Source organism: Phocoena sinus, chromosome X (assembly GCF_008692025.1).
Source record: "Phocoena sinus isolate mPhoSin1 chromosome X, mPhoSin1.pri, whole genome shotgun sequence".
NCBI lineage: Eukaryota > Metazoa > Chordata > Mammalia > Artiodactyla > Phocoenidae > Phocoena > Phocoena sinus.
This window is the reverse complement of record NC_045784.1, coordinates 33,165,018-33,309,196: the sequence shown is the minus strand read 5'-3', so window position 1 is coordinate 33,309,196 and position 144,179 is coordinate 33,165,018. Positions and strand designations below refer to the sequence as shown.

General features: G+C 39.5%; 2 protein-coding genes across 2 annotated transcripts; both read right to left on the bottom strand.

Annotated features, from left to right (window-relative positions):
- Nucleotides 1-33,379: 33,379 nt before the first annotated feature.
- On the bottom strand, nt 33,380-96,163 carry PRRG1 (proline rich and Gla domain 1). Its single transcript, XM_032620678.1, has 3 exons — nt 96,117-96,163; nt 77,623-77,783; nt 33,380-34,598 (listed from the first exon to the last, which is right to left on the bottom strand). Exons 1-3 carry the CDS (start codon nt 96,124-96,126, stop codon nt 34,113-34,115), a joined length of 657 nt encoding a protein of 218 aa, XP_032476569.1. The 5' UTR covers nt 96,127-96,163; the 3' UTR covers nt 33,380-34,112.
- Nucleotides 56,894-77,696, bottom strand: LOC116747977 (ferritin heavy chain-like). The gene is made up of 2 exons (XM_032620679.1): nt 77,623-77,696; nt 56,894-57,664 (listed from the first exon to the last, which is right to left on the bottom strand). The coding sequence occupies exons 1-2, from the start codon at nt 77,631-77,633 to the stop codon at nt 57,028-57,030; spliced, it is 648 nt and encodes a 215-aa protein (XP_032476570.1). The 5' UTR covers nt 77,634-77,696; the 3' UTR covers nt 56,894-57,027.
- Nucleotides 96,164-144,179: the final 48,016 nt, after the last annotated feature.

Genomic DNA, 144,179 nt, shown 5'->3' with positions numbered 1-144,179 from the left:
CCCCAGGTGATTCTGATGCAGGCTGGAAGGAGTCCAACAGTGATTTCAGAGGGATTCCAAGAGGTTCCCCTTTCTGAAGATTAGGCTGCTCTCAAGATAATGGAGAGAAAGGAAAGGGGTTTGCTCCCTGGTTGGGGTCCCCTTCTGTTTAGCCATCACACTGCACAAGAAACGGAAAGAGACACATGATCTGCAGGAGGTAAGGGTGTAAGGTGAAAATATCACGGACACTCTCAGTTACCTTTCGTGCATAACACCGTGTTAGTGATTTTCTGAGAAGACGTGAGCACAGAATTATTTCCTCTAGAAATTTATACGCAAGACGCAGTTCCTTAACATCATATTTGAACATGTCCTCTAGAACGGGAGTTTTTGTTGCCCGGAACCTCTGGGAACATTTTCCAACTTCAGTCATCTAGGGCTATACTTAGTGCCCAGGGGAAAGAATATTTAAAATTTGAAAAACATTCCCCAACAGATTCTGATCAAGTCCAGCGTTTCTCTGGTCCTGGTGAAAGCCACGGAGGAAAGAGTGATCACGTCACGGTTCCAACCTGAGCTGAAGGTATTCCTAAGTCGTTCAGCTGAAGCCCTTCAGGTCTGTCAGCTTTTCACTCACGACCCAGGGTGTGGAGGGCCCTGTTACCAATTTGGCTGCTAGATGGCTGGTGCTGAATAAAAGTAAGGGTCTAAACAGCAACAGTGAGCCCTGGCTCTCTAGTGAGCGTCTCCTTTGATTGAACTTGGATGTGGGGCTGGCAAGTTGCCCAGACCATCAGAGAGTGAAAGAATTTATTGTGAGTAAATGCTTGAGGCGGAGGGAGTGGAAAAGGTCAAGGACACGGTTGAACTCAGACATCAGCTTGGCTTCATAAAGAGAGGCCTGGGCCGTGTTAAAGGAATTGAGGCTTTTGTCCTCTTTTTCTTTCTTTGCTAAATGCTGATTGACTCCCTTTTCACTGAGACGGTATGCTTTGGCTTTTGTTTTCCTCTGTTTTGTTTTTGGTTGGCCTGGAAGCTCCATGACCAAAAGAAATGGCTTTTCTTGATGTTTTGTCTTCAAGTTTTGACATACCCAAGTAGCAACTCCTGAAACTTGTTCCTTGAGAGCTGCCTGCCCCCCAGCTCTGCCATTTCCAAACTCTGTAAGCTTGGGCAAGTCACTTAGCGCCTCAGCGTCTCATCTGCAACATACAGATATAATAGTTCTTACCTCACTGGGTGACTTTAAGGGCTGAATGGTTCATAAGTGGCAAGTGCTTACAACCACGCCTCACATAGAATAGGCGCACAGCAAGTATGAAAATTCTTATTGCTGTTGTGGTGGCTGTTTGCCCTGCCCTGGGTCTCTTACTTCTCACACTTCCCGTCCTTCACCCAGTATGTACCACGTGCCTGGTGGCCATAACTAGGGGAGAAGACAGACGCCATGGATTGGGGGTGAAATAGTTCCCCATAGGCCACATCCCATCTGCATTCATAGTACCGCCTTGTCTTCTCTGACTGACCGAGAGTTCCTGAATGAAATGGTAGGAGAGTGAAAGAATAGCAAAGACTTACTTTAATGACCTGAAAATGTGGCCTTTTAGCATCTAGAAGTGTAAACAGTAGAAACTAGCACAAACAAATTTTAAATCATTCCAACATAACGTGCAGACCGTGTCAGTCAGAATAGGCAACGTCTTGTGCAGGGAAGCCCAGCATTGTAAGAATGTATGACAACAAGGGCTTATTCCTTGCTCACATAACCAGTCTGTCCTGGTGAAGCTGGGTCCCTCCTCCACAGCTCTCTTCTCTGGCCGACTTGGGCTGGAAGGGCAGCCAGCATCTGGAGGGTTGCCATGTTGTAACCATGGCACATGAAGAAGGTCACGAGGGACTTCCCTGGGGGTCCAGCGGCTAAGACTCCGGGCTCCCAATGCAGGGGGCCCGGGTTTGATCCCACACGCTGCAACTAAGAGCCCGCACGCATGCTGCAACTAAAGATCCCGCCCGCATGCTGCAACTAAAGATCCCGCCCGCCACAAGGAGGATCCCATGTGCCGCACTGCACTAAGGCCCGGTGCAGCCAAATAAATAAATAGATAAAAGAAATATTAAAAAGAGAAAAAGAAAAGTAAAGCTTAAAATAGGATAAACAAGAAAAAGAAAACAGTCACGAGGCAAATCATGTACTCGCTCTTAAAGCTGCAGCCCAGAAATCAGCCACTTCTCCTCACATTCCTTTGGCTAAAGCAAGTCAGCTGTCTGTGCTTAACTTCCACAGGGTACATTTAATCTTTGAAGCAATAGCCTAAAAACTATAAACATTGTAAACTATTGCTTCAAAAGAAATAATGAAAAATATTTCATATTTAACAGTATAAGGACACAAATGAACCTGAAGTGAATCATCTCAACCCCAAGTGCAAATTATATCAAGTCAGTTTTTTCAGTCTTAACTCCCTTTATTTTTGGCCGCACTGTGTGGCACGCGGGATCTCAGTTCTTCGACCAGGGATCAAACCCGTGCCCCTGCATTGGGAGCATGGAGTCTTAACCACTGGACCACCAGGGAAGTCCTTCATGTAATAGTTACATGATTAGTATACTTTTTCAAAACCATCACCATAAGCAGAATGATACAATTTTCAAACACTTCAATTGTCTAAGAAAGAACTGCATAAAAAGATCAGTCTCGTTCCCATTTTAGAACAATAGAGAGATAAGTGGACTTTCTCTCCCTGACTTATTTGTATTATCCTACATCTGTAGATATATAATTCCTAAAGTATATTTTTCTGTAATGTCTTTTGTTCCTGGTGTTCAGTGTATGCATATATGTATTCCAATTGCTTTAATTCAAAGAAACTACTTAAAATTTAACTAAGGAAATATATTTTTGAGGAAGTCTATCAAGTTTACTAGGTTGTAAACATGGACTACAGTCTTTTTCCTTTTAAGTTAACCTTGGTAATTCCAGCTGTATAATTCAGAGTTGGCTTTAAATGCAAACACTGAATTATCCACAGCCATGAAATGAGAATAATAATAAACAGTATCTTAAGTTACTGTTTTATATACTTATTTAATCCCTTCAATGCTCAGAAGGAGGTGCTATTATCCCCCCCCGCCCCCATTTTACAATTTTAGAGATTGAGGAGAGGCTAAGAGACTTAACCAGGGTGACACAGTAAGTGGCAGAGAGAGCATGCAAATCCTAGTCTCCCTGGGCACCAGAGTCGGTGCTCTTAATACCACGCTATGCTCAGGCGCTGACCAAGCCCCCCCAAAGTGAAATAAGACCATTTTGATTATCCAACTGAACTTATCCACATGGAATCCCTGAATATATAAAACAAAAACAGGATTACTTAGGGCCAGATAAAAATACATCCCCGTGAGTTAAGAGTAGGTATAATTTACCCAAAAGCATGATGGTCACCTACCCACACAGGTAGAATGGGTCCAATACAATGACATCTATGTTTAGAGTATATAAGTGGGAAGTAGCAGGCTTTTGTAGGCTAAACGGATGAAAAGACAGTTGTGCTTATAGATAAGCAGCCGAATTCTTAATATTAAAGGAAAAACAACTATTTAAAAAATTGGGTTAAACCGGTAGGTATGTCAAAGGCTTCTTTAGTAAAAGTAGAGATGAACAGCAAGGAATGTGCAATAGCTTCCACTCACCTATTAACACATGAACCTCCAGGCCTGCCAAGAGACTTAGAGTGGCCAGACGTGTCATAATAGGCTTTTAGTTTTCAGCAGGATCAGAGAGAAATCACATTTTAACTCCGATTAATTCCAACATCCTGTTAATTGAATACCTTGACAAGCTGGGTAAGGAGACCGTGGACGGAAGAATGTAAGAGCACTTGTTTTTTATTGTGGCTTTTCAGTTTACATTTCCTTCATAAAGAAACGCTGATAAATTACACTGGAACATCTATATTTGTAACCAGAAAATAAATTGCTATTACAGTAACTTTGCTGTGGTAGGCAGGCTACAGTATAAAGGGCATTTATTTTTAGGTAGATTGCTGGTGTTCAAAAATGTTCTATTTGCAAGGCTAGCTTGGTTAGCTACTATGCAGAAAAGAGTTAAGATAACATGCCTGAGACTGCTTTCGGAAGAATGGTCTGTTAGTAAGGTTGGACCTTGCCTGGCATCTGGGAACTTGGGTTTTGGGAGGGTTCCCACCAGTCCCAGAACTGATAAGGGTGACTCACTGTGTCTAAGTGGTTTGTGCAGTGTAGTGCCTGCTGAACTCTGCTTTCCTTCTGGGGGGAGTTTTGATATATGATTGACAGAGGGGACCTACGTGACCAGCCCCCAGTGAAAAGCCCAAATGCTAAGTCTCTAATGGGCGTCCCAGGGCAGTAACATCACACACGTGTTGCTGCATTTCTGTTGCTGGGGGAAGAGTGCGCTCTGAGTGACCCCTCATGGGAGGAATGAAACCAAGTAGTTCCGTGTGGGCCCTCCCTGGGGGAAAAGCGCCTCGGTGTCCCCCGTTTCTTGTCTGTAGAAAAAGGCTTTGGTCTCCTAGACCCTTCGTGAGTTCCAAAGAGCAGACTCAAACATTTGCTCATTGGGGAAGCGAGGGAATGCAGAAACAAAGGAGGAGCAATCAAGCAAGAAAAGTAATGACAGCTTAAACAGTAGTTCAGCAATAAAACGGAGTCTTAGTTCCTCCTCAAGAGATCCACATAATAATCTGACGTACATCTTTGAGTTGTTCTGCACAAACTAAGACTCCCCACCCAGGCGGAGGAGGGTGACTACGTGCTGACCACAAGCAAGTAGACCTGAGACTGATTGGAACCAGAAGTTTGATGATTGATTAAGATTACTGAAACATCACCCTGTTACCTCACCACCAACCAATCAGAAGAAAGTCTTGCATCCTGCAGCCCTCCCCCCAAATGTTGCCTTCAAAAACCCTCCCCTGAAGCCACCAAGGAGTTCTGGTCTTTTGAGCATGAGCTGCCCATTCTCCTTGCTTGGTGTCCCGCAAATAAATGCTGTACGTTCCTTTACCACACCTGGTGTCAGTAGACTGGCTTTGCTGCTCGGTGGGCACACGGACCCAAATTTGGTTTAGTAACTGGAAGAGAGTAAAAGGAAGCCCGCATGTGGATTCCTCTAGATTCTGCTTGTGTCTTTTTCCCTCGTGATCTGGCTGTATATCCATACTGTATCGCCGTAATACATCTTAGCCATGTGTGCCGCTATATGCTGAGTCCCGTGAGTCCTTCTAGTGAATCTGAAGGTGGGGATGGTCTTGGAAACCCTTCAGCACAGCTACTTTCTACAGGCGTTTTACATCCACAGGCTTTAGTTTGAAAAGCAGTGCTAAGTACATGTGTTTCATCAGAAAGATGATGTCTTGCCCCTGTTCTGACCAGATAAATAAAACTCCAAATATATTTGCAATCTTTGATTTCAATACATCAGCCCGCAACAAACATTTTACACAGTAAGAAGCTCTGGAAGAGAATCAGGAAGGCAGTGAATGCACACAGCAGAAACAATAGTTCACTTTCAAAGAAAAGTAAGCAGAAATGTCATTGTTCCTTTAGCCTTGGGGCACAATGATTCTTTGTTCTGAGAATTGTAAAAAGAATAAAATCCAAGAAGCCATATGAAGATCTCCTGTGGACTTTTAAAAATATCAGCCAAGGGAGAAAGTGGGCAGAGATAGAGGGATCGTGTTATTAACAAATGTTGTCTTTTTTGTTTGTTATTTTGTAATGCTTTTCTCTTCTTTTAAAAATTTTTTGCGCTTTGTGAATGTTGTCTTTTAAAAGTACAATAACATTACCTTCACTACAATATCAGTATGTGTTTTATCTACTCTTCTTTTTAGGTACTGGGGGGCTGTGAAATATTTGTGAACCAAGGAAGAAAAAGCATTCACGCTGTATGTTTTGAAATGGAATTGAAAACAAAAGAAAAGAACAAAGCAGAGCATTCACTGAGATCATCACATGAAAAGAGAAGATGCCTGACAGGATTAAAATGCCAGTGCCTGGCATCAGGTAAAATTAAAATGTCAATTTCATAATAAATATGTCATGAAGAGATCCTGTCACACAGTACGAAATGTTAGAAGACGACAGTGTGGTGCAATGTACATCTAAGCATCACTGTAGTTTTTTTCCTCATCCTTTAAAGCAATATGATTTTTCAGAATGCATAAAATACAATGTTAGGACAGCGTTTAACACGTTTCATATAGTTTCACAGGGTATTTCCAGAATATGAGTAATAATTTAAGGAAGATATTTCATCTATTGAGAGTATGGTTTGAAACTCTCTTCCTTTCCTCTACGATTCCTGTAACATTTATGCATCTTTAGCATCGGCCTCCCGTGTTTTTCCGCTTGCCACCCACTGACTACTTTGTAATTAAGTTTATTTTTTTCTCCACAAACTGAAGATTTCTTAATGGAAGAAATGGTGAAAGACTGGCCTTAAGGGGCAACGGGTTTTGCCAGAAAGTTGCAAAAGGATAAGGTTAAAAAGAAGAAAGATAGTGAGAGTAATGAATAGTTTGAGGACTAGAGATGGCATGGAGTTACTCGAATTGCAATGTGAAGCCTATTGAAATGACCTGTCGTTAAAATAGAAGTGATGTGACAAATAGCTATGTCTATCAAAGAACTTTAATATTGTCCCAGAAAGGATTATTTTCCAATACTCTCAGTTCAGTTAGAATATATAAATCATTTGTAACAAAGATATTTTTATTTCTGTTACATTCCTCGTAATAAAGGTGAGGAGATTTGGCTTCACAAAATTATTTCTAAGACCGTAAACTCCTTTAAGGAAGGGAAGTGAATCCATTATTCCTTACTTATATTTTTCTCCCCACACCCTCAGGCTCTTCTCAATGCTTTTAGTTCATAAAAGGAATTTGGAGAAAAGTGGAGGGGGTGATGGGGGCAGGTTGCTCCTTTTGTCGATAGGTCGACTTGAAGAAAAATGCACAATATAAGAGTTGTGAGTTTGGTGTTTGTTTTTAACTTTTTATTTTATACTGGGGTATAGTTGATTAACAATGTCGTATTAGTTTCGGGTGTACACCAGAGTGATTCAGTTATACATATTGCATGTATCTGTTCTTTTTCAAATTTTTTTTCCCAATGAGGTTGTTACAAAATATTGAGCAGAGTTCCCTGTGCTACACAGCAGGTCCTTGTTGGGTATCCCTTTTAAATATAGCAGTGTGTACACGTCAAGACCTTACTGGGGACTATTGCCCAGGAGACAGCCTCTCAGTAGTTCCGAGGGAACTGCTCGGAAGAGGAAGAAGCCTAGTTTATATATGATTTTTGGCTAGGGAATCTATGCAGTCAAGCATGCATCTTGGTAGAAGATTACTGCTATTCACAAAGAACAGGTATCTCAGGTTAATGATTTTAGTGCTTTTCTATGTATGGGTCTAACTATCTAAGGGGCTTGTTTTTTCCAAAGCACAGAGTGCCTCATCCTGTTTTTCATCCTGAATTTTTCTCAGGGTACACTGTCAGTCAGTAACGACTTAGAGCTGGGTGCTGAGCAATGCTCTTTGCTCTTCTTTGTTTACAGCTGTTATAAAAAATTAATTTTACTTTGTAATTCATAATTGAGAGGTGGACTGCAGCTCTATCTGATTTCAGTTCTAGAATTTCCACTGGGTTCTATTTATAGTTCATACTTCTTTGCTGAGAGTCCCTGTCTGTATATTCATTGTGAGGGTATTTTTATTTACTTCCCCTGAGCATAATTAAAATAGCTCCTTTAATATCCTTGCCTAATAATTTGGACAACTGAGTCATCTTAGGGTTGATCTCTGTTGATTAACTTTTCTCCTAAAAACTGGGCCACGTTCTCCTGTTTTGTTGTATAATTTTGGATTTTTCCCTGGATGTTGTGAATGTTATATCATGGAGACTCTGGATTCTGCTCTAGTCTCCTGAAGAGTTGATTTCGATATTTTGCTTGTTGGTTTGTTTTTAAATCGGGTATGTCATTTGGTTGGTTTCAGACTTCATGGTCTGAATCTCCGGAGGTGGCAACATCTCAGATTTCAGCTCTCTTAGATTTAGCTGTGTTAATTTGAGCCTACCCTAGCACCTGTGCAGTTCAGGGGTCAGCCGCAGAATTGAGCAAAATTTGTAGAGAGAAATCGATGCGCCCCCCTCTCTTGTCTCCTTTCCATTGTCACCCCCTTGCTTTCCAGTGGCTGTGGTTGCCCTGGATTCTATCCTCTATTTCTTCAGGCCAGAAATTCTGCAGATTTTCTGAGTTTTAGCCGCTCCAGGTAGAGATATCTTTGTTTTTTTCCTCAGTCTAACGGATGGAAAACTGGTACCGTGCTCTGTTCCTTCTTCCGAGTTTCAAATTCCCTCCAAGATCTACTGTTTTTGTTTATTCTCCTATGCCTCCCAGCCACTGTTTGTTTTATATTATTTTTGGTATTTCTTTCCCAGCATCTTAAATTGTTTCCTGTGGCAGGGTTGGATCTAGTAGAGCTACTCAGCGGTACTGATAGCAAAGCTGATAGCTCTATGTGATTTCAAATATGACAGCTATAAAATGAACTTTGTGACTGTAAAAGTTTCTATGGTGTTTTCGCTAGTGGGACATTATAATAAAAATAATCGGCCTAGCTATTAAAAGTGAGCCTACCAAATATAACTTTTCTATAAGCTATTTAAATATTTTAAAAATAGAATTTTCAAAAGATAGTAAAATAAAAAGTAAACAGAACTATAATTACTTGGAAATCCATATTATAAATTAAGGATATTTGAAGGAAGAATAAGTGGCATTACAGAAGACATAAGGTGAGACGTAAACACAAAGGCTGTGACCTTGATTCTAAGTCATTATAGATAAAGACATTGGACTTCAGTATAGGTTTTCTCCCTCAAAGTCTGATGTGGGTTGGCAGGGGCTCTCGTCCATTTAGTGACTCAGGGATCCATCTTCCCACCATCTTGTGATGTTGCCATGTAAACACGTGGCTTGCATGACCTCTGCTATAGGGAGAGAAAGAGCCAGAGAGTTGCTTGCACACAGGCTTTTTATAGCCGGACTTGGAAACGGCGTGCCGTTTTTGTCTACATTCCATTGGCAAGAACTCAGTGAAATGCTCCCAATCCATCTGCAAGGGAGGTTGGGAATGTTGTCTTTCTGTGTGTCCAAGAAGAGGAAATGGTACGGTGAACACATGGCACCGTATGTGCAACGCTCTCCTTTTAATCGAGGCTACAAGAGGGGAAACAAAAGATACGGTTTTTAGTCCACATTTCTCTTCTTAATGGGAAAGAAAGTTGCTACTTCTTGCATATTACAAGAATACTGATAGGATCAAGATTACCTCAGAAAAGTATTTATGCAGTTGATCCAAAAGGAGCAGAGAGGCCCACTTACAGTAAAGAGTGACATCTTTAGTTATAGACAGACTGGTATTTGCGTACGAGGGCGGTGTTTTATAAGATGTTCTTTCTGCTCCCTTTTTCTCAGTAGTTTTAGCAGCCTGCTCTATATTATAAGGGCAATACGGAGTCTGTAGTTCTTGTACAATAAGAGGTATAGGATATGTAGCTTTTATATACAAGAAGGTAATCTGCAGCCTATATGGAGGGTAGGAGCACTGAGAGCTTGCCACTGAGGGTTGGTGCAGCTGGGCTCCCTTCATGCCGATTGTCCTTCAACCCCAGGGAGGCGGGTGGGCTGGGCTTTGACCTTTCTCTCCTGGGGCTCTCTGCCCTGACATGTGGGAGTGGCCTACGTGTAATCCATTCAGGAATCCCAAAGCTTGAAAAGTTCTCCATTGATTACTGATTCTCCCTTCAAAAGTATTCCCTACGTCAGATTTGGGACTTACTGTGCATGGTTTGTTTTATTGTTACAGTTGGGTTTTAATTTTTTTTTTAACTTAGAATATCTTAGCTGATCTTTCATAGTTTCTCTGGTGGGGTTCTCTGTATTATTGTAACGAACTTTAACCTCTTTCCTGTTTTACTAAGTAAATGTTTAACACAGTTTTTTTTTAGCTCCTTTCATCCCTATATACAGAGAGGGAGAGAAGTGGAGCGAGAAATCAAAAGATAAAGGAATAGATGGCAATTTCTGTATACGATGCAGGATTTTTGTGCAGAAATGATCAAAAACTATTTGCTGAAAGAGCCAGTATCTCTGTCACAATCCTTTTATGAAGAAATTATTTTATTATTTTAATACCGTACATAATATTTTCTGGAATTTGTAATATATTTCTAGAATTATAATGCATTAATGTATTATTGTATATTAATATGTTATATATCATATTTTCTAGAATTTATACAATATAAAGTATACAAAAAATGCCCCAAAAAATCAAAAAGAAAAAAATTGCTCACAGTCCCATCATTCATTCACCGTTTACAATTTAGAAAATGTGTGCACTGAAAACTTGATGATATTTGTAAGGAGATAGAGGGCAAATCCGTTACAAAATCATGAACAGCTGGTTAGCTGAGGAGGCAGTCTGTAGAAATGGAGAGAATGGAAGATTTGAGACAGTGATATTAGAAGAGCATGAAGCAAGTAAATGAATGAAGAGGCATCAGAGAGGAAAAATTTTTCCTCTACCCTTCTGAGTTCTTCTTGCCGGTCTAAGAATTAATCTGACATGAGACAGATTGACAGCAGAAAATCAAACAAAAATTTAGTAGCATGTAGACATGGGAGAGACCCAGGAAAACTGAGTAACTTGCCAGAATGTCTGAAGCCCTCACCTTAAATACCATCTTCAGCTAAAGACAAAAGAGGATGCTGGGGGCAGTGGTTTGGAACTTCAACGGGGAGGAAGGCAATTCACACAGAGATGGAAAAGCAAATGTTCGCTAAACAAATGTTTGCTGGGCCTTGCAGAGATGATGCAGAAACAGAGTGGACCCTGATCTCTAGGCCCTGCTGAGTTTCCCCAATACATCTAGCCTGTGTTCTTTAGATACCTCTAGTGATAGCTCTATTCTGGGAACAGGACTTCTGTCTAAATTCTTTTAGGCAGTGAGGTGGAAGGTCAGAGATTCTTCCTGAGTCTTTTGGGTCTTGATGGTTTTCAGCTTGAAATAATCCGCATGTCAAAGAGACACATTTTGGTGTGGCGAATTTTGTTCCCCTATAGAGTAAAAGTGTTATAAAGGTATAGTGTTAGGGTTTCCCTGGTGGCGCAGTGGTTGAGAGTCCGCCTGCCGATGCAGGGGATACGGGTTTGTGCCCCGGTCCAGGAAGATCCCACGTGCCGCGGAGCGGCTGAGCCCGTGAGCCATGGCCGCTGAGCCTGTGTGTCCGGAGCCTGTGCTCAGCAACGGGAGAGGCCACAACAGTGAGAGGCCCGCGTACTGCAAAAAAAAAAAAAAAAAAAAAAAAGTTCCTTAGCCTCAAATGTGCAATGAGGATGATAATAAGTGCTACCTCAAGGAGGACTAAAAGTACATGACACATTGTAAATGTTCACATGTTATTATTAATACTGTTACTGCTACTATGTATATGGTTTATTCAAGAATGACTACGGGGACCATCTACTGATGGAGCCATACTCAAAGAAGACCCCCGGGCTTTAAGTCAAAAGACTGATAAATAAATGTACATATAGCTTTATGTTAAAATGAAGTTTTCAATTCTCCACTTTAGCCAGCTTTGCCAATTACCAAACCAATTCCAATCCTAATTGCTTTTTTTTTTTTTTTTTTTTTTTTTTTGTACGTGGGCCTCTCACTGTTGCGGCCTCTCCCGTTGAGGAGCGCAGGCTCAGCGGCCATGGCTCACGGGCCCAGCCACTCCGCGGCCTGTGGGATCCTCCCGGACCGGGGCACGAACCCGTGTCCCCTGCATCGGCACGCGTACTCTCAACCACTGCGCCACCAGGGAAGCCCCCTAATTGCTTTTGATGAGGGAATTCTCCTACAAGTTGGTTTATTTTTCTGCAGATTATTAGCTTACAAACACAAAAATAAGATCCAAATCCTATGAAAATACAAAGCTCCCATGACAGATGAGTATCACTTCACTCAACCTTTCCTTCCATAGTTTTTTAAAGATTAAGAGTTTAAAACAGTTAAGCCATGTGCCTGTGGCCCATGGCATCCTGTACCAGTCCGGCTCCACCCTTCTGTCCCTATGCAACATTCATCTTATAAAACAAGGGCCAAGGTCTTTTCAAGCTGAGGTTGCCTTCTGTAGCTGGTGCAGGATTCCCGTTGCACCTTGCTTTCAAACATTTCAATGTTGCATCTCTCTTGTTATCTTACTTTAAAAAATCATATTGAAGTAAATGGTGTCAGTAGTATCCTGAGACCTAGCCTATTGTATTGGCCTAGAACACCCAGAGGCGTCTACCCAGGAGAAATGAGGGAAATTAATCACTACCTCCCGACAAAATAAACAGAATTTCCTTTTTCTTATCCAGGATCATAATAATAACTACTTCTGGTTAGGCTATAAAGGGCTCAAGTGAAGAGGGCGATGGAATCCCAGGTTGCTTCTGATAGGATCATCTCAATGTTTTAGTAATTAGCAATTGGGCTTTTCTCAAATGTCTTATATGGAAAATTTGTAATTATTTGGAGAAAAATGTTCCCTATTTTGGGGGTCAGATTGGGAAAAGATACCCCAACGTCTACAGCTGTTGATCCAAAGGGAAGACAAATCAGAAGGAAACAAATATCATCCAGTAATATTTATTAAGGTAGGGCTCTGTTGGGCTTCTTCCCAAAGGTAAAAAGAGACTCGGCCCCTCTTCTCCCGGTGATAATAGATTTAAGAAAATCAGCTCAGATTGTGATGAAACAAAAGACGTATTAGAGCTGAAGACAAAATGGCCAACAAACACTCGGACCAAACAGAGAGCAAATACAAAATCACTGAAGGTTGTATCGATCTTTCTGTCTGAAAGCTGGATATATGTTTGACTATAGGATTTCAGAATTCAATCGAACGTCTTAGATTAAGAATCATAACCCTTAACCTTAAAAGGGATACTCATGATTTAGAGGCAAGAGCACCAAATGAGGTTTCAGAAGACCTGAATTCTAGTCCCAGCTCCATTCTGTATTTAGGTGAAGACACTTAACCTCTCTGAGCTGAGTGAATTAAGATCAGACATTTATTGGATTCTAATCTAGTCCTTGACCCTTAGCAGCCACGACCTTGGGCCCAGTGCTTAACCTTCCCTAGCCTTGGAGTGGCTATTTGCAAAACAGGGATAATCATAGAACTAAGCTTAGTAGCACTTCTACTAAGTTCTACTTCTACTGTAGGTAGAAGTGATGATTCCATGGAATAAACATATGTAAAGAGCATAGCACTGTGGCCAGCATACAAGTACTCAACAAGTATTAGCTGGAATTTACTTATTCACTTGTTTGGGAGGTGGTTAGAGAGACTGGCAGGAAGGAATGAGTGTCAGAATCGGTGGGGTAAGCTCATTGAAAGGGAGCTATTTTTTAAAAATTATTTACAGTTTTTCAGCCTCTAAAGAAATGCTGGTACCCTAAGGCATAGTCCTGGGTGACCACACCCTAGTCAAACCTCTCATAACAGATCTTGCTCTTTTGCATGAAGATCCAGGGTCTGTGAATGCCTTCTGTGTAGTACTCATTCTTTTTAACCAGAAACTAGACAGTTAGCCTGGGGAATAAAAGAGTATGCAGAAGTACAATTTATATTTATAGTAATTATTTTAGCTGTTATTCCAGTATTGACAATGCCATATTAATAGTATCCTTTTCCAACAATTGAGAACTGTTTAGCCACCAAAAAGATGATCCAAATTTAATGCACTTAGGGCTTAGAGAGTGCCTGTTTGGGACCTCCAGGAAGTCAACTCTGAGACAATCAGGATAAAAAGAGGTTTGGGGGAAGGATGGAGAAGTAACATCTCTGAAAGGTAAATGGCGGGGGAAGGCTTGGGCAGAGAAAACCTTGATCCTGAGATGCTGATTTGACACTTCTGAAAGGAAAGCGAGGAGCTTCAGACCAAAATGCAGATGTGATCAAGTTTCAGCCAACCCGAGAGGGAGCTCCAGACCAAAGATCGCGCCTTAGAGGAGTCCCACGTTGGGCAGGAAGGGCCAGGTACCAGTGACCCACCATGCTCATTCACATGGTGGGGATTGCCCATCAAGCATGCATCGCCTCTGCCCCCACCTCCAAAGTTGAGGCGCATCCTGAAGGTGATATAGCTGGAGGCTGCCCGCTAAGCCTCCTGTTTGTAGCTGAGCAACAGTTTTCTTTCCTGAAGGAAGATCTGAGAGGCATACCTGAACGGCTGCCAAAGAGAGTTCCCATAATATACACACCCTCAATGTATTTTATTAGAATACAAATTTTTCCTGTTTTTATACCTTACATCATTTAATGTTTTGTGATTTAAATCTTTATATTTTTTCTTGAATTTTTTTACCAAATTCTTGAGTAGTTAAATTGAAATAGCAAATTACAAATTATAGTAAAGGACTTTAAAATATGTATTTAAAAGTTGATTTATTTTATTTTTAGAGGCAACTAAGTAAATATTCATTCCTGTGTTCCCAAGTGTACCGATAAAGTTGGCATTTAAAATGCTGAGGTACCTAACCATAAAATTTCATTTATATTTTGTATTGAATTAAAATTCGTACTTTTGAAGTCATATTTTTGATATTGCAAGCACATGTTAGATGCAAAAACAGCATTCTCTTTTAGTTTTCAGGTTCTTTGAGGATAGGCATTGTATCTGTATTGCCAAGTATTTTCCAAGAGGTTCTGTAGCCCAGTTTTAATGAACAGAGAATCACCTCATTTCTTGAATGTGATGAAGGATTATTTAAAATAACAATAACATTAGTGAGATATATAAAACATTCATTGAAAATGAAATGTGTTTTTTACGTAACCTTACCTTTTAGTGAATTCAGGCGGATGATAGACTATGCTTTTGGATTACTCTGTGATACAATGAAAGTTGTAAACAAAATGAGCCATGGACATTAGAAATGAAAAGCCATACTCTCTCCATCATGACAGTAAACCAGAGGATATTCTTTCATATATATTTTGACAGACATGTATGGACAGACAGATTGAATTCTGTTGATATACGCTGGAATTTCCAATGTGCTTTAAGACCTTTTTAAAAATGTAAATATTGGCTCCCTGGATTATCTAAAGATTTAAATAAGTTAACCTGCACATACATGGCAGTCATAGTTATTATGTAACTAACTTTTGTATTCTGCAGCCAAAAGAAATTCCTGTATTCTGATGAGACTCAGTAAATATGGATAGAAAAAAATGTTTATTTATTTAACATCTCCTAATTATATCACATTTTGCTGAGTATTTTTCCATACACATTCTTTCTTTCCTTTTTTTTTTGGTTTTGTTTTGTTTTTGGTTTTGTATGTTTTAAAATAATTTTTAGTGGAGTATAGTTGATTTACAGTGTTGTGTTGGTTTCTGCTGTACAGCAAAGTGAATCAGTTATACATATACACGTATTCACTCTTTTTTTAGATTTTATTCCCCTATAGGTCATTACAGAGTATTGAGTAGAGTTCCCTGTGCTATACAATAGGTTCTTATTAGTTTTCTATTTTATATATAGTAGCGTATATATGTCAATCCCAGTCTCCCAATTGATCCACCCCCCCCTTCCCCCTAGGTAACCATAAGTTTGTTTTCTACATCTGTGACTATTTCTGTTTTGTAAATAGGTACGTTTGTACCGTGTTTTCAGATTCCACATGTAAGCAATATCATATGGTATTTGTCTTTCTCTGTCTGACTTACTTCACTCAGTATGATAATCTCCAGGTCCATCCATGTTGCTGCAAATGGCATTAGTTCATTCTTTTTAAGGGCTGAGTAATATTCCGTTATAGATATGTATATATGAGGAGTACAGGGTGGCAGTGCCGACCTTCTGTGCAGGTTACTCTCTGTTTTGCCTTCTGCAAACCAGTTGCTGTACTCTCCTCCTAGGCTCTGAAGCTCCCCCTCTGTCTAGGCTGATCTCCCTGCTGGTGAGGAGACTTCCCAGAGTGCAGGAACCTTTCTTCCTTCACAGGTCCCTCCCTGGGGCACAGGGCCTGTCCCAATTCCTTTATTTTTCTTTTTCCTTTGTCCTACCCAGTTACATGGAGGTTTTCTTGCCCTTTCAGAAGTCTGAGGTCTTCTATCGGCGTTCAGTAGATGTTCTGTGTGAATCGTTCTACTTGTAGTGTATTTTTAATGTTTTTGTAGGAGAAGGTGAGTTCCATATCCTACTCCTCCACCATCTTGATCCCCTTCAGCATTAATGTTTTAAATGTCTGGTAAAATTCAACTGTGATGCCATCTCGTCCTGGGCTTTTCTTCTTTGGGAGATTTTTGATTACTGATCCAGTCTCCTTACTAGTAATTGGATTGTTCAGTTTCTATTTTCTTCCTGATTCAGTCATGGTTGATTTTATTTTTCCAAGAATTTTTCCATTTCTTCGAGGTTGTCCTGTTTGTTGGCATATAGTTACAGTAGCTTCTTATGATTCTTTGTATTTCTGTGGTATCTGTTGTAATGTCTCTATTTTCATTTATAATTTTGTTGATTTGGATCTTCTCTGTTTTTTCCTTGTTTAGCTAAAGGTATGCCAATTTTGTTTATACTTTCAAAAAAACTACTCTTAGTTTGCTTAATTGTTTGTATTTTCCTGTTCTCAGTTTCATTTATTTCTGCTCTAATATAATTTTCCATTGTCTGCAAACTTTGGGCGTAGCTTTCTTCTTTTTCTGGTTCCTTAAGGCATAGAGCTAGGTTGTTTATTTGAAATTTTTCTAGTTTCTTTTTTTTTTTCTAGTTTCTTAATGTAGGCGTTTATTGCTATGAACATCCTCTTACAACTGCTTTTGCTATATCCCACAAATTTTGATATGCCGTGTTTCCATTTTCATTTGCCTCAAGTTACTTTTTATTTCCTCTGCAATTTCTTTGATACATTGGATGTTCAGGAAAGTGTTTTTAAACTTACATGTATTTGTGAATTTTCCAGTTTTCCTCCTGTTATTAATTTCTAGTTTCATACAGTTGTGGTCAGAGAAGATATTTGGTATGATTTCAATCTTCTTGAATTTTCTAAGACTGGCTAAACATATGGTGTGTCCTAGAAAATGTTCCATGCATGCTTGAGAAGACTGTGTATTCTGCTGTTGTCAGATAGAATGTTCTGTTTTTATCTGTTAGGTTCATTTGCTGTATGTTGTTCTCATCCACTGGTTCCTTATTGATTCTCTGTTTGGACGATCTATCCATTGTTGAGAGTGGGTAATTAAAGTTGCAATTATTATATTGTTTTTTATTTCTTCTTTAAACTCTGTTAGTTCTTGCTTTATATACTTGGGTACACCAATGTTGGATGTATAAATATTGAAAATTGTTATATGTTCTTTGTCTCTTTTTACCATTTTTAGTGTAAAGTCAATTAGGTATTCCTGCTTTTTCTGGATACCATTTGCTGAAATATCTTCTTCTATCCCTTAACTCTTAGTATGTTTGTAATGCTAAAGTGAGTCTCTTGTAAGCAGCATATCACTGGATCTTGTTTTGCTTTTTATCGTTCTACGTATTTTTTAAAAATTTTAACATCTTTATTAGAGTATAATTGCTTTACAATGGTGTGTCAGTTTCTACTTTATAAAAAAGTGAATCAGTTATACATATACATTTGTGCCTATATCTCTTCCCTCTTGCATCTCCCTCCCTCCCACCCTCCCTATCCCACCCCTCTAGGTGGTCACAAAGCACTGAGCTGATCTCCCTGTGCTATGCGGTCACTTCCCACTAGCTACCTATTTCATGTTTGGTAGTGTGTATATGTCCATGCCCCTCTCTCACTTTGTCCCAGCTTACCCTTCCCCCTCCCCGTATCCTCAAGTCCATTCTTTAGTAGGTCTACATCTTTATTCCTGTCTTGCCCCTACATTCTTCTGACCATTTTCTTTTTTTTTTAATTCCATATATATGTGTTATCATATGGTATTTGTTTTTATCTTTCTGACTTATTTTACTCTGTATGACAGTCTCTAGGTCCATCCACCTCACTACAAATAACCCAGTTTTGTTCCTTTTTATGGCCGAGTAATATTCATTGTATATATGTGCCACATCTTCTTTATCCATTCATGTGTCAGTGGATACTTAGGTTGCTTCCATGTCCTAGCTATTGCAAATAGAGCTGCAATGAACATTTTGGTACATGACTTTTTTAAATTATGGTTTTCTAAGGGTATATGCCCAGTAGTGGGATTGCTGGCTCATATGGTAGTTCTATTTTTAGTTTTTTAAGGAACCTTCATACTGTTCTCTATAGTGGCTGTATCAGTTTACATTCCCACCAACAGTGCAAGAGAGTTCCCTTTTCTACACACCCTCTCCAACATTTATTGTTTGTAGATTTTTTGATGATGGCCATTCTGACTGGTGTGAGATAATATCTCATTGTAGTTTTGAGTTGCATTTCTCTAATGATTAATGACGTTGAGCATTCTTTCATGTGTTTGCTGGCATACTGTATATCTTCTTTGGAGAAATGTCTATTTAGGTCTTCTGCCCATTTTTGGATTGCGTTGTTTGTTCTTCTGAATATTGAGCTGCATGAGCTGCTTGTAAATTTTGGAGACTAATCCTTTGTCAGTTGCTTCATTTGCAAATATTTTCTCCCATTCTGAGGATTGTCTTTTGGTCTTGTTTATGGTTTCCTTTGCGGTGCAAAAGCTTTTAAGTTTCATTAGGTCCCATTTGTTTATTTTTGTTTTTATTTCCATTTCTCTAGGAGGTGGGTCAAAAAGGATCTTGCTGTGATGTATGTCATAGAGTGTTCTGCCTATGTTTTCTTCTAACAGTTTGATAGTGTCTGGCCTTACATTTAGGTCTTTAATCTATTCTGAGTTTATTTTTGTGTATGGTGTTAGGCAGTGTTCTAATTTCATTCTTTTACATGTAGCTGTACAGTTTTCCCAGCACCACTTATTGAAGAGGCTGTCTTTCCTCCACTGTATATTCTTGCCTCCTTTTTCAAAGACAAGGTGACCATATGTATATGGGTTTATCTCTGGGCTTTCTATCCTGTCCCATTGATCTATATTTCTGTTTTTGTGCCAGTATCATACTGCCTTGATTACTGTAGCTTTGTAGTATAGTCTGAAGTCAGGGAGCCTGATTCCTCCAGTTCCGTTTTTCTTTCTCAAGATTGCTTTGCCAATTTGGGGTCCTTTGTGTTTCCATACAAATTGTGAAAAAATTTTTTCTAGTTCTCTGAAAAATGCCAGTGGTAGTTTGATAGGGATTGCATTAAATCTGTAGATTGCTTTGGGTACTAGAGTCATTTTCACAATGTTGATTCTTCCAATCGAAGAACATGGTATATCTCTCCATCTATTTGTATCATCTTTAATTTCCTTCATCACTGTCTTATAATTTTCTGCATACAGATCTTTTGTCTCCTTAGGTAGGTTTATTCCTAGATATTTTATTCTTTTTTTTGCAGTGGTAAATGGGAGAGTTTTCTTGATTTCTCGTTCAGATTTTTCATCATTAGTGTATAGGAATGCTAGAGATTTCTGTGCATTAATTTTGTATCCTGCTACTTTACCAAATTCATTGATTAGCTCTAGTAGTTTTCTGGTGGCATCTTTAGGATTCTCTATGCATAGTATCATGTCATCTGCAAACAGTGACAGCTTTACTTCTTTTCCAATTTGGATTCTTTTTATTTCTTTTTCTTCTCTGATTCCTGTGGCTGAGACTTCCAAAACTATGTTGAATAAGAGTGGTGAGAGTGGGCAACCTTGTCTTGTTCCTGATCTTAGTGGAAATGGTTTCAGTTTTTCACCATTGAGGACAAGGTTGGCTGTGGGTTTGTCATATATGGCCTTTATTATGTTGAGGGAAGTTCCCTCTGTGCCTACCTTCTGGAGGGTTTTTATCGTAAATTGGTGTTAAATTTTGTCAAAAGCTTTCTCTGCATCTATTGAGATGATCATATGGTTTTTCTTCAGTTTTTTAATATGGTGTATCACGTTGATTGATTTGTATATATTGAAGTATCCTTGCATTCCTGGGATAAATCACACTTGATCATGGTGTATGATCCTTTTAATGTGCTGTTGGATTCTGCTTGCTAGTATTTTGTTGAGGATCTTTGCATCTATGTTCATCAGTGATGTTGGCGTGTAGTTTTCTTTCTTTGTGACATCTTTTTCTGGTTTTGGTGTCAGGGTGATATTGGCCTTGTCGAATGAGTTTGGGAGTGTTCCTCCCTCTGCTATATTTTGGAAGAGTTTGAGAAAGGTAGGTGTTAGCTCTTCTCTAAATGTTTGATAGAACTCGCCTGTGAAGCCTTCTGGTCCTGGGGTTTTGTTTGTTGTAAGATTTTTAATCACAGTTCAATGTCAGTGCTTGTGATTGGTCTGTTCATATTTTCGCTTTCTACCTGGTTCAGTCTCGGAAGGTTGTGCATGTCTAAGAATTTGTTCACTTCTTTCAGGCTGTCCATTTTATTGGCATAGAGTTACTTGTAGTAATCTCTCATGATCTTTTGTATTCCTGCAGTGTCAGTTGTTACTTCTCCTTTTTCATTTCTAATTCTATTGATTTGAGTCTTCTCCCATTTTTTCTTGATGAGTCTGGCTAATAGTTTATCAATTTTGTTTATCTTCTCAAAGAACCAGGCTTTAGTTTAATTGATCTTTGCTATCGTTCCTTCATTTCTTTTTCATTTATTTCTGATCTGATCTTTATGATTTCTTTCCTTCTGCTAACTTTGGGTTTTTTTTGTTCTTTCTCAAATTGCTTTAGGTGTAAGGTTAGGTTGTTCATTTTAGATGCTTCTTGCTTCTTAAGTTAGGCTTGTATAGGTATAAACTTCCCTCTTAGAAATGCTTTTGCTGCATCCCATAGGTTTTGGGTCATTGTGTTTTCATTGTCATTTGTTTCTCGGTTTTTTTTGTTGTTGTTTTTTGCGGTACGCGGGCCTCTCACTGTTGCCTCTCCTGTTGTGGAGCACAGGCTCTGGACACGCAGGCTCAGCAGCCATGGCTCATGGGCCCAGCCACTCCGCGGCATGTGGATCCTCCCTGACCAGGGCACAAACCTGTGTCCCCTGCAACGGCAGGCGGACTCTCAACCACTGCGCCACCAGGGAAGCCCTGTTTCTAGGTATTTTTTGATTTCCTGTTTAATTTCTTCAATGATTTCTTGGTTATTAAGTAGTGTGTTGTTTAGCCCCCATGTGTTTGTATTTCTTACAGATTTTTCCTGTAATTGATATCTAGTCTCATAGTGTTGTGGTTGGACAAGATACTTGATATGATTTCAATTTTCTTAATTTTACCAAGGCTTGATTTGTGACCCAACATATGATCTATCCTGGAGAATGTTCCATGAACATTTGAGAAGAAAGTGTATTCTGTTATTTTTGCATGGAATGGCCTATAAATATCAATTAAGTCCATCTTGTTTAATGTATCATTTAAAGCTTGTGTTTCCTTATTTATTTTCATTTTGGAAGATCTGTCCATTGGTGAAAGTGGGGTGTTGAAGTCCCCTACTATGATTGTGTTACTGTCGATTTTCCCTTTTATGGCTGTTAGTATTTGCTTTATATATTGAGGTGCTCCTATATTGGGTGCATAAATATTTACAATTGTTATATCTTCTTTTTGGATAGATCCCTTGATCATTATGTAGTGTCCTTCTTTGTCTCTTGTAATAGTCTTTATTTTAAAGTCTATTTTGTCTATATGAGAATTGCTACTCCAGCTTCCTTTGATTTCCATTTGCATGGAATATCTTTTTACATCCTCTCACTTTCAGTCTGTATGTGTCTCTAGGTCTGAAGTGGGTCTCTTGTGGACAGCATATATACGGGTCTTATTTTTGTATCCACTCAGCCAGTCTGTGTCTTTTGGTTGGCGCATTTAATCCATTTACATTTAAGGTAATTATCAATATGTATGTTCCTATTCCCATTTTCTTAATTGTTTTGGGTTTGTTATTGTAGGTCTTTTCCTTCTCTTGTGTTTCCTGCCTAGAGAAGTTCCTTTAGCCTTTGAGGTAAAGCTGGTTTGGTGGTGCTGAACTCTCTCAGCTTTTGCTTGTCTGTAAAGGTTTTAATTTCTCCATCAAATATGAATGAGATCCTTGGTGGGTAGAGTAATCTTGGTTGTAGGTTTTTCTCTTTCATCACTTTAAATATGTCCTGACATTCCCTTCTAGCTTGCGGAGTTTCTTCTGAAAGATCAGCTGTTAACCTTATGGGGATTCCGTTTTGTGTTACTTGTTGTTTTTCCCTTACTGCATTTAATATTGGTTCTTTGTATTTAATTTTTGGTAGTTTGATTAATATGTGTCTTGGCATGTTTCTCCTTGGATTTATCCTGTACGGTACTCTCTGTGCTTCCTGGACTTGATTAACTATTTCCTTTCCCATATTAGGGAAGTTTTCAACTATAATCTCTTCAAATATTTTCTCAGTCCCTTTCTTTATCTCTCCTTCTTCTGGGACCCCTATAATTCGAATGTTGGTGCGTTTAATGTTGTCCCAGAGGTCTCTGAGAGTGTCCTCAATACTTTTCATTCTTTTTTCTTTCTTCTGCTCTGCAGTAGTTATTTCCACTATTTTATCTTCCAGGTCACTTATCCGTTCTTCTACCTCAGTTATTCTGCTATTGATCCCTTCTAGAGAATTTTTTATTTCATTTATTGTGTTGTTCATCTGTGTTTGTTTGCTCTTTGGTTCTTCTAGTTCCTTGTTAAACGTTTGTTGTATTTTCTCCATTCTATTTCCAAGATTTTGGATCATCTTTACTATCATTATTCTGAATTCTTTTTCAGGTAGACTGCCTATTTCCTCTTCATTTGTTGGGTCTGTTGGGTTTTTGCCTTGCTCCTTCATCTGCTGTGTGTTTCTCTGTCTTCTCATTTTGCTTAACTTACCATGTTTGGGGTCTCCTTTTTGTAGGCTGCAAGTTCGTAGTTTCCGTTGTTTTTGGTGTCTTTCCCCAGTGGCTCAGGTTGGTTCAGTGTGTTGTGTAGGCTTCCTGGTGGAGGGGGCTAGTGCCTGTGTTCTGGTGGATGAGGCTGGATCTTGTCATTCTGATGGGGAGGTCCACGTCTGGTGGTGTGTTTTGGGGTGTCTGTGGCTGTTATGATTTTAGGCAGCCTCTGTGCTAATGGATGGGGTTGTGTTCCTGTCTTGCTAGTTGTTTGGCATAGGGTGTCCTGCCCTGTAGCTTGCTGGTCATTGAGTGGACCTGGGTCTTGGCGTTGAGATGAAGATCTCTGGGAGATTTTCACCATTTGATATTACGTGGAGCTGGGAGGTCTTTCCTCGGCCAGTGTCCTGAACTTGGCTCTCCCACCTCAGAGGCACAGCCCTAACGCCTGGCTGGAGCACCAAGAGCCTGTCCTCCACACGGTTCAGAATAAAGGGAGAAAAAAAAAGAAAGAAGAAGATCAAATCAAATAAAGTAAAATAAAATAAAGTTATTAAAATAAAAAATAATTATTAAGAAAAAATTTTTTTCAAGTAATAAAACCAAAAATGGACAGACAGGACCCTAGGACAAATGATAAAAGCAAAGCTATACAGACAACACCACACACAGAAGCATACACATACACACTCACAAAGAGAAAAGAAGGGGAAAAATATATATATATCGTTGCTCCCAAAGTCCACCTCCTCAATTTGGGATGATTCGTTGTCTATTCAGGTATTCCACAGATGCAGCGTACATGAAGTTGATTGTGGAGCTGTAATCCACTGCTCCTGAAGCTGCTGGGAGAAATTTCCCTTTCTCTTCTTTGTTCACACAGCTTCCGGTGTTCAGCTGTGGATTTGGCCCCGCCTCTGCGTGTAGGTCGCCTGAGGGCATCTGTTCTTTGCTCAGACAGGACGGGGTTAAAGGAGCAGCTGATTCGGGGGCTCTGGCTCACTCAGGGTTGGGGGAGGAAGGGGTACGGATTTGGGGTGAGCCTGCAGCGGCAGAGGTCAACGTGACGTTGCACCAGCCTGAGGCGTGCTGTGCGTTCTCCCAGGGAAGTTGTCCGTGGATCATGGGACCCTGGCAGTGGCAGGTTGCACAGGCTCCTGGGAGGGGAGGTGTCGAGAGTGAGCTGTGCTTGCACACAGGCTTCTTGGTGGCAGCAGCAGCAGCCTTAGCGTCTCATGCCCGTCTGTGTGGTCCACGCTGATAGCCGCAGCTCGCGCCCGTCTCTGGAGCTCCTTTAAGCGGCGCTCTTAATCCCCTCTCCTCGTGTACCAGGAAAGAACGAGGCAAGAAAAAGTCTCTTGTCTCTTCGGCAGCTCCATACTTTTTCCCGGACTGCCTCCCAGCTAGCTATGGTGCACTAACCCCTTTAGGCTGTGTTCATGCCGCCAACCCCAGTCCTCTCCCTGGGATCTGAGCGAAGCCTGAGCCTCAGCTCCCAGCCCCTGCCCGTCCCGGGGGGTGAGCAGACAAGCCTCTTGGGCTGGTGAGTGCTGGTCAGCACCGATCCTCTGTGCGGGAATGTCTCCGCTTTGCCCTCTGCACCGCTGTTGCTGTGCTCTCCTCCGTGGCTCCGAAGCTTCCCCCCTCCGCCACTCGCAGTCTCTGCCCACGAAGGGGCTCCTAGTGTGTGGAAACCTTTCCTCCTTCACAGCTCCCTCCCAGTGGTGCATGTCCCATCCCTATCCTTTTGTCTCTATTTATTCTTTTTTCTTTTGCTTTACCCAGGTACGTGGGGAGTTTCTTGCCTTTTGGGAGGTCTGAGGTCTTCTGCCAGCGTTCAGTAGGTGTTCTGTAGGAATTGTTCCACATGTAGATGTATTTCTGATGTATTTGTTGGGAGGAAGGTGACCTCTGTGTCTTACTCTTCCGCCATCTTTAAGCTCCTCTCTGGATCTTTTTTTTTAATCCATTCATTTATTTTATGTCTTGTGATTGGAGAATTTAATCCATTTATATTTAAAGTAATTATTGATAGGTAAAGACTTGCTATTGTCATTTTTAAAATTGTTTTCTGGCTATTATGTAGATCCATTGTTCCTGCTGTCTTTGTGTGTGTGTTGATGTCTTTTGGTATCTGTATGCTTTGAATTCTTTATCATGTTCTTTTGTGTAACTCTAAAGGTTTTTTTCCTTGTGCTCACCATGAGGCTCACATGAAATAGCTTAAAATTATAACACCCTGTGTTACACTGGTAACAACTTAACTTCACCTGAATTTCTAAGCTTTACATTTTTACTTCTCCTTCCCCTCACAGTTTTGGTTACTGATATTACAGTTTACATATTATTATATTGTATAACTAATAACAGATTATTATAGTTCTGGTAACTTTTACATTTGGTTTTTAACTTTTAAACTAGAGCTGTAAGTGAATTATGCACCACTATTATCATAGTAAAGAATCTAACTTTGACTATATATTTACCATGATCAGTGAGTTTTACTCTACCTTCTTACATTTTTATGATGTTTATTATTGCCCTTTTACTTTCACTCAAAGAACTCCCTTTAGCATTTCTTGTAAGGCACGTCTAGTGGCGAGGAACTCCCTCAGCTTTTGTTTGTTTGAGAAAGTCTTTATCCCTCCTTCATTTCTGAAGGACAGATTTGCTGGGTATAGGAATCTTGGTTAACAGGTTTTTATTTTTCCTTACAATATTTTGAATATATCATGCTATTCTCTCCTGACCTGAAACGTTTCTGTTGAGAAATCCATTGACTGTGTTATGGGGGTTCCCTTGTACATAACTTCTCTTCTTTTTGTGCTTTCAAAATTCCGCCTTTGTGTTTGACATTTGACAACTTAATTATAATGTATTTTGGAGTAGCTGTCTTTGAGTTCAACCTATTTGGGATCCTTTAAAGACTCATGGATCTGGATGTCCATTTCTCTCCCCTGGTTTGGGAATTTGTTCAGCCATTATTGCTTGAAATATACTTCCTGGCCCTTTGTCTTTTTCTTCCCCTTCTGGAATCCTGTAATGTGGATATTGTTTCTTTTCATTGTGTCCCATATGTCGCATCAACTTTCTTTACTCTTTTTCTTCTTTTTTCTCCTCTGACTGGATAATTTCAATACTCCTGTCTTCTCAGCCACTGATTCCTTCTTTGGTATGGTTGAGTCTGCTTTTGAAGCTCCCTACTGAATTCTTCAGTTTATTCATTATATTTTTATATTTTTTAGCTCTAGGATTTTTTATTTTTTGTTTTTGATGGTTTTTATTTCTTTGAAGTTTTGTTTTTGTTCATGTATTGTTTTACTGATTTCATTGAGTTTTCTGTGTCTTCTTGTAGTTCACTAAACTTCTTTAAAAGGATTATTCTGAATTCTTTGACAGTTCATAATTTATATTTCTTTACAGTTAGTAATTGGAGTTTTCTTAGTTTCCTTTGGTTTCATATTTACTTGGTTTTGTATGATCTTTGATTCCTTACATTGGTATCTGCACATTTGAGTAAGTGGTTTCCTCTTCCAGACTTAACAGGTTTGCTTTGTCAGAGACAGTTCTTCACCAGTCAGCTGTTGGGTTCCTGTACATGTCTGCTGGTAACATCCTTGGGCCACTGGGGCTTGCTGGGTCTATTTTGGGGTGAGGCCACTACATGAGCTCCAAGGTTGGGGGTGTGTGTGTTGCTGGCTGAGAACTGTTGGATAGAACTGTTGGCTTTGTACCCTGCCCACATGAGGTTGTAGGATGGCCTCCACAGTTGCCTGAGTTTTCTCGTCAGGCTTCCTAAATGGTGGGGACTGGGTACTATACTGACTAAGCAATAAGGTGGAGCTATGAATTAATATTAAAGGAGAGCAACTCTGGAAATCAGATTCTTCCCCCTCCTCAGGGTTTGATTTTGCTATTTGTTTTAGTTGTTGTTTTAGTAACATTTTAAACTCATTTTGTAAAGTCTGTATTCTTTGTCGTATGTGGTTGAAGTCATATGTGGCTTAAGTCTGTACTCTTTGTCATGTGATAGAAGTCTCGTTTCTGTTATTGTAGTGGTCAGCTAGTGACTTGACAGAGTTCCCTAAATGCCCCTCCCCCCAAAAAAGTGTCCTAGTTTTGGCAGATGGGCTCTTTGTGTTGGAGGAAACCTTCAACTGTCAGCCAAATAATATACAACTCTATCATAAACTTCACTTCTTGCTTATGGAGAACCTGAAGGTCAGACAAAGGTGAGAGTTTAAAGCCTCTCAGTTTTCTTAAAATTTATTTATTTATTTATTTTTGGCTGTGGTTGGGTCTTTGTTGCAGTGCGCGGGCTTCTCGTTGCGGTGGCTTCTCTTGTTGCGGAGCACAGGCTCTAGGCGCACGGGCTTCAGTAGTTGTGGCACGTGGGCTCAGTAGTTGTGGCTCACAGGCTCTAGAGCACAGGCTTAGTAGTTGTGGCTCACAGGCTGTAGAGCACAGGCTCAGTAGTTGTGGCACATGGGCTTAGTTGCTCCGCAGCCTGTGGGATCTTCCCGGACCACTCGAACCCATGTCCCCTGCATTGGCAGGCGGATTCTTAACCACTGAGCCACCAGGGAAGCCCCAGCCTCTCAGATTTTTTAGAGCATGTACCTAGCTTTGGATATGTGCTTGGCCTTCTATTAATAGATTCCTAAGACTATGTGGGAGTTTTTCAAAGTCCTTATTCTCTTCATTCCCTAGCCTTTCCTCCCAAGTTTTTCATTTTGTCTATTGTTTATCCCAACTGTTACTCCTTGTCCAGCAGGTAGCAGCTAATGCTTTTATGTTTTAAGTAGTTTTGAATGTCCCCACCCCACCCTGGTAGCCGCCTCCACCTTGGGCAAGTTCTAAGTGAGGTGAAATAAACATCAGCCCTTTGAGCTGGTACTTCAGGAAGCCAAAATAAAGGGCTAAACAACCAACCTCAATTCTTTGAGAATAAGGTTCATTTTTCTCCTTCTGGTACTAGGAACCTATACCTGGAATGTGAGCTGTTGTCTTCCAAGATGCCACTGAGAAGGGAAGCAGGGGATAAGGGCAGGGTAAGTGAAAGTTTTTTTCTTGATTGGTTGCTATCAACTTTATTTCCAGAGTTCTAATGAAGTTGATTCTGACAGTTTTTGGCAGTTTATTTGCTGCTTTTGTGGAAGAACAGGCTTTTGGAGTACCCTGTCTATACTATTTTCACTGACATTACTGACATTACATGCTTATTTTAAAATGTGGTTTGTGGATACAATTAAACTGTCATTTCCACAAATGCAAACGGACTGAGTACTGAAAATGTAGCAAAAAGTATGGTGATGATGGAAATGATGTAACCAAAGAATCAGGACCATTAACATTACATGGTGCTCTCCTCTGACAAAATTTTGATAGTGTTTGTTGGTGGCCAGTGCAGTATGCTAGGAACAGTTGGACCAGAAAGAACATTTTGAACCCTAAGCTGTGTGTTAGTGGAGGAGATTCTGTAGATTGCTTTTTTGTGTGTGTGGAGAAATGAGGGACTAAGAAATTGGACATCAATAGGAGATGTTATAGTGGTTTTCCAAGGAGATGTTATAGTGGTTTTCCAGTTACGTTCATCAAATTCGAATGTTTGCAGAGGGAGCTTGGACTGACTTGAAGTAAGGGGGATTGACAAGGAAGGTCACAGATGGTGAGGTTCCAAGCTTCCCACTTCTGTAGTCAACCACAATAGTCCCATCTGTTTAATATATTAGGGCTCTATGAAAAAAAATTTCAAACTTAGTTTCCATTGTTAAAAACTTATAAAAATCACAACATAGCCTGCTATAAGGGACTACATGATAAAGATGACTGATTATAAATACCATAGAACTTTGGGCAAAAAGAATCTCTGTGAGATGGGGTAGAATTAGGGTTGCACTAAATTAGAAGATTAGGAAGTTATCCCAGTCTAATCCCCAGGGAGAAGGGCTATAGACACCATTGCCTTCTAATCCCATCAGTGTCTACCACAAGGTAGGTACTTTTGTAAATATCTATCATCTGAGCTATGGAAGGAAATAAGGTTGGATAAGCCTGTGGGGCCAGATTATAGCAGGTTTTGATCTGAAGGAAAAAAAAGTAGCGGATAAAGTAAATAAAATTCCTGAGAACAAAATGTTATCATACAAAGTTTAAGGAAATGGCATGTGATAAGAATTTTAGGACGAAGACAAGCATTAAGGGGACCAGCCAGAAAGGTACTGATCATTTGATCAATTTATAGTAAGTATTAGAAGAGTCCTCACTTTTAGGTATTTGGTGTATTTGTGGAAGGGAGTTAAAAGCATTAAACATAATTTTGGCCCTCAAAGAGCTTCAGGTATGTAGAAAAGGCTTAGAATGAGTAGGTGATTTCAAGGAGGGCCAAGAGATGGAAGAGCAGCTCTGGAATTTCTAGCTTGAAGTTTTTGGAAATTCTTTAAAAAAGGAAAAGGGGTTGGGCTTCCCTGGTGGCGCAGTGGTTGAGAGTCCGCCTGCCGACGCAGGGGACACGGGTTCATGCCCCGGTCTGGGAAGATCCCACATGCCGTGGAGCGGCTGGGCCCGTGAGCCATGGCCGCTGAGCCTGCGCGTCCGGAGCCTGTGCTCCGCAACGGGAGAGGCCACAACAGTGAGAGGCCCAAGTACTGCAAAAAAAAAAAAAAAAAAAAAAGGAAAAGGGTCAAGGCCATATGGCCACAGCGAAGTATGAAATTTTAAAAACTGATCTTTTATGATCAAAGTGAGAATAGTGTTCTCTTTAAGGAGGGGGCGGGGTAAGAGGGAACCTTCTCAGGTCCTGGAAATGTCTTGATCCAGGTGTTGGGTTTCATGGATGTGTTAAGATGTAAGTTATGTAATTTTTTAGAAATTGCTATATGTTTTTAAAAGTACCTTCTATGACATTTTGGACAATTCTCTGAAAACTTATGCTTATAAAATGTATATTTAGACTTATAATTTATACTTAAAACTCTTCCTTGGATATAAGTAAACAGTTTAAATTTTTTTATACCATAAAGCTCAAGTCATATTTACATTTGCTTGGTTAATGACATGGCACATCAGCTTTTAGTCTTTGAGGTAACTGCACTTAGGGAGATGCCCTGTGGTCACATATGTTTCTATCCTTTGCTTTCCTTTCTCATTTTCTCCTGTCAGATGCAAGCTATTCTGCTAAGGAGGAAAAACCCAGCTCCTTTGTATCTGCAGACAACACTAGTCCGAATAATTGACAAACCACAGTATAGCGGGGAACTCAGTGTATCCCTTTGGAGCAAGTGTTCCCATTCTGTATCATTCCAGCATCATTCACAACTAGTACAGATGGTTCTTTCTTATGCTGAGAACAGCCTGAAGTTTTCACCAGGTAATTTTTGATTTCTTTACGGCCCAGTATTCCCTAAATTCATAAGAAAAAATGTAATGAGTTTACCATGTTAAAAAGATCACAATTAATAAGAGCTTGTTTGTCACCTAACCATAATATAGTTAACACATGGCAGAAGAAATTGCTTGGGTTTAAAAATAGCTTTATTTAGCATACCCAAAACACAGAAACATAAGAAAAAACTTACCTAAACATAAAAATAGTTAAATACCATAATTTAATGTAAACCAAGTGTTTAAAAATGTGTAATATTATAAAATACATGCTATTTACACAGAACCAAGTTAAAGCTACCTCCACAGTTATCCTATCAGGTCATCAATCTTGAAGTCATCAGTAACAGTGAATCAAACACAGCATCTGTATTTGTACTGGTCAATAGGAAAACAAGAAATCATTTAATTTACTTTAAACAGATACAGTTCATCGTAACATTCAAAGCAGGGAGGCAGAAAAGTGCCAGTTCTAGGATTCCAGACACAAGCAGTGCATGTCGAGGCCTGGAAACGGGTCCACTGGAAGGCCCAGAAGCCCATTCTTTCATTTAAATGCACATTGGTTGATTCAATTTAGTTACTACTTAAGGAAGGTACTAAATATATCTGTAAAAATAAACCTTTATTAAAAATAATCAAAGGTGAATGTAATAATCAGGTAAGAAAGGCCAAAGCATAAAAAATATGTTATTCCAGATAAGCCCCTTTAATTATAACAAATGTTAAGAAACGCAGTTTATAAAACCAGATGGGGTAGCAAAAGGGTTTCTAAAAACGTCAAACCCAAACCAATATCAAACAAAACAAAGTAACGGAAGAGACTGTTTCTTGAAGAAAGTATTTTGTTTATCTTAACAATTTACTTCTTCTGTCATTATCACCTGAATGCTGCCAGGAGACGTGTGGCTGTTGCCAGTTATCACTGTGGAGTAGTGTGGTCTGATCAACAGTCTAAAAAGCTGTAGTCATTGATCAGTTTAATCATTTGGCTTTTCCTTCAAGGATCAACATTCATTCTTATACTGAAATTCGGGTATCTCTAAGAGGCAGCATTAAGTCCAATACCAGGAGTTTAGAATGTAAAATAAAATTGCAAGAATACATACTTAGTAATAGAACATCCTGCTTCTTTGTCTAATCCTGTAATTCTCAAACTTTTGGTCTCCAGACCCTTTTATACTCAACATTCGTTGGGGATCTGGACACCAAAGAGCTTTTGTTTATGGAGTTTTTTATCTACCAGTATTTGCCATCTAAGAAAGTAAAACTGAAAAAAGCTTTACGTATTCATTTAAAAAGTAAGAAGTCCATTACATGCTAACATAAATAACACTTTAAAGAAAATAGTTATATTTTCTAAAACAAAAAAAAAAATTCATGGGAAGATGGCTTTTACATTTTTAACTACTTTTTGAGAGAGAGTGGAAAGATAGCTAATGTCTTGGTTATTATTATGAGAATACTTTTGATCCCACAGATCCCCTCAAAGGTTCTCAAGGACACCCAGGGGTTCACTGGCCACACTTGGAAAACTGCTGGTTTAATCTAAGGCCTGTTATTAATGACAAAAAAGTCCACACAAAAGGAGCCTTACTTTTGCTTTAAAAATAAACCAAAATACATACCTACACACATGCACACAAATCACTGGCTCCAACACTCCCACTCTCAGCTTTAAATAGAAGCCACAGATCACCATGTACTCATGACCAAATTCAAAATAATATTGTCATTTCTGCTGAGACCAGGTTCAAGATTTATTCATTTTTAGTCCATGAAAGCTATAAAACCTATTATCTAAACACAGACATCTTAGTTCCCTTTCCAACATTTGCTTAATCCTGTTTGTGCTGAGCTGGCAGTCGTCATTCCGTAGGCCCAGCATCGGTAGAGACCAGAGAATGACAGGTGTTTAACTAAGAGCCCACACACTCAGATGAGGAACACGTTAGCCATTTATGGAGCCGCCTACTCTACTTCCTCACTATGTGAAAACTCAGATACATTTTAGGGAAACGGGGAGAAAATTCTCCCTTCATAGGAGCAATGAGAACGATGCTATGACCTTTCACCCAGAGAGCTCTTCACGTCTTACAAATGACTTTCATGCACGCCATCTCATTAGATACTTTTTAAGCCCCAGGAGAAAGGCAGGGCAAAGGATACCATTGCTGTTTCAGAGGGGAGGAATTTGAGGGTCAGATGTGGGTCTTTGCCAAGGGAGACTGGCAAGTGTATGGCAGAGCGGAATTCAAATTCAGGTCATCTGACTCCTTAGTTCAGGGTCCTCCTTCCTTGGGTTTGGGGGAGTCTGGCTGGGCTGGAGATGGAGGCAGCACGGTATGACACTTCCAAAACCTGCATTCCTTCTGCCTGCTCAACCATTTTATCCAACACTACGCAGTCATGGGAGTGGCACAGACATTTCCCTGACCGATATAATGAATTTTCCATCAGTGCATGTATAAGTTTTATTTTTTCCTTTTTGAGCCAGTTTATGTTGGCAGTTCATTCGCAGCCTGTTCCCCCTGCTCCAAGGGAAAAGTAAAAATCCTGCAGTTAAACAAAAATCTGATGAAAATACAAAATGAAACAGCAACAATGAGGTCTGTGTGCAGGTGTAGCTAGATTTATTGGGCGCCTGGCACAGCACAGACTTCGCAATCTTCCTCCACCAACTGGAGAACGATATAAAAATCACAGTTCTTCATTTAATGGAAAATTGCCTCCTAATCATCTTGAGACAAAGGCCTCACCCTATATAAAAACATTAAGAAAATAATTTCAGGAATTGTAACTAAATTCTTAGGTGCTTGAAGATTCTGTGGTGGTAGGAGAAGGAGTAGAGTAAAGGGCAATGAAACAACGAGAAACAAATACTGTCGCCAATGGGCAAAGGAGAAATCTGCATCTGTTCCCTGTCATTAATACGTGTATCTACTTGAGAAATTATTCTTTTGCCAGGATATCCACTCCATCAAGATGTTAATACAAATAGCATGAGACATGCAAAGATACTGAGCAAATACTGTTTAATTTTTGTGGGGGAGGCAGTCAATAACAGCAACAAAAATCCCTCCTACGAAACCAACCAAATGCCACTAAGGACCCATGATTTTCTTGCTGTCCACTGAAATAAGCAAGGTATTGTTTATTGTGCCTTCCTTCTCTGTCGCCTTCTGAGCTGTTCCTAAAGTCAAGATTGACTACATCCATTTTTTTTTCCCTTTTAAGGTAGTTGAAGAAGGTTAAGAAAAGCCTGTAAGAATCAGAAAACATGCTAAGTTCATCTTATTTTCAAAATTCAACAGCATGTTGCTACCTGTTACACAAGTTGTTGGTGCCTTCTCCCCCACCCCGGTTTTGGTGAGTAATGTTCTAACTTTACAGGTGATTTAGATAGATGTTAATGACTTTTTAAGACAGTTGCCCGTACACTGGGCTGATGTACACACACACATATGTGCATGTACATATATACATAAACACATGCCTACACACGTACATCTCCTCACATGAAGACCTCCACTAGTATTTTTCCCTCTTAACATATTTCCATTAGCAAAAATGAGCATGGATAATGAATTTATAGTAGGAAACAAAACTAATGAAAATCAAATCAGAGGATGTGAAGTGGTATGCTGTCAGAATCCAATAAGTCAAATGCACATTTATGTAGTGGTAAAGTGCTAGAAAGTTCTTTCATTAGTATTTTAAAAATGATTATAATAAAAAGAAGTGTGCAGTTTCACTTGATGGTGGTGACCACAGGCACCATAGCGATGGCACTGGCTGAGTTGGAGTTGATGATGTCCTCATACTCTGGGGGTGGATCTAAATGAGGTTCTGTTTCACTCCTCCGCAGGTTCACCTGACCAGTGGCTTCCTCGTAGGTCGGTGGGGGATCACAGTTGGACAGGCGAGTGGAGACGGAATCTGAGCGCCCAACTACATATTCCAGAAAGCCTGGCGACAATCCACTGCTATCAAAGACTTCATCTGGTGGAGGAGGCGGAGTGATGATATTGAGGTGCTGAGGGAAAGGAATATGGCCTTCAGTCACCGTCTGTCTGCGAGTTTTGTTTCTTAGGAAGCATCTCCAGATTAGGAAAATGACAAGGAGGATAATGAAGAGGCCAAAGATTAATGGAAAGGTAAGGTAAAACTGAAACCAGTCACTTCCTCTGTTACTCTCTCCTTGTTGTGCTTTTGTGTAAGTGTTCCAAAACTCCTTCTGAAAATACAAGACGAAGTGAATTGAAAATCAGTGTAATCAAAAGATAGGAGATAGCAAATGAACACATATCTGGGTTCTGTTAACATGATGAAGACAAAACCCAAAACCAGACTCGCTGGTTCAGATGACCTACAGCCTATATTTTCCCTGACAAGAAGTTACAAATCATGGTGCTCACTCCGGATCCTCCCCTACAACAGTCAGTCAGAACCCAAAGTCTTCAAGCCTTGGTGTTATTTGTATTTTCAGTTATGACATATTAGAAGGGGAAAAAAAGCATAAGGGATTTTCCTCTTTCCAAATATAGAACATAATCTTCCCTTTAAAATATAAGTTAAATACCATTTTCCATGTCCCGTTACGAGGTTCTCGTTCAGGCATCCCATCATCATTGTGCTATTTCTGGCTGTTGTAGGCTCTTAGTGTTCAAATGCTTCACAGATGAATGCCTTGTTTTCTTAATGGTTCTGTTTGGGATCCTCTTCTACCAGATATTCCTCCCCAGCCCCAAAGTACACAGCTCTAGTGCATCTAAGTAAGTCAGTCCCTAGCATATAAACATTCAATGAGTAGTAGTGATTATAATGAATTCTTGTATATCATAATCAAGCCTCTGCTTCAAATTGCCTGATTAATCTATATCCCAAACCTTGGTACAGACACCACCCCCAGTGCTATTGACTTTGTTTTCAAGGCTTAAACGTAGCCAATAATAGCTTTTTTCTTTTTTTAACAATATTTGCAGGCACTACAGGTCACTGATAGTATTTAAATATCTGGCAGAAAGTAAGACGGTGGGCACTATAAAGCTGCTTGTTTTATAGTACCATATTTTATTAGTCATAAAGGCTTTTAAAATTCTCTGGGTGTAACAAATGACCCACAGTCATCAATGTTCCACCCCTGAACTCAGTCTCCTATAAGGTACATTATTATTCCAACATTCTGTGATTCTAAGATAAAATTTCAATGTTTTAAGAAATATGGTATTTACTAAAGGCTATGTACAGATGAAAATACACAAGGTGCACTATTAAAACAAGCCAAGAGTAGAGACAGTATAATCCCAAATCATACAGCATTTATTTTAGGACAATGCCCCAAACTGGAAATTATATTTTTATTAGTGAAACAATCACTTGATAATCACAAGTTGAAAACTCATGAAACACAGATACATGAAGTTTTTTTAAACAATAAAACTACACTATTATCTTTTTGCATAACTTACTTTTAGGATTGCCAACTTTACTACAGAAAATATATATTACATAAAAATTTACTAATGCAGAAACATCTAAAAAAGAAAACCAATCATCTGCAATTAATTACATTGCAAACATATAATCACTATTAACATTTTTGGTTTACATCTACTCTCACTTCCAACTCACATTCGAATCCTTACACACATACACATTCTTTAGAAATCTGGAATCAAACTGTACTAAACCACAATAAACTTTTTAATAATGTACTTACAGAGACCTACCAAGTATCTGATTTGTAGTGGATCTTCTTTACCTATATAGATGAGGATCCCTCCTCTCTTCCTAATCTCTCAGATCACCATCTCCTTCCCCCGCCCCGCATTTAATCTTAACCACAAAACACAATAAGTATGTGATTTCAGATAATTATCTAATGTTAATCTTAGATAAACACAATAAAATGTGGCTTTTTAATCTTGTCCAGTCACTTTGGGATAATCAAGCATCAATGATGCACATGAAAATGACTTTTTTTTTCATGCTTGGCTTGTGTGATTCAATTTCTGAGGTTTCTTCGGCATGCTCAGAAATAAATCTACAGACTAGTAATTTATTTCTTTGGGAGAAAACAAACTTTAAAACAAAGTCACACTTGTATTTTCCAGGGTTAAAAATAAAGCTTAGGCAAAAATGGAATTACAACACCGATTTTTACTTTACCTATAGCAACTCAATTCTTAAGCCACACCCAATAATGAAGGTATAATTATCATCCCTCCTTGCAGATGAGGAAATGGAGGCTCAGAGATGTTACCGAATAATAAAACCAAGGTCATTTAACACACAAATGTTGAGGCTGGGATTTAGAATGCCACAGGCCTGGCGTCAGAGCAAACCAAAAAGCAGTCTGCCCTGATGTATAACGTATTTTAAACCTGGACACTTTCCTAGAAAATTCAATCTTCTCATCATGTTAAATGTGGAGCTGAAAGCAAGTAACACTGATCTGAATAAAAGGTACTGACAGATTTATTTCTTGGGAAACTAGCCTTACTTTGTCTTTGAGGCAAGAGAATTGGAGAAATAGTCACATGAAATCAAGTAAAATACTATAACTGTCCTTCAAACAAGTAAACCCAGTTTATGTGTTTCTGAGCTCTTTAGATTCTTCTCTGTCTCACTGAAAACAGCCAGAAGATATTCAGAAAGAGCAAATAAGTGATTTCAAGACTTGGTAAAAATCCTTAATCTTTACTGCAGAAGGTATTCATATGGATTAAGACTTGCCGACCAGGTGAGTGGCAAGCAGCCTGCTTTATGAAGAAGGTATTATTGATCTCCAATGTGAGGTAACAGGTTTTGTTGTTACTGGTGCTTCTGTTTTGTTTTGTTCCTTCTTTCCATGATGGCTTTTACTTTTGTCATTTCTTAACCCTGGTCTGGATCTTTCAGATTACATGTAAGGATCAAATTTAACTTGCATGGAAAATAATAATTTATAACTAAATATAATAATGATACACTATATTACAATGTGATATTATAACTAATAAAAATATAATATTAAAAAAAAGACTTGGTAAAACAGTGCTTTAGAGGGAATGAACATTCGTTTAATGAAGAAAAAATTTTAATGAAAAAGATTAAAGGGATTCAGTAGTTTTAGATAAGGCTAAAATGATACAGATAATAAATGTAATCGGAAGGGACCAGACAGGCCTGACAATCATTTCAGATAATGGAAAAACGCTTGCATCCCTGGGCTAAATCCCACTTGATGGCAGTGTATGATCCTTTTAATGTATTGTTGGATTCAGTTTGCCAGTATTTTGTTGAGGATTTTTGCATCTATGCTCATCAGTGACACTGGCCTGTAATTTTCTTTTTCTGTAGGATCTTCGTCTGGTTTTGCTATGAGGGTGACGGTGGCCTCATAGAATGAGTTTGGGAGTGTTCCTTCCTCTGCAATTTTTTGGAAGAGTTGGAGAAGGGTAGGTGTTAACTCTTCTCTAAATGTTTGATAGAACTTGACTGTGAAGCCATCTGGTCCTGGGCTTTTGTTTCTTGGGAGTTTTTAAATCACAGTTTCAATTTCAGTACTTATGATTGATCTGTTCGTATTTTCTACCTCTTCCTGGTTCAGTCATGGGAGATTGTGCCTTTCTAAGAATCTGTCCAACTTATTGGCACAGAGTTGCTTGTAGTAATCTTTCATGATCCTTTGTATATTTCTGTGGCATGTGCTGTAACTTCTCCTTTTTCATTTCTAATTTTATTGATTTGAGCCCTCTCCCTTTTTTTCTTGATGAATCTGGCTAAAGGTTTGTCAGTTTTGTTTATCTTCTCAAAGAACCAGTTTTAGTTTCCTTGATCTTTTCTTGTTGTCTTCATTTCTATTTCATTTATTTCTACTCTGATCTTTATGATTTCTTTCCTTCTGCTAACTTTGGGTTTTGTTTCTTCTTTCTCTACTTGCTTTAGGTGTAAGGTTAGGTTGTTTATTCGAGATGTTTCCTGTTTCCTGAGGTAAGACTGTATTGCTGTAAACTTCCCTCTTAGAACTGCTCTTGCTGCGTCCCATAGGTTTTGGATGGTCATGCTTTCATTTTCGTTAGTCTCTAGGTATTGATTTCTTCAGTGATCCATTGGTTATTTAGTAGCATATTTTGTAGCCTCCACATGCTTGTGTTGTTTTACACATTTTTCCTTGTAGTTGATTTCTCATCTCATGGCATTGTGGTTGGAAAAATGCTTGATATGATTTCAATTTTCTTAATTGTAAACCAAGGTTTGCTTTGTGGCCCAGCATGTGCTCTGTTCTGGAGAATGTTCCATGTGCACTTGACAAGAATGTGTATTCTGCTGCTTTTGGATGGAATGCTCTATAAATTTCAGTTAAGTCCATCTGGTCTAGTGTGTCATTTAAGGCCTGTGTATGTCTATTGATGAAAGTGGGGTGTTAAAGTCCCCCACTACTATTGTGTTACTGTCGATTTCCCCTTTTATGGCTGTTAGCATTTGCCTAATACATTGAGGTGCTCCTCTGTTGGGTGCATAAATAGTTACAATGGTTACATCTTCTTCTTGGATCGATCCCTTGATCATTATGTAGTGTCCTTCCTTGTCTCTTTAACATTCTTTATTTTAAAGTCTATTTTGTCTGATATCAGTATTGCTACTCCAGCTTTCTTTTGATTGATTTCCATTTGCATGGAATACCTTTTTCCATCCCCTTTCAGTCTGTATGTGTCTCATAGGTCTGAGGTGGGGCTCTTGTAGACAGCATATATGCGGGTCTTGTTTTTGGATCCATTCAGCTAGTCTGTGTCTTTTGGTTGGAGCATTTAGTCCTTTACATTTAAGGTAATTATCAATATGTATGTTCTTATTGCCATTTTGTTTTGGATTTTGTGGTGAAGGTCTTTTTTCTTCCCTTCCTCTTTTGGTCTCTCCTCTTGTGATTTGATGACCATCTATCTTCAGTGTTGTGTTAGGATTCCTTTTTCTTTTTGTGTGTGTGTGTGTATCTATCTATTGTACATTTTTGGTTTGTAGTTCCCATGAGGTTTTTGATATAGCAGTCTATATATAAACAAGATTGTTTTAAAAGTTACTGCTCTTTAATTTCCGATGCATTTCCAATATCCTGCATTTGTACTCTCCTCTTCTCATGATTGCTGGTTGAGAGACAGCCAAGAGCTATAGAGCAGGGTTGAATGATAAGGTTCATCTCCTACATGAGGCTACTCCTTCAAGACAGAGAGGTGGTTGTTTCATCTACTATATAGAAACCAATACAAAGAGTCAAGGAAAGTGAAGAAACAGAGGAATATGTTGCACATGAAACAAGGTAAAAACCTCAGAAAAAAATCCTTAATGAAACTGAGGTAAGTGACTTAGTTATCTGATAAAGAGTTCAAAATAAATAATAATGGTCATAAAGATGTTGCTGTACTCAGGAACATCAGGAAAGGAATGGATAAACTCAGTGATAACTTCAAAAGGAAGTCACAAAGCTGAAGGATACAATAACTGTACTGAAGAATACACTAGTGGGGTTCAACGGCAGACTAGATGAAGCAAAAAAGGTCAGTGAACTCGAAGACAGGGCAGTGGAACTCACCCAGTCAGAGCAGCAAAAAAAAAAAAGAATGATGATAGCTTAAGGGACTGTGGGGACAACATCAAGCTGACTTAACATTCACATTTTAGGGAGGTGCCAGGAGGTGGAGAGAGGAGAGAGAAAGGGACAGAAAGATATTTTGAAGAAATAATGGCTCAAACTTCCCTAACCTGGGGAAGGAAACAGACATCCAGATTGGGAAGCCTAGGGAGTTCCAAACTAACAAGATGAACCCAAAGAGACACACACCAAGACACATTATAATTAAAAGTTAAGGAGAGACTTACTTACTTCTAAGAGCAGCAAGAGAAAACCAATTTGTAGCATACAAGGGAACCCCTGTAAGACCATCATCAGTAGGTTTTTTAGGCGAAATGCTGCAGGCCAGAGGGAGTGGCATGATATAGTCAAAGTGCTGAAAGAAAAACTTCCAACCAAGAATACGCTCCCCATCTAAGTATTGCTAGTTAGTTGGAGACAGAAAGAGTTTTCTGGACAAGCAAAAGGTAAAGGAGTTCATGTTGTTAAAGGAATTTTAAGCTGAACAAAAAAGGGGTACTAGTAACAAGAAGACATATGAAAGGATAAAGCTCACTGGTAAAGATATAGTAAAATGGTGGATTAAAGCGAGTATGAATGTTAAAGGACAAAAGTAGTAAAAATAACTAACTACAGACATAGTTGACCCTTGAACAACACGGGTTAAGTGTGCTGACCCTCCACCCACTTGAAAATTCGCATATACCAGTTCCACATCTGTGGAGTCAACCAACTGTACATTGTGTAGTACTACAGTATATATTTTGTAGTACTGTAGTACATATTTAGTGAAAACAAATCCATGTGTAAGTGGACCTGGGCAGTTCAAACCCATGTTAGTCAAGGGTCAACGGTATGTAAGCGATATACAAGATAAAGAGATGTAAAATGTGATATGAAAAACATAACGTGGCAGGGGGAGGAGTAAGAACGTAGAACTTCAGAATGTGTTCAAAGTTAAAATATATAGACTGTTAAGTTGTTACAAGTTGCTATATGTAAGCCTCATGGTAGACACAAAGCAAAAACCCTATAGTAGACACACAAGCTAAAGCAAAAGAAATCTAAGCATACTACTAAAAATCATCAAATCACAAAGGAAAAGAACAGAAGAAATGAGAACTATAAAATGGTAAGAAAAGAATTAACAAAACAGCAGTAAGTATATACCTATAATTCATTACTTTAAATGTAAATGAACTAATAAAGTCTGTAATCAAAAGGCATTAAAAAAAAGACGACCTATCTATATGCTGCCTTCAAGAGACTCACCTTGCATGTAAGGACACAGAGACTGAAAGTGAAGGGATGGAAAAAGATACTCCATGCAAACAGGAACCAAAAGAAAGCTGGAGTAGCTATACTTAACACCAGACAAAATAGACTTTAAGAGAGAAAGAAGGGCATTACATAAAGGGGTCAGTCCAACAGGAGTATGTACCATTTGTAAATATTTAGGCACCCAACATAGGAGCACCTCAATATATAAAGCAAAGATTAACAGCCCTAAAGGGAGAAAATAGCAGTACAATGATAGTAGGGGACTTTTATACCTCACTTTCATCAGTGGATAGGTCAACCAGACAGAACATCAATAAGGAAACATCAGCCTTAAATGAGTGATACATTTGAACAGATGGACTTGAGTTGAGAGAGAGACACAGATCATTCCATCCAAAAGCAATGGAATACACATTCTTGTTAAGTGCACATATAATTTCTTCCAGAATAGTTCATATGTTAGGACACAAAACAAACCTTAATGTATTAAGAAGACTGAAAGCTGCTATCAAGCATCTTTTCCAACCACAGTGGGATGAAACTAGAAGTCCGTTACAAGAAGAAGACTGGAAAATTCAGAAATTAAACAACATGTGAACAACCCATGGGTCAACGAAGAAATCACAGAGAAAAAAAATTCCTGGGACAAATGAAATGGTAATAAAACATACCAAAACATACAGGATGCAGCAAAAGCAGTTCTAAAGGGAAGTTCATTGCAATAAATTCCTACATCAAGAAACAAAAATTGTAAAAAACCTAATTTTATACCTCAGTGAACTCGAAAAAGAAGGAAAAGCGAAGGCCAAAGTTAGTAGAAGGAAGGAAATAACAAAGATCAGAGTGGAAATATATGAACTAACTAGGGACTAAAAAGACAATAGAAAAATCAGTGAAACTGAGAGCTGGTTCTTTGAAAAGCTAAACAAAGTTGACAAGCCTTTAGACTCACCAAGAAAAAGGGAGGACTAAAATAAAATCAGAAATGAAACAGGACACATAACAACTGATACCACAGAAACACAAAGTATGTAAGAGACTACTATGAACAATACCTGCCAACAAATTTGACAACCTAGAAGAAGTGGATAAATTCCTAGAAATGTACAAACACCAAGACAGGATCATAAAGAAATAGAAAATCTGAACAGACCAATTACCAGTAATTAAATTAGAGATTATTAAACAAAAAACCTGCCAGCAAAAGACAAGGACCAGACAGTTTCACTGGTGAAATATACAACACATTCAAAGAAGAGTTAGTACCAATCCTTCTCAAAGGCTTCCAAAAAAAGGAGAGGGAACACTTTCAAACTCATTTTACAAGGTGAGCATAACCCTGACTCCAAAACCAGACGAGGATGCTACAAGAAAGTTACAGGCCAATATCCCTGATGAACACAGATGCAAAACTCCTCAACAAAATACGAGCAGACTGATTTCAATAATATATGAAAAGGATCACACACCATGACCTAACCAACTCAGGTGGGTAACCCCATCTGAGAAAGGGCACTGCTTACCTGAGGTCTGTTGAGCTGCTGTGTGCTTTCACATACTGCCTCTGCTGCATGTTGCTTGCATATCATGGCTGCTATAATAACTCAACAGTATACCCAGAGCAGTGTGATCAAGGGCATGTGGTCTAATCAGGTGATTAGAGCACTAATTGTAGAGGCTTTAATTGACTATGAATGTGTGTGAGGGTACTCCACACCTCAAGGCCAAGGAGAACTTAGGAAGGTGGACTGGATCACCAGGCTATTGTCACTGACCAAGGAGAGGCTCTGGGTTAAAGGCAGGATGAAAGGATTCCTATAGGTAAGGAAGATAGGAGACTTCTGAAAATTGAGTTGGTGGGTCACGCTTGGACTGTGAGCCTTAACCCAGAACAGTGAAATAGCCTCCTGACTGACAGGAAACTGATGGCACCACAAAAGGGAAAATACAACAGAGGCCTACAGTCTCTGTGTCACTGCTTCACTCACTACCTATTGCTCTTCGCCTCCCAGACCTGATGAGATAATCATCCCGGCCATGGTGTTGCTAAACAATTAATGGACAAATATTTATAGATGCCCTGTCCTGAGCACCTGGTGCCAGCACCTCCTAACAACTCTAAGGAGGTGTACCAGCTCCTTGATAAAGGTAAAACCCCATGGAAGCTTCCAGGGCATTACTCAGTGCCAGCACACCAACACGCCAAGACTGTGGTATTACGCTCCAGAGGCTCAGAGGCTTTTTCCAAAGACCTTGTGCACATCATGCTAGTGGAGGCACACCCTGAAAAGGAAAGCAGCTGCCCACAAAAAGGGCTCACAGTGATGTCATTCAAAATTTTCCAATAATAATACTTAAGATTGAGGCAATAGGAAAAAATCAAGAAGTGCAACAGAAACAGATCAGAAACTATACCTTAACTAAATTCAAACCTTTCCTAAAGATTTTGTGCAGGAGGAAGAAGAAGGGGAAGCTAACTGGCCATTGCAGGTTTTCGTGTTTTTCTGGGGGGGGCGGGAACAAACTCTGAATTGCTACTCATGGCTACCAAAACGTGTTAACTGGTTGGTATCTCTGAAGATCCTAAAATCTATAACCTGCCCCTCTCCTGTATGATACCACAGATCCTGAGCCCCTCAGCTTTCCCCTGAATGAGGCAGAATGGAGAAACATGCCTCATGAGACATTCCTGCCACCAAAAGAAAAGCTGACGAGCTTATTGGGGCCTCTGTTGAGGAGGAGGAGGGAGAAGAGAAGGCAAAGGTTCCTAGAGCCACCGATACCTGTACCAGAGCCGTCCCTCTCCTTACTTGGATATTTATTGCCTAGCACCATCCCCAGCCTTCCACCACAGTGATCACTGCTAAGCATCACAGTGAATGGAAAACATTAAGACGAGAACCATCTCCTGCTGCCCAAAATTGGCACAGTCCAATGGGTTGATGGTTTCCATGACCACAGTGACCCAAATGACCCCTTCTTCATTTCCAACCCTGAATGGGCCCCCTTGGACCATGAGTCCAGAGAATTCTTTTTACAGGGTGTATTCCCCTAATTGCTGGGGTGTGTGTGCCACTACCTTTTATTGGGATTCCTGAAATGATCCAAAGGGCACTAAAACTCCTAGGAGAAAACTTACAATCTTTCTCTGTCCCTTGAAGATGCAAATCCTTGAAGATGTAAATCTTAGCTCCTGGGGAGATTGTGTTTCAAAGACATGGTAACTAAAACACTGCTCATAATCACCTAAGACTGAAGAAAAAGAGGGTGGGGGGGATGTTTTTAATAATGCAACTGCCTTCAAAGCTCCGTTGCACAAAATCTACTCCATAGCCTCCATAATATTACTTGTCAAGGACAAATACAAATCTTTAAAGTCTTCTCCGAAAATATTAGTAAAAAGCTTTAGCCACTGGAGCAGGTAATCCTAACTTGTTCCATCTGCCAGACACAATTTGGATTCAATCATTATTTATACACAAGTGAGTTTTGTATTGTTGTATCTTATTCATGGCTAAAATTTGGAATGGAAGCTATAAGGTCTCTGTGGGTCAATGTATGTCTATGGATGCATGTTATGTATATGTGACCTTTTATCTACCTCTGGGTTATATTGCCAAAATTAATTTGTTTAAAAAAATCTCTATAACATCACCTCACACTGGTCAGAATGACCATCAAAAACTGTACCAACAGAAAAGACGAACCACGATGGCGGAGTAGAAGGACGTGCTCTCACTCCCTCCTGTGAGAACGCCAGAGTCATGGCTAGCTGCTGGACAATCATCAACAGGAGGACACCGGAGCCCACCAGAAAGGGTACCCCACATCCACAGACAAAGGAGAAGCCACAGTGAGACGGTAGGAAGGGCACAATCACAGTAAAATCAAATCCCGTAACTGCTGGGTGGGTGACTCACAGACTGGAGAACACTTATGCCACAGAAGTTCACCCACTGGAGTGAAGGTTCTGAGACCCACGTCAGGCTTCCCAACCTGAGGGTCCGGCAACAGGAAGAGGAATTCCTAGAGAATCAGACTTTGAAGTCTAGTGGGATTTGATTGCAGGACTTCAACAGGACTGGAGGAAACAGAGACTCCACTCTTGAAGGGCACACACAAAGTAGTGTGCACATCGGGACCCAAGGGAAGGAGCAGTGACCCCATAGGAGACTGAACCTGACCTACCTGCTAGTGTTGGAGGGTCTCCTGCAGAGGCAGGGTGGCTGTGGCTCACCGTGGGGACAAGGACACTGGCAGCAGAAGTTCTGGGAAGTGCTCCTTGCAATGAGCCCTCCGGGAGTCTGTCATTGGCCCCACCAAAGAGCCCAGGTAGGCTCCAGTATTGGCTCGCCTCAGGCCAAACAACCAACAGGGAGGGAACCCAGCCCCACCCATCAGCAGACAAGCCGATTAAAGTTTTACTGAGCTCTGCCCACCAGAGCAACACTCAGCTCTACCCACCACCAGTCCCTCCCATCAGGAAACGTACACAAGCCTCTTAGATAGCCTCACCCACCAGAGGGCAGACAGCAGAAGCAAGAAGAACTACAATCCTGCAGCCTGTGGAACAAAAACCACATTCATAGAAAGACAGACAAGATGAAAAGGCAGAGGACTATGTACCAGATGAAGAAACAAGAGAAAACCCCAGAAAAACAACTGAATGAAGTGGAGATAGGCAACCTTCCAGAAAAAGAATTCAGAATAATGATAGTGAAGATGATCCAGGACCTTGGAAAAAGAATGGAGGCAAAGATCGAGAAGATGCAAGAAATGTTTAACAAAGACCTACAAGAATCAAAGCACAGACAAACAGAGATGAACAATACAATAAGTGAAATGAAAACTACACTAGAAAGAATCAATAGCAAAATAACTGAGGCAGAAGAACGGATAAGTGACCTGGAAGACAGAATGGTGGAATTCACAGCTGCAGAAAAGAATAAAGACTGAAAAGAAATGATCCCACGTGCCGTGGAGCAACTAAGCCCGTGCACCACAACTATTGAGCCTGCGCTCTAGAGCCCGCGAGCCACAACTGCTGAAGCCCGTGCGCCCTAGAGCCCGTGCTCCGCAACAAGAGAAGCCACCGTGATGAGAAGCCCGCTCACCGCAACGAAGGGTAGCCCTCGCTCGCCGCAACTAGAGAAAGCCCGTGCACAGAAACGAAGACCCAACGCAGCCAAAAAATTTTAAAAAATGTAGATTCTGATTCAGTAAGTCTGGGGTAGTTCTTAAGACTACTGAGTTCCTAACAGGCTCTCAGGTGAGGTTGCTGCTGCTGCTCTACAGACCACACTTTAAGTAGCAAGGTGCTCATGCTGGTTTGACTGCCTGGGATGCCTAGGTCCAGCCCCCAGAGACTGGTATAAGTGGTCTGGGATGTACCCTGGAGGTAATTCTAACGTGCAACAAAGCTTGAGAACCCCCATGGCGAAGTGTGTGGTTATTTATCAATTTTAGTTATTATTTTGTTAGTAGCTCTAATGTGATCCTGTTTGCCTACTCCTCAGCCCCCCATTTGTGCCCACCCATTCCTCTCCTTTCCAGATCCCAACCTCCAGATGACAGGGGGATTACGATTAACGATTAGCACTTCATCCTTTTGCTCTTTTCCATCTCTGAGAACTGAGAGGTAGTTCATGATGGAAAACACAGACTTGGGCAACCTGGAATTGGGAAGAATAAGCAAAAAGTGTTCTACGGGGTGATTTAAAAGGGAAGCTCATTGAGACAGAATGGGGAGGATTACCAGGGAAAACTGTCATAGCAAAATTCGCTTGTAGTCTTGGGCCTGAGTTTGGGTTAGTGAAAATAGCGATCTACCCTCCTGAATCCTGGCAACACCTGGCAACTAAGCAGCTACAAAGAGTTTTTCCTTCTAAATATGCAGGGTAACGAATGTTGGTCAAAATGCAAGAGACCCACCAGTGGCAGAGTACAGACATGAAATCCTCTCCCCAAAGCATAAACAGCACAAAAAAACTTAGAAGTGGGTGGACAATGAGGGTGGTGATGATAAACGATGACTAACACATAATGTACCTACTATATACCAGACACTGTTCAAAATGATTTACATATAGCTCATTTAATTGCAAAAACCCAATGGGATTGACACTTTTATTATCTCTATTTTACGTGTGAGGAAACTGAGGCACAGAGAAGTTAAATAACTTGGCCAAGTTCACCCAAGATAAGTAAGTGGATAAACTGGGATTTGAAGCCAGGTAATCTGAGCTTAAGAAATCAGTACAGCAAACTGCCTCTCCAAGTCAGGAAAATAAGAATCCTCAGTCAATTTACAGTTATAAACACAGCTGCTTACACTGTGCTTCCTCATATCTAGAGGAGTACAGTTACTAGGTAGGATCTGAGTGGAGGTCAGAGAGAGGAGGGGTCCTTCAAGCAAGCAGAGAAAGAAAGAAAGTAAAAACTTTGACCAACTTTGACTAAGAAGAGGTAAATGCCAATAGCATTTTCTGGAAACTGAACTCACAGGGCCATAATTTTCATTTTTTAAAAAAGTGTTAAAATGCAGTGATGAATTGTGGATGGTAATTACTATGTTATTCACGTTTTATTAGATGTTCAAAGCAATCTGCTAGCTTTAAAAAGACTCACTATTCCTGTAACCTTGAATACGGCATACAAAAATCTGTAATTTTCAACTTTTATCTTTGTAACACACAGGCGGCTCAGAAGAAACAAAATATTTTGAGAATTTTTTCCCCAGACATGGACAACCTTAGACTTTACATGGGTACAGATTTCATCTGGTCAAACACAGTGGACTGAGTGAGAGACTGAGGTTTTTTAAAGGGAACAGAAAAAAAAAAAGACATATGGAAAACGGAGATCATTTCCTTGGGGAATCTTCTTTTAACTAGGAAACAATTTCTTTCTATCCATAGCCCTGAAGACAACGTAAAGAGCTAACTCTTTTTCACATCCTGAAAGGAGAAACCAGAAGCCAGGCTGATTTGGAGCCACTGGGTGTGGACACAGGTGGTCACAGTCTGGAATGAGGTAATGGTCCAGGTGGGGCCAGCAGCTCTCTAATGTTAGCTGCCCTGGGTGTGTGGCAGGTTGCGCCATACTCTCTCTCCACTCTCTTTCTGGTAAGCTTCTCCAGTACCTTGACCTCAACGTCATCTGTAGCTGATGCCTCCTATATGTATATTTCAAAACAAGACCTCCTCCTGAGCTCCAGATTCATTTTTCTGGCTACCTGCGTGACAATTCCACTTGGATGTCTAAAATATGCATCTCAGATTTTGTTTAGATGACATACCTTCCCCACCCTTCCACCTCCAATGTATCCCCAGCAAAAGTCCCCAGATTAATAAACAGCACTACCATCAACCCAGGTGCTCAAGTCCAAATCTCTGAATCTAGATTTTCTCCATTCTTATTTCTCACTTTCAAATCCATGAACAAATCCTATCAGCTTATCCAAAATCCATGTGAATCTGTCTATATCTCATTTCCTTAGCCACCCCTGTCGTTCCAACTACCATGGTCTTTCACCTGGACCTCTGCAATACCTCTTACCTGGTCCTCTTGCTTCAACTCTTCCCCAAACCCAACATCCTTCAGAACAGCCAGAATCATTTGCCTGCTTAAACCCCTTTACAGCCTTGCCGTTGCACTTGGAATATAATTTGGACTACTCTAATACTGCTTACAAGACCCTGCATCTCCACCTTACCTTGTACAACTCTACCTCAATTCATTATGGTTCAGTGACATACACCTCCTCCTTTCTGATACCCTAACACCTAAAATGCCTTCCCTTGGCTATTATATGCTGACTCTCACTTATCCTTTGGCCTTCAATATAACATCAACCCACAGAAGTATCCCTGATCACCTTATTCAAAATAATAATAATGTCTCCTCCAGCAATAGCTATTCTCTACCACAGTAAACTAAATACTTATCTATGGTTTTAATCCCAATTGAAATTAATCATATTTATTTACTTATTTATTTTTAGGCTTTAAGTTCCTTTAAGACAAGGGCCTTTGTCTGACCATGCTATATCCTCATTGATGAGTATAGTGCGTGATACACAGTAGGCATGCAATAAATACTTGTTAAATGAACAATGAACGAAAAGAAATGAATGAAATTAGGGCAATTACATTCTCACTCGATATCATATACAATTAGAAATTAGCAAAAAGTGGTAATCCCAACATCTGTTTTAAATTTTATAAGCATCTTTCTAAATTTCTTGAGTTAAAGGGAAAATAAAATTTGATATTCTAAGTTATTTAGAAACTAAAAGCAGTAAGAGAATTACATATTAAAATATGTTAGGATGGCCAAAATGGTATGTAATGGCAATTAATAGCTTGAAATCTAAGGAAGAATCTTGATAGATTACTAAGTATAATAAGTAAGATTATCTATTTTTACTTTTCATTTATTCAACAGATATATTTACAAGGCATCTATTACAAGTGATTTATTATTGTGGTAGAAAACATGTAACACAATATCTACCCTCTTAATTAAAATTTAAGTGTACAATACAGTATCTTTAACTATAATCCCAATATTGTGTAGCACGATATCTAGAACTTTTTTGTGCATAACTGAAAGTCTATACACATTGAACAGCAAATTCCCAGTTTTCCCTGCCCCCCAGCACCTGGAAATCTCCATCCAACCCTCTTTTTATGAGCCTGATTACTTTGTATATCTTCTATTAGTGGAATAATGCAGTATGTGTCCTTCTGTGATTGGCTTATTTCACTTACCATAGTGTCCTCAAGGTTCATACATATTGCAGCATATGAGAGGATTTCTTTCTTTCCTATTTGTATTTTCTTCACTGCTTCTTCTTTATGCATTCATTGGAGTCCTTTGTGGTTCCATGTGAATTTTTTTTTAATAAATTTATTTACTTATTTATGGCTGTGTTGGGTCTTCGTTGCTGTGCGTGGGCTTTCTCTAGTTGCGGTGAGCAGGGGCCACTCCTCTTTGCGGTGCACGGGCTTCTCATTGCGGTGGCTTCTCCTGTTGCAGAGCACAGGCTCTAGGCGTGCGGGCTTCAGTAGTTGTGGCACGTGGGCTCAGCAGCTGTGGCTCGTGGGCTCCAGAGCGCAGGCTCAGTAGCTGTGGTGCATGGGCTTAGTTGCTCCGCAGCATGTGAGATCCTCCCGGACCAGGACCTGAACCTGTGTCCCCTGCACTGGCAGGTGGGTTCCCAACCACTGCACCACCAGGGAAGCCCCCATGTGAATTTAAGAAAAAATAATACTAATCCTTCTCAAACTCTTCCAAGAAACTGAAGAGGAGGAAACACTTCTAAACTCATTTTATGTGGCCAGTATTACACTACCTCTAAAGTCAGAAAAGGAAATTACAAGAAAAGGAAACTACAGGCCGATATCTCTGATGAATATAGATGCAAAAAACCTCAGCAAAATACTAGGCAAACAAAATTCAACAGCACATTAAAGGGATCATATATCACGACCAAGTGGGATTTATCCATGGGATACAAGGATAGTTGAATGTATGAAAATCAATCAACGTGACACAAAACATTGCTGAAAGAAATTTAAAAAGAAACAAATAAAAGACATACCATTTCATGGATTAGAAGACTTAATATTGTTAAAATATCCATACTACCCAAAGCAATCCACAGATTCAATGCAATCCCTATCAAAATCCCAAAGGCATTTTTTTCACAGAAATAAACGTATCTATCTTAACAAAAAGAAAGCAAATCCAGATAATGTTAATGGGAATTCTACTAAACCTCCTAAGAACAAAACACCTATGACACGAAAACTCTTCCAGAGCATATAAAAATGGAGAAAACGTCCCAATTTGTTTTACAAGGGCAGAATGATCCTAACACCAAAGCAGGACAGGGATGTTACTCACACATATTTTTTAAAAATCTACATGTTAAAGTATGAACACAGATGAAAAATCATAAGTAGAAATATTAGCAAGAGTAACGTCAGCATCATGGTGAAATGAGAGATTTATTGTTTTCGTCCCCCCTCAACAACAATTTGGCATCCATTCATGGACAACAGTGCCTTTGTGGGAGCTGTGGGATGATGCAGCTCCATATGCTAAATGTCCCAGAAGGAGTCTCAACCACCCACACACTGGGTAAAGGGCATATTGACTTGGTCCCATGTATGGCTCCTGGGGTAGCCTGTGAACCAGTTCCAGCTTCTCTTGGCCACAGTCCAGGAGCCCCTGGAAAACACTGTCTTAGACAATCACCCACAGATGTGAGAACCTTTGTGGAAGTCCAGGTTTCCAGAGGAAAAGTTCCAACACACCATTGGAAAAAATAATACAAATTTCAGACACATTGGAGAGGAATACTGAATTGTGAGCTTCATGACTGGGGGTCAAGAAGAAGCTGAGAGAGTGGCAGATAGGCCTCTTAGAGGGCATTAAAGGGACATGGATCCTAATAATTGTGTCTTGGACTCCATCAAGAAGCCTGCCCACAAACACTGGTTAGGCCTTGCTCATGGATGACCCCAATTGACCTGTGGGTACCCTCAGTACTCAGCATGCCTCCTCTACACACACCCCCCCCCCACACACTTTGGTCAGCTCCCTGTGTGTGCTCCCAGTGGTGGTGGCAGGGTGAGCTTTGGAAAATGGCTAGTGAGCACGTGCAGAAAATCGCCCAAATCTGCAGGCTAGGGAAACACCACAAACTTGAGATTTAGTGCCACTTTTTTGAAAACAAAAGTGAGACTGTCATCACCTGTACTGGTGCAGCACAAGAACAAGAGAAGGCATAAGAAAAACCTTAAGGGGCTTCCCTGGTGGTACAGTGGTTGAGAGTCTGCCTGCCGATGCAGGGGACATGGGTTCGTGTCCCGGTCCGGGAAGATCCCACATGCCGCGGAGCAGCTGGGCCCCGTGAGCCATGGCCGCTGAGCCTGCGCGTCCAGAGCCTGTGCTCTGCAACAGGAGAGGCCACAACAGTGAGAGGCCCGCGTACCGCAAAAAAAAAAAAAAAAAAAGAAAAAAAGAAAAGAAAAAGCTTAAGACTTCTGCCACAAGAGGGAGGAAGAAGTATGGAGCAGCTATATCAATAGAAGGTCTGAGAAAGCCTCAGAATCACTACCAGGGCTCAGAGCAGGTATTTCTCTCCTGAAGGCAATTAGTAAAGACTGTAGGAGGTGACTACTGCTTCAAATGAAAAGACAGCAATGCAAAACTTCAAGGAACATGAAAAACATCAAGGAAACATGACATGACCAAAGGATCACAATAATCATCAGTAACCAACCCCAAAGATGCAAGGGAAAAACCTGTGTTAGATACAAAAAAAAGATTATAATAAAAGGAATCAAAGCATACCACTACAAAAAGTCATCAAATCAAGACAGCAAGAGAGGCAAAAAAAGGAACAAAGGATGTACAAAACAGTCAGAAAACAATGAACAAAATGGCAATAGTAAGTCCTTACCTATAAATAATTATTTTAAACATAAAAGGATTAAATTCTCTAATCAAAAGACATAGGATGGCTGAATGGATAAAAAAAACAAGATCCAGTGATAAGTTGCCTACAAGAGAATTACTTTAGCTTTAAGGACATACATATATATAGAGTGTAGGGGTGGAAAAAGGTATTTCTAGCAAATATAACCAAAACAAAGCATAAGTAGCTATGCATCTATCACACAAAATAGACTTAAAGCTAAATATGGCAAAAGACACAAAGTCATTATGATAAAGGAGTCAATTCATCAAGAAGATATAACAAGTGTAAATATTTAGGCACCCAACACAGAATGCCTAAGTAATATAAAGCAAATACTAAGAGATGTAAAAGGAGAAATAAATAGCAATACAATAATAGTTGGGGCCTTTAATACTCCACTCTCAACACAGATCATCCAGACAGAAAATCAATGAGGAAAGGTTGGACTTTACTGTACTTTAGGTCAAAGGGGTCAAATAGATATATACAGATCATCCCATCCAACAGCAGGAGAACACACACATTCTTCTCAAGCACAGGAGAAACATTCTCCAGTATAGATCGCATGGTAAGTCTCAGAAAAAGTCTTAGCAAATTTAAGAAGACTGAAATCATACCAAGTAACTTTCCTGAGCACAATGGTATGAAACTAGAAGTCAGCAATGGAAGGAAAGCTGGAAAAATCACCAATATGTGGAAATTAAAAAAACATACTCCTGAACAACCAAAGGGTCACAGAACAATTCAAAAGGGAAATAGAATATTATCTTGAGGCAAACAAAAGTGGAAACACAGCATATGAAAACAAATGGGATGCACAAACAACAGTTCTAAGAGGGAAATGCATAGTGACAAATGCATACATCAAGAAAAAAAAATAATGAAATTGACAACCTTTGGCTAGACTAAGGAAAAAAAAAGACTCAAAATCAGAAATGAAAGAGGAGACATTACAACTGATACCACAGAAATACAAAGGATCATAGGAGATCCTATAAACAACTATACACCAACAAATTGGAACCTAGAAGAAATGGATAAATTCTGAGAAACATGCAACTACCAAGACTTTTATCAGGAAGAAACAGAAAATCTGAACAGAACAATAATGAGCAGGGTAAGTGAATCACTAATGAAAAAGCTCTCCCAAAGAAAAGCCAGAACCAGATGGTTTCCCTGGTGAATTCTACCAAACATTTAAAGAAGAATTAACACCAATCCTTCTCAAACACTTCCAAAAAATTGGAGAGGAGGGAACACTCCAAAAATCATCTTACAAGGCTAGCATTACCCTAATACCAAAGCCAGGTAAGGACACTGCAAGAAAAAAAACTACAGGTCAATATCCCTGTTCAGTATAACCTTTGCAAACTGAACTGAGCAGCACATTAAAAAGGTCACGTTCTATGATCAAGTGGGATTTATCACTGGGATGGAAGGATAGTTTAACATATGCAAATCAAAAACTGACCCACTATATTAATAGAATGGAAGATAAAAATCATATGATCACCTTGATGAAGAAAAATAATTTAATAAAATACATTCTTTCATGATAAAAATTCTTAAATTGGGTATAGAGAGAAGACACCTCAACATAATACAAGCCATATAGAGCAAGTCCACAGCTAACATCATCCACAATGATGAAAAGTTGAAAGCTTTTCCTCTAAGATCAGGAACAAGACAAGAATCCCACTTTCACCACTCCTATTCAACATAGTACTGGAAGTCCCAGCCATAGCAATCAGGCAAGAAAGAGAAATAAAAGGAAACCATACTGGAAAGGAAGAAGTCAGAATGTCTTTGCAGATGATACGACTTTATATATATAAAGTCCTAAAGACGCCACCAAAAACCTGTTATAACTAATCAAGGAATTCAGGAAAGTTGCAGGATACAAAACTAATGTAAACAGTTGTATTTTCTATACACTAACAAGACATCTGAAAAATAAAGAAAACAATCTTATTCACAATAAAATCAAAAGCAATAAAATATTTAAGAATAAACTGAACCGGGCTTCCCTGGTGGCACAGTGGTTGAGAGTCTGCCTGCCGATGCAGGGGACACAGGTTCGTGCCCTGGTCCGGGAGTATATATATATACATACACACACACACACACACACACACACACACACACACACACACACACAATGGAGTATTAGCCATGGGAAAGAAGGAAATCCTGATGTTGTTAACAACTAGAATGAACTAGAATTACTGAGAAGTAATAAACATTAACACTTGCATAATTTAATAAGCTAAAATACTTCAGATAAAGTTGAAGACTCCATTTATTTAACCCCTGCCCAATCCCGTTTTTCACTTCTTCCTGGGAGGCAACCGGTATGATGCATTACAGAACATGTTTTTATCCACATTTTTACCATACACATGCACCCACAGACACCAGAGCCCCAAACCGCCCCTCTCACCTCACCCCACATAACCACACTGTTTATAAGGGGAAAGTAGAGGTTTTCTAAGGACAACTGCATGTCCTGCATAGGGGACCAGAGGAAGTTACCCTCACATCTATGGGGAAGACAGGCTAAGGCTCAGTTTCCCTTAACACTGTAGCACAGGGTGAGCTTTTCAAAGAGGGACTCTGCCGTGTTGGCTTCCAGGGCCCCCCATCTTGCTAATCCAGAATTAACCATTAAAGTGAAGACCCCCTTTAGTTCAACCCCTGCCCAGTCTCATTCCCTTCACTCTTTCCCCTGATCAACCCCAATCATGATTTTCAGGGCATGTTTTTATACTTCAACTATGTAGAGACATCCACATTCACCAGGGCCCCAGGCCACCCCCACATTGTTTATTAGGGGAAGACGGATTTTGTGTTTTCCAGGGTCCCATGGAACACCACCTCCCTCCCTCTGTGGAGATCCTGAGCTACATGTGGACTGGGCATGGGTAGCTGGAGAGACTCCTGGATACTTCTTTTAAAACTTTAAAGGTAAGAGAGTTGCACACACGAATCAACCGGGCAATTGTTCTTATTTGATCCCTTCTACCCTTGATCCTTTTCCCTTTCAGTGGGCTCCGTAGTAGGGATAAAGAGAAAAATGTCATTTATTACCCTAGAAGAGCTATTTACTCTACTGTAAATACAGTGGGGGCTGGTAAAAGCGTGTTGATAATAAGACATCTTAGCTTTGGTTCTCTTGGTAGCAAATAACAAAAACTAAATCAAAGTTGGATATATGAAACCCAAGGGCAGAAATACAGCCAGGCTCAGGAAAGGTCTAGGAAGCAGCTACATCATTTCCAGTAATGTGATCGCCGAACTGCTTTTCAACAAAGGGCGTCTTCCTAAGCAAACATTCAGAATGTAGTCTAGAGATTCAAAATGAACTCTGCTGCTGGTTGGAATTAAAATACACACATACACACACACACACACACACACACGCATGCATATACACATACGATACAAAGGAAAGAAAACATATATAAGTGGATGTTTTGTTATTACAACATGCATGCCAGGCATTGGTGACCATGGGAAGTCACCCCCGTTGTTTCTGAGCAAGACAGCCTAACACTCATTTTTCCATTATCACTGTTGCCCAGAGTGAACTTGTCAAAGAGATACTCCACCATTCAGACTTCCAAACTCCTCCACCCCCCATCTTGCTACTCATACTTAACCAATAGTATTTGCATGATTAATGAACATAAACATTTCAGGTGAAACTGAAGGCTCCCTTTATTTTAACCCCTGCGCAATCCCATTCCCTTCACTTGTTCCCCAGAGGCAACTGCAATCATGATTTTCAGGCTATGGTTCTATACTTTTACTATGCACATGCACCCACATTCACCAGGGACCCCTACCTCACTCCACCCCACCCCAGTCTACCCCCATATACCCACATTATTTATGAGGGGAAGACTGATTTTGTGTTTTCCAGGGCCCCATGGAACACCTTCTCCCTCCCAGTGGAGATCCTGAGCTGCATATGGTTGGGGTATGGCTGTATTCAGAGACTCCTGGATACCTGTTTTAAAACTTAAAAAATGAGATTTGCCCACATGAATCAACCAGAGACCTTTATTTATTTATGAACCAATAACTTTATTGGAAGAAACGGAAAAACTGGAAGAAAAAAACTTAAGTGATAAAGTCCAGGAAAAGAGAGTCCTGCACTTGTTGCAAAAAAAAAAAAAAAAAATCGAATTTCTTCTGCAAGGGCACTATTGCCGTGTACATGGCAGGCACGGTGACCAGCACTCTGGTCACCCCGTGGCTCTGGGGAAGTCCAGTCCACGCTCAGTTCTTGTCACTGTCGTCCAGGGTGAGCTTGTCAAAGAGGGACCCTGCCAGGTCAACGTCCGGGGCCCCCATCATGCTCAGGGTGGTGACATGACCCTCCAGCTCGCTGACGAACGCCACCTGCTGGCGGAGGTAGTGAGTTGCCAGGAAGTGGCGCAGGTGGGGGTCGCTCATGTCGGTGGCCAGCTGGTGCAGGTGGAGCAGGCTCTGGTTCACGAGCTTCTCCAGGAACAAGGCGGACTTCATGGCCTTGAGGCCACTCTTCCACTCGTCAATGTCTGGCTTCCTGATGTTTTGGAAATGGAGGCGGCCCCCGCGCTGGTTCTGCAGGCCCATCAGGCCCTGGGCCCGCCCGCTGTGCTCGTGGGAGCGGCGCAGGAAGAACTGGGTGAAGTGCTTCAAGGCCACGTCATCGCGGTCGAGGTAAAAGGCTGCGGCCAGGCACACGAAGGAGGCGTGGAGCTCCAGGGTGAAATGGCTGTTGACAGCGGCCTCGCAGTCGGGGTGGTAGTTCTGGCGCACCTGCGAGGGCGGCGAGGGCGGCGCGGGCAGCGTGGCAAGTGTGAAGGTGAAGCCGCGGGGCCTGCGGTAGCTGCCTCGGAGCGCTCCCATGTGGTCGAAGAGGGCGGCCGCTCTGGGATGGACGGAAAGAGCGGCCCATTACCCGGGTTTGGGAGGGGGGAAAGGAGGTTCCGGTTCCGTTACGGGGGGGGGGGGGGGGGGGGGGGGCGGGGGGAGGGGGATTGGGAGGGTCGATGTGCACGGAGGGCGGGGCACGAAAGCTGTGTTCCAGGTTTCATCCAGGCCTGGGTGAGGCAGGCCGACTGCGCTGAGCACCTGGCATCTATTAATCTTTAAATTTTGCAATAATATTTCTGTCTTCCAAGGACTTTCTCTTGTTCTCTAATTGCTCCTTCTTATAGCACCCTGCTCTCATTTTATAAACCCACTATCTTCCTTAAAATTCTGAGAATATGAATTTATTCTGTTTCCTGTATTGTATTTGCTTTTTCTGCAGAAATAGTTGTGTCTGTTCATCATGATCTTCTCTTTTACTTTCCTCAATGTCTGGCAAGCCTTTTTGTTCATTTAAACTTAGGAAGAAAGGACTCATTTGATTAGCCTCGGTAATTAGCACGGATAAGCTCTAGAGTTCGGACATCCATTTCACTTATAGTCTCCTCCTTGGAATGGGAGGGCAGAGCGTGTCAATTATTCAGTGGCCTCCTTTGCGGGAACATGGCATGGAGCTTTCAGGTAGGCTAGAGACCCTCACTGTTGCCAAAAGAAAGATGTAATTTCTCACATCAGAAGACAAATGTTTTTCCCTTCGAGGTAGCTGTGTCCTGATGTTTCCCTTCTGTGCAGGTCTACAGGTATCTTAAGCTCATTCACTGTCTTTGGAGTGCAGTTTTGGGAGATTAAAGGTGGTCAAATGGCACAGGTGCTTATGCCCAATGGAAGCAGGGGTGGGGGAGGCTCAGGGCAGGATGAAACATGTACCGTTCACAGATTAGGTCTTTCATCTCACTGCTGACCTAGGACTCTGTACAATGCTTCAGTTTTGGTGACTGTTCCTGAAGTGTGTCTGAATGGCCTCAGTTTTCTACCACAGATGTTTCAAATTCTCTGAATTAACTAATTTGACTGTATCTGCCATTTCCTATCTTCCAAGAATTCCTCATATTTCTGGTGTGCTAATGATACCCTTTAGGGTATGTGGGGTGTGTGTGTGTGTGTGTGTGCGTGTGCGTGCATGCGTGCGTGTAGATGTTTTTGGTGTGTTTAACCACTACCATGATTCAATTATCATTTTTTAAAAATTTCTAAAACTGTAAATTTTCTGAATAGGTAATATAGTCACATGGTTCAAAGCCACACTGGTCTCCTTTCTGCAGGCAACCAGTATGGTATTACTTCTTAAAAATCGGGAGGAGAAAAGGAAAAGAGGAAGAAATAATACTCATGAAACAGAAGAGAAGAAACTTTTAAATATATTCTTTAGAAGCACATTCTTCTCAAGTACACATAGAATATTTACCAAGATAAATCATATTCTGGGCCATAACCAAGTCTCAATAAATTTCAAAGGATTCAAATCACACACGATTAAAAAAGAAAAAAACATGTAAAATCAAAAATCTAACCATCGCCCTTAAGGAACAAGAAAAAGAAGAGCAATAAACACCCAAATCAAGCATAAGTCAGGAACAATCAAGAAAGGAAAATTCAGTGAAATAGAAAATAAACAAAAAATAGAGAAAGTAAATAAAACCAAACACAGACTCTTTAGGATTAAAGAAATTTCTAGACTGATCAGGAAAGAAGAGAGAAGGCAAATTACCAATATCAAGAATGAGGGAGAAAACATTACTACAGATTATGGAAAGGGAACAGTATTGCTGTGATTAGTCATGGCAATGACTAGACTAGACCAGAATCATGATTAGACTATGATTCACCTCTAGCACCTGGGTATGTTATTACTCCCCCAAATTGGGGTTCTCTTAGCAAGGAAGAAGGGGGTAATAATGGTTCTTAGATCAACTATCTGCCACATAGACTGCAACTTAGAATACATTAATTCAGGCAATTACTTTCTTTTCTCACCAAGAATGTTGGTGGTAGGACAATTCAGACCAAACTGCAATGAGCACAGGATTTCTAGTATAATGGAAATGAGTAATACAACAGGTGGTGGAGTGGAAAAAGCAAAGAGAATGGCATATACTGGAACAAAGTATCTCTTTACAGTAAGTTGAAGAGACATTACAATTCTTAGTAAATAATTATTTATCTCAGTTTCGTCTAAAGTTTACCCTGGATACTTTTTCTTTTTGTTTTTTGAAGTATAGATTTACAGTGTTGTGTTAAGTTTCTGGATTTTAATATTTTAAAATACAAAACAGCAAAATGGAACAGTTTTAATGAAAAACTAATATAAATTCTAGATTTGTGGGGAAATTCTAGATTTGTGGGGAATTATTGTTCTTACTACTTTATCTCATTTTAGTTATTAGTATGTACCTGGATCTTTATAAGGTAATCCGTCTTTCAAAGTAATAAAAATGAATCTCTATAGAATTGAAAAGTTTCACTAACTTTAAATAGAATTCTTTATCATCTCTTCTACCTCTTCAGACATTACTCTAGAATTATAATGAAACCTCATCAGTTTATTTAGCTTAAAGACAGCTCCCTTGAAAATGATCTCACCATTAAACCAAACAAGTTCAAAACTGTCCAAGAGTTCAGGTTGCCACTTCTCAGATAGTAACAGGAAATTTCAGCCAACCTCTCTATTCTTGCCCAGTTGGCCCTATTATATTGCAAGTTCTATTAGGTTTTCTTTTTCTTTTCTTCCTGCCTTGTGCTCCAACTATGTCAGCTACATGGTATGATGCTCCGGAGTACTTGATTAGGAATCAAAAGCCACGAGTTCCAACTCCAGTCAGAAATCAGGCGCATCATTAGTCTTTTTAGCACTCACAATATTGGTCTACAGATGCAAAGAATGTCACCTGCTTTGCCTGTTCTAATGCATTTTAAAACAGTAAAAATAGAAATACAGCTAAGAGTATGAACCAGCCACCAGTTTTTCCATTTCGATCATATCTGGGCTTGAATAAGCATATTGTGATGTGCCTTTACTAATGGCCTAAAAAGAACTGGCATAAGAAGCCTAGAGGTAAACTGTTCCACTGTGAAACCCCAGCATAACCATCACCCATTAAATTAGGAGGGAACTGTGTTCAACACAGAGGGAGGGGAGGGCAGGGCGGGGAGACCTGGGTCCTACTTGGGGCTGGACCAATCAATATCTTGCTGTGGGGAAATGAGCAAACTGACAACTTCTCTGAGGCTGTTATTTCCTTCTTTGCGAAATGAAGGGCGTGACCTATTTGGTTTTCCTGGACCCTATCAGTTATAACAATGACTGGAGCCTATTCCATGAGTCCTTTCTTCAATAATAGAATGGAAAGAAAAATCAGGCTTTAGTCTATTCATGATGAGCAGTGATTGGTATCAAATATTAGCTTTGGGAATGGGGTAATATTTTAACATTCAGATAGTAATGCTATGCTAAGTTATGACAGTGCAACCCTCTGAAGCATACAATTCAAGAAAAGGCGGAGCCCTCTTTGCTCTGCAGGTGGCTGTCTGTGCACTAGGGGAAGAGATGCCCTGTTTCAGCTTGATGGTACTTAAGACCTGTGGCTGACAATATAGGGCTATTGCAAAGTTCTAATTTCCTTTGCCACGGATTTTACTGTACCTTGCAAGTGGCTAAACTGAATCTTTTTTTTAATCAATAGTCACTTTATTTATTTATTTATTACATCTTTATTGGAGTATAATTGCTTTACAGTGGTGTGTTAGTTTCTGCTGTATAACAAAGTGAATCAGCTATACATATAACATATATCCCCCCATATCGTCTCCCTCTTGTGTCTCCCTCCCACCCTCCCTATCCCACTAAACTGAATCTTATTTTTACAGTTGCTGATATTCCAACCATGAGAACCATGGTCAGAAGTCTTGCCTTGGGGGAGCTGCACCCTAACACTAGAGGAACTGTGCCCTAACGCTGGGGGAAAGGACCAGTTACCACCCCCAGTATTGAATCAGCAGCCACCCACTGTAACAGAAATTGATTTACAGTAGTGGCCCCATCCAGATGGGGATCTCTGAGGAGTGCGCAGGGGTGGTGATTGGCTGCTGTATTTTACCAAATATACCATGGATTGAAAAGCACACTTTTTTTCTGTATTAAAAAAGAAAAAAACATGCTTTCAAACACATGTCATTGATTGTAAGCTGCAGCACCTCAATTTCACAGAAGTTAAAATGTGAATAAATGATCAGAGAATTGATGAAATATGGTAAAACATATTGGGTTTTGTCATCCACTTGCCTTAGTATATTTATCAAAGTAGCTACTTTTTAAAATTATTCATAATTGTTCAAACTTTTTGGTAATTTATTTGTGGCCCTAATGGTCCACAGTATTATGCATAAATATGGAAAACATTAATTTAAAAAAAACTGGCATTTTCTGTTGGATATTGTATCATTTTACAACACTTCAGCCTCATCCTAGAATGGGTGGTTTCTGACTGTTTTCTTCTTTCTTTTACTTCTTTGGAGAGAGAGGTTTAATGTATTAGGCTAAGGAATATAATTCCTTGGGTAACAGGTAAACCCCTGTTCTCTGAATTCATAGCTAACCTCCTCCTAGCATGCCATGGGAGGCATGTGACACCATCTTTCAGATGAAATAATAGGTGCGTTAAACATTTACCAAGCAAAGTTGCTGATTTAGGGTTCTACTCAAATCCCAGCTTGAATGTGAAAGTTTCATTCTCATCAATTCCACTGACTGAACGCCACTCACTATTGGATAGCATGAGCCGTTTCTAACAGTGACAGTACTGCCTAGCAAGCAATCAGGCACTCCAAAGCAGTGGCATGGTGGCTGACGGGGCCACTAGGATCACCACTGCACATGCTAGGTTGGTTGGTCACACTTTCATAAATTCAACGTTACTGTTTAGACCCTAAGACCCTGAACTACTAAGGGGAGCTCTAAGAAAGCCACATGTAGGGTACTTGCAAGAGGAGAACACTAACAACCATTCCCCAAGTGGACATCTGCTTAAGCAGTGGAATGGCCGATGTGCCCCAACTCCTGCCCCCTGTGCCCACAGGGTGGATATGAGGAAAAGCAAGGTGGGGAACAGGGTCAGCAATAGAGCAGACTACTTCCAAGGATTACAATGAGGGTGTAAGTACTTCCCATAAGTTAGGTGGATACTGTGCAAAACTCGAGCTATGTTGCTGCTACTCTGCCCCAGAGGGCTGTTTGCCAGGCAGACGGCCTCAACAACGAGGAAGTGAGGTGTGCATACCAGGATAGGAGGCAGCTGGGGAAGGGTGCAAAAGAGGCCGGTGCAGAGTCATGAGTCCTATTTTTGGAACTGTGTTGTGGGGAGGCTTCTTCTAGGAGCCCTTGAAGAACACTGTGCATCTCCCACCCAACTTATAATTAGGCCCACCAAAGAATTAGCGACAGCCAAGAGGGGGTGACAGCAATACCAGTTAAGTTAGAGACATCTGTCCCCTTTCCGCTTCCTTCTCCCAGGTCCTCAAAATACCAGAGGAGAGAGAAATGGGAAGGGGCAAGGGTTAAAGAGGAGATCATGACCGTTTCCTTCCTCCACGATCTTCAGGTCAAGGCCTAGCAGAAGCTGAAGGAGCAGAGGAGGAAAAGGTGAGCACCTAAAGCGAATCCAACACTCAACTTTCAAGTGGAAGAGAATGGATAGGAATTTTTATGTCCCAAAGTGCCTAGAAAGGTAAGAGATTTGCCTGTCTTCAAGGAATAAGAGTCTACACTGTCAAACTAGAGTGGTCATGCAAGGCAGGGTCTTTTCAGACACCTGATTCATCACTTATGTGACCTTAAACTCTGGTGTGATATTCCCATGGAACCCTTGAATTTCTACCAGCTCTATTAGGAGAACTCCTTCTGGGCAAACTAATTCTAATGAGTATTGATGAGCTCTGAAATTCCACGTGTGTCTTGAGGGTAATCAGGGGGTAAATAGCAGCATATTTGGAGGTTAAACAGGGCATCACTAACTGGACATTGCTGCCTAAGATACGCAGAGTTACATTAAGTCTATGGTGCAGATGATTCTACAAATGACCAAAAAAATGGACCCCTCAGCCCCACCAGCACCCAGTCTCTGAGGGGAGGTCTGAAAAAAGATTAACTGGCATTAAGACAGGAAACGTGCTGAGGTAACTTCAGGTCAAGGTTAACAGACTGCTGGCGTGGGCAGGAGAGACCCACACTGGAGCAAGTCCACTGCTTTGTTAATATGCAGGCTGAAACCCTCCAAATTAAGTTACTACCATAACCTGAAAAGAATAACTGAAACTACATAGGATTTATAATCTACAAAAGGGCCCAACTGCCAGAGAATAAAATTCACCACAAATTTAAAAACAACGTCGACAATATAATCAATAAAAACTTACCTTAAATGATCATATAATGGACAACATGCTGTCAGACCTTCCCGATCTTTCTGGCAGCTCAGAATACCAATTCCACAAAATAACAGACTTTGGTCCTGTTTAACTTACTCTCAAGAGATCCCAAAGGAAACAGTGACAGGGCTTCCCTGGTGACGCAGTGGTTGAGAGTCCGCCTGCCGATGCAGGGGACGCGGGCTCGTGCCCCGGTCTGGGAAGATCCCACATGCCGCGGAGCGGCTGGGCCCGTGAGCCATGGCCGCTGAGCCTGCGCGTCCGGAGCCTGTGCTCCGCAACGGGAGAGGCCACAACGGTGGAAGGCCCGCGTACCGCAAAAAAAAAAAAAAAAAAAAAAAAGAAAAGAAAAGAAACAGTGACAAAGCCCATGGGAGCCCCAGGAAAGACCCCTTGTGGCTGAAAGGGAACTTCATATTTGGCTCCTCCAAGAGGGTCTGGGATGGGTCCAGGGAAGGTGTGGAAAGATTTGGATGGAAATGCATAGAGTATGACTGGGAGACAGCCACACTGGTGCCCCCTGTTTGGCCCCTATATGTCTATGCCCAGGCTCGACTCTACCTTCCTAAATTCCCTCAGCTCTCAAAGGGCAAAGCTCTGAATCAGTAGCTCAAGGGCCATCAGTGGATCATGAGAAGCTAAGTGAAATAGGAGTTCCCCTAACAATGTCAAAGAATCCAAGTTTCTGCCTGCAGGTGTGACGAGTAATCTCCAGGGAACTAGTGACCAACTGTTAAATACCTCAGACACTGAGCACTTCTTGTTAATCACCATCTTCACCCAAAAGTGTCTACATGCTACGTACGTCCTGCCGTGGGCTCTGAATTCAGAGATCCCCTATGTAGCTTTTGTAGCATATCCTAGTATGAAGGAGCACTGCATATCTGTTTCTTCAATTTCTCTTTTAATAATTTCCACACAAGACAAATTTAAGGCAACACTTTGGAATGAGAGGTATTATCCAAAAAGGAATAGCTGGACTTAGACTAAAATCCTTGGACCCAGTTTCTAAATTTCAGACACAGCTTGGGGGAGGAGTGGAGCATGGAGTGCACAGGGCATGGGACAGCCCCAGACAGGACAATCGTCCGCACCCCCACAAATACTACCCGCTGCAAAGCTTTCTGAGTATTCCAACTAAGCAGTTTTAGTTAAACCATTTGCTTTACAATCTAACAAAATGTAATCTGCTGATCACTTACATTAGAATCCCCAGGACTGCTCATTAAAGCAGATTCCCTGGCCCTATGGAGACCTGTGGACCCTGGGCTGTGTATTCTTAAAATAAATTTTTTTCTAATTTTGGAATAATTTTAGATTTACAGCAAAATCGCAAAGATAGTACAGAGCATCCCTCTGTACCCCTCACCCAGTATCCCCTCATGTTAGCATCTTACATTAGGATGGCACATTTGTTATAATTAATTAACTAATATTGGTCCATTACTATTAACAATGGATTTGGATTTCACTGGTTTTCCCACTAATGACCTTTTTGTTCCAGAATCCAATCCACATTGCACTTAATCGTCATATATCTTTAGTCTCATCTGTTCTGTGACAGTTTCTCAGTCTCTTCTTCTTTTTCATGACCTTGACAGTTATGAGGGGTCAGGTATTTTGTAGAATATATCTCAATTTGGATGTCTTTGGTAATTTTCTCATAATTCCATTGGGGTAATTGCTTTGGGGGGAAAATATCACAGAGGCGAAGTCCCTTCTCATAACATGCTATACATGACTTATCACTGGTTATGCTAACTTTGATCACCCTGTCAAGGTAGTGGTTTGCCAGCTTTCTCCACTGGCAAAGTAAGTGGAGAAGTAAGGTATTTCCCTCCACTTTCCATACTCTAATCTTTGGAAGCAGATCATTAAGACCAAGCAACCCTCAAGAGAGGCAGAGAATTAAGTTCTGCCTCCTGGAGAGGGGGGTGTTTACATACACAGTTTGGAATTCTTGTGTACTGTAGATTTGTCTCTTCTCACCTATTTATTCATTTATTTATATCATTATGGACTCAAGCATTTATTATATGCTTTAGGTTATAATCCAATACTACATCACTTATTTTGTTATTCAAATTGTTCCGCCTTTGGCCGCTGAGAACTCCTTCAGATTGGCTCCTGTGCCTCTTGGACATGCTCTCATTTGCTCTTTGAGTACTTCCTTACTTTCTGTTACTACAGTACACTTCAGCTCATCTTGTATTCTCCCTGCTCCAGCCCTCGAATCAGCCATTTCCCCCAAAGAGTCCTGATTTATTTTGCTGTGGTATAGTATGAGAGACTCAGATCTGGGCATTGAGGGGGACTGTGCAGTTTCGAGAAGCAACCAAGCCGATTCTTAATGCACTCTCAAGTTTGAGGACAGCCATTTTGGAAAGTCAAGCACAAATAAACTAGAAATAATTTGTCAAGAAAAGTTCCGAAATAGTTGTTTTAAAGAATTACTACTATTTTGTTCATGTTAGTTCAAGATTAAAACTTCCAAAATGCAAAGTACCCTGGGGGACCTGTAGAGAGGAAAAGAGAGAAAACAATGGTAGAGATCGAATAATGATTCTGAAATAAAGTGATTATAATTCAGCACCTAAAAATTAGGATAAAATATATTTATCAAAGGCGTTCTCTGTGCCAGGCACTAAGCTAAGCGCACAGCTCCAAACCTAATGCTGAGGGTGTAATTTCTCCTTTTTTAAAGGTACAGAAATTGAGGCCTAGAAAGGTGAAATGTTTGCACAAAGCAATACAGTCAGTAGGTGGCAGAGCTGAGACACCAAATCAGGTCCATGTGATCTTCCAAGCAGAGGATTTGTGCAGGGCATTCTGTTAAGTACCGCTTATGTGAGTATACAGGCTGTTTCTCCCAGATCTCAAATGTCAGGAGGGAGGGTCAGCTTATTCACTGTTGTATGTCCTGTGTCTGTTATACAGTAGGCACTCAGCAGGTAACATCCGAATAAATCTGACCAAATGTCTACATTGGTGAAGAGGAGGACCATGAGGTATAACACATTTTCTTCTATTGTATCTTATAATTAGACTTATGTTCCAAATTAGGTAAGAAATTACCAAAAAAGAATTCTTACTGAAAGCATACTTCTAACTTCACACAGTTCAAATGTGGGGATGATGAAAATTAAGTATGAGTAAAACTGTCCTGAGTGATAAATTTTAGTAAACAAAAAGAAAGTTAGTATGTACTCTAAGACTAGAAAGCAAAAGTCAATAATTTTCTTCACTGCCTGGATTAATCAAGTGAACTTCAAAGATGATACTATGTTATTCAAATGCTTCTTAATACAGAGCAGATCCTTCTTAACAAATAACAAACAATATTCTGAAATAGATGTTCTGAAATAGATCAAGGATCAGAATACCATTTCTATTACACTTACTAGACCAAAATCCCCTGATTACACCTTTTTGTAAATGGTATGGTTTCAATGGCATAAGCAAACTCAGATGACAGGCCGTAAACCATAAAGAAGGAAAGGAACCTAACACCAACATAATAAAAAATACGTTTTAAATTAAGTCCACATCTATCAGCTAACTCAGATCACTACTTCCTATGAATTAAATGTACTTCATAATATGCCAATCCATTCGTTCATTCCTTCATCAAATATTTATTTAATTCCCATTATGTGCCAGCACTGTCTCAGATGCTAAAGACCACAGCTATGAACAAAACAGAAGAGAAACACTGCTGTCACAGAGCTAACAGTTCTGGGGGGAGAGCACCGATAAACAAATACAACAAATAGATGTCAAATGGTGGTAAGTGCTGAAAAGAAAACTAATTCCCAGAAGGGGCAAGAGGTTGCAACTTAAAGTAGGATACTTCCTCACTGAGAAAGTGAACTTGACGGGGAGTGATGAGGGAGCTCAGAAACATCCATGTGGAATAGGAAAGAGCAAGTGCCAGAGCCCTGAGGCAGGACACGTGCTATGTGTGTGTAAGGAGCCACAAGGAATCCACAGAAAAGTGATTAAGGGGTGACGTGTCATAGGAGATGAGATAAAGACGTACCTGCAGCCACAGTGGATGTGTGGAGGGGAGAGGGATGAGGACTGATCGTTTAGTGCCTTGTGGGTGATTCTGAGCACTTGGATGTGTACTGAGGAAGACAGGAAGCCGTTACAGAGAAGACACTTTAAAGGATCATTCTAGCCTGCTCTTTTGAGAATGACCTATGAGGAGGGGGCCAAGAAATCATATGAATGACAGAGTGATGGTGGCTTGGATGTAAAGTGGTAACAAGTAGAGAGGCTGAGAGGTGGCTCTATTCTGAATATACTTTCATGTAAGAACCAACACTGTTGGCAGATGGAGTGGGGATATGAAAAAGGGAGAAGAGTCAGGGATGGCAACAAGGTTTGGGGCTTAGCAAAGAGATGGATGGATGCGTTACTACTGCATACTGAGATCAGAAAGGCTGTGGCAGAAGCAGATTTGGAGGGAAGGGACACAAATTTGTCTACGTAGAAATGTATCCAATTCCAAGAGGAGATGTTGAGTAGGCAGTTAGTCACCCAGGTCTGCAGTTCAAGGTAACCCTCCAGGATATAAATTTGGGAGTTATTAGCATTTCAAGCCACAAACTAGGAAAGCTCACCAGGGGAGTGAGTACAGACAGAGCAGAGTTTCAAGAAATGAGCTGATTGCTGAAGGGAGATGTAGGGTGAAGAGAGTTTTTTTTCCTAAGAGGTGTCTAGGCTAATGAGAATGATTCTATAGAGAGGAAGAGGTGATGCTGGAGAGGGCGGAGAATTGCTTGAGCAATTGCTGAAAGAGTTTCTTCTATTTGCTTCAAAGATTGCTGAAATGCAGCATCCTGTCTCTGAGGGCAGGAAAGGATACAGAGAAGCACTGACATGCATAAGGGCCAGAGAGGGAAGCAAGGGAAGCAATAAAAACATCATCATTCACCTTGAAAGCAATAAAAGAGGTCGGTAAGGTAGTAAGGTATACGATTAACACATAAAAATCAATAGCCTACAAAACACATACCTGACAATGGATTTGTATATAGAATACACAGAAAACTCTCAAAACTCAAAAATACAAGAAAACAAACAATCCAATTAGAAAATAACCAAAAGACAGGAAAGGGGACTTCCCTGGTGGCGCAGTGGTTGAGAGTCCGCCTGCCGATGCAGGGGACACGGGTTCGTGCCCCGGTCTGGGAAGATCCCACATGCCGCGGAGCGGCTGGGCCCGTGAGCCATGGCCGCTGAGCCTGCGCGTCCGGAGCCTGTGCTCCGCAACGGGAGAGGCCTCAACAGTGAGAGGCCCGCGTACCGCAAAAAAAAAAAAAAAAAAAAAAAAAAAAAAGGAAAGGAGATTTCACAGAAGAGAATATATAAATGGAAAATAAGCACATGAAAAGATGTTCGACATTACTGGCCATTAAGGAAATGGAAATTAAAACCACAATGTGGTATCACTACACGTCTATCAGAATGACTACAAAAGGAAACACAGTAACAGCACCAAGTGCTGGCAAGTATGAAGAGAAACTGGATCACTCAAACACTGCTGGTGGGAATTTAAAACAGTAATTTATACAATGACAACTTAGTCTGTCAGTATCCTAAAGAACTATACATATACTTAGCATACAACAATTATACCCCAGAGAAATAAAAACTTATGTTCACACAAAAACCTGTACACAAATATTCATAGCAGCTTTATTTAAAATAGCCCCAAACTGGAAACAACCCAGATGTCCCTCAACGAGTGAATGGTTAAACAAACTGTGATACATCCATACCATGGAATACTACTCAGCAATAAAAAAGAATGAACTATTGATATACACACAACTTGAGTGAACTCAAGAGCATTATGTTGAGTGTAAACAGGCAATATTAAAAGGTTTCTATTTAAAAGGTTCCATATATATGATTCCATTTATATAACATTCTTGCAATGACAGAATTACAGAGGTGGGGAACAGATTAGTGATTACCACAGGTTAGGGATGGTGGTGGTGTGGGGGGGTGCGACTATTAAGGGAGATTTTGTACAAATGAAAGAATTCTGCATCTTAACTGTAGTGGTGGTTACAGGAGTCTACACAAGTGATAAAATGGCACAGAACTATACACACGGATTGTACCAATGTCAGTTTCCTGGTTTTGATACTGTACTACAATTATGTAAGATGTAATGACTGAGGGAAACTGGGTAGAGGCTACATGGAACCTCTCTGTATTATCTTTGCAATTTTCTGAGAATCTATAAGTATCTCAAAAGTTTTTAAAAATCTAATGCATCCTTGTAAGTATAACTTGGACCACAGGATTTCTCAGAACTCAAGTCAAAATAAATATATGGTTTATTAATTTTAAAAAATCAATAACCTAGAGTTAGGTTATATCAATAACCTAGATTTAAAAAATCAATAACATGAGTGTTAATAGCAGCTTCATTTGTAATAACCCCACACAGGAAACAACCCAAATGTCCATATCCATATAATGATATACTACTCAGCAATAAAAATGAATAACTATTGATATGTGCACTATGGACATCTGAACATAACCATGCAGAGTAAAAGAAGTCAGACAAAACGGTGTATAATGTATGATTTCACTTACAGAAAACTCTAGAAAATATAAACTAATCTACAGTGACAGAAGTCAGATGAATCATTGCCTTGGGGTGCTCTTGATCATGGGGAGAGGTGGGAAGGAGGAATTACAATGGGGCAAGAAGGACCTTTTGGGAATGATGAATCTGTTCACTATCTTGACTGTGGTAATGGTTTCATAGGTGTATGCATATGTTAAAACTTACCAAGTTGTATACTTTATATATGTGTGGTTAATTGTATGTCAATTATAACTCAATAAGGTTTAAAAAAATCAATAGCTTACACATTCACAAATAATAACCAATCAGAATATATCATGGAAAAGAACCCATGTACAGTAGCAACAAAGAAATAGTTAGGAACCAACCTAAGAACTGTGCAAAACTTATATGATGAAAACAATAAAACATTCCTGAAAGAGAGAAATACTGATTTCAACAAATAGAAAGAAATCTCTTCTTGTAGAGGGTGATTTAATATCTTAAAGATGTTAGTTCTCCCTAAATTAATTTACAAACTGAAAGAAATCCCAATAAAAATACTGACAAATGATTTTTTTCTGTGCTAGAAAAATTAATACTGAAATTTATATAGAAAAATAGGCATGTAAGAATAGCTCACAAAACACTGAAAAAGAAGAGCTTATAAGGAGAACTAGTTCTAATTTATACTAAGTATACTAAAAATCTTCTATAAATAAAACAGTGTGGCACTGGCATTTGAGCAGAAGGATGGACCAATGGACCAGAATATAAAATCCTGAAATTGACTAGGCACATACTGAAATTAGGTATATGATAAAGGGTAATTAAATCACTGGGGCAAAGAAGGATTTCATTATAAATTGTGTTTGGACAACTGGATAGCTATGTGAAAAAAATCAGATCCATAACTCACACCACACCCAAGAATAAACTGTAAGTGAATCAGAGATCTAAATGTAAAAACTCAAATATGTTAGAAGAAATTCGGTGAATTCCTCTATAGCCAGGGCATGAGAGGATGGTTTTCTACTATGATTAAAAATCTGGATTTAATAAAATATTTAATTTATGGCTACAATGAAAATGAAAAAAAAACTGCATGATAAAAATCCATAAGCAAAGTCAAAATATAAATGACAACTGTAAGCAAATATTTGAAATATATCACCAATAAAAGCTATAGTTATCTCTAATATACTTATTAAAAATTCAGGGAAAAAAAGACCATAAATCTGATACAAAAATGGGCAAAAGGCAAAGACAATTCACAAGACAGATATAAAAATGGCCCATAAACACATGGCAAAATACACAACTTCACTCATAAGAGCAATGTAAATTGAAACAACACCAAGATACCACGTCACACCCAAAAGATTGAAAAGAATGTCAACGCTTTTAAAATACACTCTGCTGGTCAGACTGTGAGGAAATAGGCACTCTCAAATATCTGGTGGGAATGTAAAATAGCACAAGCTTTACAGAGGGTACTCTGGCAATATCTAACAAAAGTACATATGCATCAATCCTTGATGAGCAATCCACTTCTAAGAATTTACCCTGAAGATATACTTCCAATAATGCAAAATTATTTACTACAGCATTATCTGTAATTGCAAAAATACTGAAAACTACTTAATGCCTAAATACAGTAGACTGGTTGAATAAACTGTGACACATCCTTACTAGGAAGTACTATACAGATTTTTAAAAATAGGATAATCTCTGTGAATACATATGGAGTGACTTCCAGAATGGATAGATGGATGGATGAATATAAATGTTTTCTCCCTCCTTATTACGATATGGGTATTAAAATTCTGAAACCACTGTATGTGTGTTGTAGAACTGGGCAAATGAGTTAATATATTGATGTTACTGAAAGTCAGGGAAGAATATCTACAAAGAATATCTACATCGCACCTACAAATACAGAATAGGGAAAACAAAGAAGAACCCTGAGGGGTATTGGAATCGGAGATCAGCAGGATGAATATGCAAGTCCATACACCACACACATGCACATACACACATTTATGTGCATACATGTGTAATTATTTTCCTAGCTCTGTTGCTGGAAGGCCCAGAAGCAATGATACTCTGATAGCAATGAGAACACTCTAGCTCCCAGATCTTGGTTTCTAAATATTATTCCTAACTGTAAGTAAGAAAGGCTCCTCAGAGAAACAGCCAATTCCAAGACTGGGGCAGAGAAAGTACAAGATTATCCTGGACACCTTGTTGGGCCAAAAAGTAAAAAAGTGCTAGAAAAACTGATAGGGACATGTCAAAGAGACAGAGAAGCCAGTTTGAAGAAACTTCCATTAACCAAATTTGAGACATTTTGATCAAAACACTGACAGTTGGGCTTTCCTGGTGGCGCAGTGGTTGAGAGTCTGCCTGCCGATGCAGGGGACACGGGTTCATGCCCCGGTCTGGGAAGATCCCACATGCCGCGGAGCGGCTGGGCCCGTGAGCCATGGCCACTGAGCCTGCGCGTCCGGAGCCTGTGCTCCGCAACGGGAGAGGCCACAACAGCGAGAGGCCTGCGTACCGAAAAAAAAACAAAAAACAAAAAACACTGACAGCAATGAATTATAACTCACTGAATAAAATGATCTATGAAAGATAGATAAAGGGAAAGTTCCTGCCCATAGTGGAATGCCAACTAACAAACGTACACAGAATGATTGAGTCAGAAATCCACCATTTAGCGTTATATTAAACTAGAATTTAATTGATTCAGTCAAGAACTATCAACAGCAGACATTAAAACTAGAGGGTAAGGTTGGAACTCATTTGAAAATACAAAATAAGGGAAACAACACACAAAAAAGCTGTGGACTGATTGCACTCAAGATCAACTCTAGGAACGAGTGGAAGGAGAAATTCTACTGAAAAGGAAAAATAAAGTTGATTTCTACTTGTATCTCACAAATCTTAGGACTTTTAATAAACCCGTTATACATATTGCTATGATAATCTGAACTTAAACTTAGCTGAGAGGGGAAATGTATGTGAGAGCAAAATGCCATGTAAGGTGGGCAGAAATCATGTCTGACTAATGTGTACGATCCACAGCCAGTGTATATTTACAAAGTTTATTTAAGTCCTGACATATTCCATAGTTCAATCTCAAAGTATTATATACTTCATGTAGTATGCTGTAAGAATGCTGTTTGATGACTGTAAAAATACTAGTACCTGGAGAAAAGCCTAATGACATTTAAATATGCTTGTTTTTAATAATGTTCTGGATTCAGAAGGGAAATTCAGGCTCAAAATTCTATATGCAATAAAAAGATTACACACTAAAAAAACCCCACAAAAACTAGTAGGTAGAAGTTTGGTGGAGAACAGAATATTTACACAGTCTCAAATATCTTCCCACTAAAGTTCTTACCATTCCTTTAAAGGAGAATGATAAAGCAGGATGAAAAGCCATTAGCTTTACAAAAACCACAGCAGAATATCTAAAATTTGTATTTTTTGGAAAATTACAATATCAAAAACTAAGTTCCATTTAAGTACATGAGCTAGTTTTTTATTAAAATCTGCATGCTACAAAGCACCATTTATACTATAATCCTATTGTTCTTATTAAAAATTTATACTAAAAATAGGCTAGAATGATAAATACCAAAAGTATAAAACTGATGGTGCTAAGAATTCAAGTGATTTTATTCATTTTATGTTTTACTACATTTTCAATTTCTCTACAATGAACATATATTAAGAAGAAGAAAAAATGTGTAAAAAAAACCCTGCAAGAAGTAAGCAGATACAGAAGAAAAAGCTGGAAAGAAATTAAAAAGCCAACAGTGCTTTGTGATTGCATAATGGCATCATGGGTGATATATTCTTTTCCCTGTTTTTAACTGTGGGACTTAAGATTTAAAAGCCATGATGCTCACAACTTATCACTTTATAAACTGATTTTACCTTTGCTGTGCACCATGGAATCTAGCAATGCTGCCTCTCTGATAATCTCTCCTTGAACTCCTTCCTCTTACGCCCTGGATCCTTCTCTACCTAACAAGGGAACAAATCCTCTTTCTTTAAAACTTCTGCATCCACTGCTCCTGAGATTATTTGATGTCCCTTTATCACATCTGACATCACTTGTTTCGCATGTAGTGTTATTTTCATGGTTAGCGTACAGGAATGGATCTTTATATAATGGCAACCACTGGTAATGTCATTTCCTACCATAAAGCAGTTCCAGAGAATGTATACCACTGCCTTGTGCTTTCTCATCCCTGTTCTCCTTGCATAGCAATTGGTCTAGAGTAAGGAGAGATGAAGAGGTATCTTGTCAGAGTGGGCAGGGGAGTTCTGATATGTCTCTTCTTTTGTAGAACTAAAACGTTTTATTATTTTTTATAACATCTTTATTGGAGTATACTTGCTTTACAATGGTGTGTTAGTTTCCGCTTTATAACAAAGTGAATCAGCTATAGGTAATACACATATCTATCCCCATATCTCCTCCCTCTTGTGCCTCCCTCCCACCCCTCTAGGTGGTCACAAAGCACTGAGCTGATCCCACTGTGCTATGTGGCTGCTTCCCACTAGCTATCTATTTTACATTTGGTAGTGTATATATGTCAGTGCCACTCTCTCACTTCGTCCCAGCTTACCCTTTCCCCTCCCTGAGTCCTCAAGTCCATTCTCTACATCTCAGTCTTTATTCCTGTCCTACTCCTAGGTTCTTCAGAACCATTTTTTTTTAGATTCCATATATATGTGTTAGCATACGGTATTTGTTTTTCTCTTTCTGACTTACTTCACTCTGTACGACAGACTCCAGGTCCATCCAACTCACTACAAATAACTCAATTTTGTTTCTTTTTATGGCTGAGTAATATTCCATTGTATATATGTGCCACATCTTCTTTATCCATTCATCTGTCGATGGACATTTAGGTTGCTTCCATGTCCTGGCTATTGTAAATAGAGCTGCAATGAACACTGTGGTACATGACTCTTTTTGAGTTATGGTTTTCTCAGGGTATATGCCCAGTAGTGGGATGGCTGGGTCGTAGGGTAGTTCTATTTTTAGTTTTTAAGGAACCTCCATACTGTTCTCCATAGTGGCTGTATCAATTTACATTCCCACCAACAGGGCAAGAGGGCTCCCTTTTCTACACACCCTCTCTAGCGTTTATTGTTTGTAGATTTTTTGATGATGGCCATTCGGACTGGTGTGAGGTGATAACTCATTGTAGTTTTGATTTGCATTTCTCTAATGATTAGTAATGCTGAGAATCCCTTCATGTGTTTGTTGGCAATCTGTATATCTTCTTTGGAGAAATGTCTGTTTAGGTCTTCTGCCCGTTTTTGGATTGGGCTGTTTGTTTTTTTGATACTGAGCTGCATGAGCTCCTTGTAAATTTTGGACATTAATCCTCTGTCAGTTGCTTCGTTTGCAAATATTTTCTCCCATTCTGAGGGCTGTCTTTTTGTCGTTTATGGTTTCCTTTGCTGTGCAAAAGCTTTTTAAGTTTCATTAGGTCCCATTTATTTATTTTTGTTTTTGTTTCCATTTCTCTAGGAGGTGAGTCAAAAAGGATCTTGCTGTGATTTATGTCATAGAGTGTTCTGCCTATGTTTTCCTCTAAGAGTTTTATGGTGTCTGGCCTTACATTTAGGTCTTTAATCCATTTAGAGTTTATTTTCGTGTACCATGTTAGGGAGTGTTCCAGTTTCATTCTTCTACCTGTAGCTGTCCAGTTTTCCCAGCACCACTTATTGAAGAGACTGTCTTTTCTCCATTGTATATCCTTGCCTCCTTCATCATAGATTAGCTGACCATAGGTGCGTGGGTTTATCTCTGGGCTTTCTATCCTGTTCCATTGATCTATATTTCTGTTTTGTGCCAGTACCATACTGTCTTGATTACTGTAGCTTCGTAGTATAGTGTCAAGTCCAGGAGCCTGATTCCTCCATCTCCATTTTTCTTTCTCAAGATTGCTTTGGCTGTTCGGGGTCTTTTGTGTTTCCATACAAATTGTGAGTTTTTTTGTTCTAGTTCTGTGAAAAATGCCATTGGTAGTTTGATAGGGATTGCACTGAATCTGTAGATTGCTTTGGGTAGTATAGTCAATTTCACAATGTTGATTTTTCCATTCCAAGAACATGGTATGTCTCCCCATCTGTTTGTATCATTTTTAATTTCTTTCATTAGTGTCTTATAGTTTTCTGCATACAGGTCTTTTATTCAACATAGTTTTTTAAGTTTTAGCCACAGCAATCAGAGAAGAAAAAGAAATAAAAGGAATCCAAATCGGAAAAGAAGTAGTAAAGGTGTCACTGTTTGCAGATGACATGATACTATACATAGAGAATCCTAAAGAGGCTACCAGAAAACTACTAGAGCTAATCAATGAATGTGGTAAAGTAGCAGGATACAAAATTAATGCACAGAAATCTCTTGCATTCCTATACACTAATGATGAACAATCTGAAAGAGAAATTAAGGAAACACTCCCATTTACCATTGCAACAGAAAGAATAAAATACCTAGGAATAAACCTACCTAAGGAGTAAAACATTTTAAAACAGCATCACTATCCGTCAGCTTCCTCTGCACTTTCTCCCAGATGAAGCACGGTATGGTCATAATGGTATCTATAACTTTCCCGAACAAAGCCTTGTGTAAATCATGCTTCCCCCTTGCTCAGATGATCGATCTCAACTCAGCAGGGTCCTATGGCAATGGAGCCCTCAAAGACAGACCAGCACACAGGGAAGTGAAACTAGACCTCTGACCCGCAGAGTCGGGTGGCTTAGTTAGAGGCCCCGTTCAGAGTTAGTTCTTTGGGAGGGTAGTTTTTAAATGATAGCAATGCACACAATTTGGGAATGCAGGTTTCAAATATACATCACAAAGGTAGGCAAATCTGTTAACATTTTAAAAAGATTGCCGATATACTTACAGTTTTTTCATTATTTTCAAAAGCTTCTCTTGCTTCTTCAAATGTGCAGACTTCTTCTTTGCATTCACGTTCAATATTGCCCTGCCTTATCTCTTCAAAAAGTCCATTAGCTCTTGGGTAGCGTTTTAATACTGAATTGGCTTTTTCTCCTGTGAGGAAAACTAAAAAGAGATATAATAATAAGTATAAAACTGTAATTTAAAAAAATGTGGAAAGTTAACAAACAAGATGAAATCTGCTGGATACTCTTTAGAAAACATAGCCAACACCCTAAACCTCTTTCTCTAGGTCAGCAAAGTGACATTCAGCTCTCAACCACCAATCTGCTGTCTTCCTCGTCACGTGAGTGTGTCCTTTCAGTAGCAGTTGCCCTGGGCAGGGACAACGACATGATTAACGATGTTATATCCAGAGTTTAGCACATTCCTGCCAACCATGGGTGTTTAAATATAGCAATAATGATACCAGTACTTGTGCTCATTACTGTAAGAGGATGCCCCCAGGCGTTCTGCTGTTGGACAACAGCAATGAGATCAAAATCCAGTCTGTGGACTATCAGTCTTTGTCCCCCTAACTAAAAAAAAAAAAAAAATTCCAATTGACCTAATAGAAACCCGGAGAACACTTACTTGTACGAAAGGAAGAGTTGACAAAATAATATCAAGAAATTAAGACAAATCTGGCCATAATTCATTCCAAGGGATATTAGTAATAATTTTGTTCTAAATGCACTTAAATATATTTTGACACTTTAATATATTTAACCCCACTTCAATGTCCTTCAGAAAAAGAAAATTGTTCTGCATGACTTACAGGGGCATTTCGTGTAAACATTCAAAATGCACATTTATGATACCCAGTAAAAGAAGGCAATGGTTATATGCATACTCATGGGGAATTATTTTTTTTTTACGTACAGATTCATTTTAAACTATACTTCAATTACATTTTTCTAAAACTGTCCTGCTTGTTTGGAGAGATAAATAGAATGCTACCAGAATTTAATCTTTGCTAATGCAAAGAAATTACAAAATGCCCTCATCTTAAAGACCTCTGACATGAGAGAAGGCACATTACAGATCCTTCAAGATGTATTTAAAAAAAAAAAAAAGTCTACATTTTGCAAAAAAACATTTTGAAGTAAAATGAAAACCGGTAAATGCTTTTAAAAATAGCCACAATAGCAATGAATTTAAGGTTTACCTCGTTTTAGAAATGTGTATTTCACTTCATAGAAGATATGGATTCATTACTTAGGATTCTTTTTTTTTTTTTTTTTTTTTGCTGTACATGGGCCTCTCACTGTTGTGGCCTCTCCCGCTGCAGAGCACAGGCTCCGGACGCGCAGGCTCAGTGGCCATGGCTCACGGGCCCAGCCGCTCCGCAGCACGCGGGATCCTCCCAGACCGGGGCACGAACCCGCGTCCCCTGCGTCGGCAGGCGGACCCTCAACCACTGCGCCACCAGGGAAGCCCACTTAGGATTCTTTAAAGTATCCAAATTGATACCAATTAGATGGCTACACTGAAAACTACAGTAGGCCTTCCATAAGTGTTTCCTTCCTTCTGTACTTCAGAAGGGTAATAACCATCGATAAAAATTAATCACACAGTCATAAAATATCATTAGAAGAAATCTTAAAAAATAAAAAAATAAAAGGATGCTATTGAGTGGGAGAGTAATAGTAGAATTTTCTATCAGTGCTTTTCACAGTTTAGCAGCATCAGAATCCCATGCTGGACTTATCACACATATTGCTGGGCCGACCTCCCAGAGCCTCTGATTTCATAGGTCTCGGGTAGGGCCAAGAAGCTACATTTCTAGTAAGATCCCAGGTAACACTGGTGCTGCTGGTCCCACTCCCACAGTTTGAAACCACTACTCAAATGGGAGCTCCTTAGAAAACTAGTTCTGAGGAAGGTGTTTATGGAATGCTGGGATTAACAAATTTAAAAAAGATCTTTTACTGCATGACTTTTCAGGACCCTTAATATGCATTTAATATATATTTTAAATCTCCAGAAAATGAACATGACACAGGCATGTGTCATATTTGACTGTGGAGCCCCTTTTTAAGGAACATTTCACTGAATTAACAACTTCCTAGCCATTGGTTTTACTTATGCCATGACAAACAATTCTCTTCCATATAATAGGCCAACTAATTCATGAAGACAGTAACTGATTTCTCTTGAGGCTTCTCTTTTCTAGGATAAACATGTCTAGTTCCTTCATCTGTTGGTCATATAAAATAGGAGTCTCCGTACCGTCTTTACCTCATGAAATATTGTATTCTACACTCAGTGTGGTCTGACAAGTAAAACACTGATCAGGGCTACTGGCTTCCTTGTTTCTAAACACAACAGATATGTCAATAAAGTCTAACGCATCTTTGGCTTTTGGGACAGTTTTCTTGAAAATAAGCCAATCAGTAATAATGTATTTTAAGCTTTTAAGAGGAAAAAAGAAACCTAAATTCTCCTAGGAGAAAATGTTATATACACTATCTCCATAAAGGGGTGAAGGAAAGCAGCTAACTCTTGAAACCAGAAAGCAGGCTAATTCAGAAGGCTAAGCAACTATAAGGTAATATAGCAAGACACAGCCCTTCTTATTCCAGCCTAATCAAATTACCAAGAGCATTCCACAAACACCTTCTGTGTATTTTCTTGTACTGGGAGGCAACATGATATAATACAGAGAACTCTAGATGGAATAAGCTGGCAAGCAGATTTTATCTCACCTGCCAAATGTGCTCAATTAGAAGATACCACCTAGAGTAAGAGTCTGACCAGTAGGAAAGATATTGTTACAGATTAGTTCCGTCTGCCATATATTAGGGAATAGGAAGTTGTGGCAGAGTATTTGCTGTTCCTCATCAAGGTAATTTGGAAATCTCATGGGTGATACCAGAATTGGGATTCTTTCTATGTGGAAACAAAATAAAGAGAAAGGTGGCAGCTTGGACCTATAGGATAAGATCAGACTATTTCTTCCTAAAACACTGGGCAGTTTCCACAATGCTAGGGCTTGTGTTTGGACTTAATGTTTGAAACTAAAGTTGATTACTTCCCTCTACCTCCTTCTCATCAAAATGTGTGAGTTGGGCTTCCCTGGTGGCGCAGTGGTTGAGAGTCCACCTGCCGATGCAGGGGACGCGGGTTCGTGCCCTGGTCCGGGAAGATCCCACATGTCGCGGAGTGGCTGGGCCCGTGAGCCATGGCTGCTGAGCCTGCGCGTCCAGAGCCTGTGCTCCGCAATGGGAGAGGCCACAACAGTGAGAGGCCCGTGTACCGCAAAAAAAAAAAAAAAAAAAAAAGGTGTGGGTTACCCCACAGCTGTCCAGAATCATGTGTATGCCTTCATCAGAGATTACACGATGTGGCAAGTATACAGACTGTAAATTTACTTTGAGAACACAACACTAAGGTATTAATCAAACATGTTCTTTTCTCATTAAAGGACATAAAGAAAAACCTAAGCTGTTTTCTTTAGATTCAGTTAGGAAACACCCTTACTAAAGAAAATATTTAAACTCTAAGTCTGGTAAACACATAAACGACCACAAAATAAGTATATTAATTCAAAAAACATAACTGCTTTTTCATAATTTCAAAATAAATAGCTCTCACCCATGCTTTCTCTTCAAAACAAAAGAATAAAGATAAATGAAATAAGATAGGTTCTCAAGTAACTCTCTAAATTACTGCCTTAAACCGAAATATGTAGTCATGTTATATATTTTTAATGCATTGCAGCATACTAAAACTGACATTTTAATGCCAAAAATCTTTATCTAGGCAAAATCATGTCCATATATTTGCTGAAAAACAGCAGATGGTAAGGCCTGAAAATTAACAGCCCACATGGAAAATCTCTACTCCACTTATCTAATCCGTTCTCTAATCTTGGGTCTGGATTCATTGAAACAGTCATTATTTAAAGTTGCAAATGTTTACATTTTTCTTCTAAGTGAACAAAATTCCTTCTTTAGGACATATTTACTGAACACAGACTATGTACAATGAGATCATGACAAGTCACAAAGATGAGTAGGAGACTGCCTTTGACCTCAGGGTTCTTCAGTGCAAGAGATAATGAAGATAAAAGAGATACAAAAACAGCTCTAACACAAGATGAACAAGGTAGATGCTCTTTGAGGTCAGCAGGCAGGCGTACTTCTACTGGGTAGGTGTGTTTCGGGATGGGAGAGGGACCTGGAGAAGGGCAAGTAAAAAGTATATTTGGGCTGGCCTTTTAAAAATTGGCAGGATTGGGGCATGCAAAGATGGTGAGGAAAGACATCCTAAGAAGACAAAATAGTGAGTGAGGGCCTGAAATCGAATAAACCTATGGCCATAAATGAGGAATATGAGCTGGTCAGTAGGGCCAGAGTACACGATTCAAAAGAGGAAGAGAGGGAGATGAAACCGGAAAGGGGCCTGATAGCCATGTCATGGAGGCATTTAATGTTAGCCTAAGATATTTAAACTATTCGACAGCATTCAAGAGTTTAAACCGATACTTCGTGGAGAATAACCTAGAAAAATGTATAAGTACAACAGATTTGGGGGTAGGATGAAGAGAAAATGGAGGGATAAAGGCAGGAAAAAGGCTACTTACAACAGACCAGGTTAAGAAATAATGAGATCATGCATTAGAATGGTGGCAATAGGAAGGGAAAGAAAGGGACAGATGTGAAATATGGGTGATCTCTTTGGCCACTACACCCATCATGTACCTTATTCCTCAGTCAAACCAAATCTTACCATCCTTCATATAGGTTCTTTTATGCCTCCATAATTCTGTACCTAATATTTCCTCTGCCTAGCAAACTCCTATTCCATTCAGGTATAAAATCCTCTAAAAACCTTCCCCAGATTGTACTCCCCACTTCGTTAGACAAGAGCTGCTATAGACTCTCAGTATTTACGTATACTTCAATTATAGCAATTAACTAAACTATATTGTAATTTTATTAAAATTTTTGGTATGCCTATCTGGTTCCCCCTCAAGACTTGAGGGCAGGGCCCATGTATTATTAATATTTTGATCCAACATCTGTCTTTCATAATACCTAGTAAAGACCTTGGTACAGTACATGATTCAATAAGCGTGGAATAAAGGAAAAGGCAGAATGGGAGAAACTTGATATCTGAATGACTAGAAGCTGGGAAGCCATGGACCATGCCTCTAATTATGAGGCAGCATCGCAAACTTAATATATGATTATGAAATCAATACATTTACTGCAAAGTTTCTAGGGAGACAGCACTTGAATATCCTTTTGCAAGAGAAACTACCTTTTGAAATTTGTACAGTACTTCTGTTTGGGCTCTGCTTGGAGCACGTTTTTTGTTGTTCTGAAAGAACCATTGATTTGCCGTAATACTTATGTAGAGGGAGAATAGCTGGACAACTACTGTTGTGGGAAGAGGGCACAGCCAGATGCTTCTTGGCTTGGCAAGGAACTAGCACCTTGGCTCTCCAGGGTGCTGCAGTGAATTCATGAAGAATGTGCAGGATATTTTACATTTTTGGAGAAATGCATTGATACTTAACATCTGTTGGACACCACACAAACTATGAGCTTAAGGTAATTCACAGTTTCATTATTAGATAGTTCTACATTCCTTTCCTTTGTGAAACTGGATTTTCGGCTACGATTTAAAAAAAAAGTGCTGTGTTTGACAAGAAGTGAGGTTTGAGAAGTGCGGTGCCCAACAGGTACACACATCCAATTAGTAAGTAACTGCATGGCTATTTAAGATAGAAATATCGAAACAAAGCAAGTCACATGAGTTTTTTTGGTTTCCTAGTGCATTTATAAAAGTTACGTTTACACTATACTATAGACTATTAAGTATGCAATAGCATTATGTCTTTAAAAAGCAATGTGCATACCTTAATTAGAAAATACTTTATTGCTAAAAATGCTAACTATTACCTGACAACACAGGGTTGTCACAAATCTTCAATTTGTAAAAAAACACAATATTTGCAAAGTGCAATAAAAGGAGGTATGCCTCGGGCTTCCCTGGTGACGCAGTGGTTGAAAGTCTGCCTGCCGATGCAGGGGATGCAGGTTCGTGCCCCGGTCTGGGAAGATCCCACATGCCGCAGAGCGGCTGGGCCCGTGAGTCATGGCCGCCGAGCCCGTGCGTCCGGAGCCTGTGCTCTGCAACAGGAGAGGCCACAGCAGTGACAGGCCCGCATACCGCAAAAAAAAAAAAAAAAAAAAAAAGGAGGTATGTCTGTATTATTTTTTCAAATGGCTACCAAGCTGTCAGGATATAAATACCTATTAAGTTGTTTGGACCTAATTACTTAATAAATGGAACTATTAGGCATTTCTTTTGGCCTACGGCTGCTGTGAAAAAGTCTCTGCAATAACTAAGGGCACCTTAAACTCAGAAAGTTTGGGAACCTCTGACCCAGGGGTTCTAGAGGCTGATGGAGTCCTGCCACTGCTCTCCCAAATACATCTGACACACCATGCTTGAATGGGCTGGGAAGTTCCTTCTCTGAGGAAGGAAACTGAAATCCCTTTTGAAAGTTTACAGTTACTGAAACCTGTCACATGGGTTTACTGTGGCCCTGATAAGAGCTAGCAGGAAAAGAATACAGTACAGTCCCCCCGCATCCAGTCACACCCCTCAATTGTAGGTTATCCTAAGGTCTCCCTCAGTTAGCCACTCTGGTTCTGTGAGCTTGCCTGGGAAAGAGGCCAGGGAGATGAAAATGGAACAACAGGGTCACTAGGTAGCCGGAACACCGGGCAATCGGGCCTCCTGTGTTATGGAGCAAGCACAGGTGAGTGAAATGCTGGGTAGAAAGGTGCCCTACTCTTTTCCTGGCACTGCTGGTAATTACTACCAGCCAAGCAAAGGCAACCTATGCCACAGTTCACAAAGTGACTCCTCTACTGTCCTTGGAATTGTCCTGGGTACCAGAAAGCCTGGTTTGAGTGCCCTGGTTTTAATGTAAGACTATACGCCAGCAACAACAGCAAGAACATGAAGAGCAAGAGAGAATGGGGACTTCCTACAAATGCACCTAGCATTCCATTATCTTTCTTCAGTGCAGGAGGCATGGCATACTCCTCTGTTTGTGGGAGAGGGTGAGCTTCATGTCCTACTACTCCGCCATCTTGATTGCTCCTCCCAGGGCGTACTCCTCTAGACCTAAGGTGCAACCCTAGAGTTCTTCAATTTCCCATGGGAATAGGGTTGGTCAGGGAAGGAAGACAGACATTCTCATATTTCCAGGGGCTGTGGCTATTTAATCTGAGTAACAAATGTGATCTCATTGGTATTCCAAGCTTGTTAAATGGTACACATCAGTTATGCATTTAGACAGTAAGAAAAAGTTGTTAAAGCAAACAGCTATGTGAGGAAAGCAAAAACCCTACACTTCCCTTCCTCATCCATAAAATTGGAATAACAGCACCGACATCATAGTTATAAATGAGGTAATGAACATAAAGTGCTTTGCTCAGAGCTTGGCAAAAAATGGAGCTCAATAAACAAGAGTGTGATTTGTTGTCACCATGACAGCTGTCATGGTGGCAGTTACTCCATTAAAGGAAAAACAAGAGATTTACCAAGATGATAAAAAAAATACACTTAGAAGGTAAAGAATAAATTATAAAGGATAGGGTTAGCTTTCAGTCAGTCTGTATGTTTAACTCCAGGGATGCCTAGAAGTTTGGTCCCCTTGGTCAAGATTGGGATGAAATGTACTAGCTTTATAAAGTGCTGTTTAAAGCCCTTGGGGGCACTCTGTACTAGCTTGTCTACACTGTTTATTGAAAATGTACAGATTGATGGCTTGCGCTGATGGTATGCAGCCGAATTTCATCTGTATGACCATTGGGTATCAAAGATTCTCAGTAAACATGTGCCTTGGCTTCCCTGAGTCCAAGGTTATCTTGCACGTATCTCGACTGTTCACAATTAGAAGAAAAAGCATGCCCTGTGTGACTAAAAATGGCCTTAGGAGCCATCTTTCTCCTGCTGCACCATACCTTTAGCCGTTATTAAAGCCTTATGAGAGTCTCATAGGTCCTTTCAATTAGCTAATGTTGAATAGTGCCTACTTTGATGAGTCATAAATATTTTGAGGATATCATGAGATTTAAAAATTTCAGAAGTTCTTCAGAACGTAAATTAAGGACCATCTCTGGTCCTTATTTAGAAGGACTTGATTTTGTAAGAAACTCATAAGCAAGTATCCTTTACCATACCTCATATGTTTACTTTTATTAACTTCAACTTTGATTAAATGTATGCTGATAGTCTATCATCATGAGAATTTTAATAATAGATCACAAAGAAGCTCTTAAGAAGGACAGATTAAGAAATGAGAATCATACACATGACAGATATATATGTTCAGTGAATCATGAATGAGTAGCTGTAACAAAATATACTAAATTATTTTCCTTTGATACTTGGGTTATTTGATAGTTCAGGTAGCTATTCAATATTTGACATAATCACTGTGGATATTAAGGACAGTAAGACATTATTTATGCAGAAGTCACTCAAATAAATCCAGTCTCATAAACTTAGAAACAAAAGATGACCAAGGTCATGCATTATAACTTATCTTATGTTTTACCTACAGGGGAGCCTCAGCTCCCTCAGACTAATCAAGGATCAATTTACTCAACCCTCATCCACGAGCCTGGCTATAAGACTTGAAAGCCTCATTGCACATTAAAGCTGAGAAGTAGAAGGGACTAGGGGTGGGCTGAACTAGATCAACACACTGACAGCAACAAGAAGTGAAAGCTGATGAATCTGAAGACAAGAGGAAAGACAGACAGAAGGCCCTTTGAGGGTTATTTAGAGTAGGTCCTAACCCTGCTCACACTAACAGCTCCCAAAGCTGTAGGCATCAATGATTATGTTTATGATGGTGAACCTGAGTCACCAAGAAAGGACCACATGATGTTCACGATATTGTTTAAGAAGGCAGTAAGGTATATGATCTATTTTAGAACTATTTCCATAAAAATAGTTTTTAAAAAGCTTTTTTTTAACAATTAAAAAAGGTGAGCATGAGCAGTCTGCAAAATGTATTTATTCAAGTGGAAAGTTCATTCCTAGACAGTGTTGTGTAAACGTTGGTGTGCCACAGACTGAAACTATAATGAGTCCACATGCTAACCAGGAAGCTGTTTCTTTTCTGAATGAATCTCTAATATCTCGTTTAGTTGTGAATTTCTCATAAAAGACTGCATAAGATGCTAAGCTATCCACTTATTTGAGCCTTCTGTTAGTCATATGAAAACTGCCTTTTGAGGCTATCTTGTTGAAGTCTGAGAAAGCCAATATCCGTTCACCACTTTCACTAACCCTTTATTGAAACAAATGAAACTGCAGGCAAAGAGAAGAGTATGGTAGGGTGAAAAGGTCCCGAATTTGTAGTCAGGTATGCAGATTCCTGTCCAGCTCTGGCACTAACCTGGCTGCATGATTCTGCATTTGTTGCTTAATTTATCTGGGCCTGTCTCCTAATTTGTGAACCTAAGGTGTTGTATGTATATGATTTTTTAGGTCCTTTGAGTTGTAACTGTGAAGTTCTATACTTGGAAAGATTTTTGTTAAGTAGGAGTAGTGTATCACATCCAAATTCTTTGGGAATGTGAACACACTATTTTTCAGCCAAGCAACCACCATCCCACAAACCAACCAAAAAAACCAAACAAGAAGCAAAAATCAACAAGAAGCGCACTAAATCCTGTGCTCAGATTTATATACTATAAAAGAAAATCTTATGAAGTGTCATACTCATAATTCTTTGTTTTCTTGCTTCTAAGCCATTTTGATACCATCATTTACTCAGTTGTGCGTGCATACGATGCCTTCAAGGTTTTTTTCCTGCCGAAATGGGTATTAAATAGGCATTTCTTATCAGACTGATGGATATAACTTTCCCTAGAAAAACAAAGTCTCACTAGAATTCTAAAGTGACATTTCACCTCCTAAAAACCAATATTATGCAAAATAAAAAGATCCTATTTGGATTATCTTTATATTAGTTAGGGAGGTGGAAAAATCAGATTATTTCCCAATTGTATTTCACCACTGTAACCTATTTGTGGAAATTAAAGGTTAATTTTTTCATAGCAGGTAGGTTTATAATTCAGAATTTGTTGTACAGTGGTGCTCATGTGCCCAAACAGGTTGTCACAAACTTACAGCTTAGTTAGAATGGCATGTAGTATATGTATTCACAGGAATTAGGAAGCTGAAACCCACTCAAGGACTGAGATATTTGAAAAATAATGTGAAGTTACAAGACTGAGCCAGTTAGAGTGGGGAGTCTCAGGGTTTGAGAGAAGAAGTAATTAATATCTTTAATATCCTGAACCTGCTTCTTAAGGACAATGTAGTGGTTATGATCACTAACTAAAACTTTAAAAAAAGATATCTTTGTGCTACTGGAGGTATGCAGTGAAACGCCAGATGATAACAGGCAGGTTTCCTGGAGTAACTGTGGAGAAAATGCCAGAAATGGATTTCTATAAGAGAGAAGACAAAACAGGTAACGTACGTCTATAAAGCCAATATTTTTTTAAAACAAAACAAATATGGTTCCCCCCTGCCGACTGGGTCTTGCTAACTCAATATGGTTTTCTTAAAAGCCAAATTTTACATCAAATATTCAGATGTCTCTTGTCTAACAATTTTACGCTTTGTAAGGAATAATGAGATACAGAGAAAAGATCTAATAGATTCTCCCATAAAGGAAGGTAAAAGGCCAAATTTTCTTTGAAGGAGTTTTACAATTCATAACGCCTTATCAAAAAGAATTCTTCATGAAATAAGGATGACAGCAATCAAGTTAATAGCAATTGCAATAACTGGTTTAAATGTACAGTATGGTACTCTAACACATGATATTTATAGACTAGGGGCTGTGCCTTACCCACAGGAAACAAACAAATATAGAATTAGAAAATGGTCTAATTTGCACAAAATTAAGCACACGATCAGGTGGAATCATGAAAACACGGGAATTCCAAAGATAGGTATTTCTCCTATCACTAGTGCCTCAACTATTATCAACAAGAATATCATTAGTCTTAGAGTTTATAGTTGTCACGACCATAAAACTTTGTTTTTAGCTTATGGATCTGATTTAACACTGATTACAGTTCTGTCCCATATGGAAGAAAATGGAAACAACTATAACAATCACCATTTAAATGGGGGGAAAGGCATGTAGAGAGACTCAGCAAATGTGAAATATAGTTTTAAATACATAGCTCTATGTTATAATCAATGCTTCACAATCTGTCAACATAGACAGTATGGTATTATCTATGTGATAGTTAGCTGTAATCTAGATGTTAGGAGTGAATAATTTTTCTAATAGAACACATACTACATTTAATCAAAAAGCCACATTTCAGAGGTGGTTGTTCAGACAGCATTCAAAGATAGTATTCAGCTATCTTTCTCTTCTGTGCACAAACAGCAGAGCATGGTGGATTTCAGAAATGGCGTCTCATGGACAAATTAGTGCCTTTGTTAATTAGCACATGGATTTCAGAAATGACTTTTTGCTGGTGAAATCAATGTTATTTATATGTGAATTTGCTCTAGACATGATAGAATTCAAACTTTCGCTTGCTCTGTCTGAAGGGGAGGTACTACATACCAGGAGCTCTCTTTTCCTCCCCTTCTCTCATAGTGGCTCCTCAGGGACCCCTTTAGAAAACCTGGTGCTTCACTGAGCAACACTGGAAACCACTGATCCATCTCAATCCCTTCATTTTACACTGAAATCCAGAGGTTAAGTGACTTATCCAAAGACACAGCTGCTTGATTATAGGACCAGGACTGCACCTTGGTTTCTAGAACCATAATGGAAGAAAATTTCACATACTGCGGTATGGGAAAGTCATTCTGGCTTATATATGATTTAACTCGAACTTTATGCTAACTAAAACTGCCTGTTTGTGGCCTATCAAACATGCGTTGTACAGCTGCCTTAATCCTTAAAGAAAAGGGTGCACTGGCCAGAAGTAAAAAATGTCCATGTTAAAAATAAAGGTGAAATGCCTCCCTTCCTGGGTCGCCAATGCTGGTATGCCTTCAGTGATAAGACTCCCTTCCCAGGTGCCAAGGCCATACTGAATCCTTGTGTATATGCTGATTTGTTGTGGCTGTTGTTTTGAAATCTTGAAGGAATGGGATCCCTGACTTCTTTGATATTCTCTGTTCTGACAAGATATAAAACTGTGCTGAAAACCATGCTTCTTCAGACTAGTTCCTCAGAGTTACCTGAGCTGCTGTCTACTGGGCTTCAGTTCTTAGTTTGGCTCAAATAAAACTTCTTTCTGTTCCTATCATAGATCAGTTTATTGATTATTTCTGTTGACAACCATATGCATTTGTCCCTCGGTAGCCATGGGGGATTCATTCCAGAACCCCCTATGGATACCAAATTCTGCAGATTCTCAAATCCCTTATGTGAAATGGCATAGTATTTGCATATAACCTATGCACATCCTCTCATATACTATAAATCATCTCTACATTACTTATAATAACTAATACAATGTAAGTGATACATAAATAGTTGGAAACACAATGTAAATTCTATGTAAATAGTTGCTGGCATGCAGCAAATTCAAGTTTCACTTTTTTGAACTTTCTGGAATTTTTACTTTTTTCCAATATTTTTGATCCATGGTTGGTTGAATCCATGTATGTGGAACCTGTGGATACCTGAAGACACAGAGGGCCAACTCTAGTGCTCTCCTTTAGACCTGAATTACTTCTATGAAAATCATAATATGTTAATTATGGCTTATCTCTAAAGATTTCCTTCCCTTTATTCTAAATCAGTGGTTTTCAATCTTGGGAGACATCGCACCCCAGGGAACATTTGGCAGTGTCTGGATACATTTTTGATTCTCACAACTTGGGGGGTAGGTGCCACTGGCATGTAGTGGAGAGAGGCCCCACAACAAAGACTGACCTGGCCCCAAATGTCAATAGTCACTCCTACATGTATGCCCCAAAGAACTGAGAACAGATACTCAAACAAAAACTTGTACATCGAGGTTCACGGTAGCACTATTTAGAATAGCCAAAGGGTGGAAACAACACAAATGTCCACCAACTGATGAATGACTAATCACATTGTAGTATATTCACACAGTGGGATATTATTCAGCCATAAAAAGGAATAAGGTACTAATACAACGTGGATAAACCTAAAAACCATTATGCTACATGAAAAAAGCCAGACACAACAAAAGGGCACATATTGTATTATTCCATTTAAATGAAATATCCAGGATAGGTAAATCCATAGAGCTAGAAATCAGATCACAGGTTGCCAGGGCCTGGGAAGGGAGAAACAGAGACTGTTTAATGGGTAGAGGGTCTCCCTTGGAGGTGATGGAAATGTTTTGGTACAAGATAGTTGTACAACACTGTGACTATACAAATGCCACTAAACTGCACACTTTAAAATGGTCAATTCTATGTTATGTGAATTGTTTTGCCTACATTATGTGTTTTGCCTCAATTTTTTTAAAAAAATGTCAATAGTGCTAAGGTTGAGAAACCATTCTAAACTTACGTACCAAAGTTATTTTCTTCTTGAATAGGTAAAAGGGAAAGAGGATTCCATCAAAGACAAAAAGCATCAAGCACTATAATGAGTTAAAAAAAAAAAAAAGCAGCCTGACCCTTAAATAGTAAGCTCTTTTCTGATGGGAAAAACTTGCCAGGAAAAAATAATGGCGGTTGTCAACCCCAAGCAGATTTGTTTTACTGTTATAAAATTATGAAGCTAGACAAGGGTTTACGATAAATTGGTGACATCATCTGAACTGCAGAGGCATGAATATGCTACCATAATAGAGAGGCTCTCAGATTTAATATAGGCCAGAAAATGAAATAATTGTCTTTAAATGTGTGCCTTCACTTGAACTGTAAACCTGGGAGCTGTCAAATAAAATTAGGCACTACATTACAAGACAGTCACTTTACAAGGCTTGTCAGTTTGAACACTCATTCCCTGTTTGAAAACATGGAGCTGTATGCTCAGAATGAAAGTTTAGGATTGGCCTCAACTGAACAGTAGTTCAGCAGTGACTCAAAGAGCTTAGAAATTTACTGTGGTAGCTATAAACCATCTTTCCTTCTATTAAGTCTTAGTAAGTGGAGGGGACATGTTTGGGTTCTTTGAACTAAAGGAGCCAAGTACATCCAGTGACCCAAAGGAATGATGCTGCTATGTTTTAATAATAATAAAAAGAGTGTAACTGGTAGCACTGTCTCTGTTTCTCTACAGCACAACAATATGTTCATGTATACTAGGACATCAAGGGCATGTTACCATTAAGCATGGAAAATGAAGATGGAAACTGACTTTGCAGATTAAGAATTTATAGACCTAGGGTTACCTACTAGGCTAGGTAAAAGCTATCTCCAAAGATTAAATACTGAAAGAGGAGAAACAGAAAAAATGCTAAGGTATCTTTATATTTTTATGTTAATTATTCTTCACAAATAAGACCTGTCTGCCTGCTATCATTCAGCTATTCCAGATATTGTTTTCTACACAACAAAGCAAAATTAATCAGTTTGAAGATTCATGGCTAAATATTATTCCTATTTTGTAAAAGACGAGTAGGAACATCTTGTGGTTTGCTATTATTGAGGAAACATGATGAATTTCTTCCAGAAGCTTTGTTATTAAGGTAAAGACAGTGAAATTAGCCATCATAACTGCCTATTAGAGTAATAAATACCATAAATTGCTGCTATAGCACTTAAAATATGCAGGAAGTGTGTTCTGACAGAAAAAAATCAGATGGAAAATAGGTGTGATTCAAAGTCAAATTCTACTCAAACATTGTAACAAAAACAACAACCCCCAAATTTTTTAGCAAGACATCTCCCAAGAAATTGCTTTGTGGAATACTGAGACTTTTGTCATTTTTATCGTGAATGTACCAGTTATTCGGGGCGGGGAGGGTAGGGGTAGGGGCGGGGATGAAAAGGTAGGATAAAGTTTTACTTTCCATCTGAAGATGATTATTGATATATACTCTCTAGTATTATGTACATAATATTTGGTAAGCCTATATATACATATTTGCAAAATCCTTACATTCTCTTCTTTGTGAAAATGCTAATTCTCTACTAAAATCTTACACACAGTTTTATTTATACATGCTATTGTTTTTTTGTAACAGCATCTTCCCTTGTCGTCTACATGCTATTCTGGTATTCCATGCTGTATTTTATTCTTTGTGTTATGAAGAACCACAAATATAAAAACCTATCAATCAAGAAGGTTGACTTTCACCACAGAAGTGGTGTCTTAGGCCCCTTACTTTGGGCACCTCCTGCTGTGGGCTGTGTACAGCAAGCTTCTGAGTTGAATTATCTTGTCACCTAGCTTGGTGACTGCCAATTACTGCTGCTGCCTTTGAATTACTGCAGCCACAGACCACCGCTGCTCAGAGGATTTTTTTTTTTTTTTTTTTTTGCAGTACGCGGGCCTCTCACTGTTGTGGCCTCTCCCGTTGCAGAGCACAGGCTCAGCGGCCATGGCTCACGGGCCCAGCCGTCCCACGGCATGTGGGATCTTCCTGGACTGGGGAACGAACCCGTGTCCCCTGCATCGGCAGGCGGACTCTCAACCACTGCGCCACCAGGGAAGCCCTGCTCAGAGGATTTTGATATTTGAGGCACTCTACTATCTGACACACGTGTTTTAGCTGTTACCATAAATGTTGATGAACACTGAGGCATTTCTCTTTTCCTATCTGCCCACTCCCCCATGCTGTGAGAAACATGAATATCATCGTAGTTCTAAGAAAATATTTTCTTCCATACCTTTCACAGCATCAGATAGCTCCTAAGTTTTTAATCAACTTTATACACCGCTGATGACTAGGGTGTTCAGAATACAATTCGTTGGAAGAAAATAAAAACTGGATATGACATAAGGAAACCTAGGTTTGTCTTGACTCTTCATTTATAAACTGTGGACTTTAGATAAGACTTTCTCTCATGACCCTCAGTTTTATAATACATAAAATGAAGATAATAATCTCTATTTACATTATAGGGTTCTCTTACAACTCAAATAAGATAATGAAGGAGAAATATGTACGAGTTATGAAATGCTCTACAAATACTTGTTAATATCAAAATAATTATATATCCAAGTCCTAAATACTAAATTCTAGCTAAATACTAAATCCCTATATAGTAAATGGGATTTCAATGCCACATACCAAGGACACAATTTGTAAGAATTTGTTTATGAATTTTTTCATATCACATAAATAAAAGAATGATTCCTCTAACATATTTATAAATAATTTCTTCATCCAGTATCAAAGAATACTAAAAGAAATTCACCTCAATTTCATTTTAATTTTTCATCTATTCTGTATAGTATCCCAGCTGTGTTCTTTGTTTTCATGGCTCCTTAATTAATGAGGCTAGTGCCATGTCTTTGTGATATTTTCCTCTGCTGTCCCTTTGTATGACACACTGAGCTATGTTTGTGAGAATCTTTGCCAAATCTACTAAAAACTCCATTGTACACTGCCAGAAAAGGAAAAAAAGAGCCCACAGAAGCACCTTTTTTTTCACTAAGCATCCTTTTTTTCAGCAATTAACAAGTATAATCAGACGAACTAAGTAAAGCTTAGAGTGTAAAGGATAGATTCTTTGAGATTCAGGATTTTAAGGATGTTTTTAAAGAGCTTAACACAGTCAAAATGCTGCTATTACACACTTCCATGTGTTTGTAAGAGTAGTATTTCTTTTGAAGCACTTCCCTTATCTCATCTCCAGGTTGGAAACATGCCCATCTTTGCAGATTACAGTACCATGCCCTGTCCTTTAGCAAGAACTCTAGTAATTACCTGACCATTTAAACAAATACTTGGTGGGGCGCCTTTTAAAGCAAGCACCGAATGATCTCCCTGCTAATAACCTGATGACCATTCTGAAAAGGAAGAATGAAAACAAGAAGTAATATGCTGCCCTGTCTCAGTGCAGCTTTCTTCACCATATGGCCATGATGAAATCCAATCACCACAACATTCTCCAAACTCACTTGAAGCTTGGAGGAAGTGAGGATCAAACCATGATGAGTCACTCTGGAAGGTTCTGTTGACAGCTGACTTGGAGTTAGGACATGGTATGGATTAGTCCCAGAACTTTGACCAGTTTTTTTTATTTAGTCATTTTTTTAAAATCTCTAAACTATCAGAGATTGGTATCTTTTGTGAAGGTTGGGAAAGAACCAGAGTACCCAGGAGAGCACTGGAGAAAACACACAAAAGCTGGCTCATCAAGGTTCAGGAAGATATTTTCTATCTATAATCCTTGGGGCTGCCTACCACGGCCCATACTGACATGGGGCGAGAAAGATGCCTAGAGCATAAACATAAGGAAGCACTCTCTGTCACTTGCACAACCCTGGTCCCAGCCCTGCTGCCTACAGAGGCATCTGATCAAATAACTTCATTTTAACTACTGAAAGACATAACCAATGAAGATATACAGTAAGGACAGCAACGAGTACATCACTGCACTCTTCCATTATACTTCAGAGTTCTCAACACGCTTTCATATATATTATCACATTATGACAACCACAATCTCCTGAGGCTAATAGTGCAGAATGTTTTTAATCCCACCTCAGAGATGAACAAACAAGTTTAGGGGAACAGTAGGATTTGATCAAGACAGTAGAGGTAGAACTTGAATTCAGGTCTTTGACCTATGTCCAGTACTCTTCTCATTATACTTCCCCAATACCAAGTCTTCCCCTGAGGTCCTTTATAGCATCAGATTTTTATGGTCTACACTGATTAGAATTATTTATGAAGTCACTGCAGTGGCTGGTTATTAATAACTTAAGAAAGAAATGACCTTAAATTTGTCTATTGTTCACTGCCCATATAACAGCCTTATGAGAAAGGAAAAATAAAAAGAATTCATCTAATGCTTCTTAATGCCAGGCTTAAACATTTTAGGGGCAACCAAAGCCATTTATAAGTCAACCCCACAGATGAATTTTTTACTATTATCATTGGTTGCATAGTACAATCATATTTTTGTTTTGGTTATTATCAGCAAGGCTCAGAAACCATTAGCAGCATATGGGTTACTTTGCTAAGAGTTGTAAAGAAGCTGGGATTAGGGCAGGTTTATATAATATCAAGTTTGAGCCTTCTCTCCCTGTACTGGAAGATGTCCAGAAAAGAGCAGGGGAAACAAAAGACCCTTTCCAGTGAGTAACATGTGATCTGTTGGTCTTTTTCGGCACAGCCCTGCTTCAAACGAAACCTTTCTAACACTAACCAGAAATATGATTTAGGTGTCCACAAAAAAAAAAAATACAAGCTTTGAGTTGCAAATCTAATTTCCTGGATATAGTGGATTAATGTGGAGAGAACCTAAGTTATTTAAAAGTAAAGAGAAACTTACTTCTCCCCATGTTTTCTTGTGGTCTCTGGTAGGTCCTTTGATGATGATTCCCTGTAAAAAAAAAACAGCACACACACACAGTCAGATTCAAGTTCCATTAAAACTTATGTTGTCAACATGAGCATTTCATTCCAGTGCATTCCAATCTTGCCCCCTTACCTAAATAAAACAGATATCTAACCTCAGAGGACAGAAACACAGTATTCTGGAAGCACGGGCTCCACATCAGCTTACTATGACCTTGTTTATCTGGCATTAGTTTCTGCCCTTGCCAAATAAAAGTCATCAAATTGGTCACATAGCTTATCTCTTAGGAAGGCAGTGATATCAATAAAAAATGGTGGACAAAAATGCCAAAAGGCCCAATTATAATAACAAGGCTAGCATGTTATTAGTTTGCCTATCCCTGGTTTCTCTTCAATGTCACTCTGTGACAAATCCAATACCATTTATAGTGTAACATTTTCCTGAATGGTGTCAAACAGCAGTACCTCTAATCAAATTATCCCTGCAGCAAAGCAGCCCACAGAGTTACTACCAATAAACAGTATGAATCAATAACTATGAGCTACTGACAACAGAAACTCTGGAGGAAAAAAATACATATTGCAAATGCAGGTGTGCATGGAGGAGCAGCAATTTACACTATAACGCTTTATTTTCTCACAGGGTTTAGTCACAGAACTACCACACATCTATTGTTCACCTGCCACATTCCCAGTATGGAGCTAAGCACCAAGAGAGGCAAAATTATAAGACATAATATATCAATACGTTAAGGAATATATAATCTACTTGAAGTCAATCATGAAGAGGAGAGTGCTGTCATCAAGATGGTCACATAGATCATTCCCAACTTCAGTCTCCCTCACAAGAAGACCACCCAGCAACTATGCATAGAAAAGACTCCACTGTGAAGATGTTAGAACCTGAGGGTAAGGCTGAAGCACCCTGCTGGACAACAGAGACTGAGAAGGAGCACATTAGAAGGGTGAGAGGACTGGATATACCCTGACCACATCACCCTCCTCCCTGTGGGGAGAAGTGGGAATATGGATTCCACAACGGGAAAAGAGAGCCCGAGGTGGACAACCAGCATATGGGACACTTCCAGGACGCCCACTCGGGTCTTGCCTCATGGAGATCATCAGAGGAATCTGCTGGGCTTGACTACTGGGGATGAGAGAGAGATGGAGAAGGGGGGCAGAGCTTACAGCAAACAGTGCTCAGGCTCTGGAAAACGGCATTCCTGCTCATATCAGTGCCTGAGCAAAGCTCCCAGCCAGCAACTCTGGCCATCTGCAGAGCTGAGCCAGTGGCCCCTTCTGGCTAGGGAGCTCAGTTGGTAGTTCTACCTGATTTGGACCCACAATCAATGGGCCAGACTGGAAATGGAACCTGTTCTACCATCCAGCCCATGAAGGCAAGCAAATACTCAGCCTCGCCCAAGTGCTGAGCATAGCCTCCAGTCTCTCCTTCCAGGAAGCCTGGCCAGGGAACTAGAGCAGCCACAAGCCCATCGTAGAGCCCCACTTGGTCAGGCAGCCAAACCAGCAGCCCTGCCCAACTGGTGAGAATAGCCACTGGCCCTGCAAAACCAGAGAGCTGGAACAGTGACCCTGGGTGACAAGGGAACCCAGCCTATGGGACTGCTAGAGAGGGAGAGCCCACCCTACAATCCCACTCAGCCATGGATCCCAGCCTTACAACCCTGATAAGCAGAGAAGCCCAGTCTACAGCCCTGCCCAATTGCTGAACACAGTCTTCGGCCTTGCCCAGGCAGGAAGCCCAGCCAGTAATCCTGCCCAACCAAGAAGCATAGCCTGTGATCCCACCCAACAAGGAAGCTCAGCCTAGCAGCAGAGCACAGTCTACTGATCAGGAACACCACAATGCAGCCCTGCTCAACTTCAGGGCACAGTCTGCGGCCCCACCTAATCGCAGAGCACAGCCTGAGGCCACGTCGAACCAATACGTCCTGCCTGGGGCCCTACTTAAACATAAAATCCAGCCAGCGGTACCACTTGGTTGTGGAGCACAGTCTGAGACTCCACACAACAAGGGGTGATTGCTAAACCCAACCCACAGCCCTGCTCAATCATGGAATCCAACCAGTGGCACCACCCTAGCAGTGAACACAGCCTGGGACTTTACCCAACTGGAGGTGATTGCAAAAGCCAGCTAGTGGCCCCATCTGACTGCTGAGCAAAACCAGTAGCCCCACCCAAACAGGGAGATGGTCACCCAGTGGTCCTGCTTGAACATGGAGCCCAGCCAAAAGGCCTACCCAACTGTGGAGCCCAGCCAGTGGCATCCCCCCAACCTCAGAGCGCAAGCAATGGCCTCATCTAACTAGAGACCCCAACAGCAAGCCCTGCTGACTGTGAAGACTACCAGCTGACCTGTCCAGTAGTCTCAAGCAATCATGACTGGTGAAGGTCTTTCCCTACAGAAGTGAACGTGTAACGTCTGGAGGAAACTGTTTAAACAATGCAAGGAACCAAGGATCACGAAGAAAAGAGGTAAACATAACATGACACCACCCAAAGAAACTAATAAAGCTCCAATAACTGACCCTAATGTAACGGAGGTCTATAAGCTGTCTTAGAAAGAATTCAGAATAATACTCTTAAAGAACTTCAGTGAACTACAAGAGCACATAGACATCTAAAGAAAATTAGGAAAACAGTACACAAACAAAACAAAAAGTTCAAGAAAGAAATGGAAACTATCAAAAAAAAAGAAATCTTAGAGCTGAAGAATACAATGGCTGAAGAATTCAATAGAACAAAATGGCAATACCTATCAAAAATTACTTTAAACATAAATGGATTAAATTCTCCAATCAAAAGACAGAATGGCTGAATGGATAAAAAACAAGATCCCAATGGCATGCTGTCTACAAGAGATTCAACTTTAGTTTAAAGGACACATATAGGATGAAATGATAGATATTTCAAGCAAGTGGTAACTGAAGGAAAGCAGGGATAGCTATACAAATATCAGACAAGGTAGACTTTAAGCTAAATATAGTCATGAGAGACAAAGAAGGTCATTATATAATGAAAATGGGGTGAATTAATCAAGAAGATATAACAATTGTAAATGTTTTAGCACCCAACACTGGAGCACCTAAATATATAAAGCAAATACTAACACAAATAAAATGAGAAATAGCAATATAATAACACCAGTTTACTTTAATATCCCACTCTCAGCAACGGACAGATCATCCAGACAGAGAATCAATCAGGAAACAGTGGATTTAAATAACACTACAGACTAAATGGATCAAACAGACATATGTAGAACATTCCATCCAACAGCAACAGAATACACATTCTTCTCAAGTACAGAGAAAATTTTTCTAGGATCGATGATATGGTAGGCCACAAAATAAGTCTCAACAAATTCAAGAAGACAGAAATTTTATCAAGCATCTTTTACAAACACTATGTTATGAAGGCAGAAATCAATAACTGTCAGAAAGCCAGAAATTTTTCAAATACATGGAAATTAAACAACACACTCCTGACCAACCAATGGACCAAAGAAGAAATCAAAAGGTAAATAAAACAAATTTTGAGACATACAAAAATGGAGAAGAGCTCCAAGATGGCGAAAGAGTAAGAAGTAGAGATCACCTTCCTCCTCACAGATACATAAGAAATACATCTACACGTGGAACAACTCCTACAGAACACCTACTGAACGCTGGCAGAAGACCTCAGACCTCCCCAAAGGCAAGAAACTCCCCATGTACCTGGGTAGGGCAAAAGAAAAAAAAATAAACAGAGACAAAAGAATAGGGATGGGACCTGCACCAGTGGGAGGGAGCTGTGAAGGAGGAAAGCTTTCCACACACTAGGAAGCCCCTTCGCGAGCAGAGACGGGGGTGGTGGGGAGGGTGGGGAGGAGTTTCGGAGCCACGGAGGAGAGCGCAGCAACAGGGGTGCGGAGGGCAAAGAGGAGAGGTTCCCGCACAGCGGATCAGTGCTGACCAGCACTCACCAGCCTGAGAGGCTTGTCTGCTCACCCGCCGGGGTGGGCGGGGGCTGGGAGCTGAGGCTCCAGCTTTGTAGGTTGGCGCCCAGGGAGAGGACTGGGGTTGGCTGCGTGAACACAGCCTGAAGGAGGCTAGTGCACCACAGCTAGCTGGGAGGGAGTCTGGGAAAATGTCTGGAGCTGCAAAGAAGCAAGAGTTTTACTTGCCTATATGTTTCACGGTGCGTAAGGAGAAGGGATTCAGAGCACCGCTTAAAAGAGCTCCAGAGACGGGCACGAGCCGTGGCTATCAGCGCAGACTCCAGAGACGGGCATGAAATGCTAAGGCTGCTGCTGCAGCCACGAAGAACCCTGTGTGCAAGCACAGCTCACTCTCCACACCTCCCCTCCAGGGAGCCTGTGCAGCCCCCCACTGCCAGGGTCCCGGGATCCAGGGACAACTTCCCCGGGAGAACGCACGGCGCGTCTCAGGCTTGTGCGATGTCAATGCTGGCCTCTGCAGCCGCAGGCTCGCCCAGCACTCCGTACCCCTCCCTCCCCCCGGCCTGAGTGAGCCAGAGCCCCCGAATCACCTGCTCCTTTAACCCCTTCCTGTCTGAGTGACGAACAGACGCCCTCAGGCGACCTACACGCAGAGGCGGGGCCAAATCCACAGCTGACCCCCAGGAGCTGTGTGAACAAAGAAGAGAAAGGAAAATCTCTTCCAGCAACCTCAGGAGCAGCATATTAAATCTCCACAATCAACTTGATATACCCTGCATCTGTGGAATACCTGAATAGACAACGAATCATCCTAAATAGAGACGGTGGACTTTGGGAGCAACTATATATATATATATATATTTCCTTTTTCTCCTTCTGTGAGTGTGTATGTGTATGCTTTTATGTGTGATTTTCTCTGTATAGCTTTGCTCTTACCATTTGTCCTAGGGTTCTGTCTGTCCCTTTTTAAAAAAAATTTTTTTTAGTATAGTTCCTAGGACTTATTATAGGTGGATGTGTTTTTTGGTTTGGTTGCTCTCTTCTTTCTTTCTTTTTTTCTCCCTTTTATTCTGAGCTGTGTGGAAGACAGGCTCTCGGTGCTCTGGCTAGGTGTCAGGCCTGTGCCTCTGAGGTGGCAGAGCCGAGTTCAGTACATTGGTCCACCAGGGACCTCCCAGCTCCACATAATATCAAACGGCGATAATCTCCCAGAGATCTCCATCTCAACACCAACACCCACCTTCACTCATGACCAGCAAGCTCCAGTGCTGGACACCCTATGCCAAACAACTGGCAAGACAGGAACACAACCCCACCCATTACCAGAGAGGATACCTAAAATCATAATAAGGTCACAGACACCCCAGAACACCTGTCCACCAGAAAGACAAGATCCAGCCCCATCCACCAGAACACAGGCACTAGTCCCCTCCACTAGGAAGCCTACACAACCTACTAAACCAACCTTACCCACTGGGAGCAGACACCAAAAACAACGGGAACTACGAACCTGCAGCCTGCAAAAAGGAGACCCCAAACACAGTAAGTTAAACAAAATGAGAAAACAGACAAACACACAGCAGATGAAGAAGCAAGGTAAAAACCCACCCTACCAAACAAATGAAGAGGAAATAGGCAGTCTACCTGAAAAAGAATTCAGAGTAATGATAGTAAATATGATCCAATATCTTGGAAATAGAATGGAGAAAATACAAGAAACGTTTAAGAAGGACCCAGAAGAACTAAAGAGCAAACAAACAATGATGAACAACACAATAAATGAAATTAAACTTTCTCTAGAAGGAATCAATAGCAGGATAACAGAGGCAGAAGAATGGATAAGTGACCTGGAAGATAAAATAGTGAAAATAATTACTGTACAGTAGAATAAAGGAAAGGAATGAAAAGAATTGAGGACAGTCTCAGAGACCTCTGGGACAACATTAAACGCACCAACATTCGAATTATAGGAGTCCCAGGAGAAAAGGAGAAAAGGAGAAAATGAGAGGGACTGAGAAAATATGTGAAGAGATTATAGTTGAAAACTTCCCTAATATGGGAAAGGAAATAGTTAATCAAGTCCAGGAAGCACAGAGAGTCCCAAACAGGACAAACCCAAGGAGAAACACGACAAGACACAAATTAATCAAACTATCGAAAATTAAATACAAAGAAAAAATATTAAAACCAGCAAGGAAAAAACAACAAATGACATACAAGGGAAGCCCCATAAGATTAACAGCTTATCTTTCACCAGAAACTCTGCAAGCCAGAAGGGAGTGGCAGGACATATGTAAAGCGATCAAAGGGAAAAAACTACAACCAAGATTACTCTACCCAGCAAGGATCTCATTCAGATTTGATGGAGAAATTAAAACCTTTACAGACAAGCAAAAGCTGAGAGAGTTCAGCACCACCAAACCAGCTTTACAACAAATGCTAAAGGAATTTCTCTAAGCAGGATACCCAAGAGAAGGAAAAGACCTACAATAACAAACCCAAAACAACTAAGAAAATGGGAATAGGAACATACATATCCATAATTATCTTAAATGTAAACGGACTAAATGCTCCCACCAAAAGACACAGATTGGCTGAATGGATAGAAAAACAAGACCCATATATATGCTGTCTACAAGAGACCCACTTCAGGCCTAGAGACACATACAGACTGAAAGTAAGGGGATGGAAAAACATATTCCATGCAAACGGAAATCAAAAGAAAGCTGGAGTAGCAATTCTCATATAAGACAAAATAGACTTTAAAATAAAGACTATTACAAGAGACAAAGAAGGACACTACATTATGATCAAGGGATCGATTCAAGAAGAAGATATAACAATTGTAAATATTTATGCACCCAACATAGGAGCACCTCAATACATAAGGCAAATGCTAACAGCCATAAAAGGGGAAATCGACAGTAACACAATCATAGTAGGGAACTTTAAGACCCCACTTTCACCACTGGACAGATCATCCAAAGGAAAATAAATAAGGAAACACAAGCTTTAAATGATACATTAAACACGATGGACTTGTTATTTATAGGACATTCCATCCAAAAACTACAGAATACACTTTATTCTCAAGTGCTCATGGAACATTCTCCAAGATAGATCATATCTTGGGTCACAAATCAAGCCTTGATAAATTAAAGAAAACTGAAATTGTATCAAGTATCTTTTCTGACAACAATGCTATGTGACTAAATATCAAGTACAGGAAAAAATCTGTAAAAAATACAAACGCATGGAGGCTAAACAACAGACTACATAATAACCAAAAAATTACTGAAGGAATCAAAGAGGAAATCAAAAAAATACCTAGAAACAAATGACAATGAAAACACGACAACCCAAAACCTATGGGATGCAGCAAAAGCAGTTCTAAGAGGGAAGTTTATAGCAATACAATCCTCCCTCAAGAAACAAGAAACATCTCAAATAAACAACCTAACCTTACACCTAAAGCAATTAGAGAAAGAAGAACAAAAAAACCCACAAAGTTAGCAGAAGAAAAGAAATCATAAAGATCAGATCAGAAATAAATGAAAAAGAAATGAAGGAAACAATAGCAGAGATCAATAAAACTAAAAGCTGGTTCTTTGAGAAGATAAACAAAATTGATAAACCATTAGCCAGACTCATCAAGAAAAAAAGGGAGAAGACTCAAATCAAGAGAATCAGAAATGAAAAAGAAGTAACAACTGACATTGCAGAAATACAACGGATCATGAGAGATTACTACACGCAACTGTATGCAAATAAAATGGACAACCTGGAAGAAATGGACAAATTCTTAGAAAAAGACAACCTTCTGAGATTGAACCAGGAAGAAACAGAAAACACAAACAGACCAATCACAAGCATTGACATTGAAACTGTGATTAAAAACCTTCAAAAAACAAAAGCTCAGGACAAGATGGCTTCACAGGTGAATTCTATCAAACATTTAGAGAAGGACTAACTCCTATCCTTCTCAAACTATTCCAAAATATAGCAGAGGGAGGAACACTCCCAAACTCATTCTATGAGGCCACCATCACCCTGATACTAAAACCAGACAAAGATGTCACAAAGAAAGGAAAGTACAGGCCAATATCACTGATGAACATAGATGCAAAAATCCTCAACAAAATACTAGCAAACAGAATCCAACAGCACATTAAAAGGATCATACACCATGATCAAGTGGGGTTTATTCCAGGAATGCAAGGATTCTTCAATATACGCAAATCAATCAATGTGATACACCATATTAACAAACTGAAGAATAAAAACCATACGATCATCTCAATAGATGCAGAAAAAGCTTTTGACAAAATTCAACACCCATTTATGATAAAAACCCTCCTGAAAGTAGGCATAGAGGGAACTTACCTCAACATAATAAAGGCCATATATGACAAACCCACAGCCAACATCATTCTCAATGGTGAAAACTGAAAGCATTTCCACTAAGATCAGGAACAAAACAAGGTTGCCCACTCTCACCACTCTTATTCATCACAGTTTTGGAAGTTTTAGCCACAGCAATCAGAGAAGAAAAGGAAATAAAAGGAATCCGAATTGGAAAAGAAGAGGTAAAACTGTCACTGTTTGCAGATGACATGATACTGTACATAGAGAATCCTAAAGATGCTACCAGAAAACTCCTAGAGCTAATCAATGAATTTGGTAAAGTAGCAGGATACAAAATTAAGGCACAGAACTCTCTTGCATTCGTATACACTAATGATGAAAAATCTGAAAGAGGAATTAAGGAAACACTCCCATTTACCACTGCAACAAAAAGAATAAAAGAGAAAGGAATAAACCTACCTAAGGACACAAAACACCTGTATGCAGAAAACTGTAAGACACTGATGAAAGAAAATAAAGATGATACAAGCAGATGGAGAGATATACCATGTTCCTGGATTGGAAGAATTAACACTGTGAAAATGACTACACTACGCAAAGCAAACTACAGATTCAATGCAATCCCTATCAAACTACCACTGGCATTTTTCACAGAACTAGAACAAAAAATTTCACAATTTGTATGGAAACACAAAAGACCCTGAATACCCAAAGCAATATTGAGAAAGAAAAACAGAGCTGGAGGAATCAGGCTCCTGGACTTCAGACTATACTACAAAGCTACAGTAATCTAGACAGTATGGTACTGGCACAAAAACAGAAATCTAGATCAATGGAACAGGATAGAAAGCCCAGAGAGAAACCCACGCATATATGGTCACCTTATTTTGATAAAGGAGGCAAGAATATACAATGGAGAAAAGACAGCCTCTTCAATAAGTGGTGCTTCGAATACTGGACAGCTACATGTAAAAGAATGAAATTAGAACACTCCCTAACACCACATACAAAAATAAACTCAAAATGGATTAAAGACCTAAATGTAAGGCCAGACACTATAAAACCCTTAGAGGAAAACATGGGCAGAACACTCTACGACGTACATCACAGCAAGATCCTTTTTGACCCACCTCCTAGAGAAATGGAAATAAAAATAAACAAATGGGACCTAATGAAACTTAAAAGCTTCTGCACAGCAAAGGAAACCATAAACAATGCCAAAAGACAACCCTCAGAATGGGAGAAAATATTTGCAAATGAAGCAACTGACAAAGGATTAATTTCCAAAATTTACAAGCAGCTCATGCAGTTCAATACCAAAAATGCAAACAACCCAATCCCAACATGGGCAGAAGACCTAAACAGACATTTCTCCATAGAAGATATCCAGATTGCCAACAGACACATGAATGAATGCTCAACATCATTAATCATTAGAGAAACACAAATCAAAACTGCAATGAGGTACCATCTCACACCAGTCAGAATGGCCATGATCAAAAAATCTACAAACAATAAATGCTGGAGAGGGTGTGGAGAAAAGGGAACCCTCTTGCACTGCTGGTGGGCATGTACATTGATACAGCCACTATGGAGAACAGTATGGAGGTTCCTTAGAAAACTAAAAACAGAACTACCATATGACCCAGCAATCCCACTACTGGGCACATACCCTGAGAAAACCATAATTCAAAAAGAGTCAAGTACCGCAGTGCTCATTGCAGCTCTATTTACAATAGCCAGGACATGGAAGCAACCTAAGTGACCACTGACAGATGAATGGATAAAGAAGACGTTGCACATATATACAATGGAATATTACTCAGCCATATAAAGAATCAAAATTGAGTTATTTGTAGTGAGGTGGATGGACCTAGAGTGTGTCATACAGAGTGAAGTAAGTCAGAAAGAGGAAAACAAATACTGTATGCTTACATATATATATGGAATCTAAAAAAGAAATAAATATGGTCATGAAGAACCTAGGGAGGATAAAGGGAATAAAGGGATAAAGGGAATAAAGATGCACACCTACTAGAGAATGGACTTGAGGACACGGGGAGGGGGAAGTGTAAGCTGGGACAAAGTGAGAGAGTGGCAGGTACACATATACACTATCAAATGTAAAACCGATAGCTAGTGGGAAGCAGCCGCATAGCACAAGGAGATCAGCTCGGTGCTTTGTCACCACCTAGAGCAGTGGGATAAGGAGGGTAGGAGGGAGGGAGACACAAGAGGGAAGAGATATGGGGATATATGTATATGTATAGCTGATTCACTTTGTTATAAAGCAGAAACTAACATACCATTTTAAAGCAATTATACTCCAATAAATATGTTTAAAAAAGGTACTAAAAATAAATGAAACAAAAAAAACCCCCCAAAAAAACAAAAACAAAAATAGAAACACAACACAATAAAACCAATGTGATGCAACAAAGCATCTCACTGCTTTTGAGAGGAATGAGTTCTAAGAGGAAGTTTATAGCAGTAAACTTTTAAGAGAAAAGAAGGATCTCAAAAGAACAACTGAACTTTACCCCTCAAGGAATTAGTAAAAGAAGAACAAACTAAGCCCAAAATTAGAGGAAGGAAATACTAAATATCAGAGCAGAAATGAATGAAATAAAGAATTGGAAAACAGTAGAAAAGATTACCGAAACTAAAAGTTGGTTCGCTGAAAAGATGAACGAAATTTACAAATTTTTAGCTAGACCAAGGAAAAAAAAAGGACCCAAATAAATAAGGTCAGAAATGAAAGAGGAGACATTACAACTAATACCACAAAAATACAAAGGATCATGAGACTACTATGAACAATTATACACCAACAAATTAAACAACCTAGAAGTACTAGCATAGGAAAAAAAAAAAAAACAGAAAGACCAAAAGAAAAGAATCCAGAATCCAGAAATAAACCCAAGCATATAAGGTCAACTAATATTTGACAAGGGAGGCAAGAACACTCAACGGGGAAAAGACAGTCTCTTCAATAAACGATTCTGGGAAAACTAGATATTCACATGCAAAAAAATGAAAGTGGACCACCTACCTTACGCCATCGACAAAAATTAACTTGAAATGAATTAAAGACTTAAATGTAAGACTTGAACGCATAAAAGTCCTAGAAGAAAACAAAGGGAAACAACACAGGCAAGAAAAAACACAAATAAATGAGACTACACCAAAGTAAAAAGCTTCTGCATAGCAAAAGAAATGATCAACAAAATGAAGAGGTAACCAAAGGAATGGGAGAGTTTATTTGCAAACCACATATCCAATAAAGGATTAATATCCAAAATATACAATGAACTTACACAACTCAAAAGCTGAAAAACAACCAAATTTTAAAATGGGCAATGAATCTAAGTAGACATTTTTCGAAAGAGAACATATAAAGGGCCAACAGGTATATGAAAAGGTGCTCAACGTCACTAATCATGAGAGAAATGCAAATCAAAACCACAATGATACATCACACCTCACACCTGTTACTATGTCTATTATCAAAGACAAGAGATAATAAATGCTAGTGAGAACATGGAAAAAGGGGAACCCTTGGATGCTGTTGGTGGGAATGTAACCTAGTACAGCCACTGTGGAAAGGAGTATGGAAGTTCCTCAAGAAAATAAAAAAAACAGAAATACCATGTGATCCAGCAATTCCTCTTCGGGGTATATAGCTGAAGGAAATGAAATCACTATCTGGACGAGATTTCTGTACCACTATATTCACTGCAGCATCATTTACAATAGTCAAGACATGGAAACACCTAAACGCCTACCAACAGATGAATGGATAAACACACACACACACACATACACACACGAATATTATTCAGCCATAAAACAGGAAATTCTGCCACTTGTGACAAGATGGATGAATCTTAACACATTAGGCTAAGTGAAATAAGTCAGATACTGAAAGACAAATACTGTATAATCTCACTTATATGTGGAATCCGAAGAGAACCAAACTCATAAAAATAGAGAGTAGCCTGGTGGTTGCCAGGAGTGGGGGCAGGGAGTGGTGGTGAGAATGGGTGAAGATGGTCAAAAGGTACAAACTTCCAATTTTAAGATGAGTAAGTTCTGGGGATGTAATATAGAGCATGATGATTATAGTTATCAATACTTACTGTATATTTGAAAGATGCTAAGCAAGTAGACCTTAAAAGCTCTCAACACACCACACAAAAAATTATAACTATGTGAGGTGATGGATCTGCTAACTAACCTTATTGTGGTGATGGATATGTTAAGTAACATTATTGTGGCAATCATTTCACAATATATCTACGTATCAAATCATCACATTGTACACCTTAAACTTATACAATGTTATATATCAATTATATCTCAAATAAAGCTGGGAAAGAAAGAAATAAAGCATATATGAAATAGAGACAATCAGGGAATGAATATGCGACTGAAACCTGAGAACTAGTTGTGTAACACTGGAAAATTTTCTATCTCAAGTTCTTTGCAAAAGGAGGGAGCAGAACTAGATGAGTGTTTCCCAAATTGATGTCCACAGGATGTTAAAAGGTGCATTATCCAGAAATAGGGCTCTGATCAAATAAATGTAAGACATGCTGTCTTAAGGTTAAACAGGTTTCTTTATTATAAAACTTTTCAGAGCCTTAAAAATGCTAATAAGCAATGTGACAAAAGTATAGTCTTTCAATGTATTTGACTATACAATCCTTTTTGTGAGCAATCAGTATTTCTTAGGAGTTCTATTCTTGGGAGCTCAGTTTGGGAAACTGGACAAGATAACTGCTAAAACCTCTCGCAGCTCTGAAATTGCATTACTTTCTAACAAGGCATTAATTGTATGGAACAAAATTAACATAAGGTGAATCAAGAAAGAAGGCAAGGGGGCTTGATTCTCAGAGAATTTTGGAGCCAAAAGGAACTTGAGAAATCATGTAATGATTTCTCATCACCTCACCTTTTATTTAAAGCAGCAGACTCACTCTCAAAAAATCTTATGCAGAACACTAATATATAAAATGGGTTAGGGCCAAAGTTTTCAGGTTGAATTGAAGTGGAGAGCTGTAGTCCCACTCACTGGGATTTCTCCTTGAGGTAGCCTAGAAACACCTCGTCGGAAAGCAAGAGTTTAGTGAGCCCTGACTAAGGGCTCTGACTAGTGAGCCCTGACTAAGATGAAGCTATTCTGGGAAGGCTTTAGGAAAGAGCTGGAACTCTCATACATATTCACAGGAAGGTCCTTCACCCTTCCCAGTATCATCTCAATTTTCACTGTCACCCCTCCAAATCAGATAAGTAAAATAAGCATTATGTAAAGAGAATTATAAAACCTTTTTGACTCCAAGAAAAACCACAAGAAAGTCAATACACTAAAATGCAATCCCTACACAAACAAGATGCTATGAAAGAGCTAAGCCAGGGAGTCACATGGCTCAATTTGGATTTTAAGAAGTTGTCTGTGGTGGCAGCAGGGAAAGGAGATTTGACTGGCAAGGCTTCTTGTATTTTATTTCTTGTTTATTCTTTAATATTTAATAGTCTTTTTGAAAAGAATCAAGCCATTCTCAGTTGTGTTAGGGGAAGCACAAAGGAAAGGGTTGTCAGGCATAGGCCAGGATTTTCAAGAGGACTTGCCTCTCCAGAGGTCAACATGGTGGAGAGAACAGGCTTCAGAGGCAGCTCTCTTCCAGGCGAAGACAAAACCAAGGAGGTAAAGATCAATATTACCCGTCAGCTGACTCACCTAGTGTTCCAGTAGTAAACTTGCAAAGATCCGAATCTTGTTTTAAAGAAGACAGTTTCCTTACAGAGGTATGGAGTTTAAGGCCTACTGCCAATATTGCCCCCAAAACCCTGTATTCCCCCAGTCCCAGGTTACTACCCTGCTTCTTCTCCTGTTGCCAGGGTTTAGCTTTTTCTTTCTACTCTGATTCCCTCTTGCTTTATTCTCTTCTTTCGGCTGCTGTGTGTGTGTGTGTGTATCTAAGTCTGTATACCTCTCTAAGCAGCAGTATTCATCAATCTTGACTCTTAGTCAGATCCTCATCCCAAACTAAATATCACTTCTAAAGTAATGGCAACACACTTAAAAACAACAACAAAGCAGCTTTTAGCCAGACATTAGGAAATCTAAATGAAAATCACTGTTCCATGGACTTACCCAGCCTGGCATTAAACATTCTCGACAAGCAGGTTCCACCTTCATCATCAGTAGTCACCCTACATTGCAGCCAAGTGGCCTCTACTCATCCCTTAAGTATGCTTTAAACTGTTCCAGCTCTACTCCTCTGTACTTTTTCTCTGCAATGTACATACCTACTAAGATTCCATTCATCCTTCACTATCAGTAGTGTGGCCTTTCCTCATCACATGAACAGGAAGTAATCTTTGTTTCCTTTGAATTCTCATACAATATGGAACTTGGGTGCTATGTCATACAGATGTGCATACCTTACAGTATCCATCAGACTGTCCAGTTTTCAGAGGGTAAGCAATTTGTCTTCAACATCTGTGCCTAGGTTGTATAGGACACCAGATCATTCCCAATGAGGGCTCTAGGGGCCAGACTTAGAGGAGGCTCTCATACCTGGTATATTCAGGACACACTGTTTGCCCTTAGTATAGAGCAATGCATCAAACTCCACTCCAGTAAATGACTCCAGTCATTTACATACCACCTTAATCAATTTTATGATTTTTGCTAAATGCATTTATTGTCTACACTTAATGTTTCCTTCAATTAAGCCATTTTTTTAAACTTCAGTATCAACTTTAGCCTTGTCCTGTAAAATACTATGTAAAATCATGGGTTCAAAACGTTATCTTTTTCTAATGCATATAAAAATGCATAACTATTAAAGTTCTAGAACTTTTTCAAGGTTCCCTCTAGTTATCTTGCATATCACAAGCAGTATACTTTGTGGAACACCGTTCACTCCTGTCTTCAGTCAATTAAAAAAATACTGGGGGGTCTTTTACTTGCCAGGCACTGTTCTATTCTTTAAAAGGGCATTTGTTATCAACTGGAGGCAATTTTCTCCCCAAAAGACGTTTAGTAATGTCTAGAGATATTTTTGCTTGTCACAACTGAGGAGAGGTGCTACTAACCTCTAGTGGGTTGAGGCCAGGGATACTGGTAAACATCCTACAATTCACAGAACAGTCCCCTACAACAAAGAATTACCTGGTCCAAAATGTCAACAGTGTCAAAGTTGAGAAACCCTGCTTCAGAGAAACATGGTAAACAAAAGAGAGACAAATTCTCTGCTTTTTTGGAGCTTACAATCCAGTAACAACGTTACAGATGCTACTGTCTTCCAGTACATTCAAGTAACATTCATCAGTCTACAGTTTTTAGGATTTCTTCTCTGTGGTGTGAATTTCTTATATACGGAAGGCATGCTGGTACTGAGCAAATTTCCAGAACTGTGACCTCTTAAATAATGGCAGGTTACGTACATCCCGACACGAGCTCCCCCACCAGGTCAGAGTGTGGGCTTTGCCACCACATGTACCAGGGTTTGAGGCCTGCCTTGCCAATCACTAGCTATGTGGCCTTGTGCAAGTTATTTAACTCTCTAAGTCTCAGTTTCTCCATCCATAATGGAGTTATTATTGGTAGCCCTGATTTCACAGACTTTGAGGGAAGATTAAATGAGAACAGCTAGAACAGTTCTTGATAATAATAAATAAACAGTGAGCAGGACCTGTGAGGATCATAACAAAGACTTCCTTTTCCCAAAATGTCTTGGTTCAATGTAGTTCTGGTGGTCAATCTGGTTCACTACATTAAGTGTAAATATTACTACTTAAGACAGAGGGTAGAATAATATATATTTTATGACCTGAATTTTTAAAAATAAAATTTGATTTTAAAGTTTTAGCTTCAGTTGCATGTCCTATTTAAGTTTGAAATGTGTGCCCTCAGTTCTTTAAGAGCCTCCTTCGTCGTTTTTGATGTCCTTACACGCTTGCCTCTCTCCTCCCAGCCTTTCAGTGACAATCACAGCCTGGAAACTCCTAATCCCAGTAGTGATTCTTCTTCCAGTAATCCTCTGAGATTCAATTATATCTAGCTCTTTATTAGTTCTGAAACACTGCAGGGTACATTTTCATTTGTAGAGAAGCACTTCAATGATGGTTTTACTTTTTAGCCACATGGCTCTCTCATGGTTGATTAGGTAGGTCAATCACTTCATTGTCCTCCACTGTGGAGGACACAGATATGCACTTGCATTAATTTCTGGCCACCTTACTAAAGGCTTTGCCAGTCCTAGTCTCCTGCTCTTCCCCAAGCCCCAAAGTCCTTCCAATTTTTAAGAGTAAGAGGGCCTAAGGGCCCTGTGGCATACTCCAGAGACAGATGAAGTCCATTGTCTCCTAATGGTGTCTCTTAAAGCCCCAGCTCTCTTCAGCTGCCTAAGGGCCCTTCTGTGAGAGATGGGTTTATTCTACTAGGTTTCTCAGAGCTTCCTCTCTGTACCTTCTCCACTTCCACATCCTTCAAATAATGAAGATTCAACTGGTATATGATGAATATCTACAACAGTTAAGACCATTTCACATACATCATCTTATCAGTGCTCACAACAACCTTATGAGATAGGTACAACAATATATCTTGATAACTGATAAAACTAAATTTCAAAGCAATTGACTCACTCATGTTCACATCATCAGTAAGCAGGGGCATCCCAGAATTGTTTTTAACTCATCAACACATCTGCATCAAAAGTGCTCGGAAATGTACAGCTCAATGACTTCACAAACACACCTAACTGGCATCCAGATTAAGATTCAGAACACATTCCACAGGGTTTTAACCTAGGGGTTCTGACACCAAGTCTAGCGCTCTTTAAATCATGTATGTAGTCATTCAACAAATATTTACTTACTGCTTACTAAACGTCAGAAATTTGGTAAGCACTGCAGACTTGATGGTGAATAAGACAGACTTGATCCCTGCCTTAATAGAGCTTAGAATCTATAGGGGGTCATAATAGTTAAAAAACAAAACAAACAAAAAAACCCCCATACATCAGGACTTCATTGGTGGTGCAGTGGATAAGAGTTCACATGCCACAACTAAGGAGCCCTCGAGCCACAACTAAGGAGCCCACCTGCTGCAACTAAGACCCAGCACAACCAAATAAATAAATAATAAAATAAATATTACCAAAAAAACCTATACATAAAGGAATTTATGTTATTAACGGAATTTAAAGAAGCTCAGTATGGCTTCAGCACGGCAAGCAAGAGAGAAGAGGTTGGAGAAAGAGATAAACAGTCAAATCATACAAGGATTTACTGGTTGAAAAATAGTTTGGATTCTAAATGTAGTGGAACACTGATAAACAATACCCCTGCATTCATAAAACAACCTATTCCTAAAAAGCTTGCTTAATTCTTCAACTACTCTAACCTTTGGGTACTTACTCCACGCCACTCACTTCACTAGGCCCGTCGACCTCAATGTATAAATGTAATAACTGACATAAAGGCTTTGTTTCGGCCTGTTCTCCAGTTATCCTCAGATTTGGGTAGAGTAATACGTAGCCAATTCAGCACAATCATTTCTTCAATTCAGCAAATATATCCTATGTGACTACTCAAATAAATATTGTGTTTCTACCACATGCCTAGGTACTGGAGAGACAGCAGTAAATAAAAAAGACAAAAATCCCTGCCCTCATGAAAGTTACAACCTAGATGGAAACCTGTGCTTGTTTATTGAAACAAGCAAAACATATAGCATACTAAATCGTGATAAATAGTGGTGCATACAAAGGATAAAAAAATAAAGCAGGAAAGGAAGACGGAATTAAAATGACTATCTGTGTAAACAAGCACTTCTTTTTGAATACTTGTCTTTTAGTAGTTTATCAATGACACAACTGTTGGTGGTGTATACCAGGGGTCAGCAAACTTTTTCCGTAAAGGGCCAGAGAGTAAGTATTTCGAGCTTTGCAGGCCAATTGGTCTCTGCTACAACGATTCGATTTTGTTGTAGCACAAAAGCAAGCACAGAAATGCATTTGTGTGTGGCTGTGTTCAAATAAAACTTTATTTATGGATACTGAAATTAGAACTCTATATCATTTTTCACGTGTCATGAAATTTCCTTTTAAAATTTTTCAACCGTTTAAAAATGTAAAAATGATTCTCAGTTCACGGGCCACACAAAACAGGAAGCAAGCCATTATTTGCCAACCCCAGGATTATACTGTGAAATGGCTTACTGAATTTCCATAAATCAACAAGTCAAAAGAAATACAAGTAGGCCCAGGATAAATATTATTGAAATATAAAGATCTAGCACTATCAATAACAACAGTTAGAAAATTCTCTAATAACTTTTAAGTTAGAGATATTAATTTTATATGATAGTGGGACTTATATTTCAAGTACAGAATAAAATATTAAAGACAATGGTGTAGCTATCTAAATAAATCATGCTAATGCTATAGAAGTACCTCAGTGAATAAAAAGAAGTCATCACAACTTACATCAAGTAATCTAGATGCCCTATAAATCACTTGATGAAGTCATCGGTATTTCCTAACAGAAACCATTTATTTCATCCACAGTAATGTTTCAATTATCACTTCCACCCCAATAAAATACAAAGCCATATATCCAGCCTTGACCTTTCCCCTAACTTCCATAATTCCAAACGCCTCAGAGAAATCTACACCTGGATATCGTGCCACCACCTGAAACATCACAGATCTAAAACCAAGTATTTTCTCCACCACATATATAAAGTAGCTTCCCCTCTAAATTCCATAACTATATTATTGATATCATCATTATCTCATTCAACCCAAGTGTTGTGGGACTGACTTTTTTTTTTTTTTTTTTTTTTTGCGGTACGCGGGCCTCTCACTGCCGTGGCCTCTCCCGTTGCGGAGCACAGGCTCCGGACGCGCAGGCCCAGCGGCCATGGCTCACGGGCCCAGCCGCTCCGCAGAATGTGGGATCTTCCTGGACCGGGGCACGAACCCGCGTCCCCTGCATCGGCAGGCGGACTCTCAACCACTGCGCCACCAGGGAAGCCCGGGATTGACATTTTAAGGTATTTAAAGTTTTATTTCTCCCAAGAGTTCATTTTTTTTTCCTTTTCTTTCACCCTTACCTACTACTGCCTCCACAAGTAGCTAAGCCATTCTGTGCTCACTGCTTCAAATGAAAGATAAGCTTGGGTCAGAAAAAGAGAAAAAAAAAATTCCTAACTTTGTCTTCCAAGGTACAGCAGAGACAATATGACTGAAGAATGCAACGAGAGCATGGGTTCCCCCTTCAATCCCATCCATTCATTCCCCCATCCCAGGCTAGAAAGGCTCCCTTAGGTAAAAGGGAGAAGTCAGTGGGCCATAGGACAGAAGGGCCAGATCTGCAGGGACCAAACAGGTGAGTAACGCTGGGCCATTTTAGTGAGGGGCATTACTTGAATGCCCAAGAGTCCCTTAGGAGTGGTTTTAGCATCAAAAGACCACAAGTGCAAGCATATGGACAGAATCTTTCCTGGTGGTGCACGGTGAGGGCTTCTCTCGGATGGTGCTCATCCCCTTGCTGACAACCTCCCTGCTAGAAGGATGCCTACCTATGCCTGAGGCTTTATTCAGTCCCCATCCAATGTGTCATGTAGATAGCCCACTCTGCAACTCCCCTGGACCATAAATCCTGAAGAACAGAGCCCCGATCACTCCTTGGAGGCAATGGTGGTAATGGTGGTTACGGTGATCAGGGCAAGCCCAGTACTCTGAATTAGCAAGATGAGGAAAGTGGGGGTGGAGGGGTAGGCACCTGTAACTGCTAACCTGATTTCTTACACCATAAATGAGTTTTGCGTGCTTTTTGATCTTCATTTAAATGGAATCATAGTGTATACTTTGGGAGTTAGCTTCTTCCACTCAACTTCATGTTTGTGAACATCTATACTGTTGCATGTGGTTGTAGTACATTCATCCTCACTACCCACTCCCTATTAGTTATACATTCCTATTTATTTATTCATTCTATCACTGATGGAAATTTGGGTTGTTTCCAGTTTAGGGGAAGTAGTAAAACACACCCCTGTTACATGGTTTACAGCAGTGGCAGTATCCTCGGCTCAATCTAACATAAACAATCAGTAAGACCTATTCACTCTTCCTTTGCTGTATCTCTAATACCTGATCCCAGTCTTTCCACACTCACTACTTCAAAACATAATCTTATTTCTTCAAGTTGATAGTAAGCCACCCAAGGACAAAAAATATCTTAATTCTTTGGATCTTTCACAGGATATATACTTAGTATATATTCAAGGAATAATTATTGTACATGTATAACCACTACTATCAAAGTGACCACTAACAACATTTAAGGTAGAAATGCAAGTGGCATTCTGACATCTTGACTCATAAGGTCTTGGCATTTTTAAAGCATCCTATTTTGGGTATCTCTCAGCAAATTAAATGTCCCTAAGACATCACCTAAATACCAAAAGAGCCTGGCATTAAATACATACCTTTCCTCATCTTTAGTAAGGAGCTCAGAGGGAGGTGATACAGAAGAAATAGGAGTGAAAGGAAGAAGTAGGTGCCAGTAATATATTTGAAGGTAGGACACTATCAACTCACAGTTTTAATATCATCAGGAGAAACTGAGAACCCAGGCTTTTAGCATAGCAACCCGCGAGAACAATAACAACAGAAGACAATAACATAGTGCTTTGTCATCAGATCATTATGTATACTAATTCCTTTAATCTTTGTTATCTTATGAGTTAGGTATAGCACTAGCATTAGCACGAGAGGTACAGATAAGGAATCTGATGCAGAATAATTAAGCAATTTGTCAAAGGTCATACAGTGTGCAAAGTGGCAGAGCTCAAATTCTAACCCAGGCAATCTGGCTTACATGCTCTTGACTGGGAGAGGGGGATTTCTTCCGCCAAATGGGGTGAGAGTTCTACAATTTAAACAAAAAATCAGATTGAGCTACCTGTGAGCATAACTAAGTGTGGATTTTAAAGATGCTTTACATATGTAAATAAAACTTTTCAGCCATTAAAAAGAATGAGAGGAGGGATTATGATAACGAGACAGGAGGAAACTTTTTGGGGTGAGAAGTTACTCATTATCTTGATTGTGATGACAATTTCATGGGTGTATACATGCACAAAAAATTATCCAGTTGTACACTTTAATTATGTGCATGTATGTCAACTGTACGTCGATTATACCTCAGTAAAACTATATGCAAAAATGATGAAATAGATCTACAGATGAGCCAGTCATAAAAAAATGGATGCCCACAATGTATTGAGTGGAGAAAAAAATTATGACAGTATTCATTATAATTCATTAAATACATTTAAACGTGTAAAAACACTATACACACATATAGGTATATAAATAAATAAATGAGCAAATAAATGTTATCTGTAGGGTTTTCCTTTTTTCTAGTCTGTGGTAATATAAGGAGCTTTCAGTGAGGCCTCTGTCAACAGGAAGGTGACTGAGCCACCTTGAAGCAGATCCTCCAGCCCCATTCGAGGTGTCACATGACTGCAGGCCCCAGCTGACATGTTGTTAGCAACCTTGTGAAAGACCCTGAGCTAAAACCACCCAGCTTAGCTACTGCTGGATCATTAACTCTCAGAAACTGTGGGATATAATTATTATTTTAAACTGCTAAGTTTTGGGGTAATTTGTTACGTAGCAGTAGATAAATAATACAGTACTTATTATTCGTTTATATAAAATATTATTAAAATAAAGCATACATACATAAAAGTGAACAAATCGTAAGTATATTCCTTGTTGAATTTTCATAAAGTGAGCACAACCCATGTAACCAGTGCCCAGACCAGAACACCAAACAGAATACTGGCACCCCAGAAGCCCCCCAACCCCCCCTCCTGTCTAGTCACTACCTCACAGCAAGGGTAGCCACCAGCCTGATTTCTTACATCATAGATGAAGTCTGAGTGTTTTTGAACTTCATATAAGTAGAATCACAGTGTATACTCTTCTGGATCTAGCTTCTTCTGCTCAACATAATGTTTATAAGCTTCATCCATATTATTCCATGTAGTTATGGTTCATTCATTCTCACTACCAATTCCATGTTAGGTATATATCCCCGTTAATGTATTCATCTTACTACTGATGGACATTTGGGTTTTCTCAAGTTTAGGTCTACTACAAATAGTGCTATGAACATTCTTGTACCTGTTTTCTTATGAATGTATGTAACTGTTTCTGCGTCTATGCCTAAAAATGGAATTAATGGGTTCATAGGCATGCCTATATTCAGCTCCACTCATTACCCGATCAACACTCTTCCAGTGTGGTTGGACCAATACACACTATCAGCAGCACTAGAGCAGAGTTCCAGTTATTCCACATTTTCACAGGCTCTTGGTATTGTCTTTTTCATCTTTCCTACTCTGGTGGGTGTTAATGGTATCATATCATATTTTCCTGATGAGTGATGAAGCTGAACACCTTTTTGAACATTAATTGGCCATTTGGACATCTTATGTGAAGTGCCTGATTCAAATCTTTTGCCCATTTAAGCAAATATTACTTTTAAGATGAGCAAAATGCCATAATTTTCTAAACTAATAGGTTCTCTGTGGTATTGTGAAAACAAGTACCTTTGAGCAGAAGAGAGCCGTCAAAAATAAAAGGAAAGTTAGAACTAACAGCAGGAATATGGTTAGGTACCTCTTCTAAATCTAGAAATGTTTTGAAAAGAGAAACAAGAAAAGCAGTAAGTCAGAAAGAACCTTCAACGTGGAAATGAGACAAAAAGGGAGAGGCTATTATGAAGATGATGCATGTGGGTAGGATTTGCTTCATTTTGGCGGATGGGAAGTGCAGCACACACAGGAACTCAAGAACCATGTTAGCCATAGTCACTGTGCAGAAAAGCTTTTCTGAGGAAAAGAAGGGCTACAGATGGGCTTTACCCCTATTATATAGTGCTATATAATTCAGAGCAGTTCAGTGCTAGTAGGGAAAACAGTAAATATCTGCAAGTGGAAAAGTGTATCACCTACAAGTGTGGTGCCATTACATTACACTTCTCAGAGAGAAAAAATGGTAATTTACATATATCTTTGAATAGCCAATAAATACATACTCACCTTCCTTTAACCTCACAGGCCCACATTAGGTTCCACTTTCTTTTTCTCTTTTATGAGTTACCAGAATGCACTATGGCATTAGCTGGTTATTTTTAGTTTACTGATTAAATTTTAATACGACTCTTCAGATAGAACAATCAGTTAAAGAAAGTTAATACTGCTGGACAAGATCAATGCATAATGGACACCACGTGTGAGTGAAAAAGTAGAAGAACAATGTGGCTTTGGTTGTATTACCTTAGGCAAACCACAGCACAAAATCTTAGCCCTAAATGCAACAATACTGGTGCTTTAAATGTGATCATATAAGTAATTCAGGTTTACAATTTTTTTAAATAAATGAGGTCAGATATACTAAATAACTTCAAGAGCTCAACATTTACAATTCAACCAGAAAAAAAATCCGTTCTCACATTTTTAACATTCCCACTATCCTACTGTGTATGCACATGACAAAAATGGCACTGAAATATCATAACAAATAGTATATCGAACAAATCTGATATACCTCTAAGGCTTTAGAAAGAAGAGCTCTTTCTATGACATGTAATAAGTTGCATCACTATTTAACAAAGCGTATCACTGTAGTGAATATGTTCAAGGATATTACAGTAAAGCTACTGGGAGAACCAAAATTTAATGGTTTGACACAGACCATTAAACATTAAATTAAAACATTAACCTCAATTCTAAAGAAGGTTTGGGCTCCCCTGGTGGCGCAGTGGTTGAGAGTCCGCCTGCCGATGCAGGGGACGTGGGTTCGTGCCCCGGTCCGGGAGGATCCCACATGCCGCGGAGAGCGGCTGGGCCCGTGAGCCATGGCCGCTGAGCCTGCGCGTCCGGAGCCTGTGCTCCGCAGCGGGAGAGGCCACAACAGTGAGAGGCCTGCATACCGGAAAAAAAAAAAAAAAAAAAAAAAAAAAAAATAAAGAAGGTTTATTTTGCAGGATGACTTTCCTAAATAAGTAAGATTTATACCTTCTTCAATAAAAACTATTTCTGAGTAAAGGTCCATTTCCTATAAGCATCATTCAAATTTTTTTAAAGGAAATTTGTCTCAAGAACAAAATTAAGTTCATAATGTGACCCAACAATAAGAATCACATTCTATAAAGGCTCGTATCAGGTAAAACTAAAAAAATGTTTTTTTCCTTTGCAAACTAGTATCTTCTCCTGCAGAAATAGCCCACACAAACTCACAAGGATAGATTTCTAGGAGAAGCTATTATACTGATGCCACTGGGCAGCACTGACCACACAGGTTAAAAAAAATTAAAATCTCAAGATGATGCGGAATGTTAGGCTTGAATTGTCTGTTGCTATTATTTTTAAATTCTACCACTCAATCTAATTGAACTGGAGAGCTATGAATTCCCAGACAAAAAGCAGAAGAGAAATGAAATGAAACCAAGGTCCTGGAGAATCCACAAACTAGAAAATGAGCTTAATCACATTTGACTACAAATCACCAATTCCCAAAGGGAGATTTAATTTCATAATCATGCCCTATTTTGTTTAATGCTGGCAGGGATCATGCATATCTTGTTTGATTCTATATCCTCACACTCATCACTCTACTTGACACACACTAGACATGCAAAATTTATTGAATAAAAAATTTATTGAATAAATAAAATATTGTATTTTAACAAATTGAGCTCATATGATACTCCATTTTGTGTCCAACTTTTTTCATTCATACATAATAATCTTCCTATGAAATTAAATATTTCATAAACATGATTCTTGATGGTTACATTATATTCATGTACCATAATTTAATCATTCCCTAAATGTTCTACTATTGAGAAATAAACTTTGTCCCAGAGATAAACCCACGCACATATGGTCACCTTATCTTTGATAAAGGAGGCAAGAATATACAGTGGAGAAAAGACAGCCTCTTCAGTAAGTGGTGCTGGGAAAACTGGACAGGTACATGTAAAAGTATGAGATTAGAACACTCCCTAACATCATACACAAAAATAAGTTCAAAATGGATTAAAAACCTAAATGTAAGGCCAGAAACTATCAAACTCTTAGAGGAAAATATAGGCAGAACACTCTATGACATAAATCACAGCAAGATCCTTTTGGACCCACCTCCTAGAGAAATGGAAATAAAAACAAAAATAAACAAATGGGACCTAATGAAACTTCAAAGCTTCTGCACAGCAAAGGAAACCATAAACAAGACCAAAAGACAACCCTCAGAATGGGAGAAAATATTTGCAAATGAAGCAAGTGACAAAGGATTAATCTCCAAAATTTACAAGCAGCTCATGCAGCTCAATAACAAACAAACAAAAAACCCAATCTAAAAATGGGCAGAAGACCTAAACAGACATTTCTCCAAAGAAGATATCCAGATTGCCAACAAACACATGAAAGAATGCTCAACATCATTAATCATTAGAGAAATGCAAATCAAAACTACAATGAGATATCATCTCACACCAGTCAGAATGGCCATCACCAAAAAAATCTAGAAACAGTAAACGCTGGAGAGGGTGTGGAGAAAAGGGAACCCTCTTGCACTGTTGGTGGGAATGTAAATTGGTACAGCCACTATGGAGAACAGTATGGAGGTTCCTTTAAAAACTACAAATAGAACTACCCTACGACCCAGCCATCCCACTACTGGGCATATACCCTGAGAAAACCATAATTCAAAAAGTGTCATGTACCACAGTGTTCACTGCAGCTCTATTTACAATAGCCAGGACATGGAAGCAACCTAAGTGTTCATCAACAGATGAATGGATAAAGAAGATGTGGCACATATATACAATGGAATATTACTCAGTCATAAAAAGAAACAAAATTGAGTTATTTGTAGTGAGGTGGATGGACCTAGAGTCTGTCATACAGAGTGAAGTAAGTCAGAAAGAGAAAAACAAATACCGTATGCTAACACATATATATGGAATCTAAGAAAAAAAAAAAGGTCATGAAGAACCTAGGGGTAAGACGGGAATAAAGACACAAACCTACTAGAGAATGGACTTGAGGATACAGGGAGGGGGAAGGGTAAGCTGTGACAAAGTGAGAGAGTAGCATGGACATATATACACTACCAAACATAAAATAGATAGCTAGTGGGAAGCAGCCGCATAGCACAGGGAGATCAGCTCGGTGCTTTGTGACCACCTAGAGGGGTGGGATAGGGAGGGTGGGAGGGAGGGAGACACAAGAGGGAAGAGATATGGGAACATATGTATATGTATAACTGATTCACTTTGTTATAAAGCAGAAACTAACACACCATTGTAAAGCAATTATACTCCAATAAAGATGTTAAAAAAAAAGACAAAAAAAAAGAAACTTTGTTACATTCATACAATAAAAATTTATGCAGCCATTAAGAACTGATTCTATTTTTTGCTGTCATAAATAATGTAGCAGTATATATTTTAAAATATAAACTGTTATTCTCATTTCTGATTACTGCCTTGTGACAGATAAATGGGAGAAACTGGATTTAGATATCTAGAGATAGAACTATCTTATCCTTTGTGGCAAACCAGCATGTATTACTAGGAAAATCAGAGGGAGTTATCAACTCTTCACACATGTGTACCTTGCTTCTTAATACCTAGCTGAAATAGACTACAAAAATTGCAGTTTTCCCATGCTAAAACAGATGATATGGCAATGAAAGAGTTGGATCATATAGGGTGGGTATGGGAGAATTGATCTTTTTTTTTTTTGAGGTACGCGGGCCTCTCACTGTTGTGGCCTCTCCCGTTGCGGAGCACAGGCTCCGGACGCGCAGGCTCAGCGGCCATGGCTCACGGGCCCAGCCGCTCTGCGGCATGTGGAATCTTCCCAGACCGGGGCACGACCCCGTGTCCCCTGCATCGGCAGGTGGACTCTCAACCACTGAGCCACCAGGGAAGCCCGGGAGAATTGATCTTGATCAAGGAATGTGCACTGTGCTACTCCTTTGTTCTTGTTACTTAGTGAGTTGTGAGAAATATCTGGAACTGGGTTTCCTCTTCTATATAAGGCTTCCTGGTGAAATGAACTGAGACTTGAGAAGCTTGACAGGAAAGGGCAGATATAACTTGTGCATACCTTGAGATATTCACTGCAGGGGTTATTGTAGGCATATGATCATTTGTTGCTTTACCTCTCATGCTATCTTATCTAAAAGTTCAATTGTTATATACTTCAGTAGATCACCTACGTTGGCATCCTACATCACCACCAAGTCATAATAAATAACAGACACCATTTCAACACATTAAACTTAACATTTCAGTATCAAATTAATTTTATTTACTCATACCCTACCTAGTTCTGGAAAGAATTAAAGATGATCTATATAAAATCAGATAATAAAAGAAGATAAAATAAAATTAAAAAGCATTTGAGGAAAATGTGACAAAGGTAAAAATCAAGAATAGAAAAGTTTCAGGATAATATAGCCTCAAGAGAGAGAACTAAGATTTGTATACAAAAAACTTGCTGAAAGGTTCTGTATCTTTGTTAAAGAAAGAGATAAACCTCTTAGTAGCTAATGCCAAGAGAAAAACACTATTAGTTACATAAGCCATGGCATCCCTATGATAAAAACAAACCAATTGCCTAGAAGGCTTATCACTTACGATTTTGAGATTAGAGAGAAAAATTATCCCTAGTGTCATATTGTAATGAACAATATCTTCAACATCCATATGGTAAATACTATAAGGTTTTGTTTTGTTTTGTTTTTAACTTTTTGGCTGCATCACATGGCATGTGGTATCTTAGTTTCCCGACCAGGGATTGAACCGGTGCCCCCTTGCAACAGAAGCACAGAGTCTCAACTGCTGGAGCGCCAGGGAAGTCCCTACTATAAGGCACTTTACAACACAATTTCAATAGCTTCTTTGTTATAAGTAGGCCAATGGCAAGATAGCACAGAAGCAGTGTACTCTACATTTGTATAATATCTTTAGAAATGGACCCACTCAAATGGCTTCCTAAAACTTCCTAGATACAATCAAAAACACACCAGGCCCAGAGGAATGCCCATGCCAAAGGAAACTCACTGCACCTGGCTGATTCTGACAACTATCCTGATGGCCACTCTATAAACAAATCCTAAAGAACTGTCTCACTCTGCTGGCCCTTAGCCAAAAAAGAGTGGCAGCCCTGGAAAAAATGCCGATAAGCAAACCCAAGGGCCAAGAGAATTCAGAATATCATTCTACACTAAATAATTAAGGATGAGGGACTATAGTTCATCTGGAGGTAGCCTTGGGTCCCTCAGAATTACTACACCTCGGAAATACATTGTGAATGCCTGTCAAGTGAGTTTACCAAATCAGTACAGCCCCGGGACCAACTGGCCAAAACAAAAGAGGATGTTTGTTACAATATAATCATGGCTAAAAAGCAACCCCCAAATCTATACTGGAGTCCAACTGTCTGGGGACAACGCACTAAGTATTCTGGTATTGGGTGGGGGAACATTTTTCTGGACTATTGTCATGTCAGTACTCAATTTTCAGGTGGCTTCAAATTTCTCTATAAATCCTTTATTTCCCTTAGTTACATACCTTTTCATCAGAGTTGAGGTTGAGGGAGCCGAGGGTACAGAGGGGATTCTGTCTGAAGATTTTTTTTGCCCTTCCAACACTGCATCAAGAAGAATCTTTATATCATTTTACTTGATCTGCACATTAGAAACCCTATGAATTCAGTAAGGCGAATAATATCATATTTGTCTTACAGATGAGGAAACCAAGGCTTGGTTTGGTTGTAACCAAACTCTACAGAGTTGCTGCTTGGTAGACCCTGTAGCACATCCTAGATCTGCTTCTCACTCTAATGCTGTCCCCACTATAGTAGTGAACCAAGAACGGAAAAATTTCAGCTCTCAGCTTAATTCCATATGTCCTACAGTGGATTTTCTAACACTAAAACGGACATTTTTGTGACTTGCAATTAAAAGCAACAAACACAACTACATGCAAAGCTGCATCAGAGGTCTGAAGACAAGGGTGACATTCTAGGCTGAGTACTGGTCCCTGTTGTTTTTCCACTCCAACAAGAATCCTACAAATCAAGTCAAGCCAGCTATCTACAAATACTATATACTTGCCCACTTCCAAGCCTTTGTTCATACCGTTCCCCTTCATTTAAATATGATGTCCCTTCCTTTTGGCATATTTGAATCCAAAAGTCATTATTAATGACAGTATAATTTCCTGCCTCCTTAGAAATGCATCTCTATCAGCCCAGCAGGACATAATCTCTCTGTCTTCCGAATTTCTATAGCATTCAAATCTGTAGTACTCATTTGTCAAATATTACTCTCTCTTGTTTGTTCACCAATTTTCTGTGTATTATCTCCCCCAGATCACAAGCTGCTTGAGGGATGAAGCCATCACTTGGCCTTTCTGCAACCCAGGTGACACAGAGAAAAAACACTCAATAACTGATGGCTAAGACACCAAGACCCCTGAACAGCCTAAACAAACCAGCTGCCGACTTCACTTTCTTTCATTATAAACTCAACCAATCTTTTAATTTTCCATTTCCCCCCTTACCTTTCTTTTTCTACTTTAACTGTTCATAACACAAAACCAAATTTTATGTTTTACCATTGCACTGACTACCGATTCTTGCATGACATGTATGGGAAATATTTTCTACTCAATGATATATACATAGGGCAGACAACTTGGAACACACATAAATTTTCATCACTACTTCATAATCCACTGTATGAATATTTATCATTTATGTAACCAGTGCTTTACTGGTATTCATTTAGGATGGTTCTGTTTCTTTATTATAAATAATGTTGATATGTACCCACCTATATTTTTATGCACATCTTATTGTTTTCTGAGATTCCTAGGTTGATTGATACATATTGCTAACTTGCCCTCCAGAAAGTTTGAAGCAATTTCATTTTTACCACCAGTATACGAGAATGCTTGTTTACAGAAAGTGGCTGTCTCAGGTTGGCTTTAGGGAGGTTGACAGTGAAGGAAGGAGGGAGGAAGAAAGGGAACCAGATTAGGGAGGATTAGGCCTTTAAAAAAAGATTCGAAATAAATAAAATAGTAGACATAGAAGTTTTCATCATACTGGCTTCTCTACTTTTCAGTATGCCTAACCTTTTATAATTAAAAAAAAAACTTTTAAAGACTATTTCTCACACTTGTCAACAATGAGTATGAGCATTTTGTTTTTCAAATTTGTAAATTCAATAGATGAAAAACGGTATCTCATTGCTTTAGTTTACAATTCCTTGATCACAATCAGGTTGAACAGATTATATATAATGTATATATGAGCTAGCTGTATTTCTTCTTTTATAAACCTACAGCTTTTGGTTAAAATTTTGTGCTCTCTGCTCTTTGGGGGCATTTATGCTCTGTTTTTAATTGCAAAAGCATGGATGAAGAACATTTTCTCTCAAAAATAAAACTTCTACCCAAAAGAACTACCTTCTAAGTAGGATCTTTACATGTGTGGCCCTTATTTGATCTCTTCCTCCTTATGTATGTGGCCTTCGAAGGAAAAAAAATTGTCCACTACCAAAATGGATATAAATTTCCCAGAAGCAACTTAAAAACTGCTTCAGAAAACCTCCTGCCTTTCCTAGAACAACTAAAGGGAAGGACTGTGGAGGAAAGCTTGGTCTCTGAGGAAAGGGATTTGTCTAATAGATATGACTGTAGTGTTTCCCTGTTGCTGCCGTAACTAAGGACAAGGGAATTTATGGCTGAAAAAAAAAACATATATTTGGATAAAGAAAGAGACATTACAATTCACAGCTATCTAGAAAACACAATAAGGAATGCAAATAAAGTCACGAATCACAGGAAGGAATGCCCTAAGAAGGCAGTAGAGAATAGGAGTGGGGGCAGCAGCAGCAAGGAGTAGAGGGTCCTAAGGGTTCCCAGATGCCCTCAGCTTCATTCCAACCAGTTTAAAGAGGACACACAGAAACTATGTGTTGATACAGAAATTAAATATACTGACACTACAAATAAGGGGACCCATTGAGTGCTGCATCCCCTCCCTCTGTCAAATGCAATTCATAAAAGGAAAAAGGAATTGAAGGACATCTAGAAATCACAGAACCCTAGGAAGCAGAGAGACTATTTATGGAGTCCATCACTTACAGGGAAATGGTTTCCATACTGCTGGGGCCAAGTTCCTAGAACCACAGTCTCTTGTACTACTGCTTATTTCCATCTCTGACCATAACCTTCATCTTGAAAATGGCCAAAGTAAGTTTAATTTGAAACCAAGAGCCAGACCACACTTTTAAAATAGATGCAAAGAATCTGAAGAAATAGCAAAGAAACAGATTTTGTTCTTGAGATTTAAGATGGTAAGCGTACTACTAAAATATACTCAATATGTGACATAATTTGTTGGACATGTGCCAGGACATTTTTGAGGGAGACCCCAATCATCAACAGGAAATTGTAGACTACCTACACAAATGCCATCCACAATGCCTTTGCCCCCCAGCCTTTCTGTAGGAGGAGGGCTGGAAAAGTTCTCAGACTCCCTTGTAACTAAAGGTGTACATGTGACCCAGTTCTAGCCAATGTGATGTAAGGGGAGAGTCTTGTTTTCAAGAGGACATACCTCTGCAAACCCTTCTGCCATTTGCCCTCTTTCTTCCTGCGTGGAATACGGATGTGAGGTGTGGAGTATAGCCATTGTACAATAATGCGAATGAGAACCACATGCTAAACTTAATGGGTTGGAAAAACTGAAAGGTATGTGTCCTTGAAGACATCCACCCTGAACTGCCTACCTCCAAACTAATTTTGTGAGATAACTACACTCTTATATAAGCCTCTATTAATTGCATTTCTGCTAATTGCAGCCAAACTCATTCCTACTAATATACCAAGGGTAAACAAACAAACTGTAATTGAGCTCCCCACTGTGGTATAAACAGGCAGATACACATCAAAAATGAAATTAAAATGTCATAGATGCTATAAAAGAAGTAAAGGATACATTAAGGGAAGAATGGTCAGGTTAGTGGTAACCAGAAAAGATATGAAGTCTTCACAGAGTAGGCAACACTTGAGAGTCCTGAAAAATGACTTGTTTGCCAGGGGCAGGAGGGAAAGTCTACACGTCAAGCAACCTAGGACATTGCGACACAACAGACTTCCCATTCTTCTAACAAAAATGTAACAGGATCTACCACAGCCAAGCGTCGTGCCAGGAGTCTGATTACCAAAACAACATAAAACCTGCCTTCATGTTGCTTAGTCTAATTGACTTTTGTCAAGGCTATCTCAATAAAACAAGTAGTCACAACTTGGTGGCTGCATAACTATCACAGATATACTGCTGTGTTTGGCCTGTAAGAAGTCTGGTTTTCCAAGTCTTCCAAACTAAAACCTACACTTTGTTCCTTATCACCGAGGAATCGCCTCCCTCCTAGAACAAAGGGAAAGACATCGTGTTGTCACTTGTTTTCATTAAAAATCTCGGTGCAATTATGAAGCTGGCAAATATCCCCAGGAGATCAAATCAGTCTATTTTGTAACTCACAGCTTCAAAGCCTCTGGAGACAATCAGGATACAAGTACTAAAGAAAATTACCTCACCATCTATTCACTTCCTTGGAAACTGCTTCTGAAATGTCTGCAACGTCTTGCTTTAGCTACGAAGGAACACCAATCTTAAGGAAGGTTCCTCCCACATACCAATTTATTGATAGCTACTAATTTGAGGAGAAAATTCTCTTTGGAAAAGCATTTCACCAAACTTCATAATAAGCATTATAGGATTCTAACACCTCATGCAGTTTATTCTAAAACAGGTTTTCTTCCTGTCCTTCTTATCACACAGACACTGTGAAACACAAGGAAAGTCCCGTGAAAATACAGCCCCTTACCACCCGTTGAACTGAAGCATTCATCTACCTCAGAGATGGGTAGGACAAAGGGACATAAAATGATGTGGTCTGGTACAGAACCAATAGGAAGCTAACTGGATGCTCAGAAGAATCAAATATAAATTCATTAAATTATAAGCGAATCTTTCAGAATCATCTGGAAAAAAACTGAATCCTGCTGGCAACATGCATGAATATCCATAAAAACATTCTTTGGCCTTACCTTGTTATTCTGGTCTATAGTTGTTTTCACATTTTGAGTGCTCACTCATGCAATTCAGGCCTCAAAGCAGCTTTGGGGCACTGGATTTCAACCCCAGAAAAGGGGTGCATACAGGGGGATCCATAGCTACAGGTCACTAGAGCCAACAGCAAGATAGCTACCACAGCCCCTTCAAAGTCCTAAGCCTTCTCAGGGTCCACCAATCTGTCTACAGCACTAAGTAAATGGAGACTTAGGGCAGAGAACTGAATGAGTTTCTGAGTTATGATGCTGAACACTTGGATTAATCTTAGGAAATAGCTCCATACTGCATCTCTTTTACAGTAACCACACTGACAAGTCAATGCCAAATCTCTCATTTTAGTGACAGGCCAACATGGCTGCTTTGATCTCATTCCCATTCAATAGTGAGTAGCACCTACAGTACAGCCTGTGATTTACCATAATGCTATCAAGACCCCACATAATCTCTTACATGTGAATTTACAAGAGGGTAATGAGCCAAAAGTATTGTGAGTTGTATTTTGATGAATTTTACACTTTGTATGTGTGCAGACATACATGCAGAACACTTTAACCCCATCATTAGAGAAACCTTAATTCTTTGCTCTTCTATCATTGTAAATTCCTTGATGATTTCTATAAGCCTCCTAATTACTGTATGCATTCTTAAGGTGTTCAAGTTAATAATCTCATTTACTCTGGCTGTCATATAAGGTAGAAACTACAAAATGAACTTTATTTAATTATCTAGTTCACTATTCCCTACAGTCCTTCAGCAAATGAGTTAGAAGAAATAACCATTACAGGGACTTCCTCCCAAACGCATTTATATAGCACTATATAACAAAGTATATCATGGACAAAGTAATCTTATTTAAAATGGCTTGAAATATATCAGCTGCATATCTACATGAGTACAAGAAGAAAAAATATACAAATATATTTCTTTAATTTTCTTATTTCTGAGATAATCAAAATGCTCACTCTTAGTTAATTTATTAATGGTGAGTAATTTATTATGGTGAAATAACATTTACTGACTACCTTCTACAAGCATTGTACTAAGCAGAGTAGAATCTAGCATTTGACTTAAAACAGCTCTAAATAGGTTTTTTAAAAATCTCCAGGCTTGGTGAAAAGTTATTCTATTTTCAATACAACTTAGTGAGGTGGGATCATATAGGTTGCTCATAGCCCTTAAAGGATTCTGCTTATCTCTAAAATGCCTCTGCCCCCTACTCCCTTTTGTATGGAAAACAAGAGGCTAGGACATCACAGGATTCTGTCTTACCAACATTCACTAAAGGAGCACATGGTCTTGGACTCTAAGAGGTTATTCAGTAAATTGTTTTTTTGCCCTCATGGAAATATTCCTCAAAACTTTCCATATCTGGATATGATAAACTCAGAACCTATAGGACTCTCTCCGTCCCCTGCACATATACACACAAAAAACAACCACAAAACCTAGGTATCATAGAAAGAGAAATGAACTTAAGGCACTGGACAGTGAGCAAAAGCATACAGATTCTCACAGGGAACTCACAACTGCTGGGAGGAATAGAGACAGGGAACTATATCAGTAAGTTTTAGTCACCATGGCTTTTAGCCTGGGGCTAAGTGCAGCATTTGTGATGAACAGCAGCTAGTGGAGGACACGGCACACATAGAAAAAACCCGACATAATCCTGGCGTAGGGAACCAGAAAACGTGAGTTGGGAAAATGCTGAAGAAGTGAGAGAATCCCAGAAGGAAGACAGCCAGAGAGGGAACCCCCAAGCTCTGTATTCAATTACATCTGTAATTGAATCCTAACTATTGTGGTTATGGAATAAATGCAAAGCAAAAGAACAAATTTTGAACTAAGACTATAACTGCCACCCAGAAGGTGCTGATGAGTGAAGAGAAGCAGACAGACACTGGCAGATTGTGCACTCAGTTGAAGGAGAGGAGATGATGTGCCTTTTAGTCTGGATTTAGGTGAAGCCCAAGTGCTCACAGCAGAAGTATAAGCATGTGTGAAAAACCCAGTCATTCAGACCTGAAAAACCAGATAAAAAGAATCCAGGAAATCATGAGCATTGAAGACAAAGACCCAAAGAGTAGATCCCTAATCCCTGATTACCCACATCTCTGACTAAACCCTGAACAACACTTGCACAGGCTAGACTATTAACAGCCCATCCAAAAACAGCAGATCTGAACAAAGACAAGAGCTACTACACAGGAGTTAGCTGTTCAAGCCCAGCCAAGAAAACTGGCTGCTAAGATAAAGAAATAGTACTTATTGGATAAAAATAACATAGTCCAGAGTCTCCTCAATTTAACATTCATAACATCCAAGATATAATCCCAAAGTAGCCAGCATACAAAGAATCAAGAAAATATCGCACACGCACACACACACACACAAAATATAACACATTATCAGGAGAAAAGAAAATGATTCTAGTCCAACTCCAAGATGAACCAGAACAGACAAGGATGTTAAAGTGGCTATCCTCAATGAAATACAAGAAGACATGTTTTCAATTCATAAAAACCTGACTTCTGACCTTGGTATAGAAGGACTTTGGAATTTATCACTCCCATTCTCACAACAAGAAAAAAGGTGAACAAACTGAAAGTCAACAACTCTTTCTAGACCCAGCAGAGCACTGAGGTCACAGGGCAAAACACTGCCCCCAAAACTGTAGAGACAGACAGGTGCATACAGAAAATCCAACTTACCAAAGCAGAGGCCCAGGAACAGAAAACTCCACAACCAGTACCAGAGTAGAAAACCTAAACTGTAGTTGATTGCTAGAAGCTCAGTGTGGACAAGTTTGAGAGTTAAAAACTTCAGGGGGGCTTGATCTTAGGGGGACCCTCATACTTTTGTGAGTTTTACCACCAGGAGCCCTGCCAAGTTCTCACAGTGAAGATCAGAGAAAAATTCCCTCAGGCTTCCAGAAGTGGGAGGGGGAAAGTAGCCACTTTGTAATATGCCCAGAACATTCTCTACCTCTTAACAAGGTCTGTCCTCAAGAGAAACTATTTAACAGAGCCTAATCAACCTTGGGGAAGTGAAATACTCAAATTGGCTTAAAATACCCAAATACCCAGTTGGTTCTAACCCCCTTTAGCCTTCCACATGGGGGAAGGAAATCACCCAATTCCAGCCCCCATCTAGCCTTCCTATTTCACCTAAGGGTGAAAAACAAATGCTGAGAAGCAGTCGTGAAGGTCACAGCCCAGGGGTACAGGCTCACTAAAAGACTGAGACCCAGTCTTAGGATTATAAAACACTTCCTCTCTCCCCACACCTTCCCACTACATCAGTAGAACTCTTGTATAATGACAGGGGAATAAAACTGAACGAATAGCTCATCCCAGACCTTATTTAAGAACAAGTCCCTAGGAGAACCTGAAGACAATAGGGGAGTGAAAATCAAAGACACCAGCGGAAGGTTTATCCTCTGTCACCTACAGCTACAGTACATACTACACACAGTCTAACTTCTAGCCAGATAACCATCAAACTTCACACTAAAGGCCTATTTACCTCAGTTCCTATTACTCAGTACATGATGTCCAGTTTTCAACAAAAAATTTCAAAGCATAATAAAACAAAACAATCTAGTTAGATGAGACAAAGAAAGCATGAGAACTAGACTCAATTATGGCAGAGATGTTGGAATGATCAATTGATGAAAACTTCAGCAGAGAAATTGGAAGTCTCAGCAGAGAAACAGAAACAATAAAAAAGAAATTTTAGAACAACAAAAAAATATAATTTCTGAAAAAAATCACTAGATTGACTAACATCCAAATGGATATGACAGAGGAATGAGTAAGTGAACTTAAAGACAAATCAATAGAAATTACAGAAGGTGAAGAATAGAGAGAAAAAATTAAACAAAATGAACAGAAGCTAAGAGACCTGTTAAATGATATTATACAGTCATAAATAAATGTAAATAGAATACCAGATGAAGAGGAGAGAGAAAAAATATTTGTAGAAATAATGGATAAAAATTTCCCAAAATTGATGAAAGAAATTCGCAGATATAAAATACATAAATCAAAGCAGGATAAACACAGAGAAACCCAGCCACGGTACATAATAAACCATTGTAAGGCAAAGATAAAGAGCAAACCTTGAAAGCAGCCAGAGAAAAATGACATATCACCAACAAGAGAACAATGATCTGATTAATGCTTAACTTCTCATCAGAAACCATGGAAGACAGAAAGACTGGAACATCTTTAAAGTCTTGGGGTGGGGGGGGAAGAAATGTTAACCCAGAATTCTGTATCCAGCAAACATATCCCTGAAGAGTGAAAACAAAATAAAGATACTTTCAGATAAAAGAAAACTAAAAGCATTTGTCACTGGCAGATCACTATAAGAAGTGCGTTTGCTGGCAGCAGACTTGCACTGTAAGAAATGCTAGAAGTTATTTAGATGTAAGGCAAATGATACTAGATGGAATTGGGACACTCAAAAATGAATAAAGAGCATCAGAAGTGATAATGGGGGAATAAATACAGAGGACTATTTTTTGCTTTTTTCCTCTGAATTTCTTTATAAATCAAATAACTGTCTAAAACTAAAATGGTAAGTGTCTTGTGGAGTGTGTGTGTGTGTGTGTGTGTGTTTACATGTAACAACTATAACAAAAAGGACAGAGGTATGGACCTGTAAGTTTGTGAGTTTTCGATGTTTTACTTGAAGTAGTACAGTATTAACTAATGTACTAAGTAGTACATTATTAACTAATTAAGTGGACTGTGAAAAGTTATTTTTGTATATTATAATCCCTAGGGCAGCCACTATAAAAATAGTACGAAAAAGAATAGCTAAAATATCAAAAGACAAAATAAAAGAGAATTCTGAAAACATATTCAAATCCTCTACAAACAAGGCAGGATGAAGAGAGGAAGGAAAAACAGAGATGTGTAGAAAATAAAAAATATTAGGCCTAAGCCCAATCATGTCAATAATTACATTAAAGATCATTGAACTAAACACTCCAATTAAGAAGCAGAAATTGTCAGAAGGCAAAAATAAAACAAACTACACAAGTCTACACTGTTTACAAGACACTCATTTTAAATATAAATACACAGACAGGTTAAAAATGAGCAGATGAAAAACATACCTTGCAAAGAGTAATAAGCAAAAGGCTGGAATGGCCATTAACATCACAAGACAAATTTCAAAACCAAATGTATTACCAGAAATAAAGGAGAATGATAATAGAGTCAATAATGATAAAAGAGTCAATTCAACAGGAAGGGACCAACCCAAATGTGTATGCATCCCATAACAGAGTTTCAAAATATATGAAACAAGAATTGACAGAACTAAAAGGAGAAACAGACAATTCTCCAATCATAGTTGATGACTTTAACACTCCTGTCTCATCAATGGATTGAACTAGAAAAAAAAAGAACAATCAGCAAAGCCACAGAAGACATGCACAACATTATTAGCCACTTTGACCTAATATATATTTATAGAATGATATACCCCAAAATGGCAGAATACACATTCTTTTCAGATTTACATGGGATAGTTACCAGGAGAGATCATATTCTAGGTTATAAAACAAGCCTCAATAATTTTTTTCTTAAAAAAACCAAACCTGAAATCATATGGAGTACGTTCTCTGACCACAAAAGAATCAAATTAGAATACCATTTTAGGGCACACAGGACCACCCTCAAGTTTGTGATTCACCACGGAAGAGTCAACAGTAGGTTATACTCATGGCTAAGATTTACCACAGTCTAGGGTACAGAGTAAAAGCAGGAGGAAAAAGATACGCATTGGGTAGAATCCAGAGAGGTCACAGACCTTTTTATACATACTCTCTCTAGAAGCAAACTATAGGGATATATGCAAAATACCTCTGACGAGGGAAGAGCAGAAAGAGCAACTGAGTCTCAGCTTTCATGGCTTGTAAGAAAGGCTGGTCATACAGGCACATCCTGCTACTTGACCGCCATGGTAATTGAAACTCAGGACCCCAACAATGAAACTAGGTACACTTCACGAATCTGGATGTTTGTACAAAGCAGTTCTGACAAACAGGTACAGCACGGTCTATTGCTCCTGGTGTTCAAAACTAAATCAACCATTAACATAAAAACATGCGGAGGGCCACATTCCCAGGGGTTAACCAAGAGTCAATCATGGTTCCAGGTTCCCTTAGAGACATGAAGGAGTCAGCAACCAGACCCCCTGTGTTAACATCGTCCTCACAAATACCAATATGTAAACCAGGAAAACACTACATATTTGGAAAGTAAACAATAAAACTAAATAATCACTGGATCAAAACATAAATTACATATATGCTAACTTCTCTTATGAAAGGGATCTGATAAGTTGAAGGAGTATTACTGTATTAGAATAAAAATTATAGTAGTATGTAGTGAAAGGTATGTGACTGCATTTGGATGAAAAGCTTTCAACAAAGGGAAACACACAAAAAATCAATTACAAGAGAAATTAGAAATATTTTGAACTAAATGGTAATGAAAATACAACATAAAATCTGTGGAATGCAGTTAAAGTTGTGCTTAGAAGGAAAGTTATAGCCTTAAATGTCTATACTAAAAAAGATCATAATGCAAAATCAATAAGTACTATATAGAAAAATTTTCAAAAATATATAAGTAGAAATTACCCTCCGTGTTGTCTTCCATTTTTCCCAGATCTAATGCCAGAATAGAAATGTTTGTAGGTGCTTGTAGGGTGAAACTTTTGGTTTCTTTGGAAACCAAAATATCACAAAATCTATGAGCAAGAGGGAACCACCTCCTGAGTAGGAATGTACCATTTAAAGTACACCCTAACCCTAACCCTGGTGGTCCAGTGGTAGAGAATCCACCTTCCAATGCAGGGGACGCGGGTTCAATCCCTCATCGGGGAACTAAGGTCTCACATGCCACGGGGCAACTAAGGCCACCCGCCACAACTACTGAGCTCGCGCACCTCAACTAGAGCCCGCGTGCCTCAAACTACAGAGCCCACGCGCCCTGGAACCCGCATGCCACAACTAGAGAGAGAGAACCTGCATGCCACAACTAGAGAGAAGCCTGCATGCTGCAATGAAGAGCCTGCTCGCTGCAATGAAAAGATCCTGCGTGCTGCAACGAAGATCCCACATGCCGCAACTAAGACCCGACGCAGCCAAAAAAATTAAAAAATTAAAAAATAAAGTACACCATTCTGAGTAGGCCCAAACACTGTGATTATTCTCTGTTTCTTACCACACTTAGAGAGATGTAGAGGCTGGGGGCGGGGGGAGGGAGGGAGGCGGGAGGCAGGTGTTAGGGGTCAGCTTTAGAATTTGTGTGGTCCTTCCAGTTGTATAAAAAGACTTTCTGATGAGCAGATTTTAGTATTTTTGTTGGCCTGGCAATGTGAGAAAAGGGTAATTCCAATAGGGGCCTCACTCTGCCCAGAGATGAGTACAAAGGCTCAAAGGGTAACCCATGGTACATATAGGAGCTGAGTGTTTGGCCAGTGAGAACCCCACTGCCCCACTGTGTCACACAGTCAAACATTCCCAAAGCAGCAACTCAATGGCTCACAGGGCCACAAGTATTACTAGTACAGCTATTAGGTTGGCTTGCCACACTTCCACAGGTTAGTCTGGTAAGGAGACAATGCGCTCAAATGGATTCAGACAATTTATTACTCAAACACACAGCAAAAGCAAAATCAGCACGGTGTCAGTGTACCAAGCCCTTAATCCCACATGCTGACATCAAACAGGAAGGGCCAGATGTTCAAGCAATGTGTCATGCTGCTGTCAAGGAGCCACCTCTAAACTAAATCCAAGCAGTTTTACAGACTTACAGAGACACCTCAAGGGTACAAGGTACAAGGTGGAGACCCCTGCACTCAGCTGAACGAGGAGATGGATGAGAAATGGACTTATGACAGTTTCCCACAGGTACGTTAGGAGAAACCACCTAGTAACAGCTCCTCACCAAGCCGCTTATCTCCCCTTGCTCCGGGAGGAACCACAGGGCATTTCGCCAAGACTTGAGTCAGACTGTGGTGAAGCATTGCCCACGTGGCCTGAATGAAGACGTGCAAGGTGGGCAGGGTGCTGCACAGAGAAGCTTTTCCACAATATGTTGATTTTATGTGCTTTTACTACAGTGATATTCAATGCCAAGAATTCTGAAGCACTAAGAAGTGATACTGAGCATTTCAGCTGGGCCCTGAATTAACTGAAAGAAAGTCATGGAGGAGGACAGTAAGTGTGAAGTTTTTAACAGAATATCTTCTGTCACCTACCCATACAGGCTAACGGAATTAACCACTCCAAATACAAACACCCTTGAAGCAGGGGGCCTATTTGTGGGAGATATGTGTAGTGCACAATGAAGGAAGCTGTGTACCAGCTATATGACTTCCTTAACCACTCACTCTTGGTCCTACAGAAGGATACTCTCAGGGTCTTGTAATACTCTGTGGTGTGGAATTAATGCTGCTACTTCTGGTCAAAAAGAATAAGGTCAGATCAAAGGCTGTGGTTCTAAAACAACCAGCGCACTATAATCAGCAATATCTACACCAGACAGTGTGAGAACCTTAGGCTATAAACAAACCCATCTCAGAGCTCTCTGAGACAGTCTGCCTTAGTCCTGGCTAGCTGGGGAACCTACAACAAAATGAGTTTGGGTTTTTTATTTTTCTTTGAGCCAATGAATTAGACAAGCTTTATGCTGATTAAAGACCAGACAAGATGCTAAGCGGTGAACCAAAATCAAAACAAACACTGATGCACAGTTTTGCTAAGAGAGCTCTCTCTCTAGTAAGTTTAGAAAATGAACACTATGGTTATATACCCTTAAAATAAACAGTGAACTTAATCATTATAGGTAGCTTAAAAATATTGATTGTGATCAGTGATCACACACTGCATGAAACAACTAACAAATTATTTAATATTCTCATTTTTTTAAGAAATGTAGAGAACAAAGGTATTTAATTATGTTTGTGTCCCAACCGCTTACTGACAAATTTTCATCTTACAGTGAAATAACATATACTATAAAAATGATAATAACATCAAACAACTTTCACCTTTCACCAGACAATCTAACACTACATTTACCTTTTTTTAACATTTTTATTGGAGCATAATTGCTTTACAATGGTGTGTTAGTTTCTGCTTTATAACAAAGTGAATCAATTATACATATACATATATCCCCATATCTCCTCCCTCTTGCGTCTCCCTCCCTCCCACCCTCCCTATCCCACCCCTCTAGGTGGACACAAAGCACGGAGCTGATCTCCCTGTGCTATGTGGCTGCTTCCCACTAGCTATCTATCTTACATTTGGTAGTGTATATATGTCCATATATACACTACCACTCTCTCACTTCAACAAAATGAGTTTGAATTACGTTTCTTCAAATACAGATATGGACAGACAGACAGCAAATGGTCACATAGCAACTAAGATTTACCTATGCCAAAGTGGAGGCTAGATTTGCATTAACTTTTGGTCATCTTATAGTAAACATTTTGTAATAAAAAGAATAAAATACTCCTTATAAATTTCTCTTTAATATGACTAAATGTAGAAAGGAAATGCTTAAGATTTCTTTGCCAACATTATACACAGACAGCGACTGACTTGATTAAGGCTGTTTGAAGACATTTCATATACAGTTTTAGACAAATGGGTCCGACACAAATGTGATGAAGGAAAAAAGAGAAGCAAAACCACATGCCATTGTAGTAAAGTAACAGGAAAAAACATAACACTATCAGCTGAAGTCCAGTGACTCTAGCACAAGAAAGGGAAACCATGAATAGGCCCAGAGAAATAGGTAAGAGTTAACTGCACTGTGTCACTGGGCAAGCCTGCTGTGAGGACTGCAAGTAACAGGAAAAATAACTCACAAAACAACTTATGGTCTATTATCCAGCCAGGAAAGAAACAGACAATGGGGGAAAAATCTACACAAACCTTGAGAGAGTTCTGTGGATGTGATAATCAAAGTACATTCTCTCACACATCATGCTTGAGAAAGGAATGTAATGAGAAAGAGGCCTCACTCTCCTGTCATCCCTGCTTGCATCAGCAAGGAGGAATAGAAGGTCAGTGGCACAGAAAAGCACCAAAAGACAAAACTTGTTTGGAGGGGGTGATGTAGACCACTGTTAGCCCCTTAAGTTAGGGGGTCTTAAATCTAGGTCAACACTCATTTCTCCAAAGCAGTGGCTAAGAGAACCCCATGTGGTCACATTCGTGATTATACTGAGGCTGCTTCTTACCCAGAGGTCTCTGTCCTGAATAGAGTTTCCTCCCCTTTAACAATACGAGACACAAAGGAGAAGCAGCAGATATATACACGGGGTAGCGGGCAGGGTGGGAAAGTTCTATGACATTTTAGTTTAAGGTAGACAGTCATTTACATGACCCTGGATCGTCAAGGAAAAATTCTGCCTAAAAAATTCTGATATAGCTGTGGGAATTGTCAGTGTGCAGAATGTAGCTGGTTATGAGAATTAATGGCATTATCCAAGGGCAAGGGCCAAAGTCAAGGAAGGAGTTTTCAGGAGTGAATAAGTGAGAGGTCGAGTAAGATGAAGTAGGTAAATGAAGCCTTCTACTGGAAGTGGAGCTCATCATAGGATATCAACTACTCTTTGAGGGATACAAAGGAAAAAAACATCCATTAAAACCCATCTTTTCTTCACCAGAAGACTAGATCTATCACTCAAATACTTATATTCATCATCATGTTTTAATAGAAGGGTGCACTGGATAATCTCATTAATTCAACAATATCTGAATAATCTCATTAATTCAAATATTTTTGAGCACCTACCGCATGCCTGCCACTGTGTTAAGCACAAAGAGATTGCCCTTTCTAACAAATTTACATGGTATCCTCTCATTCATTCATCCATCAATTCATTCAACAATCATTAAGCACCTAATGCTTGCTAGACCATAATGCTTGATGCTTGAAATGCATGCATAGTAAGTGTTCAATATATATTTTCTCTTCCTGAACACAAGAGTTTTACTGTATAAAGCTGAAAATGGAAAGAGGCAGCCCAAAAGCATGCTTCATGCACTGGGCCCTCCTGAAAAAAGCTCCAAGCTTTAGTGTCAGAGAGCTGGACTGGAATTCCAGCTCTACCACATACCCCAAAGTGACCTTGAGCTCTTAACCTCTCTGAACTGCAGTGTCCTCAGTATACAGTGGGGGTAAATGTCATATCCCCTGCAAGGCAACAAAAATAATAAAAGTAAAATGTCTGGTACAACACAGAGGGGTTGTCATTGCTGTTATTATCACTATTAAGGAAGATAATCTGTGCGGTCAGGAGTTGCGTGAGAGATGAGAAGAAAAAATAATGTGGGCAACCTTCTGAATAATGAACTCACTATACTCCCATGAAGGACAGGGTTGCTAAGAGTGTGCTTGGGTCCCAGAGGAAAAAACAAAATCCCATTCTAAGCAGGATTTACCCCAGTGCCCTTCCTGGTCTTCTGAAGGCCCTGATTATCTTCTTCCTCTTATCAGCCCCGATGAAGTACACTAGAGGCCACCCACTCTAGTGGCAAGGAGTCGCGGGGTGTTCAGAATCCTGATTCCCAACACTAACCAGGCAGAGACCAAGTAGTCAAAGACAACAGTGATGCTCTGATCCCTAGATAATGAGGCTGAGATTCTGGCAGAGAACTAGCACCAGTTCATTAGTTAAGAACTGAAATGCAAATGAGGAATCAGACAGAAAAAGCAGAAGCCAGCTGCGGAGCACAGGCTCCGGACGCGCAGGCTCAGCGGCCATGGCTCACGGGCCCAGCTGCTCCGCGGCGTGTGGGATCTTCCTGGACTGGGGCACGAACCCGTGTCCCCTGCATTGGCAGGCGGACTCTCAACCACTGCGCCACCAGGGAAGCCCTATACAACCTTTTAAGAAAGTAAAGAGGTCAGACTTTAGGCATTGGTGGGGCTTTCTAGAAGCACTGTGAAAGGTGGTACCTGTAGGCTGGAGGCTTTCAGTATCTGTGGATGGGCAGATCTGCATTAAGCACTGGTAAGAAATGACTGAGGAGACCAGTAAAAAGGATATGATTATAGTGTTAGGAAAGAAGTAATGAACCCTGAACAAGGACAACAGAGTGGGGATGGACTATTGAAAACTTTGCAAAGGTCTATTTTGTAAACTAGGTGAACATTCAGAGTTGAGAAAATGAAATATAAAAAGATGCTAATAATAAATATTAATATCTACCATTTGCATTTTAAGTTAAAGGAACTTTAAAATACAAGGAACACTAAATTTTGTATAGTTCATATTAATGCAAAATAAAACATCTGTATTTTCAGACTGCTTATGAGCCTAAAGAAAGAATTTTATTTTTACTCCTCTATATAATAATATTTTCTTGACAAATCCTAGGGAAAATATGAGTGAGATACTGAAAGTATGATAAAATTACACAGGAAAGTAAATATACTCTTTCCAAAATCATTATTCTGGTCCCATGAGTAATACTAACACAGAGGAAAAAACTAGGACTATATTCCATTAACTTTTTTTCTGCAGTGACAGCAAATTTTAAACTAGGCATGTGTTTCTAACTTTGCCAGCTTTCTCCCTGAAGCAAACGTGTCAGAGAGGATTACTGTGGCAAGTTAGTCATATGGATTTTTTTTTTTAACAAAATGGTAACGCATAACATTAGAAACCAAACCACAAAGAACAGGCTCTCTAGAGCCAGACTGGAGCACATACACAGAACATACAGTGCTTTGAGTAACAAGGTTTTGTCACTCAAAAAGGAGGAGTTTGGTTACCTAGGATTCCAGGAAATAACACATATCTTCTAAGACACAAAGAAGGGAAAAAACAGAATGCAAGGAACTTATTCCAAGGCAGGAATATAAAAGAGAATACATTTTCCTAAAGAAATCCTAGATTTTAAATTCTGAGGCACTGAAAAAAACGTACCTAAGAAGCTCAAATTGTTATTTAAATTCTGGCCCATTTAACTGCCAAGACTTTCAAGAAGATAATGAATGCTATCAAAACTTCATCATAAGTATGTGAATGAGCTTGAAAACAAGTATACCAGCTGTTTCCATGCAATAATAGAGAAAGCAAAGCAACCACTGAGCATCTTTAAGAGCTCTAATTATCTCTGCCTTGTGGAACTTTATTCGACTCTCACTTCATTATGCTCAATAACATTCTTGAGAAATATTTATGTTTCTGCTTTCCAAAGGGTAAAGCATACCCCTTTCACAGCAAAGGTGTTCAATAAATGCTAAATGAAAGTTTGACAAACGTTGTATAAAGCCATTTCTTTAAGAGACTCTAAAAGTCAACTTGCACTGACAATATTATTTCAAGGTTTTCAGGATAACCCAATCACTTTGCCATTGTAGGAAAGGTATTGCAATACCAAGAGGTTGTCTTCTAAACCCCGTGAAAAGGGAGAAAAATCAAAACAAAACCAGAGTCAGATATGGCAGGAATGCTGGAATTATCAGACCAAGAATTTTAAAATACTAAGAATAACATGCTATAGGCTTTAAAGGAAAAAGTAAACAACATGCAAGAAAAGATGGATAATGTAAGCAGAGAGGTGGACATTCTAAGAAAGTATCAAAAAGAAATGCTACCAATCAAAAACACTGTAACTGAAATAAAGAATGCCTTTGATGGGCTCATTAGTAGAATGGACACAGGTGAGTAAAGAATCTCTAAGCTTGAAAATATGACAATAAAAACTTACCAGAACTGAAAAGAATATCCAAGAACTCTGAGACAACTACAAAAGATGTAATATATGTGTAATGAGAATACCAGAAAGAGGAAACAGAGAAAAGAACAGAAGCAATATCTGAAGCAATAGTGAGTGAGAATTTCCCCAATAAGTGTCCGATACCAAACCACAGATCCAGGAAGCTCAGAGAACAACAAGCAGGATAAATGCTTAAAAACAAAACAAAACAAAACAAAGAAACAGGGCTTCCCTGGTGGCACTGTGGTTAAGAATCCGCCTGCCAATGCAAGGTACATGGGTTCAAGCCCTGGTCCAGGAAGATCCCACATGTCGCGGAGCAACTAAGCCCGTGCGCCACAGCTACTGAGCCTGTGCTCTAGAGCCTGCAAGCCACAACTGCTGAGGCCACGTGCCTACAGCCCATGCTCCGCAACAAAAGGAGCCACCGCAATGATAAGCCCGCGCACAACAACGAAGAGTAGCCCCTACTTGCTGCAACTAGAGAAAGCCCATGTGCAGCAACGAAGACCCAACACAGCCAAAAAATAAACAAATTAATTAATTAAACCAAAAACAAAAAGTTTAAAAACAAAGAAACAAACAAAAGGCTATGTCTAGGCATGTTATATTCAAATTGCAGAAAATCAAAGACAAAAAAAATCTGGAAAGAAGCCAAAGGGGGACAAAAAAAAACTTACCT

What these genes read in the sequence shown, in the direction of transcription:
- PRRG1 (XM_032620678.1), bottom strand. An exon ending in TTGAAAATAATGAAAAAACT is followed by an intron (nt 34,599 to 77,622) that starts GTAAGTATATCG and finishes TTGTATTTTCAG; the next exon opens with AAGGAGTTTTGGAACACTTA.